Here is a 144,179-nt window from a genome sequence, read left to right as displayed (position 1 = left end):
GCATTTTTTGACTGATGCGACTTATACTCAGGAGCGACTTATAGTCCGGAAAATACGGTAAATGCTTTAGGTATGATGGGGACATCATTATGAATTAAGATTTATTAAGCATGATCATGATTGTTTCTTTTTCTGCCAAAAATGTGGTCATCACTGCTTAAATTCTGATTTGGACACAACTTTGCAGTTCTCTAAACACGTCATTAATCACCACTTTAGTTGAGGGGCCACAGACATGATGAACTCATGAGCAATTAACCTTTAATTCATGTAATCAGGGTGATCATGCTTAAGAAGTCTAAATAATAATGATGTACCCATCGTACCTAAACCTTAATTCATGCATGAATTCATGATAATTCATGTACCCTTACCGTACAGTGTTACCAAGTTTAAAAAAAACAAAAAAAAAAACACAAATACATACTGTATGCTGAGATTTCCCCAGAGTTCTCTATGTCTGCGACATAAATCTGTTTGCGTACTGACTTGGCTCTTCGGAGGGGGATTTGGAACGTGTTGAGAGATATGACCGCTTCTTGGGTGACTTGGAAGGTTTGGTGTTGTAGCGGAGGACATAGATGGCCCTGCTAAGCCATGTTCCTTGCTGGTCCCTGACACAGCAAATAAGCCCCTGTCTCTCATTATGCCTGTATCAAAGTTTCCACTCTGATCAGAAAAGAAGGTCTCCCTTGTAATGTCGTCTTCTAAATGAATAGAATTTGGCTCAATCTATAGAGAAAAAAATCACACTGCATTCATTTTCTCCTAGCTGACAGGAGATGCAAGGTCAGCCATACTAGCGCTAGCTAGCTATGACTAGCCTGGGCTAGTTAAAGGAAAATTCCGGTATTTAGCACTTTGAGTCCCTTTTCTGGTTTGTTTTGGATGAACTAGAGTGGTGGACACCGAAATTTTGATGATCGGTCCTGTCTCGACTTTTCTGACTCGTTTTGAATCGCCTTTGACTAGTCAGAGTGGCTGCCTACAGGCATGCTCAAACATGTCCTAAAACAACCCTTAACGTTCGTTTTCAAAACTGTGCAACTCACCGAGTGGTTAGTGGTGTTCGTTGATGTTCCAAAACAAGTAGCGTAGCGAAATACAGTTTCTGTCGTGTTTTATTTGGCATTTCGTAAAATCCCATTGATTTCTGTTGGAAGACTCATTGCACGTTGATATTACTGCGCCACCATCTATGCTTCAGGCTCAAATATTGAGCGGAAGTTTATACACGGTTGTGAGGTGTCTGAAAAAATAGTTCCACAATAGCAAACTTCAGTATAGCAAATAATAAATTATCTATTTGAAATTGAAAATTGGATTATTGAACACATTTTTTTATTTGGATCAGATGGTTGGAGCAAATAGAACAAAGCACTGCGAAGCGTTACATGGACCGGGCTCAGTCATTGGGCTGTCAAACGATTATTTCTTTCTTAATTGCGATTAATCACTGAATTTCTAATTAATCACATATTTTATCACATGATTAAAATTCTATTATTTTGCATTTCAGAACTTTACAGAAGTCCATATTAACAATGTCAAGTAATTATTAGCAATGTATCTTGATTCAAATAAATCAAATGAATGCAAAGAAAGTTACTTTATGAATTAACTTAACATATTTGATTATTTCAAATCAAATTTCAAAAGATGTGCAGGGGGCCTGTGACAACACAATGTTTTCTTCAGAATATAGCTGAATAAACTGAAATAAATGCTACAGCAGAAGTGCACAACATGTAGGACGCATGATAAATGGCATAAACTAAAAATACTACGTATGTTCATCATCTTTTAGTTCAGTTAAAATAAGGAAGTTTTCATATTGAGAAATATGCAAGTGCATGTGCAAAATGTAGCCCAGGCCTACAGCACGTTTCATAGCAAACAGAAATAGCCTAGTTCATCTCCATTAACTATGTTCAGTTCAGTTAACTAGTTCAGTTGAAAACGTGTAACAGGAGTGTAAACAATGTTTAGCTCGTAGGCTAGATCTGGGGCCTATTGCACAAAAGCAGAATTAAGACATACGGGATAAGTAACTGAGCTGCGCTCAATAAATCCAAAACAAGAGCGTACAGGCTTAATTGGTTGCACAACGAGCAAGCCAAGATGAGCAGACACAGATTCATTAAGCCAGGTGAAACCTATCCTGGATAAGTGCGCGCTCACGGCTCCCTCAAATAGACCCCGCCACCGATCACAGATTCACCATGGCAACTAGAGTGGCTTCATGGCTTCTTCTACAGTGTGAAGTAGGTAATGATAGCCTTTTCACAACAGCAACACCTCTGTTTAGGAGAATATTGCAGCTAGTGCCGCGACCACCACGCGCGAAATGGTTAGGCACTCCTGTGACGTCGCATGACAGGTCGGGAATGGCGAGTATGTAAGAGTTAATTAATGATCACAAATGTTTAAATAATGACAGTGGGTCTAGGTATATGTGATAACAATGTGTAGTGGGCAGTGGAATAACTATTGGTTTCCGTTTGTGGTGACTGCTGACTGAGATAAGGGATGAGATTAAATAGATCCTGGAACTTAGCTTGGTCTGGAGCAGGCTTAGCCTGTCGTAGTCATACTCAATTCCAGAGCCGGACAGTAACGGAGTACATTTACTTGAGTGCAGTACTTGAGTACAATTTTGAGGAATCTGTACTTTACTCGAGTATCATTTTTGGGGAGTACTCATGACTTTACTCAAGTACATTTGAGAGGCAAATATTGTACTCTTTACTCCACTACATTTCTATCCATAACCGTGAGTACCCGTTACTTCTTCTAAAAAAAAAGAAAAATCTCGGAAACCCTCAATTTGTTGTTTCCCTCTCAAACGTGATTGGATTGTGCAGGTGCCACTGATTGGGACAGCCTATCAGCAATTACCTTCAGCTTTCCGCCAAAGTCAACTCCATGGTCAGACCATGGACGAAACAATGGATGAAGACGCAGCAGGTCCATCCCGGGAATGTGCCAACCTGTGGCCCCACCTCGCCAGACTATTTCAATTTTCTGAACAAGTTAATGATAGTTTTCGTTTCAAGTGTTTCAATTACAAAATAGTATTTTGTATTTGAAATATGTATTTTAAATACATGTATTAGAAATACTGCCCATCCCTGGCAACATGGTAAAAAGATGAAAATGACTTGATTTTACTTCCAATTTAGTTTACATTCTCCAAGGTATAAACACTAACATTTTTCATAACTCCATGTAGGACGTTTCTGCACTGTGGCAGTAGTAATGCAATATTTACAAAAATGTAGGCTACTCTTGTACTCTTGATACTCAAGTACTTTTAAAAACAAGTACTTCAGTACTTTTACTTAAAGGGACACTCCACCCATTTGCATTAGGCTTTGCATTGTTAGAAACCCAGTCATACTTTTGAATGGTCATGCAACACTCTCTCATTTCCCCGAGACGGGAGAAATCCGTATTTACCTCTTTACACTTCCTCCCACAATGATGCAAAAATCGTAATTTTGCGTCATTGTCGGAGGAAGTGTAAGAGGGGTGGATTTCTGTTGAAACTACAAGCGCTAGTTCCCACCCTTCCAACCCCGCCCATAGGGGGTTGGACCTAATGCGCTAACAGACCTATCACAGATCAGTGCCAGTGCTTTTGAATTCACTGGCAGAGAGCTGCAGCAAACATGGCCGAAGGTACCAAATACACAGACGGATGCAATATGGAGGACTGGGATTTTGAAGAAGATATGGTAGAAAAGGATTTTCGTGGCTATCTTTATGAGCCACAATATAGCGACGAGCAGCTGAGGGCTATGGAGGAACAGGAGGCGGCTGAAGCTGCTGCCACAACAGCCGAGGCAGACGACCTGCCTGCCGCGGACGAGGAGCCCGCAATGGCTCGAGCTGGGGCGAATTGGTGGTGCCTGTGCTCTAACTGTGCGACAATGGACACAGAACGAGTCTGTCTGCTGCCGAGAATTCCAGCGATGCCAATTTCTTCTGGACGAAATCACGGAATCGGAGGATAACACGGACGTGTGTGTTGTTGATCACCCGAGTTTCGCACCCCATATGGATAGTGGCGTCCTGGAGACCTAGCTACTTTAGAATACCTAAGGTCAACTGGAAACGGCAGCCAAAGCCTACAGGGCCAAATGGACGTCTTTCTGTAAAGTAAGTTTATTTTCTTTGTTACTATGTCAAGGAGTAATCTTGCTAACACGCTAACGTGGCATGTTCATTGCACAAATAGCTTGCAGTTATGCTAGCTACTGTGGCACGCTAGGCTATAAGACCATCGCTCACTTTGTGCTCAATGTTTTGTCCAGACAATTTCTTCTAACAGCCTACCGGCACTTTCTTGAGTGGGTCCTACAAGGAGAGAGATTGGGCAGAGGTCGTCATGTCATGTTACCTGCTTGTGTCGTGCTGGCTATCCGCCAGAAATACCCAGCTCCAGACGGCCAGTACTGCGGGCACCAAGACGCGGAGGACGCTCGAGGAGCTATAGTTTCATTGTTTGTATATTGTCATTCAGCAGTTGTATTGTTTGTATATTTAGTTATTTAATTAAATGCTTAAAATGTACGTTGTTGTAGTTCTTTCCTAGTAGTGTTGCTCCAAGTGTATTCGAGTTATTGAACACCCAACATTTCAAAACTGGAACTACCTAGCTACTGTTGCCTCAGATGACAACAGAATGGTGGTCATACCTATAATTTCTATAAATTATGAAGTATTACAAGTATACATTGCATTATAAGCTTGTTGCATATCAGTTACCTCCTTCCAAGTTTATGATACCAAACTTTGTTGAAGGCAGACAGGAGAGAACGAGTGACATTTTGGTTTTTAATTCACAAAGAAAGAATTGTGTCATGAACATCAAAACACACAAACAAAATTATCCACACTTTAGAGGTATTGACCCTGTGATTGAGTATAGTAAGGTGCTCAATGGCAGTGCAAACAGGTAAGGTAGTGCAAGGATAAGGTCAAAAGACCATATAAGACAAAGACATAAGGCATGGTAATATTACAAAATATTTGTGAGGAATGGGTTAATGTAGAGCTGACGTCTCAGAAGTGGCTCTTGAATGATGATGCAGCTTTCTTTGACGGCTTTGGGACAGGGGCAATGTTAGGTGGAAAAGGAGGTTGTGGTTGGGTGAGTGAAGCGGTTGAGTCCTTGAATGTTATGTTTGGGTTGCGTCTGTTTTCTATGACCTTCTCAATTAGTGTTTGGATGAACTTGGTGGTGTGTGGCTTATAGATTTTCTTGACTATCCATTGCTTTGACTTTTTGCAGAAGACCTGCTTGACACGTGGTTCTCCTATAAATGACAAGGATTATAATGATTACACAGATGCCTGAATAAAGATTTGACTAGTAGATGTCTCTCCACAGGAATAGAATGAACTTTTCAGCAAAGTATGTATTTTGAGTTAGCTGTGAACATGCTACTTATGGTTATTTTAGTATTTAGAGTACATGAAAACACACCTGTTGCCGTGGTGGCTTGTTCTTGTGCCACAATGTTCTCATTATGTTCCATGATGGCGAGGTAGGCCCTCTCCCTCGTAGGAGAAGGCCTGGCATTTAGGGAGGTACTTCAGGAGAGCTCTGTGAAAGATCTCCAGTGGCCCTGTGTGAAAAGGAGAATATATAGTACAAATTAAACATGTTCAATAGGATATGTTCAAAACATGTGGGTATAAAGGGTGTCAGTTCTTACCAGTATGTTTGAAGAGGGCCATCTTCTGAAGATCTTTCAAAAGCCTTTTATCAAAGACGAGTGACGTCAGGTCCTGATATGCCACCGAGTCCTTCTTCAGCCACATCCTCTTCTGCTCCTCAGCTGTTAGAAGAGCATGGTCACAGTGATGCCGCTTTCCATCCGTGTCAGTCCATCGATGTTCATTGACCACATGGTGTGGAATGCACTTCCACCTGTTTTTTTAGTGCCTTTCATCCGTTTCACCAACTTCAAGGGTGCTGGCACTGGTATCAAGGCCAGGTGTACTTGGGCATGGTGACTATAAAACAAACAAGAGGTTTCTTTTCAAACTATATTCCACTAATTTAAATCAGACAGTAGTCTTAGATATACTAAAGATAGGTGTAGTGGTGAAATAAGAGGTGTAGGCTAAACTGCAGTAAGGAAAAGTGCTACTGGATGTTTTTTTAATACATAAGACATTCAGAATATATGATAATGGTGAACATTACTGTTTACAAGTGGTATGGCTACTAGTAGTAGATAGTTCCTTGAGTGCATACACACTATTAGGAAGTGCATTGAATGTATTGAGTGGTGGATAAACTATCAAGAGGTGGAAAAACTATTTCTGAAATTCAGTGGTGGATAAACTGCGTTTACTTGCGATTAGCCTCCACTGCAGCCATGATTAGAGATAATATTATTTAGGCTACTTACAAACTCTTCTTGTAAGTTCAATAACGTTAAAAACATTTGAATAACGTCAGACTAACACAGTAAAACATGGTGGATTTACATCGCTAATAGCAAACTTATGCAGCTTATGCAACACACAATGGACACGATATTCATAACTGTCTAACGTTACATTGCTAACTTTACTTCTTCGTTGCTGACGAGTAGAGTTAGCGAGGCAGCAAGCGACCAAAACACACAAGATATTTACTTTATAAACAGCCAAATCATATGAGATGTGCTGCTTTACAGCAGACGACTATATCAGTGTGTTCTCAGTCGAGAAGTAGAGTCGAGTCAGAAAAACCTTACCTCCAGGCAAATGCGTTTAGCGCAGCTAGCACTGCTAGTTCCAGAAGTTCCTGGCTGTTCGTCGACATCATCTGGCAAGGTAAATATCGACGGAATTGCGGTTTTCACAAGCGCGGGTCTCTTCACTCCTAATGGGTTCTTCTGCCTTGAAATGTAGACTGCACACCGTCAGATGTTTTAGTGCTTCAATGGCTGTGTCCTCTCCGAACTTCGGGTTATTGATAGCCCGTAGCCACTTTTTCCACAACTCCAACTCTTTGGGTAATCTATGAAAATTTACTCCCGTGTATTTTCCTTGTGCTGGCTGAACATCCCGGTAACATGCAAGTGCACACCATTTCGAAACACAAACGAGGAGTAATTCACTAATGAGTTTGAAAACTAAGTCTTCACTAGAAATTGTTTGAAATGATTTCCAGGTAGTGTAGAGTGGAGCTCAACGCTCGAGCCTTGTTTGACAGATTATGGGCGGAGTTGAACAATTGAGTTCGAGAGTGGGAGTGGCCTGCGGAGCTGAGCATTGCAATGCACTATGGGGATTGTTGTCTGTAATCCACAAGCACTAAAAAGTCATTTTCTGCCTTTTCTCGGTCAAGAAGGCACCAAATTAGAAATGTATGCTACTATTCTACTACATATATGACCCACTTTCAATACATATTCATGTCTTCACTGGTGGAATGTCCCTTTAAGCCTTCTGACCGAGGCTCTGCCTGCTCGCCACACACTCACTCTACCTCGACCCACATCGCCCCCTACAGTTCCTTCAGTTGGGTTGTGGAGGTTAGCATACTAGAATAGAATACTGTTAAGAATACTTTTGGGTTGTAGAGGTTAGCACACTATAACGTTACAGCTACTAGTCAGGACTTGTCATGCAAGGCAAGTATAACTGTATAATCTTATTGACTCCAACACAGAACCCACCCCCACCCCCCTTCACCTACCACCACAAATACAATTCCATTCTGTGGGAAACACCGCCTTCCATTATCAGATCCTTCATCTTACCCATGACAAATGCATAGTCCTGTAGAATAGAGTATTGTTAGAATACTATTGAGTTGTGGAAATTAGCGCACTAGAATACTACTGTTAGAATACTGTTGTGGGTTGTGGAGGTTAGCACACTATAATGTTACAGCACAGGGTAATCCTAATTTTATGCATCAAATTTATTCCAATCCAACTCAAAAGTTTTGAACAACACAAAGTGAAGGTTTTATCCAGATCAAAACCAAGAATAGATTATGTGATCTAATCCAATTTCAGGATCCTTGTTTCCCTTTGAACAACCCATTTTCAAGATTTGATCCAATCTGATAGCCGAAATCCGGTAACTGAAATCCGATAACCGAAATCCGATCACGTTTCTTTTGAACAATTGTGCCCAAACAATCAAAGCATATGTAAAACTAAAAAGCTATGCTACCTCATGTTCGTTTTGCTCGGACCCCGTAAATCACCGCTTGCGGTTATATTTAGGGGTCCGAGCAGCGTAGCTGCAGGAACCCTATTGTTTCTGTACCGTTCATTTTTTGGCCAAAATTCTGTAAAAGTCATACTGCAGCCTAAACCGTAACTCCAAAACTCTTGAAATTTTCAGGTATGGTTACCAGTACCCCCCTCTACCCATAACCCAAAATTTGGGGTACTGCACCCAAAGGTGGCGCTATTGAAAAAAAAAGTTAATTATGCTTATTTCTCCTTACCAGATTCACCTAGACTCAAAATTATTTCAGAATATTAATCTCTAAACTCAGATGCATCTTTTTGGCCCTGGTCTTATGGTCTACAAATGTTTACTTTTGCCACAATTTCAGAGAAAAGCCAAACATCATAAAAAGTTTCACAGGCTTCAAAAATAATCAAATCTTCACCAAAATTCTCACAGACAATGTTTAGACAAAGCCTCACAAAAGTTATCAAAAGAATTTGGATACGTTGTTCCATTTCAGAGATATAGGCCAATAAAGTTCGACCACTCAGCCCATTTCTCCTATATCACCTATATTCCTATATGAGTAATTTTTTTTTCTTGGATAACAACCATACAACCATCATTAGGTGGATACCATTAACAGTGCACATTTTCAGATATGTACTCTTTTTTATAAAGCCCTTAATTCTATTGTCAAATGTATGCTAGGAATTTTCTTGATGTTGTGTGTTTGCCAACACACATTTTCACCATTTGAATGTGACTGCTCAATGTGTATGATTGTCAGTGGCTGAGTGGGATAATGCCTAGTGCTGGTGTTTGTTAGGTTGAGAGTTCAAATCCTGCTAGAGCTTTAGGCTCAAGATGCACATGCTATTAGTTATTGAAGATTCACACTATTGAACAGCACCTGAATGACATCAGACAATTAACATTCACACTCATTAGTTGCCAAGAATCAGAATGCCGACACACTCTATGACATATAGGGGAACTTCTTTGTTTACTATTTTTCCTTCATCATTAAGTCTATCATATTTATATTTCATCCATTACTGTTCTTCTTTATAAATGTCTAATTGCCCCAGAATATCCAAAAGTTTTCAGGTGTACTCTTTCAGGAAAGCCCTTCATTTTATTGTCAAATGTATACTTGGAGTTTTTCTTGTGTGTTTACCAACACACATTTTCACCATTTGAATGTGACTGCTGAATGTGTATGATTGTCAGTGGCAGAGTGGGATAATGCCTAGTGCTGGTGTTTGTTAGGTTGAGAGTTTGAATCCTGCTAGAGCTTTAGGCTCAAGATGCACATGCTATTGGTTATTGAAGATTCACACTATTGAACAGCACCTGAATGACATCAGACAATTAACATTCACACTCATTAGTTGCCAAGAATCAGAATGCCGACACACTCTATGACATATAGGGGAACTTCTTTGTTTACTATTTTTCCTTCATCATTAAGTCTATCATATTTATATTTCATCCATTACTGTTCTTCTCTATAAATGTCTAATTGCCCCAGAATATCCAAAAGTTTTCAGGTGTACTCTTTCAGGAAAGCCCTTCATTTTATTGTCAAATGTATACTTGGAGTTTTTCTTGTGTGTTTACCAACACACATTTTCACCATGTGAATGTGACTACCCAATATGTAGGATTGTCAGTGGCTCAGTGGGATAATGCCGAGTGCTGGTGTTTGTTAGGTTGAGGGTTCGAATCCCCGGTAGTGCTTTAGGCTCTAGCTCGAATACTATTGGTTATTGAAGATTCACACCATTGAACAGCACCTGAATGACATCAGGCAATCAACATTCACACTCATCAGTTGCCAAGAATCAGAATGCCGAGACACTCTATGACATTCAGGGGAACTTCTTTGTTTACTATTTTTCCTTCATCATTAAGTCTATCATATTTATATTTAATCTATTAGTGTTCATCTCTACAAATGTCTAATCGCCCCTCCATGCTTGGAGTTTTTCTTGTGTGTTTACCAATACACATTTTCACCATGTGAATGTGACTGGCCAACATGTAGGATTGACAGTGGCTCAGTGGGATAATGCCTTGTACTGGTGATCCTTAGGTTGAGAGTTCAAATCCCACTTGAAGCATTAGTGGGTTGTGGATGTTAGCATACTACAATAGAATGCTGTTGGGTTGTGGAGGTTAACACACTATAACATTACAGCTACTTGTCAATATGGACTTGTAGTGCAAGGCAAGTATTACTGTATAATTATAAGCTGTAGCCTATAATTATTTGTTATTCTTATAATATTTGTCATTTCTTATACATATTTAGTCGGCTCTTCCACTTGACAGAACAACTCTATATCGGTTAAGGATGTCACGCATGAAACAATGCTGCAGAAACACGAAAATACGACTTTGAGTTTAGTAGGCTATAATTTTCAGTTCCTGTTTATCTATTGCACAATGGGTAATAATTTAAAGGAATCGTGTTGCAGTCTTGTAAATAGTGACCCTGCAAGATCCCTAGTCATTGCAAAATCATAGTCTGTGACTTAAAACTCTACTACTTGTCTTTAGATGTGAGAGGGTCTGAGACTGTAGTCTTTCAAAAATCTTTTCCAAATCTTTGCAAATCTTTCCAAAGTTTACCTGCTGGGAAACCCTGTAGCTCCGGAGCAGGGGCTCAGACCAGGATAAATTGTTTGCTCGCCCTCAGTTCGCTCTTTTGTTCATCTCAACCCAGCACTCCAGTGTGTCCTGCTCTGTGTGCGTCTTTGAGTTAACGTAAGTCATCACTTTAATCATCACTTTAATGACCCTCACTATGACTTTTGTGATGTTTATCAGTTTGTAGAGTAGCTCTGCCATCATGTGTAAAGTTAAGGTCTTTGTTTGTTGGTTTGGTGTGTTGGAGTCCCATGTGAGAGATGATTAGGTGATGTTGGTTGACTTGGGATGTCAAGTATTGTTTAGTTGTACCTTATATAGCCATATGATTTCAGTTTATTGTTCAAATGTCAATTGGTTTGTTTGTGAGTTGGGATCTGTACTGATTTACCCCATTTCACTGATTACTCCATTTTCTGTTTGTTTCCTCTTTGATGCAGCACACATACAAGTAAAGAACAAAAGAACAGATGAATTGAAACTCAAATAAAGTTAACTTGTGTTGCACCGAAACCTGCCATCTCCGTGTCATCACTCCATACCATTGAGCCTTCTGAGTCACACCATTGAACAGCACCTGAATGACATCAGGCAATTAACATTCACACTCATTACACACTGCTGGTGTTTGTTAGGTTGAGAGTTCGAATCCTGCTAGAGCTTGAAGCTCAAGATGCACATGCTATTGGTTATTGAAGATTGACACCATTGAACAGCACCTGAATGACATCAGGCAATTAACCTTCACACTCATTAGTTGCCAAGAATCAGAATGCCGACACACTCTATGACATATAGGGGAACTTCTTTGTTTACTATTTTTCCTTCATCATTAAGTCTATCATATTTATATTTCATCCATTACTGTTCTTCTCTATAAATGTCTAATTGCCCCAGAATATCCAAAAGTTTTCAGGTGTACTCTTTCAGGAAAGCCCTTCATTTTATTGTCAAATGTATACTTGGAGTTTTTCTTGTGTGTTTACCAACACACATTTTCACCATGTGAATGTGACTGCCTATTATGTTGGATTGTTAGTGGCTCAGAGGGATAATGCCTAGTGCTGGTGTTTGTTAGGTTGAGAGTTCGAATCCTGCTAGAGCTTTAGGCTCAAGATGCACATGCTATTGGTTATTGAAGTCACACCATTGAACAGCACCTGAATGACATCAGGCAATCAACATTCACACTCATTAGTTGCCAAGAATCAGAATGCCGACACACTCGAAGACATATAGGGGAACTTCTTTGTTTACTATTTTTCCTTCATCATTAAGTCTATCATATTTATATTTCATCCATTACTGTTCTTCTGTACAAATGTCTAATTGTCCCAGAATTTCCAAACGTTTTCAGGTGTTCTCTTTCAGGAAAGCCCTTCATTTTATTGTCAAATGTATACTTGGAGTTTTTCTTGTGTGTTTACCAATACACATTTTCACCATGTGAATGTGACTGGCAAAGATGTAGGATTGACAGTGGCTTAGTGGGATAATGCCTTGTACTGGTCATCCTTATGTTGAGAGTTCAAATCCCACCTGAAGCATTAGTGTTAAAATACTGTTGGGTTGTGGAGGTTAGCATACTAGAATAGAATGCTGTTGGGTTGTGGAGGTTAGCACACTATAACATTACAGCATTACAGCTACTTGTCAATATGGACTTGTAGTGCAAGGCAAGTATAACTGTATAATTATACGCTGTTTATCTTATTGACTCCGACACAGAACCCACCACCACAAATACAATTCAATTCTGTGGGAAACACTGCCTTCCATTATCAAACCCTTCATCTTATCCACAACAAATAAATAGTCCTGTAGAATCAAGTATTGTTAGAATACTGTTGGGTTGTGGAGGTTATCACACTATAATGTTACAGCACAGGGTAATCCTAATTTTATGCATCAAATTTATTCCAATCCAACTCAAAAGTTTTGAACGACACAAAGTGAAGGTTTTATCCAGATCAAAACCAAGAATAGATTATGTGATCTAATCCAATTTCAGGATCCTTGTTTCCCTTTGAACAACCCATTTTCAAGATTTGATCCAATCCGATAGCTGAAATCCGGTAACTGAAATCCGATAACCGAAATCCGATCACGTTTCTTTTGAACAATTGTGCCCAAACAATCAAAGCATATGTAAAACTAAAAAGCTATGCTATCATGTTCGTTTTGCTCGGACCCTGTAAATCACCGCTTGCGGTTATATTTAATATTATTATTATTCCCATCTCCCTAATTTTTTTCCAGCTCCTGTGCCTAGGCCCTTTGAGACAGAGACACCGTTCCAACTTTAAAACGTCCGGGCAGTACCGGTGTAACTTGCTCGAGAAGATGACGTCAAGTGGGCGTGTCGTTCGTCCGCCATATTGGATTGAATAGAAAGCTAAACTAAATTTTCACAGGTCACAAATTTGGTCCGAACGCCATGAAACTAGACGTACATTATCATTGGACCAAGCCTCACAAAAGTTACTAGAAGGATTTTTGATTTTCGAAAGCGTTTGCTCGTCACAGCCAAACGAAATCAGCGGCGAAGCTCCGAAACAGGAAGTCGTCCATATCTCAGGAACACTGTCACATATTGATACCAAATTTTGTATATGAACTGGGGACTCCAATGTGAGGGTGCATAAGCTAAAAAAAAAAGAGAAATTCCAAAAGTTTCCATCATTTTGCAAACCGCCCACAGGTATTTGGTAACTCTCACCATTCACTTTCATTCCACTCACCTTCTATCACCATGCCTTCCAAGTATGCTCAATGTCTCCGGGCAACCTTGCCCAATCATGAAATCCTTGCTCTGCCATGGGATAGTATGGACTTAACGAACTGAAATAGTAGGGAGAACAGTAGCTATATATAGCTTACATAATAGAGTTGTTTTCACATTGACCGATTTTTCATTATTGTTAAATATCATGATGGGAGAGTATTATTAAAAATGTTACAAGTATGCAAATGCATATGTTTACGGGCATTTAGGTTTTACTGTGTTGTTTTGTTATAAAGACATGCAAGGCATTCTGGGCCGTAATGAACAGTGGTCGGCAGCACTCCATAGGCTACGTATTAATATGAATAGGTGTTTCTGTAAACCTAGGGACAATAAATAGCTATCTCTTACAAAAACGAGCTGGTAATCGCTCATTGAAGAGGGAACTATGATAAAAAGATTGTTTTCCTAAAAGCATGGAGTTCACGAAAGAATAAGCAAGCAATGTCACGTTAATGTTAAATACATCTGAACACTAGGTGGCAACGTTGTATTACATTTTACTAAATACGGTGGCATTAGTGAGCTTCATAAGTAAGGAAGGTGCAAATATGTAATTTATCATGGGAAATTATTGGAAATGTTATTTCTTGTTTATTCTAATTGCAAACCACACACATCCATTCGTAATCACTCGTACACTTTTGATACCATTGGTATCAAAGACTGTCATTTCGTTTATTTGTTGTTGCTTAGCAACTCTGGGACCAACAGAGCAAAGATTCTAGAACAGAGCTTCAGACAGAAGCATTCAATGTGATGCAAAGTATAGAAAGGTGATGAAATATACAGAGACAGGTCAAGAAATATAGTGCAATGTAGACAGTAGTATACAGTTGATTTACAGAAGGTGGTTTAGAGTAATATGAATTAAATATAAATATGTGCAGTGTATTAGCAGTTACCTCATACAATAAGTAGAATAATGTATGTAGATGTAGCAGTAACAGTATAATAGTAGAAATAATAATATAGATATATGCAGTGTATTAACAGAATATAATAAAACAGAATAATTATGGATATTCAATATGACAAATATATAACAGATATGTACATAACATACAGCTATGTGCAGTGTGAAAACAGTGTCATTGTAGTGCAGAAACAACATCATAAGAGTAGTAAGAATAAGTCTATGTGCAGGATGAATAGTATGAAGATCAGTAGAATAACTATGTATAAATGTAATTACAGTAGGCCTATGTACATTTGTAAATAAATAGAAAACTATGGGCTGTATTTTGGGCCACCAGCGCATGGCGTAATACTCGTTATTCACCCGCGGAAAGTTGAATTCGGTATTTTGCACGTTTATTTTTTAAGCATTGCGCCCAGGGGTGTGGCAATTAACAACCTAGGGAGGGACCTAGCGCGTTGTCTAAAAATCGCTATCATACACCACCTAAACCTGGTCAGAAGTCAATGGCGAGTTGTTCATATGCTATTTTAAGAGCGCATGTCAACAGTGATATTGGCAGGTGCACGCACCATCCTTCTATCATTCATGAACGCACACCAGCGCACGTCCATGCAAAGCATTACAAATTGCACGATTACAATGGGAAACATAATTAGAATAAAGATATTACGAAATACTGTACATCTCATAATGAGTAGTTATTCACCATCATTTGCAAATTGGTAATGACGGTTAAAAGTGATTAGGGGAGAGGCGAGAGACACGTATGGAGCACAGCTGAAGACGCACTGTCACGAGATATAAGCAACTCCTCTGCAGGATAAATGTTGTTTTATTCAGTCATTTGAGCAACATTAGGGTAAGTGTTGCTTTTTCCAGCCTATGTTTTCGATGGTAACCCATTGTCAGTCAATAGTGAAAGTAACTGCATGAAGTTAGTTTCACTATGCGTGAAGGCTATGCTAGATTTTAGTAAAGCATGGTTTAAGAATGACTATTCCATACGGTCTTGCAAGCAGCCTCCTTCAAATGCACCGTTGAATGCCAAAATAACGATGCATTTATTTGACATATCGCGCGTTGCGCCGTTAAAGGGAATGACAGATGTCATTCTCATTGGTTTAAAATGATGTTACGCCCCAAACAGGGATCTTTCTAAAAGCAAGTAGAGTTTATGAACCTGATCTGTCAGCTGAAGACATAAATTTGTGATGTTGCCACTCCTGCTTCAGTGTCTGAATCAAGGTGGGTTTTTAAATTTTATATCATTGGATACTTTGCAACAGACTGGATTTAAATTAAAGTATTAACTGTAGAGAGCAATGATTGTGTCTAACTATAGAATTATAAAAAGTAATAGATGAGGTGGCTTTAGACTTTGTTGTTCTGTTTCCATACAGCTCTGTCAAGTCTGCAAGTGTCCCACAGATTTCCATATGTCTTCATTATCCCAAAATGTCCTAAAAGCTCCAGGATAAATTGGACAATATAGAGTCATGCCATACATTTGTACACCGTTTAGGGTATGTTTTAAATAGTTTGGTCCTTCGTACACTGTCCTATAGCAACTCTTTTGTGGTTCTCTTTATAAGTGTTAAATATCTGAAAAGGTGTACAGAAATTAACTGAATGCAGAAAGAACTTGTAGGGGCGTTCCCTGTTGCATCAGTCAACAGAAAATATTCAAGCTGATTGTTAGTATACACAGCATATGAACATGTAGTAGTAAAGTTTGCTTTGATTTGTGTTGCCCGTTTAATCTCATTTGTGTGTAATATGTCATTTGGTTGTAGCTTCATGGGAAGTCTTGTCTGGAGAACTTGGATGCCAGAGTGGAAGTAGCTTCAGTACGTAAACGGTATTTCATCAGTAATGTGAATTGTGTTTTGTCCGGAATTGTTTACCATGGAAAATTCATATTTGTTTCTTTAATTTATTTTGCATGCTTTCAGGTAACCTCATCAAATATCTTCTGTATGAGCTCCTATCTCTACCCAAAGTAACCTCTTGTCATATTTTGTGATTTGTTTGCCATTGTTAATCCATTGTATTTGTACCTCTTCTCTTTTGGAAGACCTAGAATTCAGAGCTGCCTTGGTGCTCTTACCAACCGTCTTCATGAGCACTACATTTCACTGAATGATGTAAGTTTTACCATTCATCTTCATTTCAGAACTTTCAGTTGTACAGAGTTAATATGAAAATCCAAAAAGAGAATCTTATGTAAAGTAAATTCATTTCATGAACCGGATTTCTTTACTAATTTTAGTGGTATTATCTTTTGTCTATTTAGGGAGATCCAGCTACACCTTATCCGACTATGCAGATGCCTGGCACATCAAACTGATATTCAGCGAGCAGTGACTCCCTGCAACAAACAAGGATGGAACAGAAGTCTGCATTGTGGTTGGTGTGGAAGATGGCATTCTGTCTGCATTTTGCCTTTATTTTGTCTACTACCTACAGTACCCCAGCCACAACAAGAACACTAATTTCTATGCTAAGGTATGTGTAACAGGGGTCCAGTACAAGGTTGTTCTGCTGTGGTGATATTGTTTTTGTTTTATTGTTTTCATGTTTGACATGAGTGCTCTCTCGTGGTATTATGTCTTTGTGTCTACTGCCCTGGTCTTATGGATGAACATTACATCATGACGTCACGGAGGTGTGTGGGAGGTGTGTTGAGGAACGCACTTTTTAAAAGGACTGAAGACTCAGGTGGAAGCGGCCGCTTTGTCTGGGAAATGCGTGAGTCGGGAGAGCACGCCACGAAATCGCCATTTAATGCTGAGTTGGTGAGCTATTTGAAGTCGGATATCATTGTGTGTAACCTAGCTAACGCAGATTATTTAAAGGGAAACTTGGCAGGATTTCCCCCTCTGCTGGAGAAATTGTGCATTATGCTATTTCAAACTGTGGAAAAAGGTAACGATAAAGCGCATGGATTTGTTTACAAGCTAGCAAAACGGTTAGCATAAGTTTGGCAGACAATGTGGATGTTACAAGGTAAGAAACACGATTTAAAACTAGTTTCTTGTTTCTCACTTATCTTTTCGGGACGGTAGTCTCAATGTTGCAAGGTTGATTTTTCCGCCTGGGGACGCTAGGGGCAGCGGGAAAAGTCACCATTTTCACCGGAACAGGTCATTTAACCATCCAAATGATTTCTAAACGGGTTTATTACGTTGAAATAGTTGCCAAGTTCCCCTTTAATCTAGTAATCAGTGCCGCTGTAATTGGAGAGGCGGCAGGCAGCGCAGTTTCCCGACCCTCGCACTTCCCCGACCCTCGCACTTCCCGCCTGGGTAAATGTATGTTTCCTATGTTTGCTTATACTGGTGTTTGTTTAAAGTATGCAGTTTTAATTGTGTTTGTATGCCATATCGTAAGGGTTTCCTTGCCCCCAACCTGCCTTGTTTCACGTTTGCAGTTGTGTGTATTGTTTGTTCATTGAGATTTCCTACTGGTGTGAAAGACTGGTGTGATTTATAAGCATATGTATGCCGTGATTTATGAGCGTGATTCTTGTCACTTTACTTTTGATTACACGTTGTCTGCATGGTTGGGGGTGCTTGAACCTTTGGGTTTGTGGTAGTACAAGCCATATGTCTTTTATGAATAGCAAATGAATTATAATAACTATTATCTATTGTCTGCTTATTTTGAAGCCACTGATTTACCAGTTCCAGGTGATCTAGCTTAATAGCTGCATTTAAGTATAAGGGCACTTCAGCCGCGGCCACGGCTGCCCAATTTAATAGCTTTGAAACCTGTGTTACACATGTCCTGAAAGTGACTGACCCTGGTGACAAACCACTTCTTCCTACAGCTGTTGTCAGGGCAATTAACATTTTGGCTTGAATATGCCACGCCCATTTTCTTGTCAAAGTGCTCGCACAGAAGATATGATTAATGGTTATGTATAATGCCAGCCCATGAGACTAGTTGGCACTTACACTTACAATGTGGAAGGGAAATAATTTTATCCACTAGACATGTTTAAATGTAATTCGTATACATACACTCTCTCTCTCTCTCTCTCTCTCTCTCTCTCTCTCTCTCTCTCTCTACACATACACACACACACACACACACACACCTAGCCTGGGTGTTCCCATGCTGCCTTGCGCGCGATTTGATTCACGCTGCTAAGGCAGCCTGGAAACTACTGCCCTAATTTTGCCTCAGATAGGCGACCAATCACAGAACAGGGGGGAAAGCAAGACGATGATGAGCTATGCACAGACGCATTTGATAGACATCCGTGGCACCCAATAAACGGATCTGGGCATTTTTTTTCAAATACGAGAAAATGAACGTTTGGTTCCCAGACCACGTCTCATTGAGAAGTGGTGGCGCTAGCCAGGCTAACACACACCAGCCCTACTGTATCAAACGTAAATGCTCTGAGAACAAGAACACTTAGAAAACTTGTGGATATTTATGTCTTTAGTGGCCAGAATTCATCTGATGATAAAAAAAATGCTCTCTGTCTGTACCCTGTGTGATGAAATCAGTTTTTACTGTTTTGTTTTTTATACAATAAATCTGTGTGTTTTTTTAAAGGCTGTTTTTTTATTTATGTCAAGTAAGGGAACTTATAAGTACCTTTAAAGGTACAAATTGACTTGTCTAAGGGAACTTATTGGTACTTTTAAAGGTACAAATTGACTTGTCTCTGTGGTGGTACCTTAATGGTACAAATATTGTACCCTCAATGAAGATACAAACCTGTACCATAGAGAAAAGGTACAAAATAGTTCCTTAAGGTACAGATGGGACCATTGAGGGTACAAATATGTACTCCTGTAAGGTACATACTTTTGTAAGGTACTGCTCTGTACCCTCTAAAGGTACTGCCACAGAGACAAGCGTTTGTACCTTTTAAGGTACTGAGTGGTACCATTTTTTCCGAGAGTGTACTTGAGCACAATGAAAGACTGACAAAAGTGCTCCAAAGGGTGCGTGAAAATGGACTAAGTTAAACCGCACCAAATGCCAATTTCAGCGCTACTCGACCAGGGTTCGACCAAGGGAAAAAAGGTTCTGGGAGGGTGTTTGGCTCGGGGTCATTGTGCAAAGGACCCTAGGGTTAAATTACTCCGAACCATCGCTTTAACTTTCAATATTTATTAGATAGATACTTTATTGATCCCCAAGGGGAAATTCAAGATATTGCACAGACAGACCTACGGTTGACTTCAGCCTGTGTCATAGGTTTTTGTTGTGAGGCAGAAAGATCTAGCTTTTGCTGCTTGGAGGACTTTGCTCCGAGTCCTTCTTTGCTAGTGGATGGCGAGCTATCATCTGTGGTGGAGGTATCGGTGTTTTTGGCCACTAGCTTTAGATGCGTGTGTGAGATGCTTCATTAAATTAGAGTTGCTTACAACGGATGTCGACAAAGTCTTCGCTCCTGGACATAATGTACACATTACATGCACGTTCTTGCCTTTGACCACAATGAATTTGAAGTAGTGCTTATATCTCCGCCTTGAAAATGCCAACTTTTCATCTGATTGCTCCTGACCTCTGCTGTTTCGTCGAATCTCTATTTTAGCTTTTGCCTGTGTGTTTGTGTGGCGCGTGTGCTGGCAAGTGTGTAAAATCACTGGCTCTGATTGGTTATCATGAAACATGACTCTGCCTTAGCCAATCATAATCGCTTACGTTACGTCGTTATTAACCCACCTCCTCACTAGCTGTGAGCCAGGGGTGCGTTCGGATTACACAGTTTATTCAATCAATGCATAGTAAGTAATGCACCGTATTTAACGTCCAGTAACGTTAACGGCATTGTAACGACGGGAAAAGTAATGAATTAGATTACCCCGTTACTGAAAAAATTATGTCTACCTAACGCCGTTTAAAAGAACGGCGTTATTCCAAACACTGGTAACAAGTACCAGAGCAAACAGGCAAGGGATTTGTTTCACTGTAATGGCAAAGACTATCTGCTGGTGATAGATTACTATTCAAATTTTCCTGAAATTGCCATGATCACAAGTTCAACTTCCAGCAGTGTCATTACTCATGTCGGGAGCGTACCTATGTTGCCCAGGTCCTATGTCCCCCGCTTTGTATGGGACCGGGGAACATAGGACCCTTTTTTAAAACCATAACCCTAACCCTAACCCCGAGCAGGGAACATAGGACCCGGGGAACATAGGACCTGGGGAACATAGGGATGACCCCCTCATGTCAAGTCCATTTTTGCCCGGCATGGGATACCAAAAACTGTAGTGAGTGACAATGGTCCTTGTTATAACAGCAAGGAATGGCAACAGTTTGCAAGACAATATGGATTTTACCACGTCACTTCAAGTCTACAGCATGCACAGGCAAATGGCAAAGCCGAAAAGGGAGTGCATATCATCAAACAGCTTCTCAAAAAGGCCACAGACAGCAAGTCGGATCCTTATTTAGCTCTACTAAGCTACAGGACGGCCCCACTTGAATGTGGGTTATCCCCAGCAGAACTGTTGATGAATCGCAAGTTACACACAACCCTACCTTCATATATACACATCAAGGAGAATGCAGAGGTACAGACAAAACTGGAGAATATGAAATGGAAACAAAAACAGCGTTATGACAAGTCAACCAAACCCCTCAGACCACTTGCCAAAGATAATGTGGTGCGTATCAAAGACCAGGATGCGTGGGACCGAAAAGCTACTGTTCTCCAGGAGGTCGGCCCGAGATCATATGAAGTAAGGACTGAGGAGGGTCACGTGCTCAGAAGGAACCGTCGGAACCTTCTCAGAACCAAAGAGACTTTCAGAGACACAGAATGTGAAGATGAAGATGGAATTGCTTTTGTGTCACATGCAGACACAGTGCCAGACATGAACTCAGATGGATGTGTGCATGTGGACACAAGTGATGGTCACTCAGGGTCACCTGTCGTAAGGAGATCTGAACGTCAAGTCAAAAGACCAGGATTAAAACTAAGTCTCCTCTTTTAGACTCGAATAACACAAAACCTATGAATTCGTGGTCATTAATTCTGTGTTTGTTGACTTTGTTCACGTTGTTTTAGTATGCATTTTAATCATTAAAACAATTTATTTCAGCTATAGCCTATACGCATTGCTCCTTAGTGAAAATGTTTTTCTGGACATTCCACAGACTGTGAGAAATGTAGGCCTATGCCTAGGTACCTATAGGCTATTATGATACCCTAACTGACAAAAATGCCGAAAATAAGGCAAAAGGAGAATCCGGTGGTGATTTTGTGGAATTGTAACACATCCAGCACAGGTCCGGTAGGCGGAATCGTTTCACGCATCCGTTACGCTTTTGTAACGGGATGATCAGGCGGCGCTGGAACATATCCGCAACAACCCCTAAAAACAGACCCGAAACGGCTTCGGCCCGATGTGCGTTTGGAGGAACGAGTCCTTGAGGCGGATCCCGGCCAGATCCTGCTTTATTGTATTGCGGTTTCGGCCCTGTTCCGTTACAGCGTCCAGTGGCTATCTGAGGGGAGTTTCAGGCCCATGACCGGCCCATTTTTTAAGTGGTGGTGAAAATTGGATAAACTAGGTACAAAATATGTCCGCCGCCCAGTCCAGCACATTTTTTTCCACAAAAATAAGTCATGCTTGTCAAATTGTGTTCATTTCCTACTTTGTTCCTTTTTTGTGTGTTTGCAATTGAGCGTGTGCAGAGTGTGTGGTTGTTTTTGTGTATATGTGTTTTTGTGTGTGTGTGTGCTTGTGTTTGTGTACTGTATGTAGGTGTGTTTGTATGGGTGCATGTGTGTGTGTGTATGTGTGTTGTGTTTGTGTGCGTGTTTGTGCGTGCATGTACAGTATGTGTGTGTGCATGTGTAGTGTGTGTGTGTTTATGTGTCTTTGTGTGTGTGTGTTTATGTGTGTGTGCATGTGTGTGTGTCTTTATGTATGTGTACATAAATAAAAGCAAATCAGGGAACCACCTACTCTTTGCGATAAGTGCCATGGGATCTTTAACAACCATCTCCTGCAGTACATTGTCCCTGTCACTGCAATAGGACATTGGGATTGATATTAGTTTGGTGGCTTTTGGCCACAGGGAAGGGAGTGCCACATACTGGCCAGCCACCAACACCACTTCCAGCAGGAACCTCTCTTCCAAGGAGGTTTCTCATCCAAGTACTAACTAAGCTAGCCTGACGAGCCAGACCCACATTAAAATGTAGGGTCTGGGCACTCACCATTCGCAGTGCTCAGTCCGAGGGGCGGGATAATCGGTTGTCTTTCAAATTCCCTCTGCACGCAATAGGACAGCGCTATGAGTCCCATGCGTTTCCCACCAGCGGAGCTAGTTGGCTAGTTCAAACTTTTGCCAACTTAATAAAAGCTTAACTCGTGTCACACATCAACATCCATCTTATTTGTTTTCAAGTAGCAGGGAATTCAAGCCAAACCGTTGCAACTCTGCCATTAATCATTATGTTAAGCCCGCCTAACTACTCTATACACGATTTGATTGGCCAGATAGAAGTTTAATTTTTCGAGCTCACAAGCCAACGGAGAGTTGCTAGACTAGCCCTGGCAGCAAGGGTGCGTCTAGATTTCTAGGCTAAACTAAGCCTGCTTAGCTTCAGTAATTCAGTCAGGGTATCTGCTGGTCTGGCTGCTGGCTAAAAACAAAAGGTGAAAGGCATATATGATTCTAACTGTCTCACTGAATTGCATTATGCACACTCAATTCTCACTGGTATCTGCTAGACAACAAGTACCAAAACATGATTAGTTCATAGATTTCACATGTAAAATACATTTCATAATACATCTATACAACCCCATCCCCATCTTGCCTGTTCATAATTCTGAGAAATTCTTGAATTGTGTGCATGTGTGCGTGTACGTGTTTATGTGTGTGTGTGTGTGTGTGTGCGTGCGTGCGTGTGTGCATGTGCTTGTGGGTGTGCCTGTGTGTGTGCATGTGCAATGCATGCATGCGCACAAATGTCTACTGTGTGTGTATGTTTCATACGTATGATTACTGTGAATGTATGTGTGTGTGTGAATATCTTTGAGGGTGTCAATGATCCTACACTTTCAATTTCGTACAGTTTTGACCATGTCAGCCAGAGATATTGTGATTACAACACCTACCGGTAATTCTTTTGCTTTTTAATTTTTAACTAGGTGGTGCTATACATGAATTGAGTGGTAATGGGATGGATTGACATGGCCCCAACATACAAAAAAAGGTGGTCCTCCTAGGCCCTACGGTTCTCGAGATATTCACAGAAAACTGTGTCAGGCCACCTACAGGCCAGTTGGTGTACAGTAACCTAAATTAATTTATTGTATGGCCCCCCCATGAACGGAATTCCACGAAACTTGGCGTGCATTCAGAGGGTGTCATAATGATCCTACAATTCCAATTTTGTGCAGTTTTGACTATGTTAGGTCACAGATACCTGCGATTACAACACCTCATTTTTACTTTTTCGTTTTTAACTAGGTAGCGCTATACATGAAATGAGTGGTTATGGAATGGGTTGACATGGCCCCTTAAGATCAACATGCAAAAAAAAGGTGGTCCTCCTAAACCCTACGGTTCTCTTAGGCTTATAGGCTATTAACGTTAGTGTTGCTGAGGTAAATATGGGTAAACATGGATTGATGTTTTTGTTGATACTTAATTTCTAAATTTGTCAGATGGGGCTTCTCCTGTGGCGCAACAGGTTAATGCCTACACATTTCTTTATCACGCTAGCGACATGGGGTTCAATTCTCGCCCGTCGCAGTTTTTTTTTATTATTATCTATTTATTTTTAGACCAGCTATGCTTCCTCAATTTAGGCTACAGATATGTGGCCACAGAGAGTCTGACCAGCAGTCAGTGAAATGTTTGAAAACTTAACCATGACACTTTGAAGACCAACTGGCTTGGGCAACTGCTGTAGCAAGATAACACGGTAGGTAGCCATATATGATCAGCCGTGTTAACTTGCTACAATCATAATAATATATATCAGCTGCCTTCTTTTAATTGTGTAAGTCAAGTAAATTTCACTATGATCTGTCAGCTGGTTCGTGGCGCAAGGAGGTAGATGAATGGTTTTCATGTAGGCAGTTTCATTTAGGAGGCAGGTTCGATACCCACTTGGAGTTATTAGGCTATTTAGCTATTTATTTTTTTTGGTGGCATATTCATGGTCCAGTGCATGTAGCGTACTACAGACAATTTTGACATTTAAATATGTCATGCATATTTGTATTTGTTCGTCTCCAGTTTCCATCAGAAAGTGACAAATCTGCAAGGCCACATCTGTCGAAGAAACGTCATCACTCAGCCAGTTAACATGGGTGCCAGTTGCCATGTAACACCGGCCCGGCTATGGTATCTGAGAAAACTTTTTAGAAAAGCGTGGCTATATGGACCCAAAAGTGAAGCGGCCCAAAAGTGAAGCGGCCCACCGTGTGAATTCTCCCGATTAACCACATTCCAGGCCTGGTAGGATGTATTGTTCAAATTCTATGTAGATTTAGTAAGTTTTCAATTTTCACAGCCGAAAATCAAGCACAGACACAAACAATGGTACAAAAAAATCACATATGGGACAATATATTCCCCCATTCCACCTGGGAATATCAGGGACCGCCCCCGTGCCTACACTGTAACGCAGATGCACAAGGAGTGTGCGTCTAGGGCAGCGGTTCCCAAACTTTCCCCCCCGCGTACCACCGCCTACATTTCGACTCGGCTCGCGTACCCCCACCATCCAACACATAAACACATAAAAACGTAACGCATTCTATAACACCCCCCCCGTTGACAATATTTGTCCGTTTCCCGGTTTTAGGTGCGTGCATTTGGTCAGTTAAAAAGTTATGAAAATTAGCCTGCATAGTAACTACATCCACATACAATATCTTATAATAGGCCTACAACAACGCATGACAAGGATGTATTCGTTTGGACAACATTAGGCTTTACAGCCTAGAAAGGCTAAACTTAGGCTACCTTTAGTTTGTTAAATGTAAAGCCTAGCTTAATGTTACCTTTCTTGCCCATCTGAAATAACTCCTAGCTTTGCTCCTTCCCTCATTTCTGTTTTTGTTGTTTTCAAAAACCTGTTATATCCGCGAAACTTTCCCCCCACGGACCATCCAACGCATTCAAAAGTAACGCATTCAATTAGCTATTCCAGGCGTCATGTTTAATAAGCTGCCCTTTTTTTGATTAACACATACAGAGTTTATAAATGATATCCTTTAATTTCATGTTTCTATATCATTATGACCTGATTCGAAAGTATGTATTTATTCATGAATTAATTACAAAATATTTAACATTTTCATTTTATACCTGTCCGCCATAGCCCTTTTCATCTCGCGTACCCCCTCGAAGCAGCTCGCGTACCACCGGGGGTACGCGTACCACAGTTTGGGAATCCCTGGTCTAGGGTAAGTGTCATGGGAGATTAATGGAATCAATTTTAGCTCCTTGACAGGAGGGGGCGACAGACAAATTTTGACGGTTAATGGCCATGAGCCTTCTCTGACTAGTTTAGACTTGACCGCCATTCGTGCATTCGTGAACCCCTGGCTTCCTCCAAACTTTGTACTTCCTCTTTCTCAGATTCCATGGCAATCTACAGAGGGGGAGATTCCAGACGCCTGTAACGTGAACTGTATAGTCCCGTCAGTATCCGGATACGTTTTCTAGGTAAATATTGCTGCAGGTTTACGTATACTTGACCATTGTTTTCCAGCCAGTCAACTTATTATTTAAGCTTGTGCTAAAATATAAAGTTATGAATGTGTTGTCATTGTGAAAACAATATAGCATTACCTAGCTACCATACCGCTACTGCTAGCAATGATGTGTAACGTTACCCACTAACGTTCATAACGTCACCGCATACCCGCAGCACAAAAGAGCTAACGAGGATGCGATAAGTTAGCAGGCTGAAATCACCCATTCGTGAACTGACATCACCCAAATTACCACGTTTGAGTGTGAAAGAGTTTTGGGTGGATGTTATAGTATTGTAAGTTCCCCTCTTCGCCTGTGTGTTTGTAGTATCTTGTTACGACGACATTGTTACAGTAGTCTAACCTACGTTAGCTAACGTTATCGGTAATGTTGTCGAATTAACGTCAACGTTAACGTTACCAACGACGTGAGGAATGAAGGTAAGTTAGCTAACGTTAGCTAACATTAGCGAATGGCTAGCTGTTACCTTATGCTCGTTGGCCTTGCTGATTCGCCAGTATGTGAGTCTAGTTTATGTGAATGAACTTAATCTTGCCTCGCGGAAATAAGAGGAACTGTTGCATTGTTACGCAGAATACACAATGGTTTACGTTAATAACTTGACTGCTGTCTGGGTTTCCAAGTTTACTCCTGCAAAACCAAACGACAGGCCAACACAAAATCATCAGATAACGTTTCTGAATTAAGCTAACAGTTACCTCTTCGGTGTGGTCTTGCTTGTGGCATCTGTTGAGCGGCATGAACTGACATTTCGACCACCTAGCTGCTACCTTAATTTGTCTTCGGCTTTGACTCCCAAGTCCAGCTAGTTAACTAACGTTTATTAACTAGCTTTCCCTCAAAGCCAGTAGGGCACAGACACCCAAATCAGTAACGTTATGTCAGTAGCCATACCTTTAGCTTTAGCAAATATGTTAGCTGAACCCTACAAATTATATAAGTATATACTCTTTTGATGGTATTTGGTATCTGCATTTATCCCAATCCGTGAATTAGTGAAACACACTCAGCACACAGTGAACACACAGTGAGGTGAAGCACACACTAATCCCGGCGCAGTGAGCTGCCTGCTACAGCGGCGCTGTATAGGAACGATTTAAAGGAGAATTCCGGTGTGATTTTGACCTAAAGTGTTTTGAAACATGATACCGAGTGTGAACGTATGTCTCATAGCCCATCTCGGCTTGTCCTCTGCACTCCGAAATCTGGCGCTCGTTAGCCGATGCTACCAACAAGGCGGTCAATGGTGGTGCCTCGGCATCGGCATAGCCATGCAAATAAATCACTGTTTTACACCATTTACGAGGCTCAATGTATCTCCACACTTCATTGGTAGACTTCCGAGGGCCCTGACATTTAAAACGAGACATTGAGAACTTTGAAAAAGCACTGGTAGTTTACTTACAAGACGATTTATACAGACCATATCTTCACGAAGTTTAGTTTGAAGCCATCTTGAATTTAGTCACGATAAGTCCAGCGACGAGTAAGAATGAACAGGTATGATAAGGGATCAGATTCCAAAAATAATTCCGTGGAAATGCATGGATTCCAGTTGCTGCTACTGGAAGAAACTGTAATCCATGCATTTCCACAGAATTATTTTTGGAATCTGATCCCTTATCATACCTGTTCATTCTTACTCGTCGCTCGACTTATCGTGACTAAATTCAAGATGGCTGCAAACACTCGGTATCATCAGAGCCCGTCTACGGAGAGCCTTGCCACTCCGTATTAAGTCCCATTGTACCGAATTTTGGTTGCAGTTCCACCAGATTTCCACTGGGGGCGATCGCCATGAGTGCAGAATGAATGGGAGTCAATGGAGCTAGACGGCTAAATTTGTCTCTTTCACCTGATTGTCGTTGACAAATCTCAGATTTGATTGTAGTTTATATAACTTCAACATGGGTTATAGGTCAAAAGTTGAATGAACGAGTACTTATGTCCTTTTGATTTCTTACAGTTTGGGTCGTTGTTGCCCATAACACGCTAGCATTGTGCTAATGAGTGACGTCATTGACACATTTGAAAGGCTTTTTAGAACAATTAAGTGACTTTAAAAAATATAATACTCCACCAAGTGTATTTCCTTTGCCTCCCCTTTCGAGTACAATATTCAAATTACTTGAAAAAAAATTATATCCTGAGAAAAGTGGATTTTGAGGGGTACAGCTCCATAGACCTCCATGCATTCTGCACTCGTGGACGAGCGCCCTCATGTGGAACCACAGAAGGAACTGCAACCAGTTCAGAAACCGGAAGTTTTCCGAGAGTGGCAGTTCTCCCCTTATTAGACATTCTTTGGTATCATGTTTCAAAACACTTAAGGTCAAAATCACACCGGAATTCTCCTTTAACTAATGCTGCCGATACGCCAGACGACTTTGAACATTTTTGGAAAAGACTAAATAATAAGCCTATAATAGACTTAAGTCTGACATTCCCTTACATTTTAAGACAAGTCACAGATTTTTTAGTCACATACTATGATTTTGCGGGAAGGTGGGAAACGGGATCCAGACGCCTGTACACGATTTGCACAATTTGCCTTCAGGGAACGGGATTATGCCGTCACATCACAGATAACTGTAGGGTTTTGGGATATGGTGGGTACTGTATAATTTCTCATAGGGTTTCCCATGTATATACTTTAATTGGGCGAGCTGCCCAGGTATATTCATGGCCGCCCAGGTATTCATAGTGGTGTAGTCTACGTGATACACAGGACTACGCAGTATACCCACTTAAAAAGCATCACCATCTCAGTATACAATAGACAAGGATATGTATTAACATTTGGGGTTGATCACAGTATACTCACTACAGCTAACAAGACTACATCACAGTATACCCACTACAGCTAACTACACTACACCATCATAGATGGCAACTATGTCACTTAAAGGAGAGAGCCGCCATATTTTCTGCCAGATTGCGTATAGTACAGCAGTGTTGCCCACAGAATTGGATTCAATTTGTGGTGGTAGCTGACTTTGGCGTGGGTGGGTGGGTGGGGGGTTAATAAATTGTACGTGTGTAGGGTTTAAGTTGAGTTACTGTCACTTTAAGATTGTCTTGGTAATTGGTAGGTCTAATTGAGTGCCTGTCACTTTGAGACGTCCGTGAGGGAACCCTTGCAGTTTTAGCACAGTTAAAAGGCTGCTGATATGTGTGAATGCAATTCATAATGTTTTCTACGTAGTTCGTACTTCACTTTTCCATTTACATCGGGATTTTGCAAACATTTATCCCCCTTTCAGACAGTCGAGCCAAAGCCGAGCTATCCAGGCTGTGCCGGGGCTATTTGCTTTCACACCTTCAGGTGCGCTAACTGGTGCCACTTGGGGGCTATATTGGTGCTACTGTCCCCTGATTTCTGGCACACCCTAAACGTTGGGCCACTTGGTGCTAGAGCGGGGCTAGGGGTGGTGTCAAGGTGAAGGCGGGGTCAACCCGTTGTTGTGTGTGGAGTCGAAACATGAATGGCTATGAAAGCACAGCAGTATTTGCTAGCACACCGAGTTTAGAGATAGTGGTTACGTCCGTGTTAAAGATGTTTGCCTGTCAGTAGGCTAACTCTGTCCAGAGGTCGCCATGTAGCGCAGTAAAAAGGGAACTTATAAGTTAACTAACATAGACAAGCGTCCCACTAAATTGCCAGTGTGTTTTATACTAGTGTGTTGATAGTGTGGAATACTTTAAAGAACTATCGTAAAAGCTCCAATTTCAGCCCCTTTCGTTCGGAAATTCTAAAATAAAGATGTTTTTTAATACTTCAAAATTTCATTTGATAAATGAACCTTACATTTTCCAGTAGCCATAGATGTGTAGATTCAAAGCTATGTGAAGATATCTTGATTGCTCTGCATCGGTTGTTTGTTTGACAGTTTTTACTCTTTGTTTTCAAAATCTAGCGAGAAATGAAACGCTTACTAATCAGGGGCTGGTTTCCCGATAACGTTCACTCTTAGCGAGCTACGGAAACTCCAAAGGTAAACCTTACCAAAGTTGTTTACCTTTATAGCCTTGGTTCCTGAACTGTCCCTTAAGAGTCTTCTTACAAAAAGCTCCTTACGGCCGATGTAAATGGCACTGTCTACCCTAAGAGTGCTGAATTGGTTGACATCGATTGCTCAGAAATCGATATTTCACTTCACGCGAAGCATGACAGCGTTATGAAAGACAAAAAAATATCTCAACATGCTCAAATATTGCCTCCAGCAGGCCTAACATTCATGCTACTTCAACATGGAGGAAATTGTTCATAGCATACGATAATAAAAACTAGCAATCATAGTCATTGTTGTAACCAGTGATCGTGTCTGGTGATAATAATACATAACATTTGCCTGTTACCTTAAATAGGCTGTGAACAGGCTGAAGGCTGTGAATAGGCTGAAGAATACTGAAGTCATGAGCTCCCTTTCTCATAGCAGGCGTGTTCTGTTTGGAACCGAATAGGCTACTCTACAGGCTATCGTTGCTGTTTGGGAATGCAAATAGGCCTACTTTACGTTTGATGAAGGGATTTCCTTAATGTTAAAGAATAATTTGGCCATTGCTGCGAAAACAATGCACAAAAATCTAAGTAGGCAAGTGAACCCTCACTTCAAAATCGCTGCTTGAAGTTGTCTCTTCAATATGCAGTCAAGCTTAAAGCATGCAAAGATAATCCAGCCTACTAAATTTTTCAGCCACAGCAACTGCTGTTGAAGCTGAAGCTAGACCAAAGTATATCAGTCCTTTTGAAGTCCGAATAAGACCCTACCTTGAGGTTCTGAACATCAACATGGACAGTGTAACACAGACTCATTTTTGCTCTAGTCCCCCTTGGAATTTGAGATGACCTGAAATTGTTAAGGATTTAAGTTAAGTTGATGAACGTCTAAAGAACCAAAACTTGACTGTAGTTTTTTGCTGGGTCCCAGGTAGGGATGTCCCGATCCAGCTTTTTGCACTTCCGATCCGATACCGATATTGTAGCTTTTAGCATCGGCCGATACCGATACCGGCCGATCCAAGCATGTATTAAAGATTAAAGATATTTACTTATTTTGTTGTCATACTCATGTTGAAAAGGGTTTTACTCTTAAGAACAACTAGCCAACTTAATTAGGTTAGTTTGAATAATCCACAGTGGTTGGTAATGAGAAGCTGACCTGTTTATTCTTAACAGGGTTAAATGAACACAAAATAATAAATAGTCAATTAACCACACAAACTGAATTGGCATCAGTGCTCTGCTCTTGAACAACAAGAGTGTAAACCAAGGCTTAAAAACCCATCAGTGCAAACAATATTGTAAACTGTATAAAAAAAAGCAAAACACACAGAAAAGCTGAGTAGAAAATAGTCAATTAACCACACTAACTGAATTGGCATCAGTGCTCTGCTCAAGAGTGTAAACCAAGGCTTAAAAAAGCCATCAGTGTAAACAATATTGTAAACAATATAAAATTATATATAAAAGCAACACACACAAAACCTGAGTAGAAAATAGTCAGATTACCAGACACACACTGAATTGGCTATAACAACCCAAATAACTCACACCTTCTACAGTATTGCTATCTCCTCCACACTTTACTGCTCCATCTCCATACTCCCTTCAATTTCTACTGTTTGCCCTGGCTGCAGTCTGAGCATGATGGGGAGATTCTTCTTCTATTCACAAAGGTGATCATTTCAACATGCTCAGGTGTCAGCCTGCTCCTGTGCTCATCAATGATAAGTGAGACTTCGCTAAAAAGCCTCTCACTGTTGCGTTTTAAAAGCGAAACTGATGCCACAACTGGTCTGGGTTTGCTGAAGTAACCTAAGCTACAGGCTGCATTTATTACAGAAAATCAAGCAACATAGCACGTAGGCCTATCTACACTAGGCTATTTAGAGACAGGCGCTTAAGTTTACCGCGACAACAGCTGTCACTAATTCACATCGTCGTAGGCTGCGCCTAAACGGTAAAAGAAGTTATGATAGCCTACTGGAAGCTTCTACCCTTTTGGATGTGTAGAGTTGTAGGCCTAGGTGCACTTAGTTGTTAACGATTGACCAGGTTGCTTTTTGAAATTAAATGCGTTTGTTAGGCTAGCCGATTGTAAAAATAGGGAAATTAAAGTGCGTGCTGTGCCTATACATTACACAAACAATCTTAAATCACGGAGATATATTCGTTAGACAGGCTGTCAGCAGCAACATGCATAAGAGCCTTAATAGTAAGAGGGTCTCGCGGACACTCGCGGTCGCGGTTAACATTAGGCTATATTAATTCAACTGTGACATGAAATGTTTGCTCGATAACTTTCAATTCTTAGTGGGACATGCACAGACAAGTGGGATGCTGGACAGGTCGCTAGGTGTGCTGAAAAACGCGGACCGGATTTGGGGGGGAAAGCTGGTAAAAAAACTGGAATGGATTACCTACATCGGTGCGCTGGAAAACACGGACCGGAGTGTTGAAAACAAACTGGATCAGGAGTCCGGATCGGGATTTTCCCGTGCAGGCCGATCCCACATTTTTTGCTAATATCAGCTCCAAATATCGGATCGGGACATCCCTAGTCCCAGGCCATGTTGGTTTGAGGGGAAATGAGAAAGCGGACAGTGCTTCTAAGCAAGCCCTCAATAAAGAAGTCACAGAATGTCAAATCCCTGCTTCAGACCTCAAACCTATACTGAATTCTTACATCACAGATAAGTGGAAATCTGAATGGGACCAATGTACCAACAACAAGCTATACGAAATCCATCCTACTGTAAAGAGGAGACTATTTTTCTTTTCAATCCAGACACGATCAAATAGCTTATACCAGATGCCGTATAGGACATTCAAGATTCACTTATAGCTTTCTATTGAGTGGTGAAGATCCTCCATTATGCCAATATTGCAAAATCCCCCGGTCACAGTGAATATTTTGATCTGTTGCCCTGCCTTGAAAACCAAAAGACAACAATTTTATCACCAAAATGATAAAACTGATGTTTTCAATAAGGTCCCACCCTTCAAGGTTTTAGAATGTCTTACTAGCATAGATTAAAAAAAAAAAAAAAAAAAAAAAAAACATGAAAAGTTAGCCCATAGCTATCATTATGCTTTTACCCGGTAGCCTACTTATCTGAACTAACAACATGATCACCATCACTAGATATAAAGAAAATGTTGACTCACTCGGTGCTGTTCACTGACAGTAACGTTAGGCTAAACAAAAAAAAGCGTTGTATAAGGAATGCATTGACCTGAATAAGCGCATTATGTAGCCTCATAACGAGGCTTCTCAAATTCAGAAAATTGCATTAAACTAAAATCGGAAGATGACGTTATCCTTGTTAGACCATAGGGTAGTTGTGATATAAATGCTGTAACGAAATTCGAAGTGTAAATATATACAAACTATGTTGAACGTGTAACCACGACCGTTTCCCATAGGAATGAATGTAAAACATATCCTCCAAAACGAGACCTCCTGAAAATCAGAAAAAAAATACTGAATTGAAATTGAAATCAGACAACGTTATTACATTTGGTAGATCATAGGGTAGCTGTGATATAAATGCTGTGATGAAATTCGAAATGTAAATATACAAACTTTATGTTGAAAGTGCGGTTCCGCGATGTCTATTGGAATGCATTGAAATGAATGAAGTGCAGAACATGTAGCCTGCAACGTTGCGTCATCACCGAATTGCGTTTAAAAACCCTGCTAATACCAAAAACGACAAAAACGGGCATTTAACGCCATTTGGAGACATTTTTTAAAATTATATATCTTGAGTGCTTTATGTACCCATGAATCGACAGTGGTGGTTAACCTGCAACACAGGCTTTAAGTCAAGGGAAGAAGGAGGGATAGTCAGGATAGAGAAGTAGGTTGTAGTAAGTGACATTAAGCATGTTCAATTCTTTAGTAGTGCTAGTGCAATTTCTTGGAAAAGGTAGGTTTTCAGGGGGGTTTTGATGATTGAGAGGAACGTCCTTCCTCTGGTAGTGTGTTCCACCAAATGGGGAACGACAGATGAGAAAAGTTTGGATTGCCGTGAGCATACAGGTAGCAGAGCCAGACTGTGTTAATGGGAGGAACACAGCAGTCGCGAGATACCATACCTGTAAACTAATTAATCACACTAAGTTTAATTTACCTAGCTGTCTATGAGCCTATGCAATTTTGGCCAGCACAGAAAATGTAAATGACAATGAAACCGTAAGAGTTGGCTGACATCTGATCCGTTCTGCATCTGAAGGGCATCCAATGCCTATAACTTTATTACGAGGAATCCAATGCCTATAACTTTATTACGAGGAATCCAATGCCTATAACTTTATTACGAGGAATCCAATGCCTATAACTTTATTACGAGGAAATATTTAAGTTCTGATTTCAACACGACACTTGCAGAATCTGTATTTATTGATATTCCTCTGGGCAGTAAAAACATTATAGTCGGATGTATCTATAGACCACCCGACTCCGATATAAATACATTTAATGATGCATTGTACTCTACTTTAGAAACTATAAACAAGGAACACAAACTGTGCGCATTACTGGGCGACTTCAACATCAACTTGCTCAAGGACGATCAGATTCCCTCAAGAGACTTTCTTAACACACTTTACTCTGTCAGTTTCTTCCCTTTAATTACTAAGCCATCTCGTATTAGATCATCACTCTCTCTAATCGATAACATTCTATTTAATTCTCTGAACTTCCTAATCACCTCTGGTCTATTAATGTGACATCTCCGATCATCTCCCAGTGTTTCAAATTGTCCATGCTATTGATTCCTACTCCAAAGCCACTAATTCTGTATCTAATCCAGTTAAATTCCGCAAGTTTTCCAGAAACAATTTTGAAGCATTTAAAACGGCTATCAGCCACGTCTCCTGGGATGAGGTCCTTGGGCTTGATGATGTTAGTGCAGCTTATTGTTTATTCTTAGTCCACATTAATATTGCTTTAGAAGCATCCTTTCCTTTGATCAGCCTTAAATCTAAAATGAAATTCTCTAAAGGGAAACCTTGGATAACGGATGATCTTAAGAAACGCTCTCGTAAAAAAAATAAACTCTATAAGAAAGCTAGTGCTAACTCAACCCCTTCTAACATAGAAACCTATAAGAAATACAAAAACAAATTTATAGCTGATCTAAGGAAAGAGAAAAAAAAGTACTATGCTGAGAAATTCTCACATGCTTCAAATGATATCAAAACTACGTGGAACCTCATTAATAATATACTGAATAGGAAAAAATCAGCAGCTTCTGTACCTGCAGAGATGCGTGGGAAAGATAGGCTTTTCTCAAACCTCAATGAAATTGCTGATGGTTTTAACAATTTTTTCGTTAATATTATTTCTGATCTGGCTTCCAGTATATTGCATATTGACGAGAACCCTTGTGACTTCATAAGGGGGCAATATCCTTCTCTCAATAACTTTAGTCATCCAACTGTACAGGAAGTTCTTGATCCATCAGGGGACTAAACAATTCTGCGCCGGGGCATGATGGTATTAAGAGCTTTTTGATTAAAGAAACTGCTGATTATTTAGTTAAGCCCATAACCCATATTCTTACTCTTTCACTTAACTCTGGGGTTATTCCCCATGATTTAAAAATCGCCAAAGTCGTTCCCATCTTTAAGACAGGTGTGGTGGACGACTTTGGAAATTATCGACCTATATCCATCCTGCCTTGCATTTCTAAGTTACTAGAGAAATTAGTTTACACAAGACTGTCCAAGCACTTAAATGAGAACAACATTCTATATGAGCACCAGTATGGATTACGTAAGAAACACTCGACAGAACAGGCATTACTCCAGCTTACCAATATTATCTCATCTGCCATGGATAAGAGGAAGTATGCCATCGGGATCTTCCTCGACTTAAGCAAAGCATTTGACACTGTCAATCACGGTGTTTTGATTGACAAATTAAATAGATATGGCATTAAGGATATTGCCCTGAGCTTGTTCTCAAATTACTTAAAAAATAGAGAACAATATGTATCAGTTAATGGGTATAATTCTACCAAGTCCAGAATTATTCATGGGGTGCCACAGGGATCTATTCTGGGCCCGTTATTATTTCTGATCTATATAAATGACCTAGCCATGACTTGTGAACAGCTTCTTCCTGTATTATTTGCTGATGATACTGATCTTATAGCAACTCATAATGATTTTAAGTATTTGATTGACAGTGTAAATGATGAATTATCTGTTATTTCTAAATGGTTTCAACTTAACAAGTTAACGTTAAATGTGAAGAAATGTAACTTTGTGATCTTTTGCAGCACAAATAAGTCGTACCCCAAAGAGTTAGCTAAAATATCTATCAGTGGAGCAGAAATCATGCAAGTAAAAGCAACAAAATTACTAGTACTAAGTACTAGTAGATGAAAGACTTAACTGGACAAACCATATAGACCTTGTCTGCAAAAGGTCCACAAAAATGATGGGTATATTAAGAGAAGTCTGTCCTCTAATTCATCTCTCTGCTCACTTAACTCTTTACTACAGCTTTTTGTTTCCATATCTAAACTACTGTAACATGGTTTGGGCAGCTTCATATCCTAACCATCTCAAGAAATTATGCATTATTCAAAAAAGGTTCCTAAGATTTATTTCACATTCAAATAGATATGCTCCATCAGCACCACTTTTTATTAATTTCTCTATTCTACCTATTCACAAACTGAATACTTACCAGATTTGTTTGTTCATTCACAAGTTCATTTACAGTACTCAAGATCTTCCAGCCTCTCTTCAATCTTTCTTTACCCGGTCATTAGACATACATTCTCATCGCACTAGACACAGCCACAATAATAATTTATTTGTACCCTTCACTCGCTCATCTCATCACCAATTTAATATGCCATACAGAGGCCCCATACAATGGAATGTATTACCTCCCGCATTAAGAGCCATAGCTTCCCTCTCTCTCTTTAAAAAACAGCTTAAAAAACATCTCCTGTCATGAATCATCTACTTAATTCCTGCCTGCTTCAATTCTTGTCATTATACTATCTAATATTTCTAATGCATCCTTCAAAATCCATAGATCTGCCACATCTTCTTCCATCCATTTTGGATGATTTTTTTTTTTTTTTTGTATTTTGTTTACTGTTTTCTCTTTTCCCTTATTGTCATTGATTATATTTGTACTTCATCTCTTCTCATGGTTTATTTGTCAGCCGCACATGTTTAAGTGTGATTATTGAAAGGGGTGGAGCTCTCTACAAGCCCATTGGGCTTCGTTCCCTCCTTGCACCATTTAATGTTAATGTGTGCTAAATAAATAAACTAAACTAAACCATAGTGAAACAGAGCTGGACCAATGCTGGTCCACATTAGCCACAGATCCGTTATGCAGATCCGTTATGCACATGCTACCCCGCTGCTCAACAAGATATTCAAATAGCTAATGCTGGCCTATAATGTAGTCTCCAGTTGTGTACTCACTTACTTGAATGTCCTTGTATGCCACACATTCTCTCACTCCACAATTTGCCAAAAGTGATAATGCAAACTAGGGCTGTAACGATACACCAAACCCACGATTCGGTTCGTATCACAATTTTTTTTTTTTTGGGGGGGGGGAGAAAGTATTTTATTAATAACGATATTTTTTATTAAATAACATTTTTTGACATTTTATGAAAAACCTTTATAAACTGAACACAACAATATTAACAATGCAAATTATTAACAATTCAAATAGCCATTTATAAAATACATTTAAATAGCCAAAGCTATAACACTTCTGTTTTCTTAAAATACTGTTAAAAAACAAACTCGATTGTAGAGATGATTCAAGCATGTTGAAAATTCTTCTCCAATCAAGTTCTCTTACATTTACAAAGTAAATTAAATGGCTACTGTTTCACGCTTAGGTAACTGAGGCTTACTACCTGTGCTGCAAACCACAAATCAAGTAAACATTAAACAAATAAACAACTTCTTTCTCTTAAGAAAAGCAAAATCGTTGTGAAGTTGATTTAAGGCAGTTGAAAATTCTTCTTCAGAAACACCATCATGTCAACATTGTCTGGTGAGAGGCTTGCTCTCTGTGCTGTGACAATGTCACCTGCAGTAGAGAACACTCTCTCACTGGGGACAGATGTGGCTGGGATTCCAAGGTAACTTTTAGCCAACTTGGCTAAATGAGGGAACTGGTTCTGGTTGTCCTTCCACCACACAAGTGGATTTGACTCCACTGAGAGGCTCTGCACTGCTCTGTAACGCTGCATCTCCTCATCCACCACTTCAGACAAAGGCTTGGATGATGATGCCTGTTCCATTGGAAAGATGTCTCCAAACAGTTCAGCCATTGGTGCTCTTTTGGCTGGAGGAGGACAGTCACTGCTGCTGGAGGCTATCTCTGATTGCTCCTCTGTCTCCTCCCTGGAAGTCTGGGCCTATAAAACAAAATCCATAACACAATTGCAGCATAATGTTAGATACAATGGAGGATATGAAATCCAGGACGAATTAAGCTAGTTTAATAAAGTTAGAGGAACCATATGTAAGATTGTGGCCAAAACTGGTATTGCAATCACTTTCAAATTACTGTAGAGCAGTGTATCACTTCCCCCTCCCCCTCGACTCGAGGTTGCCAACCCGGATGCCGAAACACTAATGACTTTGTGATTAGCAGATAGGTGGAGGGTGGCGCATGAGGCCAAAACACAACATGACATGACAAAACACAACATCAACATCAGTTGAGGGCTGCAACTTCACTTTTTAAATGACAATATCCTAGCCGAACTACTGTTGTCAGTGATATACGTATTTGAAATGAACATGATTTCTTAATGTCTAGTGACATATCAGGGCCATTTTATGATTAATTGAAATACATTTCTTACATATGGTTCCTTTTAGCATTTATTATCTGACGATATTTAAATACTGACTTTAAATAAATAGGCCTAACTAATTTACACAGCACTTTATTTAATTATAATAATATAATCAATCAAATACCTGAACAGTCTGTGAACAATCGTCCAGAATTATCTCAGTCAGACTCTTGAAGATTGTGTCATGGGTGGTCTCATCAAGGAAAGGTAGAGATTTGAAACGGGGGTCAAGTGCAGTGCCGTATCAGGGTATCTGTCCTCGGAAGTCATGTGCAATAGCAGCTTTAAAGGAACACGCCACCCAAAATCAGTAGTGATATATGTTCTTACCGTAACTTTCACGAGTTGAGTCGTACCTCTCCCGCGTCGGTAGGTGCACTCTAAATGTGTTAGCATGTTGCTATGCTAGCGGGCTCTGCCGTGGCCGTAGAGAGAGGCACATAGCAGTTTTCAAACACCTCCACGTTTTACCTACTTAAATACAGTTGCACGAGTAGTTGATGAAAAATGTTAGGGCACACAACATGAAACGTGACGATTTTCCAAGCGAATAAACAGGAGAACTACAATGTGTGGCGCAATAGCACTTGGGAGTACTTCGACCTAGCGTGGTAATATTATTAACACCTAATTGTAGATCCTATCCACCACAGAGTTTAGAATCCATGCTGGATCGACCCTCAGCCTCTCCCTCCCCTCTGAGCGAGAGAGGCACACACACTAGAGATGCGCTGATGGGCTATTATTTCAACCATAACTGCATAGCAAAACTTATCATCCATCAGCCATCCATCAGCACCAAAGTTTGTTGACCAATTTTCAAAACTGCACCCGCCCACCATCCGCTGGTTGTTTTAATGTAGGCTATATGGGTGATGCAGCGCTGCTGACTTGAGGCTAGAAAGCCCTTGCCTGTTCTAGAAAGACTGATCTAATGCAGCAAATATATTAAAAGGCAAAAGTCGTACATTGGCTAGGCCTATCCCCAGAATATCAGCAGCAAACTCAGTCTCTGTCGCGCAAAACAGTCTCCAAATAAAACGCACATCGGCCTGTTGCCTATTCTGCCAGCTTGTGACAATATATCGTCCAAAATGCTTGATTGCATTACATTCTCCACATTTTTAGCTAAATTTTCATGTACCACATTGAACATTTTTGTTCAGTGAATCTTTTGTAAATTGCTTTACAATTACCGTCGGGCCTATAGGCCTATTGCCTGGCTTGCCTCAGCTTCGGTCACGTCCTTTTACAATTTTATCATTGTAATAAAAAACGCAATTTGCCACATAATTTCAGCATGCTCCTGGCCTACTAATTAATGCCTATTGTACTTTATTTTTTGCAAAAAGAAAGAAATCCTTGATAAAATAACAAGTCATTCACATTATAGGCTACTTTACACACTGTTATGTCAGGTTGACTGACAAGCCTGTTCTGAAGACTCCCATTCATTTTGACTGCACGAGCGCGTCTTTTTCAGACAGACATCGCAATTCATTTTATAGCAGGCCATCGGACAAATATGACGCCTCGATATTAAAGAAACTCCGACTCCATTCATTCTGAAAGTCCACCGCACAACAATGCAACGTGCATGTTCACATTTTTAGTAACAACCGCCAAACTTGCTTGCTTGCCTTACACATCTAAATTTTCCGACTATTTTTCTTCTTTTTCCGCTGTGGATGTTAGTGAGTTTGTAAAAGTTTTAGCTCTTACGTTCTGAACATCTCGCACTGCCATCGCCCGATGTCATTTCTGAGTCATATCACTCTCTGTCTCTCTTTTAAATGCCTATTCCCTGAATGGTAGGCTACAATTATGTGTTTTATATATAGGCTAGGCTAATATCTAAACAAAATAACCCAGGCAGTCTCATCTAGGATATAACACAGGTTGAAGTTGGTTCTATTTAGGGAGGTGAACATCTGTAGATGACTCAGAAATGACATCGGAAGACAAGGAGTGAATATGGCAAGAGGCAAGCCGAAGTCTGCTGACAAGGGCCCGACGGTAATTGTAAAGCAATTTACAAAAGATTCACTGAACAAAAATGCTGATGTGGTACATGAAAATTTAGCTAAAAATGTGGAGAATGCAATGCAATCAAGCATTTTGGACGATATATCGTCACAAGCTGGCAGAATAGGCAACAGGCCGATGTGCGTTTTATTTGGAGACTGTTTTGCGCGACAGAGACTGAGTTTGCTGCTGATATTCTGGGGATAGGCCTAGCCAATGTACGACTTTTGCCTTTTAATATATTTGCTGCATTAGATCAGTCTTTCTAGAACAGGCAAGGGCTTTCTAGCCTCACGTCAGCAGCGCTGCATCACCCATATAGCCTACATTAAAACAACCAGCGGATGGTGGGCGGGTGCAGTTTTGAAAATTGGTCAACAAACTTTGGTGCTGATGGATGGCTGATGGATGATAAGTTTTGCTATGCAGTTATGGTTGAAATAATAGCCCATCAGCGCATCTCTAGTGTGTGTGCCTCTCTCGCTCAGAGGGGAGGGAGAGGCTGAGGGTCGATCCAGCATGGATTCTAAACTCTGTGGTGGATAGGATCTACAATTAGGTGTTAATAATATTACCACGCTAGGTCGAAGTACTCCCAAGTGCTATTGCGCCACACATTGTAGTTCTCCTGTTTATTCGCTTGGAAAATCGCCACGTTTCATGTTGTGTGACGTACACATTTTTATCAACTACTCGTGCAAGTGTATTTAAGTAGGGAAAACGTGGAGGTGTTTGAATACTGCTATGTTCCTCTCTCTACGGCCACGGCAGAGCCCGCTAGCATAGCAACATGCTAACACATTCGAGCCGCGCGACAGAGCGTTTGAGTGCACCTACCGGCGCGGGAGAGGTATGACTCAACTCGTGAAAGTTAAGGTAAGAACATATATTACTACTGATTTTGGGTGGCGTGTTCCTTTAATGTCTTTCACTACTGTTGATTCAGTGCCATTGTTCTTCATGGAGGCCAGGATTCTGTGTTTCAATGGCACGATCATTGGCAAATAGTTGGCATCTGCTCAGTGCTCATGAGGGTTGTCACAGTTTTCGAAATGTTGCCATACTGCTGACCTAAATGAGGAGGGAGGGATGGGTTGGTTGCCATGTTTCTAGGTTCTTCTTCAACTAGCTCAACTTTTGCAGGCAGGGGTCACATGATTGGAAAGGTAGTCACATGACACGTAATTGGAGGAAGTTTACAGGTAGGTCTACAATTAGGTCAAAAAATAATTTATCCTCAACCGGTTTTGTGTTGTAGGTCTACATATTTTATAATGTTAACTTCAAATAATACTAATAGCAATTTAAAGATTTGGTAGCATTGGATCTGAACGGGAAGGATAACTCTGGGAGCTGGAAGGGGTGTATCGCGATTCTGCCTTCTTACACTGCGACGCAAGATCGTCGATCTGAGTGTCGCGATTTTGGTTTCATATCGTGTATCGTTACAGCCCTAATGCAAACAATGTAGTCTAATAGGAAATCAGAGCCAAGATCACCCCACAAAACTGTTGCTCCAGTAGTGTGCTCCAGTTGCTGTTATGACCAGAAGATAAACACCAAAAAGTGACCTGACGGAGCAGTCCGCTCAATTATTACGCGTTTGGTACGTCTGGAAAAAATGATCAGACTAAAGTCTGTATGCAGCATTGTAACAATCCATTTCCTGCCAAACAACTATAAGTCTGAAAACGCCTAAAGAGACATTCAGAATATTGAACTGAATCTTGACATTGCCATTCAAAAAGCAAATTGCAATCGCATCGGTCAGAAAAATCAGACATTTTCCCCTAGTTCTTTTAGTTCTTCAAATATGTTAATCAAGCATTGTGAGTAAGAGAATAGCCTATGCTTTGTCCATGGATTTATAGCCAATTATTTATGGAGAATGTGTGTATAGGAGCAAAGCAAAGCATCACAAACAGCTGTTGCCATTTCTTTCTTCTCAGAACAACCTACATAGCAAAGACACTGGGACAGATCTGTGTTCCACATGATCCGCCAAAGGGACCACCCAGATCCACTAAAAGGACTAAATGCACATCAGCCCAAAATTGGCCCGGACCCGCATAACGGATCTGCGGCTGATGTAGGCCGACACTGGTCCAGCTCTGTTTCACTATGGTCTGCACTTCAGATGCACAACGGATTCACTTTATCAGATCTCAGCCAACTCTAACGGTTTCATTGTCATTTTGAATTTCCTTGCTGGCCAAAATTGCGTAGGCTCATAGACAGCTAGGCTGATTAAACTTACAATGTGAATTAATTTGTAGGCATGGTCAAGCTGATTCTGCACCCTAAACACCACTGTAGTATGTGATACTGAATGTTTGATTTGTTTGTACAAACTGTGTACATGTAGATACAAATGAATTGCTATACAGCCAGTTTGTTTGAATACAGATGTATCTGTAAGCTTACGTATTGGTTAACAAATTGTTTGACTGAAATGTTTGAATGACATTGCCCGAAATGTAACCTTTATGTTAAATAATAAGAGGTTCCGTGAGGATTTGATGCACTTAACTTAGTCAGTGACTCCAAAAGAAAATAAAAAATCAAGATGGCTTTGGCTGTTGTTTGGCTGTAAGGGGCGAATTCTCTCATGTGCGTAAGTAAAAAAAAAAAGCGCATAACCAGAGACTTTCTAATGAGGAGACACAGCACTCAAAAAAGAAATGCATGGGGTTTAATTTGTAACACCAGTTGTCTGCACATATCCAGCCCTTTCCGCAGAAAAAAAAAGTCCACATGTGAATACATTGTGCCAATCATGTGGTGTGTTGTGAATACATCGTGCCAGTCATGTGTTGTGATCTCGCTGCTGGAGCAAGGTTGGTGTCGTGAAGCCTTGCGCACACGCATTTCTGCCAAAATAGATGACAGATAAGTGCCCAAAAAGTTTTATCAGGACCTGCCTGAAAGGACTTTGCCGTAACTACGTGCTCTTCAGCCTGCGCAAATTCTCCCCTTCACTTATATCGGTCATTTTCTTGCGAAGTAGGAAGTTACGCGTATTGGGAGGAGCAACCCCAAAATCTGAGCGTTTATGTATGCAACTGTTGCGCGCATTCTGCCACTGACTTAAGCACCTTTCCAGCTACGCGCTCCCAAGGTCTGTATTAACCCATTCGCGCTGGATGCTGCATGACGCAACATTGACCCTCCCGCTGGATGCTGCGTAGCGCAACATTGACCCCTTCTGCTGGATGCTGCGTAGCGCAACATGCTTTTTATTTCATGTTTCTAGGTGCTACAGAGGCTTAGATATTACATTTTGGTAGACGTTGACAATTTTTAGTATGTTTTCAGAAAACCCTCAGGAAATAAGGTTATTTAGTCTAGAATGCCATAGGATTCTATAGGCGTTTTTAGCAGGCATTTTAGGAGTAAATGGGTTAAGGTCGAACGCCACTACAAGGTGAAACGGCATATTGCTCGATGTTGGCTGTAGGCCTAGTTCTAAATCCCAGTAGGTTACATGTTACAAGTTAACATTACAGTATCAAATTCGGTGCTTAATATGCTGATACGGCTTTACGTTTTTTCCCATTACAGTGTCACACGGTGGCATATTTCCCGACATTGATTGATTGAAAGCGCAGGCACATCTACAAAAAATGAAACCGGTGCCTGGGTAGCCTACAAGGCTGAGCCAACATATGAAAAATTAAATACCGTAAAACTCCGTAAAAAATAATAGCCCGGGCTTTTATTTTCCCAAATCGGCAAACTGCACCGGCTAGTATTAGAGACAGGCGTCTATATGAGACAGGCCTTTAATTCCCTTTACACAAAACTTTTCCTCTGCAAAGATGGAAAATATTACCAAATTAATTATTTCAAACACACTGAATGTCTACCTATATGACTAGGCTATCTAATGACAATTACGGATCATCATGCATTTAGTGTTGATGTTGTTCATTGAGTGAGATACAGTAAGATCCAAATAGCGGGGATAGCCAGAACAGATGAAACACTTTTTAATCAAACGTAATTTACAAAGAGATCGTATCACACTGAAAGCATATATTTTGTCACTAGCAACCTAGCCTATATCGTACTTTGTCAAATGCAGTTGCATTATCAGCCCTGACCAAAACCGTTCAGTAATTATTTATGCAAAAATGGAACGTAATGTTGCATTCTCCCTCCTTTTCAGCACGAATGAAACCGCATGAGAGAACATGAACCATATGCTTTCTCCCGTATTTTATTTGGCAAATTTGACAACAGTCAAGCTTACATTTCAAATCATAGCCTACTTCTTTCTCTTTATCGCCATGGCAGTATGCATTTAGAATAAAGAATAACGTTCGCGAACCTTTTTGTTTTGTTGCCAGCATAAAAACAAGCTCACCATAGGCCTATCCGCAAATTTTAAACACAAGGGATGAATTGAACGATGACGAAGTCGGACATATAGGCATAGCTCATATTGAAAAAAGTTATAGAATTTGGAACTCTAGCTTTTCCCCACCGCAGTCTTTTAATGCCATCTAATCATAACGTTAGTGTGCGCAGTCTTCACCATACTCAAGCCCAAATCACACCAAAGATTCGCAACGAGATGAGCTGCAACATTCTATTAACCAGCAACTTGATGCAACATTCTAAAACCTTGTCAATGTGACTAGACATGGTGAATGCTTTGCGACGGCTTGCAACGAAGTGCAGCATCTAATTCACACCCAATAAGACGTTCTAAATGGAACGCGATCATAATTAAGACAAGAAGATCTCCAGTAGATGTAAAACTATGACACGCATTGACAGTGAGATGCCACCGCTGTTTGTAAGATCAAAATAAGACGTTCTAAATGGAACGCAATGTAATTAAGCTGTTCAGTTTTTTTCCATGCGTCTTGGAGAGGTATGTGTGCTGACTGGGAACTCCTTTCTGCAACGGGCTTTAAACAGACGATCTGATGGGTTTTAATACAACCCGGAACTAAAAAACAGACCAGGCGTCTATTGGAGACCGGCCTTTAACCCAAAACCTGTAGCCACGACAGGCGTTTAAAAGAGACAGGCGTCCATTTGGGACTCGGCTATTATTTGAAGTTTTACGATAGATACCCGCACACTGTTATATAAGCTCCCAGAGTGTTTTATTAGGCTGCCACATTTCGACCAGAGGTCTTTGTCAGGTATCAAGCAGTTGTTTCCTGAGATTACCTTATCCATGAGGCTACATTTTTAAAAAGGGAAAACCCTGTTATAATCACCCACTTTGGATATTGGAGCTTACCGACTACAGTCAGACTAAAAGTCGTGTAGGTAGGTCCCTATGAAATCCGTTTGATTTTTTCTCAAATTCTTTTTTTTTTTTTTGGATTTAATTTTAGTTGTTTCAGATTTTTCCTTTTTTTTAACATTTAAGCAGCATCCACCTATAAAAAGCTCAATGACCGACACAATTCAGCTTTTTAAATATTCAGCAAAGCCAATCATTCAAAGTTCTCTTAGCCAAAACACTTAGCCAAATATTCAACAAATCTCTGCTCAAAAACAACAGTTATGGCCTGGATAACTTCAACTACATGGCCATAACTAGGCTACAAGTTTAGATCTCAATAAAAGGGCACTTTGTGACTCAAAAAACTACATAAAAGTAGCCTACTTGTTTGTAGATTCATGTTTCATTTTAAATATATGTTGTTTTCTAGAGCATTTAGCCTACCATCGTTAGCACACATCTCCATTGAAGTATGGCTACATGATGGTAAGGGCCTTGTTGTTGCTCTCTTTCGTCAGTGAGAATCTATTGCAGCACTTTTTGAATGGTGGGTCTGCGCGTCTGCTTGAGGTTGCTGACATTCGCGTCTGGGAATGGGACTGGCTCCTTGCAGTGTTTCAAGAAACTGACAGCGGTATGCCAGCCTCTGCACACATAGAACAATCTTCCACAAACTCACGTCATCTACTGATTTTGTCATTGTCTTGAATGGAGGGATTTGCCCGCATTGGATTTAGCTTTGTTCTTAAGTTGCCCTTTTGATTTATATGGTCGCTATATGTATTTGCGAGTCAGGTTAGTTATGTGTTGACAAAACTTGCAAGCTAGTTGTTTTCAGAATCATTTAGTCATTGGGGTATTGTTTAGCCCCGTTATGTAGCAGTGAAGTAGTTTTGTGTTTTGCCACCGTTGTCGGGATCGCTTATTTTCTTTGTCACGCACCGATCAACAAACTCAACGTGAATATTCGAGATATGATTAATAGGCTCTGCAACGCGTTTAACAATGTCTTTGTTAATGTCAACAGAATATCTGGAAATTCCGTGCAATTCCGTGTTTATAACATAACATAATTCCGTTTTCATGTGTAGATTCCATGATTCCGTCCGCGTTTTCCGCATCGCGGAAATCATAGGGCCCTATGTAGGTACAGTACTATGACACACAAACTTTTAACTTTTATCTGGAGAGATAACAGAACAACTGTTTACATGGAAGCCATCTTGAGGGTCACAATCAATACTGTCCCTTCCAACAAAATTCCTTGAAAATGTAAGTTCCTTGAAGACTTAAACAATGATTGAAAATTGTTGCAGAGGATGAGAAAATTGGTCTGTGACAGATTTGTATTTCTTATTGTCACTACATTTACCAATGATCACCAAATACCACATGTTTCTTTTCTGTAATTGTTTAATATAACATGCACTGAAGCTTTTTCTTGTTTCTCTTTTTTAATTATTAATATTTCCATCTCAAAGAACCCAAATCCAGTTATGGATACGTTGCAGTAATGAGAAATTTCCTCTGAAATGTGAAAAAAAAAAAAAAAAAATGTGTATGATGTCTTTTGAAATCATGTGCCAAATAGTAAATGAAGAGATGTTTATAATTTTATCCTTATTATTTTGATAGCATTTACTTTTATCATCAAAATGCTTCATGACACCACTTAAGTCTAATTTTGCGAGAATCACCCCTGTGCATCTTAAGTTTTAACGCGAAGTCATAATCCGATAGCCTATTTCGTTCGAATCTGTCCATTTCTTTCAAACTTGACTTGTCATCCACACACTTACACAGACGTCTGCACTATTGTCGAGCAGCATAGTTTATATTCTCCTGTCTCTTGATTCGTTTAGAGGTTGGCATCGTATGCCAATCTCTCTACTGTATTCAAAGCTGCAGGTGTCAGTCTACAGAATCGTTAGCATAGATAAATTGATAGTATGAGAAACAGCTGCCATTGAAACATTCTTTCTCAACACTGAGTTTTTAAATTATGAATCTACACACCTCAAGCACGTCTTGACTCTTTATAAACAAACCTGAAAGCAAAAGTGAAATTTTGTGAAGTCAATTCTTTGTTAGGCTATGTGACACACCATTTTACTTAAGGCCGTTCTCTATCTATTTAGTTTACCATGCATACGTTTTCAAAATCAAACACTGGGTTGTGTTCTTTCTGGATTTAAATGGCATTCAGAACGTCAATGAGAGTCTACATTCCACGTTTTTAAAATCAACCTAAATTAGAGGTGGTGGATCAGTCTGGTTCTATTTTAAGTAAATCACGCCTCTTTCATAAGGCCGCCTTGATTTAGAACTTGCGCGCTGTGGGTGTGACAGTCTGGTGAAAGCTTTTAAGATTGGACATTAGTCTGGGGAGTCCGCTATGTATTTTCTACTGCACAAGAGGCGTGATCAATGGGCAGAGCTCAAATAACTCTGTACGCAATTGGATAGTCATTCACCAATCTGACCAACGAACCGGGTGACGTTTGCAGAGTGACGCGAAAACTCCAGGCTCTCCCGCTATCGTCATCGTTTTAAACCTGCCAATAGCGCGCCAGGTGGATAAGCCAGTTTGTGATTGGTCCCCGCAAAAGTGTAACGGAAGCAGTGTACAAGTTGTACAAGTTTCGAGCCTAAGCTGCAGGGCGGAAAAGAAACCGCTGTCAGATCAGGCTAGGTTCACCCAGCCTAGGTGTGACCGGGAGTTGGATAATACGTGTGACTGAAAAGTGCGTAACTGAAGCGAGTAAAAAAGGGCTAATGCACAATTTACGCATGAACTGTAGAATTCGCCCCTAAGTGAATACCATTACTTCGCCCGTGATAATTGCTGATTATGTGAAGATTTTGCTGCGGCATTAATAATATAATTTGAATGCATATAGGGGAAACACTGGACTTGGAGAAGTTCGCTAAAGTACGAATGATTTCGGATATTGGGGGTGAAACTTAAAGGACTAAAAAGGAAGCAATGTACATTTGGCATGCAACGGTACATGGTACATTATGCAGATGTGAAGTTGTTACTACACTACAGGTGAATAGGGTAACATTTTAAAATAATAGACATTACCATGAAACTTCCTCAGTTGATTATTTTATGAAAAAAATGTATTACAAGTTTTTGAAATTTGAATGTTTAATTATGCATATTAGGCATTATCTCATTATGATTTGTATTTGTATTGTATGATTTGCTCTGTAAATATCTTCAGAATACTGCTAAGTGTATAACTGGAAAGTTTGGTGCACATAGGTGCTACATAGGCTGAGATGTTTATACTAGAAAATGACAAAAACTTAATTTGAGAAAACGACCTTGGAACACAGCCAATGCGATTCCGTTCTCAGCCTAGACTTGCCTTTGCGATTGGTTGCAGATACAAAGGTAGTGTCCATATTTTGATTGCACAACGTCATGCAGGAAAAACTTAGCTTTCCAACGCAATAACACATGATATGTTTCGTATTACGGTCGTGCGTTGGAAGGCTAACTTTTAGTGAAATTAAGAGAAATATACTGGCACGAGTAGACAAAATGTAATGAAATAAACACCTAAATGTGTAAATCAGACATTGTTGTTGTAGAAGTGTGAAAGAATACATGCTAAGGTAGAAAACTAGCCCATAATCTCGAAATTGACCAGTGGATGAAAAAACGATACTTTGACCTGCCGCGTCTCGCCTTAATTTGCAAAAGTTTTTTCTTGCACTGCAAACTGTGCACGTTAGACATTAATAGAACACCTCCAGAGAACCAGTGGATGGGCCCTGACACCTGCAACCTATCAGCACTTCCCTGCTAATGTAGCAATGTAATGGAGCTTAGCAAGACAGAAAAACAAACTTTGAAGAGGTGCCACCGTCTTTCATATCCACTAGGTAACTTTTAGGATTTCGTTACAAACTGAAGACTGTAAAGTTTAAACAAAGTAGGCCTACAGCCCACAAGCGTTAGTTTGCTAATGCAGTCAACTAGAGTAGACACTTACATGATGTCACTTAGCCTATTGCTATCGCCCAACCTTATCCATTGCTGGCTTAGGGCAGCAACGAGAGACAAGTATTTTAAAAAAGTTGGTTCCACCGCCCTTCTGATTTCCAGTCCGATCATGTAGAGGGAGAAGGATCAGCCCATTCTTTCCACCAAGTTTCATGGAAATCGTTCGGTAGCTTGGCGTCGTCCTTATAGGCTAGATAGATAAGCTAACAAAACCGCACAAAATGCATTCTTAATATCTCCCAGGTAGGCCAATAATAAAGGCTGGAGAGTCACATTTGTGGGTGTATTTAGTTAGATTCTGTCATTGTCCAGTGTTTCCCACAGAATTGATTTCTATTTGTGGTGGTAGGTGGGGGGGGTGTTGAGCAAACATTCTGTGTCGGAGTCAATAAAATGAATTGCCTATAGTTATACTTGCTTTGCACAAAAAGTCAATATTGACAAGTAGCTGTAACGTTATGTGTGCTAACCTCGGTAACCCAACAGTATTCTAACGTTACAGGGCTCTACAGTGCGCCCATTTGTAAAATTGATTTTCTATGTCTAAAGACGTTTCCATTTTCAACAGCAAATATAGGCCAATCCACAGACAACTATTGGCGTGAAGTTTCGTGCACAATAACAAACAGAAGTGCAACATTCTCGAAAAACAATAAGCAGAGTGGACTGCCATAACATCAATGAAAAACATTACTGCAGGCTTCAACATGGCTGTGGTTATGATTAGAAATGTCAAATTTCACCTATGTACTCACGATTGCAGTTTGCATACCACTTTGTCCTTCTCCATATGTGCTTCCATATCAAACTCCTCAAGTTATTAGGGATTATCACTTATTTTTATTTTTCTGCTTGTTTGTGAGTGTGGTTCAGTCTATGGTAGGGATGCACCAATCGAAACCGCTACAGATGCCTGGGCTTTGTGTATCGGTCGATATCCGATACTGATCCAATATCATTGTTGAATTAATAAACTGTACCTCACCATGAGAAGGCGATTAAAGGCATCAGGCTTGACTTAAACATTACTTTCTCTAACTAAACATCCAAGGACAAAATGTCACAAAATAACAAATGTAATGAATTGTTATGATTATTATTATTATTATTATTATTATTATTATTATTTTTATTAAAATATAAACAATTGTGCACCAACAGCAACTTGGAGCAGCATTCAAGTTCAGTTATTACCAAGTAATAAATCTAACAAGCAAACATAAAGCACACACATACATTTTTCTCCCACCAAAAAACAGCTTTATGCAGATAAAAATCCCATGCTAGTGATATACATTAAAACACCCCTGCCAAAATGGTTCACACCATTAATCACCTGCGGAACCCTCTATTTACCCATAGTGGTGCAGTCCGATTTCCCCGCGAGAACCTAGGAAGTTCACACACAGTGTAAACGAGTTTGAATGGTGCTAAATAAAACGGTAAACAGAGTTGTAAGTTTAAACTAATAAATTAAGTTTTTAACTGCCAGTGTGAACGTTTGCATTTCTTGATCATGTTGTCACGATACCAAAATTATGACTTCGATACGATACCTGCCATAAATATCTCGATGCTCAATACTGAAACGATTCCAAGGCGAAATCCTAAAATATCTGGAAAAGAAAGGACGCAGATCTCCTCCAAGTGTATTGAGCCATTTGTGTTGTATTTGGTGGACCTTTGTAGTGTGCATGTCAATTCTGGGTTCTAAACTTCCTACATAATTATTATTTTTTTATAGTCAGTAAAATATTAATGTGTGTGTAATTAAGTCCTTTATTGTTTATTATAGTTAATTTACATTGTGTTGTGTTTTGGCAATAAAGTACCTTTAAATAGCCAAAGTAGGCTAGATTAAGGTCAGTGTTGAAATTACTGCATGCAAATCACTGAATGCTATGCAGAGGGGCCTAATCTTTAGGCCATCTGATGTAGGTTACCCTAAGCCTTCCTGTGTTTATGGGATTTCTTTGACCGTTGCAAAGGGGAAAAGGTGAAGTCTTCTTTGCTTCCAGTGTACAAGTACAACGTTCCAACCAGGTCTTCGTCAGATAGGCCTACCTGTTGCAATATATCTGTGTACATTACGTCTATTTCTTTGATAACATTATTTGCTACCACATAAAAATAAGTCGCTATTATTATTAGGAACATGCTGCAGTGGTATTATGCTGTGGGCTTTAATTAGCACATTTCGGGTAGCCTATCCTACATCTGGGCAATAATTATTGAACAAATTGCAATCTACATGCCATGACAAACATTACCAGTAGTACTGACCGAATATTAAATAGATGGTTTGCAAGTTATGGTAGGTTAATGTTATACTAGCGTGAACATTGCGTTTTCATCGCGTTAGCAAACTCTCAGTCGTTCTGTCTCGTCAAAATTCACAGATGAAGGAAGGTTTGCTTGATCACAAAAAACCATACTCATTTCAGTTAGGCTAGACTAAAACTGAAGGGATAAACATGGCACTAATCATGTAGTGGTGTTTTCTATAGCCTATTCGTTTACCTGTCGTTCTTTGAACTTACAAATCTTGGGATATGTCTGCGAGGTGCTTAGCCAAGTTCTATGCGTATCCTAGCCTACTGCTTTTGAATGACTTTGAAACATATTTCACAAATGGGCCTCTGTGTACCTGATGGCTTGCCTTCACTATCCGCGATGTAGGCTATCCGAAATAGTTCCAGATTTCACTTCACCTTTTGTTTTATCCACAAGCCAAGGACTGTCGGCAAATAACTATGTTGATGTTGGCTGCACACTCACTCACTCAGAGCTGCCTGCTTGACACGCCCACTTGCCTAGATGCATGCAAGGAGCATAGAGAGTGGGAGCAGTCCACACAGACATAGAACGTCATTATTTTAATAAAGTATCGATTCTAAAAACGTTGGAAATCGTTTCTTGCGTGAAGGCATCGTGATGCCTTTCTAGTATCGATACACCGTGCAACACTAATACCAGGCAACATTTATACAGATAACAGATGAAAATTACAATGTATTAAGTTTAAGTAGGCCTAGGCCTATTTTGTGTTGAACATCACACATTTCATGTGTTACCTAAAAAATGTAACAAAACGTGTGACGATCGACATCATGAATAGTAAAACAGAAATATAAAGGCTGGCAAACTGTAATGACAATGATGTGGCTTAATGACAAACACCCAAAAGTATTCGTGGCAGCAGGCTAATTGCGCGCTGTGTGCGCGCCATGGCTCAGTCCGATCCCCGATCCAGCTATTTTGTCAATATCGGGGCCGATATCTGATCGGTGCAACCCTAGTCTATAGTTTTGTTACATCTATCTTTTTTAGTTGTTTAATTCGTTTAAAATGAATAGTGTACATATTTGGTTAAATTCCCTATTTTAGTTTTGGAAACTTGTGTTGGTTGGTCCTAATTCAGCCTTACAACAAGCTTCAAGCTGACGCTGTACGTCATTGCACAGAACTCTCAACCCAGTCTACATTTCACCCATGAACCCACTTCAATAGAGAAGAACACTCACTGAATTCATATCCCCATTTGGCCACAGGATATACCTTATAAGGTACTAGCTGCAAAAAATATCTAAGTCCTCAGTTCCAATTTATGAGTCTGAATGCAGTCAATGCTCAAATCAGAGTCCAAGTCCAGTCATTGGTGCCTCCATGGTCCTAGTCAAGTCATGAGTCCTTTTAGGGCTCAAGTCACTCGGGTACTACAAGCATGGCCAGCGCTACGGATGATTTACCAGCTCGGCGCCAGTGGCACCGAATTTAAAATGTTTAGAATGTCGCCTACAGATGAGGTGTTTGTAACCACATGCCAATGCAAAGACACGTTGTGGATTGTGCAACACAATGATCAACCTTTGTAGCACCAGTGCTATGAGCAAATTGTTAATGTCCCTGGTGATGTGTTCAACTTGCATTTAAATAGAGCCACCAGTGTTTTGGGGGTGTAGATTGCTTATTTTATGTCCATCCATGCTTTTTGATGTAGCAGATTATTTCATATGCCAGTATTAACACTGTTGTCAAAGTTGTTGTTAAAGTTACTCGCACCTGACCCCAGCCACAACTGGCTGAGGCACATGCACCATACGCCGGCGACCCGGGTTCAATTCCCGCCCCATGGTCCTTTTCGGATCCCACCCGCTTCCTGTCATTCTCCACTATCCTGTCAATTAAAGGCATAAAAAAAAGCCCCCAAAAATATATACTTTAAAGCAGGGCTTTGAACCGGTTCAAGGAACGAAAACGAAAACCGGGAACTTTTTGTATTTTACAGGGAACAGAAACGAAACCGGAAACTTTATTATTTTTTATGTTCTGGTAACCGGTTAATACCGGTTTTATTTCGTTCCTCAAAGTTTCCGTTGCCTAATTAACTAAAAAAGTAATTATTTTCCTGCACACGTTACCATGACGGCTGAGGTTCACTTCCTGTGTGACATCACATCAGACATTCGCTGACTGAATGGAGAGAGAGAGCGGTGGATTACAAAATCTCCACTCCACATCTTAAATAAGAGGTAAATTACGATCCATCGTTAATTAAAACGCTCATTCCAAACACAATATCAATAGCTATATTTGTCGACTCCACGTTAATGATGGACTAGCGAACATTAGGCGTACTGGATGGCCTTTCCCCCGACAGTTGGAATTTGTTGTTGCCCGAGTGGCATAACCACGTGTCTTAATAATGTCGTTACGTTTATGTGGAAATTTTCTCTTTTAACAATAAACTACACATTTGAAATAATTGTAGGCCTATTTAATTATTATTATTATTAATAATATAATTATTATGTAATAATGGTTGTAATATTATTACATTTGGTTTAAGCTGGATGAGAAAGATGTGACATAATTCTATAGCATTAAACGGCTGACCGGAACGAAATTAACCGTTCCGGGAACAGTATTTTTTTGTTCTAACCGGTTCGGGAACGTCAATTTATTGGTGGAACTCATAACCGGAAACGTTATAATTCCGTTTCTGTTCGGAATGAACCGATTGGAGAAAGAAAATCGGTTCAAAGCCCTGCTTTAAAGTTACTTGCACCCATGACACAAAATATTTTTTTACGTCCGCACACAAAAATGTGAGCAAAATAGTTGCACTGTCGAGCCCTGCCATGTACACTGCTCATAAAAATCAAAGGCACACTGAAAACAAATCAGATCTCAATGGAAAAAACATACCGTATTTTCCGGACTATAAGTCAGTTTTTTTTTCGTAGTTTGGCCGGTCCTGCGACTCAGGTGCAACATATATATATTTATATATATGTTTTTTTCCTCTTCATGAAACATTTTTTGACTGGTGCGACTTAAACTCCGGGTGCGACTTATAGTCCGGAAAATACGGTAATGCTGGATATCTATACTGATATGGACTGGGTAATGGAATGAAAGGATGCCACATTGTTTGTTTTAGAAATTAAAATGATCAACATACAGAGGGCTGAGTTAAAAGACCCCCTGAAAATCAAAGTGAAAAAATGATGCGACAGTCTAGTCCATTTTGCCTAAATTTCATCGCAGCATCTCAAAATGGTACTCAGTAATTCATATGGTCCCCACATGCCTGTCATCAGGTGTTCTATTGGAACTGCCTGCGCACTCTCGCCACATGTGGCCAGCCATTGTTTGTGCTCCAGGAGGAACCCAGGGTCCACTACACCAGTACAGGGTCAGACAATGGGTCTGAAGATTTCATCCCGATACCTAAGAGCTGTGATGATGCAGTTGTCTTGCCCGTAGAGGTCTGTGCGTCCCTCCAAGGATATGCCTCCCCAGACCATCACTGACCCACCACCAAATCGAATAGTAATTTCAAAATTGAATCCTCGCTGACCTCAGTCATCCCAGCCACAGTGTCTTCCCTCCTACCATCTGGTAGAAGGTACAAGAGTATGCAGACTGGTCAGCAGATGCAGAGACAGTTTCTATCCACAAGCCACCAGGATGCTGAACTGTTATTCTCTTCCCCATAGCTAATCAACCTCAAACCTCAGAACCCCCACCCAGACACACAACATACCCCCTCCCCACACACACACACAATTGATTAACAATAATAATGAATGAAATTCTAATGGGATTAATGGAGAAGATTGACAGCCCTACTGTGCAACCCTTGTATGCTACCAGTAGTGACACTGATCTTAGCCAAATGTGAAACATGTAATGAAAAATCAGTCAAGAAGGATAAAAATGGAAAAAATATCAGTTGCCACCACCTGTAAAACCATTCCTATTTTGAGGGTCGTCAGAGCCCGTCTACGGAGAGCCTTGGCACTTCCTATTAAGCCCAATTGTATCGAATTTGGTTGCAGTTCCATTAGAATTCCACTGGGGGTGATCGCGGGCGAGTGCAGGTTCAATTGGGGTCTATGGAGCTAGACGGCTAAATATATCTCTTTCACCTGCTTGTCGTGGAAGAATCGTAGATTTTATTGTAGTTTATGCAAGTTCAATATAGATTTTAGATCTAAAGTTGAATGAACGAGTACTTATGTACTTTTCATTTCGTTGTTGGGTCGTTGTTGCCCATATCACGCTAGCATTGTGCTAATGAATGACGTCATTGACATATTTGAAAGGCTTATTAGAAGACTTACGTGACTTCAAAAAATATAACAATCAAAAGTGTGTTTTCTTTGCCTGTCCTAGCGAATGCAACATTCAAATTACTACTCAAAAAATTATATCCAGAGAAAAGTGGATATTGAGGGTAAAGCTCCATAGACCTCCATGCATTCTGCACTCGCCTGCAAGCGCCCTCAAGTGGAATCTGAGGAGGAACTGCAACCAGTCCAGAAACCGGAAATAACCAGACAGTGCCAATTCTCTTCATATTAGACATTCTCTGGGGTCGTCTCATTGTTGCCCCTGTAGTGCACCTGTTGTTAATTTTGTTGACACCAAAGGAGGTGAAACTGACTCACAACCACCTCTGCTACATAACTGACCAGATCAACATCCCACAAATTTGCCTGACTTCATGCTATACTCCCATTAAAAAGTGTTCCCTTATCTTATTTTGAGCAGTGTATGAATTTTATGTGTGTTTTTTGGTAGATATTCCACAATTTAATTTTTTGCCCAAAATCTTTGTCACAATTCTCATCAGCAAACATTGTCACACTTCTTGTTATGATGGACTGTCTTTTTGTTACAGGCACCTGTGGAGCTTGTCACCCTCTTTCTGAATATTGAAGTGTTCTGGGCCCTGTTGCATTTGTGATCTGCCTCGTGCTGGTCCTGCAGACATTTTGCCAGTCAATGGCTCTGATGGACAAACACAAAGTCAAACGACAGAGGCTGGACCGCATCTGTGAAGGTCAGATATTCACACTAAATATTGGTTGACTGCCAGTTAAACCATTTTTTAAACATAATTATTTAGGCTAAATGTCTAAACCAGTACAAGCTCAATAATCTTTGATCTCTTTGCCAAATCATCTATGGCAGAGGTGGAATGGTAACAGTATTGACAAAATGATGACTGTTGACGCCACCCAACATACTGTATGCTATGAAGTCTCACAGCATTATCATAAGCTGTACTAAAATGAAAACATTTTTGTCATATAGTAGTACAGGGTAGAGATTCATGGATGGGTTATTATTTTATCCACAACCGCATCACAAAACTCATCATCTGTCCGCCATCCATCCGCACCAACTATTTTTGACCAATTTTCAAAAACGCACCTGCCCGCCATCCGCTGGTTGTTTTAAGGTCTATGTTAAACTCTGGTTGCTTAGGGAGTGCAGATCTGGTTGCGAAAAGCTCTATGGTTAAACTCTGGCATTTGACGATGTGTACGGTAAAACATTGCGATGGACTATGATATCGTCGGTGGGGGGTACAGAAATAAATGTATAATTTTCTACATAAAAAATTATAACATTAAAAAAATATTATATAGACTATATATGGCCTGATGAAAGTGGACAGACAGACATAGTGACCAGGCTACCGAAGTTGTGTGGAAGATCTGCTCCAGTGAAATCTTCGTAAACGATGGATAGACAGCCAATCTGAACACTTTGTTGTGCACCAACCAGCGGAATATTCCACATTGCCAGCCTTCGCAGGGCCTAGCAAAAAAGCTACCATCGTGGTCATTCATCTAAAATCTTCAGTAGTCTGTACCAACCTCATACGCTATGCATCCTACGTTATTAGGCTACCAGCCATGCCGACTATGAGGGCAGCGGAAAGTGAAAGTAAGGGGCTGCGATCGCACAGTCCAGGCCATTGGTTCCCAAAGACAGGGTCGCGACCCACTGGTGGGTCGCAGGAGATTTTATTTGTCGCCAGCACAATTTATGTTGTGTAATAGGCCTAGCTTAACCAGGAAAGCTATCAGTTTTCTATTAGGATATAGTTTGTTTACCACGGTCACGGCCCTAGAATAGCTCTGAAACTGGGGGCGAACACGTCGCAGAGGGGGCAGCGTGCATCTCACTCGCGAAATGAAACATTTCTGTGGGGCGCTTGCTATGGACCTCGCAGTTGCAAAATGCAAGGGACATGAATCAGCATGAACATTAACAGACAGCTGCTTCCGTTGACCGATTAAAATCTAGTTACCATGCTGTCAACTAAAGCAGATATCCGTATACCGGCCATGGCTATTCAATTTGCGTCATAGGCTGATAGTTTCGATTGTAGATGCACTCTTTAAAGTATTGCCTAAAAAGCAGCTTCCTCACATTCCTTATTATTTCAGATTTAAAATGCACACCAGTGCATTATATAAGGCTACAATTTAAATGGACATTTTAAACGCTATTATTTCCTCTTGTTTTCCACCTCGCAAACTCTACTAGGCTACAGTAAAAGCGCATTATCTTTTGGCTATTGCGCAAAAGCCTCTTGTTCTGATATTTATTCATTTCACATTCAACTACAACAACATAGCTTGTCACAACATCAATACAGCCTTAGTATAAGGCCTACAAACAAGCAAATGTTTAACTTGCGGATTCAATGCGGATTCAACTTTCCAAAGAAACCTCCAGAAATAGGCTACAATATATGCTATATAATATGCTATGTTTACATCGTAATTAACGCTGTTATGGATCCATTTGTCTGCAACGCAACGTAGCCTACAACATCTCTCTTTAGATATACAGGAACAGCTTACTATGTGAAGAGTGACGATTGCGTAGAATGCAAGAATATCCCCAAACTCTCGGATGCGCATTAAAACGTTATCTTTTAAGTAACTTTCCACGCTGATGGTGCTCAAAATGCAACACAACTGTGTTCAAAGCAGGATGAGGAAAACCTGAGGTTGTGTGTTTGTACAAAACTGAGCGAGAATGTTTTTAGTTTTGAAAATATTTAACATTGTTTCATGTGTAATTGAGATTGCAGAGTTGTGGGAAACGGAGTCAGTGCATCACCAATCCCTGTAATAGTAGTGGTAGTAGGCCAGACCTAGGCGCTATTATGTATACATATGGCACTGTAGAATGGTTAGGGTGGCATATAAAAGTTTGAGAACCTGTGGCTAAAACAATATTGGTGGTTGCATGTTAGATCTGAAGTGAAATGGGTCGCGATGGTCTGGGATTTTTAAAAAGTGGGTCCCGAGAAAAAATGTTTGGGCAACACTGGTCCAGGCTATACGAGGGCGAAGTAAACAAATTTTACAATTAACCAATCCCCATTACTACTCCGCTGCTGTCTGGGGCTTTTTCCAAATGCACGAAATACAAGTCTTGCAGTGAAAGACTGAGATCTTCTGATCCTGATTCTGAACTCTAACGGATGAAATGGTTTATTTTAACACGGTGGAGTGCTGTTGCCTCGCAAAAACATTAGAGCTAGGATTTCCTAGACTCGTAACAATAATAATTCATTAGGACTATTTTCTGCTAAAACATTGCATATTTTACGAGACATGTAGCCTTGATTTAGTTTCACAAAGAGATGGCACATAAGTTACCATCGGGATTTATTCTCTGCACCTAGCCTGGTCCCGACCAGGCTATCAGCCAAGCTAAGTTAATTCTAATGGTAATTATGTCGTCTTATTGGTTCAGCTAGCTGTCATTCACATCAGACCTCTGTGCTAATTTTTAAGGAGCTTTATTCCATTTATAAACTATTTGCTAAATGTATTTGCTCGCAAAACAAAACAGATTGTCTGCCTACTACCATATAGTTATTATTTTAATTGTGATAGCCTTATAATTATTAACATAGGCCTAGGTACTCTTTGTTTGCTTATTTTATTGATAGACATTTGATGAATAGCCTACTGTGGTTGATTGGAAGTGGAGGGGCAAGTTCTCGGAGGTATTTTCAACTATAATATTAAGGTATATCATACTATGTGCATCTTTCTTAATGACGTTGCGTGCCGAGACAAGAAAGCACTCTCACGTGGGTGGATACGTAAATTTGCATTCAGTTAGTCTACCACGCCTACTCCCGCTGATTTACAAAAATAGCCATGATTCCCCATTCCAAAAAGGACAACTTTACTTCATTGTTAGTCTATATCAAAAGCGGTAGTTCACTTTGTGTGAATGACGCTATTTTCCGCGTCTTTTTTATTCCAACCGTGGGCATTTTGGAGCAGAAACGAAAACGCGCACACATCCTGAATTACTTACACCTGGCTTGACATAGTTGCTCCTTCTCATCTTGGATTGGCGTTAGTGAAACGAGTTTAGCTAAGATGACCAGACAACGCTATGTCAAACCTCGCTTTATCACTTATCTTGGATGTCTTAATTCTGCCTTTGTGAAATACCCCTCAGATCTTCAGAATCCCCATTTGCCATATCAGTTTCAAATTTACCATCCGCCATCGTCATTGGGGGCCAAGCAGCGAAGCTGCGAAGGCACCCATTGTGTTTGTTAGTTTTCTTCTTATTATTATTATTCCTCTGGCATTGAAGTCTATGGCAGCCCATAGAACCGTCTGGTGAAAAGTTGTGAAATTTGGCACACTGATTGGAGACAGTCCAATGATTCATGTCACCAAGTTTCATGTCGGCACCTCCTGCGCTCTAGCGCCACCAACAGGCCAAAGTTGGACTTGCGTTCACGCACGTAACTTCTGACCTGTTGACCCGATTGTCAAAAATCAGGTATCGTTGGAATCCTTGGACCAAGCCGAGTTCAACGCACCCTATGACGTCATTTTCCGCCATGATGGATTTTCCGCCATATTGGATTTTAGTGAAAGTGAAACTAAATCTTCACAGGTCACAAATTTTGTCCGATCGTCACCAAACTTGACACACATGATCTTCAGACCAAGCCTCACAAAAGTTATCGATTTTCATCTTCGGAACTAAAACCGTTTTCCCGTAACAGCCAATCGAAATATGCGGCGAAGCCGCCAAACAGGAAGTGAGCTCATATCTCAGCAACCCTTTCATCTGTCATAACCAAACTTAGTACATGGACTTATAACCCCATCTGTAGGGCACTCAAAAAATCTGGTGACCTTTGACCTCTAGGGGGCGCTGTAATTAGCGAAAATGCATTTTGGCCTGTAGCTGCTGTTGTGCTTAGAATTAAAATGCACTAGTGGTGTCTGGCAATACTGTGGAAGGTCCTTAGGTCAACAGAAGACAACTTATGACATTAACATAATTGATTTGGCTGCCATATTGGATTTAGATTTGGATTGACTTCAGACAGCGAAGCTGTTCTTGTTGAAACTTGTCCCCCAAATTATAATTTCTTCCACTCAATTAGACAAGGCAAACGAGGTGGTGGAATTGCCTCCATTCTCTCAAACAAATATAGTTGCACTAGAGTCAACTTTGGTGAATTCGCTTCCTTTGAGTACATTGCCCTCACTCTGAAGGCTGACCCAGCTGTACTTCTATTAACCTTATACCGCCCTCCTAAACTATGGGCTGGCTTTCTCGACCAGTTTTCTGAACTTATGTCGCTCATCATCACTAGCTATGATCGGATAATTGTAAATGGCGACTTTAATATTCATGTCAATAAGACAACTGATGCTAAAGCCAGTAAGTTCCTTAATGTGTTGGACAGTTTAGAGCTAAAGCAGCATGTTACAGGACCCACCCACAACCTTGGCAACACCCTCGATCTAGTCATTTCTAGAGGGATAGAAGTCACAGACTTATCAGTAAATGATATAAATATGTCTGATCATTATTGTGTATCTTTTAATATAGTACTACATACTCCAAAAATTCATCCCGAAATTGCAATCAAATCGCGACTCTTGGACATTAGAGCAGAACAGCAGTTCATAGCTCTTATAGACTCCATAAATTTAGATATTTTACATCATCCCATTGATCAAATGGTAGAGGCTCTCAATCATGAATTAGGCGCTATGCTTGACAGAGTGGCACCCTTAAAGACTAAAAAAAGGCCCTGTAGCAAACTGACACCTTGGATGAACGAAAATATCCATGATCTAAAAAGATCATGTAGAAAAGCTGAGAGAACATGGAGAAAAACTAAGTTACAGGTTCACCGTGCCATTCTAAAAGAAAAAATAGCAAATTATAATAGAGCTATTCGGAATGAGAGAAGGAACCACTTCTCTAAGGTAATTGCTGAAAACAGTGGAAACTCTAGGGTGTTGTTCTCTACCATTGATAGGCTATTGCATCAAACACCTTTTGATACACTCAGTCAGGCATCCTCTCTAAGATGCGAAGAATTTGCAGACTTCTTCGAAAACAAAGTAATTTCTATAAGGGAGGCTATTGGTAATACAAGTAATATGTTTGATAGTACACCCAAAAACAGCCCCCCAAAATTAAGGTCCTTTAGCACTATTACTCAATCTGAGCTTGGTAAAATTATAACTCAAACCGGCTCCTCAACATGTGTTTTAGATCCAATCCCTACTAGATTCCTCAAAAAACTATATGATAGCTTAGCTCCCTTTATTCTCAAGGTAATAAATACCTCATTAGAAACAGGTATATTTCCAACTGCTTTTAAAACCGCTGTTGTGAAACCTTTACTTAAAAAGTCAAATCTTGACCATACCAATCTGAGCAACTACAGGCCTATATCAAATCTACCGTTCCTGAGCAAAGTACTTGAAAAAGTTGTTTGTAATCAGTTAAATACCTTCCTCAACGAAAACAGTATCCTTGAAAAATTCCAATCAGGTTTTAGATCAAATCACAGCACAGAAACGGCTCTAGTAAAAATAGTCAATGATCTCAGACTGGCTACTGACTCAAACAAAGTCTCAATCCTTATTCTTCTGGATTTGAGTGCGGCATTTGACACCATTGATCATAGCATCCTAATTCACCGCCTTGCGAAGTGGGTGGGTCTCTCTGATAATGCTCTAAACTGGTTTCAAACCTACATTACTGGCAGAGATTTTTATATCAGTCTAGGAGATCATGTATCTGAAAAACATGACTTGCCTTTTGGTGTGGCCCAGGGGAGCTGCCTTGGTCCCCTGCTATTTTCCCTATATATGCTTCCATTGGGAAATGTCATAAGTCAGCATAATGTAAACTTCCATAGCTACGCAGATGATACCCAATTGTATATTTCTGTGGAGCCAACTAACCCAGATGGCCTTTGCTCCCTCACTGCATGCCTAACCTCCATTAATCAGTGGATGAGCAAAAATTTTCTGAAACTAAATGATGACAAAACAGAGGTACTTTTGGTGGGACCAAAACTAAAGCGAGATATTGTTCTTAGTAATCTGGGGAACTTGGCACACCAGGTCAAACCAAAAGTAACAAGCCTCGGTGTCATCTTAGATGCAGAGTTAAGTTTTAAGCCCCATATCAGTAAAGTTACTCAAACAGCCTATTTCCACTTAAGAAACATTGCCAAAGTGCGGCCCTTTTTAACTCAACAAGATGCAGAAAAACTAATTCACGCCTTTATCACTAGCAGGTTAGACTACTGCAATGCACTTTTCACTGGTCTTCCCAAAAAACATCTAAAGAAATTGGCACTCATACAGAACTCTGCGGCTAGACTTTTAACTAAGACTAAGAAGAGAGAACACATCACCCCTGTGTTGGCTGAACTGCACTGGCTCCCTATTTCCTATAGAATTGATTTTAAGGTTATGTTAATTACTTACAAAGCTCTGAATGGCACAGCACCTTCATATATCTCTGAGCTTTTAATATCTTATCAACCACAAAGGAAACTTAGATCATCCAATTCTAATCTTTTAATCGTACCCAAAGTGCTCCACAAACAAAGTGGAGAAGCTGCTTTTATCCATTATGCCCCCAAACTATGGAACACCCTGCCTCTGTACATCAAGCAGGCGAGTTCAGTAAATATTTTTAAAAAAGATCTGAAAACATACCTGTACAGGAAAGCTTTTAGTTAACTCGTCTTATCCTGTAGACTACTTTTTCAGATTATTCTACATCTGCTGCTATTGGAGGGCGCAGCCAGCCAGAAGCAGATGGGCTCCCCCTATTAAGTCAGGTTCTGCTCAAGGTTTCTTCCTGGAATATGGGAGTTTTTCCTTGCCACAGTTGCCATATGGCGTGCTTGTGGGGGGTAAGAGGGTTAAGGCTGCCAGTCTTATGACATGTCATTTTCTATATTTTTGATATGTTGCTGAGTGGATCATAAACGGCCCCAGCAATGAAGAAATGTGATTGATAATGACTGACTGACTATTATTTTGTTACATGCTTCAAATGTAAAGCACTTTGAGCTGCATTCTGTGTATGAAAGGTGCTATACAAATAAAGCTTATTATTATTACAGTGCATGAAAATGCACTGTACTGTTCTTCCTAGGCTTCTTCTTATTCTTCTTCTTCTTCTAACGCATTTAATGCAGCTTCAACCGTTTAACGTAGAAACTTCATTCAAACTTTGTTACGTAGGTCTTACTTGGGATAAGAGTGCTATGTATTTTTCATCTTTGTAACTTTTATACTTTTTAAACTATTAATTAAAAACTATCAAAATTTCCCCATTGACTTAACATTGCCCTTTATGACATCACAGCAATTAGAATCCTGTGGCAGGTGTTCGGGCCACCTGGATCAACTGCCACTTTCAGGCTTTAAGCATACAAACTGGCCCTATTAAGACTACACATCCTGTTCAACTGCTTCCTCTGCCAAAAACTGTTTCAAAATAAAAGTCCTCACTACAATATTTCACTGTTAAACAATTTAACCCTTTAAACTACTGAACTTTTTAACTGTTCAGCCATTGTAACTGTTACTTGTCATCAACTATGACTCCTACCCACTGTAGCTAGTTAGCATGGTTAACATAGTTAGCATGTTAGCATGCTAGCACGCTAGCATGTTAGCATGCTAATTAGCATTTTTAGCAAAACTGCTAAAAATGATTAGCTAAGTTAGCTAAGTCACATGGTTAGCATAGTTAGCATGCTAACATGTTAGCATGCTAGTTAGCATTTTTAGCAAAACTGCTAAAAATGATTAGCTAAGTTAGCTAAGTCACATGGTTAGCATAGTTAGCATGCTAACATGTTAGCATGCTAGTTAGCATTTTTTGCAAAACTGCTAAAAATGATTAGCTAAGTTAGCTAAGTCACATGGTTAGCATAGTTAACATGCTAGCATGTTAGCATGCTAGTTAGCATTTTTTGCAAAACTGCTAAAAATGATTAGCTAAGTTAGCTAAGTCACATGGTTAACATAGTTAGCATGCTAACATGCTAGTTAGCATTTTTAACAAAACTGCTAAAAATGATTAGCTAAGTTAGCTAAGTCACATGGTTAACATAGTTAGCATGTTAGCATTGCTAACATGCTAGTTAGCATAACTACTAAAAATGAAAACATTAGCTAAGTTAACTAAGTTAAGTATTATCCACCTATTTAACCGTTCAATCATTTCAACTATATTAAACCTTATCTACCAAGCAAATCATTTAACCATATAAACTATCCACCTATTTAACTGTTCAGTCACTCCAACTATATTAAACCTCATCTACCTAGCAACCAATATAGTTTGTTTTTACTCTGTATGATATTTTACATAATATTTTTTGCATTTTCATGCACTGTATTTCCTTCAGGAAATGCTTTTCTAGTTATTATTATTATTATTATTAATCAAAAACATGAAAAAGTATTCGCAAGTCACAAATTTCAGCTGATCCTCACCAAAATTGGCAGAGACCACCTTCAGGCCATGACTTATCAGTGTATTTTTTTCTGGAACAATTGACAGAAGCGTTCGCCTGTAACAGCCAATCAAAATTTGCGGCGAAGCCGCCAAACAGGAAGTGAGCTCATATCTCAGCAACGCTTTCATGTATCAAAACCAAACTTAGTACATGGTCCTCAGGACCCACCAGGAGGACGCTCAAGAAATTTGGTGACCTTTGACCTCTAGGGGGCTCTGTAATTGGCAAAAATGTATTTTGGCCTGTAGTTGCTGCATTATTCTGCAATGGAGGTCAATGGCAGCCCATAGAACCGTCTGGTTCATCCTGATGATGCACAAATAATTTGGTGACCTTTGACCTCTATTGGGGCATTGAAATCACAGCAAGCATGATCATATCTCAATTGATATTTTATTTTTGATGTGAAACTGTTGACAGCGAGTTCCATCCAGTTAATTCTAATGCGTGCGTGCAAGGGTGGGGCAGGGTGGGACGGGCAGGGGCGGTTGCGGCGGTGGGCTGGCTGGGGGAGGGGGCAGCGACACTCAGCCCTGGTTCAGCCCCACAAAATCAGTTATGTTTTGATGTGAAACTTGACCTTGTAACTCAGCCAATCTTGGGTTGTTTGACATGGAACTTGCTGTGACTGCTTAATGCTATATGCCTGATGCCACGGCATTGAGTTGCATGGCAAATCTGGACTTCTGGACTGCTGAACTGCCTGCTTGGCCCCCTCATTGCTGCTTGCAGCTATATTTACTTATCAGATTTCTCCACAGGGCAAGAGCCTAGCCTGTTAGCTTAGCTTCCAAAGCTATAGTGCTCCACACATACCGTCGAGAGCACTGACACCGCCCCTGCTCAAGTCGGCCTGGCCTTTCCTACTAATTGACAGGCAGGTCTTGCTGCAGGACTAGGGATGGACCGATATGGATTTTTTAGTACCGATACCGATTTTTTAGCTTTAGCCGATGACCGATGCAGGCTGCCGATTTTCTTGAGCCGATATTTGGAGCCAATACTGCTTTTGCTCCCTCAATTTACATCATACAAATGACACATAATTACACAAATGATGATAACAAATGTTATAAGTCTCAATTTAAAAAAGGAACATTTATTGAACTTATGGATTGGTGCACTGCATATGGTTAACTGTGCAAGGGTAAAAGGCTTTCATCAACATCTTACAACACAGCCTTGGTGATTCATTGCTTGCTGACATATCATAAGACATAATTCAGGTCATTACAAAATGTCCTTTGTCAACACATTTAAATAATTTAAGAAAACAATAAGCCTGAAAATTAGTTATTGAAATAAAGTGCTTGATTTGTAATTTAAGACTGCATGGTTTCAATTTTTTTATGTCTATATTTTTCTAAAAAAAGCTGCCAGATTTGTCAACCACAGAACATAAATCAGCAGAGGAAAATAACGTGGTGTCAGATGTTTCTGTTCTAAACGGCATTAACGTTAAAAGGTATAAAAACATATCTCTCAAAGTTTTAAAAGCTCTCCTTCAGGTAGCGCAGCACTCTCATATCGCTGTGATGCGTGTGTCCCACTAAGTGAGACAGACCAGACGCACACACAAACTTCTGTTTGGTAGCTGACGAAACTCAACCACCATTGAACTGGATTGATAATGATAACATTGGCAAACGGCTCTAGACACAAGTAAGGCATACACGGTACACTTATGTCTGGTACATGATAAACGTTAACACGAATTAATATTCAACTACGTATAACATGTCTCATTATTAAAGCTCTGATATCACTGCGATGGCAACTCCGCCCAGCTCGAAGGGAGAGGGGGAGGGAGAGACACACCACACGCGTCCAAAACTCAGCCAGGTGGTTGCTGAATAAAACTCCCACAAATACCACGGAACAACGTCGGCATACTTAATCATATGTAGTCCATGAGCCACAGGCCCAAAAAGGGGCGTGTCACTACCACTTGGGGGGGCAAATTCTCACTATATTTTTCTGAAAGCTACATATCTCTGGAGTATAAAATGGTATGATAGCAAGTTGGATCTTTTTTTGTTAAACCACTCATAAGAGCCCAGAAAATAATCCAAACCTCATTATTACTGATGCATATGTGGTGCTTGATGTTGGCATACATATTTTGAATCATTATGTGATTTTACCCTTAATTTTGGTTGATAAAATTCAAGATTTATGTGTAATAATGAGCAAATCTACGTTTTCAGAGACACAACGTGTTGGAGCACTAATTGAAATGCCCACTACCTCATTAATCAATGTATTTATACCTTCCTACCTCCCAGCAGAGACTTGAAATACAAATGATTACATAGGTCTGCATTGCTATGCTATTTACTATTTGTAAATGTACTATTCGGAAACACCCCCAAATTCAGTAAATTAGTATTTTATTGAAACTACCCATAAGAGATATTCCAAGAGATCAAAACATCATTACCAATCACATATTACCTTTACATTCAAGGAATACCATATGAAAATGGTTCACATCACCACATGTACCCAGCTTAACATAAATATTATAATTTTATAATGTCCAGGGCACATGAAATACATAGTCATAGTCATAGTCACATATTTTAATGTGGGTCTGGCTCGTCAGGCTAAAAATGATCTACATTATGCAGTTGTACAGTTATTCAGTTGTACTTTTGACTAGTAAGAATGTGGGAATGAGATGTAGATGAACTGGTTGGTGAAAATATTCATACTTTACACATTGTTATCATTATGTACAATTATTATTATTATTATTATTATTATTATACTTAAAATTGTCTTTCATCTGATGTTAGAAATAATAACTATTTTCCAAGACTTGATCTACATACACATACATACAACAGTTTTAAAAATTCTACACAGTTAGATCTGATGAGACAGAAACTGAAATTGGATCAATCCATTTTCAGAGGAACATGAGTTAATTTGCATATAGCAGGCAAAGCAACACAAGAGGTTAGGGATGATCTGATTCAGGCTCATACTACAGGCAAAGATCATGACATAGAAGCTGGAGTCAGATACACCTAAGCACAAATTCCATGATACATTGACAAAGCAAAAATTAAAGACAACAAAATTTACGAGCATGAATCAAAAAAGAAAACACAGGCACATGGCAAGACCATCATGTTAACGACTGGACATGAGAGAAGTCTTTTGTCACCCTCTTGGACCTTAACCATGGTCATTGGCGACACCTGAGGGGAACCCAAGGAAAACCTCTAAAGCTGCACTTGCAAAGCATTTGCAGAAACTTGCATCACTATCAGATAATCTTCCAGATGAATATAATACAGCAACAATCATAGATGGAATGTCTCTGGTCCAGAAGGTCAATAACAATGTCTCAACTTATGCAGACATTCCTGCTGCTATTCATAGCATGATCCGTAAAGAGGCAAAGCAGAGGCAGATCATTTTTTAGATTAAATTACATTAGGTTTAACTTTATTGTCATTGTGCAGAGAACAAGTACAGAGACAACTAAATGCAGTTTGCGTCTAACCAGAAGTGCAAAAAAGCAGAAAAGTACAATGTGATATACACAGTATAGGCAGGTGGTGCATAGACAGGACAAGAAATATAGTGCAGTGTAGACAGTAGTATACAGTTGTATTGCAGAAGGTGGTTTAGAGTAGAATAAATAAAATATAAATATGTGGAGTGTATTAGCAGTTACCTTATAAGAGCAGAATAAATATGGCTATGTACTGTAATATGAACAATGTATGAACAACATGTACAGGTATGTGCAATGTAGTGGCGGTACCATTATAGTAGTAGTAAGAACAATATAGATATATGCAGTGTATTAACAGAATATATTACAAAAAAACTGAATAATTTAGTATGAACCATATAGACAGATATGTACAGTATGTACAACTATGTGCAGTGTGGTAACAGTACAAGTATAAGTGTAATTACAGTACAGTATAAGTGCAATTACAGTATGTATATTTGTAAATAAATAGATGGATGGGATAGATGGGTGGGATAGGGTAGTGCAGTTGTGGGGGGGGGGATAGGGGATGTCCGCCTCCTTGTTGTCCCTGTCAAGGCTGCCATGGTCGTGGACACCTCAACAGGCACAGGAGGCATCAGGCGTGGGCGGGGCAGGGGGTGATGGGGGCCTAGTTTGTTGGAGCTAGAGTTCAGTAGGGTGACAGCCGCAAGAAAGAAGCTTCCTCTGAACCTGCTGGTTCGGATGCGGAGAGACCTGTAACGCCTCCCGGAGGGGAGTGGGGTGAACAGTCTGTGGTTGGGGTGAGAACAGTCTTTGATGATGCGCGCCTTACGCAAGCATCACTTGCCCTGGATGGCCTCGATGGAGGGGAGTGAGGAACCGGTGATGTGTTGGGCAGTTTTCACCACCCTCTGCAGTGCTTTCCGGTCGTGGGCAGAGCAGTTGGCATACCAAACTGTGACAGTTGGTGAGGATGCTGTCGATGTTGCAGCGGTAGACGTTCACCAGGATCTGAGGAGACAGATGGACCTCAGAAAGAAGAGACGCTGGTGAGCCTTTTTGATCAGGGTAGAGGTGTTGGGGTCCAAGAGAGGTCCTCAGAGATGTGGACACCCAGAAACTTGAAGCTGGTGACATGCTCCACCTCAGTCCTGTTGATGAAAATGGGTGTGTGTGTGCTAGCTTTAGACTTTCTGAAGTCCACAATGAGCTCTTTGGTCTTCTTGGTGTTGAGAGCCAGGTTGCTGTCAGTGCACCACGATGTTAGGTGCTGGACCTCCTCCCTGTAGGCCGTCTCATCGTTATTGCTGATGAGACCAATAACCGTAGTGGCATCTGCAAACTTGACAATGGTGTTAGAGCCATGTACAGGTGTGCAGTCGTAGGTGAAGAGGGAGTAGAGGAGAGGGCTCAGCACCCATCCCTGTGGTACACTGGTGTTTGATGGTTGAGGAGGTGCGATTATCTAACCTGAGGTCTGTTGGTTAGGAAGTCCAGAATCCATAAGTTTGTTTTTTCACATAAACATATATTGGTAGGTAGATGTTTTTTCTTTACCTTGACATGTTTCGACATATACTTCCGTCTTCATCAAAAGGTCACACGGTGGAGAAGTGTGACGCGTTTTTATCAGCTGATGTTGTTATGGAGGTTTGATCCACCTGTCAGTTTTTTGACAGGTGGACCACACCTCCTGCTTGCCAGTCATTAAGCAGGAGGACAACCTATACCACTGCTGGATAAAGGAGGCGATTGAAATAAGAAAGCGGAGCCCAAAGACGATGAACAGAGATGAGGGAGCATATATGCTCTCCCATACCTGGAGTGCCGTCCTGGGGGGCGGCTGACTGACAGCAGGAGGTGTGGTCCACCTGTCAAAAAACGGACAGGTGGATCAAACCTCCGTAACAACATCAGCTGATAAAAACACGTCACACTACTCCACCGTGTGACCTTCTGATGAAGATGGAAGTATACGTCGAAACATGTCAAGGTAAAGAAAAAACATCTACCAATATATGTGTATGTGATAAAAGAAAAACCAAACTTAATTATCTCAAGTGTAGACACAATGAATGCAATACAAGTAGTCCAGAATCCAGTTACAGAGGGAGGTATTGATGCCCAGTTCACTGAGTTTGGTGATCAGTTTGGAGGGGATGATGGTGTTGAACGCTGAGCTGAAGTCAATGAACAGCATTCTTACATAGGTGTTGCTATTGTCAAGGTGGCACAGGGCAGAGTGAAGTGCCATTGAGATGGCATCCTCTGTGCTCCTGTTCTGACGATGAATTCAATGAATAGATTAAAGATCCGTTTCAGCTACAATTTAAAAAACATTTGTACTGCAGACCTATGTATGTCATCCTTTAACATTAATTTCAACTCGCAATTGAAAGTAAGGAAGGTAGAACAGTAATGATCAATAAGGTCTGCATTCAGGTATTGCCATAACATGTTGCTCTGAAAACTCAAATTAACTTTTTTTTGCACATAAATCTTGAATTTTATCAACCAAAATGAAGAGCAAAATCACATAATGAGTCAAAATATGTATGCCAACATCAAACACCACATATGCATCAGTAATAATAAGATTTGAATTATTTTCTGGGCTCTTATGAGTGTTTTAACAAAAAAAGCCAATAGGCCACAAAGCTACAAGATCCAACTTGCTATCATACCATTTTATACTCCAGAGATATGTAGCTTTCAGAAAAATATAGTGAGAATTTGCCCCCCCAAGTGGTAGTGACGACCCCCTGTGGCTCATGGACTAATGATTGACCAGTGTTCGTAACAGCTAGGCCGCTACCGCATGCATACGGATAGCCTACAGCTTAGCTATTTGCAGCTCCCTAAATACAATGGCGAGCAGATTTATAGATGAGGCATTCAGCATTAAATAAAGTATATATCTATCTATCATTAGCGTTTTCCATTTTCTTGCAAACTTGCTTCCACTTTCAAAGTGTATGGCAATATTTCAGCTAAGTCAAACAGTTAAAAGATGCTTTGAAAGTTTAAAGTTTACTGTCTTGAAGAGCAGGCTTTCAGCACTCTGCTAGTGGGGGAGGGGCAGTCTGCACGTGAATTGCAGCGTCTCCAGCAACACAGAGCTGCCTGTGGATGCCTGTATGTAAATAATGCGGGGAAAAACTATCGGCGAACGCAGCCGCTTATCGGCTAATGCCGATACACGTAAAAAACGCAAATATCGGCCGGCCGATATATCGGTCGATCCCTATGCAGGACTCCTGTTCCTCGCTGTATTGGGGCTCGTAAAGGCAATGAGAATTGGATTCGTGCACCATATCTTACTTACGTTACTTATCAGTAGAGATGCACCGATTTCAATTTTTAGGGTCGATTCCGATTTCCGATTTTTCATAGAGTTTTACCAGCCGATTCCGATTTCATTTTTTCTAACCATTTTACAGCACACACACAAATAGTTATTTTCTAGCTTTTCTTTAAAGGTCTCATCTCATAGTTTTTTCATTAATTTTGCCATGGTCTCTAGTATTAATAAATGCCCTGTGAGCCGGTTTTGGTGAAAAAAATGCTCTCCTGCGTCTATTTCATGCTGTTCTAGTTTGGTGGGGAAGGTGGGAGGGGATGAACGACAGGATTTGCCTCTTGCTCATGAATATTCATGACATGTTAATGACCTCGCCTCTGATTGGCTAACAGTACTTTGACGCTCCCTCCAGTGCGTCCTCATCCGATTCTGCCTGTGCTATGCTCCATTTTCAACTTTACAGTGCTAAAACCTGGCTAAAACTCGAGTCAAAACTGTTGCACAAAATGTCTTCGGAGATACAACTTCATGTGTTTGATCCTAGTATCCGAGTAGGAAGAAGAACCGCTTCCTGATTGTTTGTCGGTGAACGTTGGTTTAATAGAATGGTAACAATTGCATGTCGGCTTAAAATTTCTCCTAAAAGAGGTAAATGTTTGTGGCAATCGTCATCTTGCATTCAAGTAATAAACAGTCGGAAAAGTTTTAAAATAAAGACCTATTTCTTTGCAAAGACTTTTGATTGATTAATCTTCCTAGTAGATATTTTACTTCACAACACAGGTTATAAGCACCCTAAATGCAGTTCAGCCACTGACCTAGCCTGCGGTTTGAATTCCATGATACTATCATTGAAAGACCACTTGGTCATAGCCCAATATATATATAGATCTAAATGCAAACACACGTACCTACTATATTTCGCTGGAATTGCACCAGAATGCCTACAGAAGCAGAGAATGGTGTGCTGCAAGACTTCTCCAGTAATGAGAACTATGGCTTTGATAGCCTACATTGGCAGAGGTTAGCCTACTCAAGTTGTTTTCTGTCACGTATGACCCTTAGGAAAAAGTACTATAGGAATCTTATAGTATAAGACTACTATAGAAAAACTATAGCAGTTATAGGATATTATAGAGTTATTAGTACTTCTACAGTATGTTCCAAAATACGTATTCCTATAAGATTACTATAATATTTTGTCCCAAAATACTATAAGATTCCTATACTACTTTTTCATAAGGGGATTGCTCACGTGGTTAGAAAAATGGGCAACACCAGTCCCTGTTGTCTGTATGACCCTGTACCCAGGATTAGAACCAGTCTGCCTTAGCATAATATACTCCCTTCAAAATGCACTAAACATTCAACTATGGCCCCCTGTGAGACAGAAGATATGAAAGGTAAGATAAACCTTTAGCCTAAAAGGGACAAAAACTGATGCAACTCCTAAAACGAATATACAAAACAGGTCAATTTTCAATAAATAGCTTTATTATATTTACATACAGCAGTGGTACTTAAAGTGTGGTCCACAAGCTCTCTCAAGTGTTCCACAAGTAGATGTGGTAAAATATAATAGATGAGTTGTTTGCAATATTGAGCCAACTTGTATGTAAATCCAAACAGTTCTGCAACACTGATGTAACCTACAATATGCCAGTTTAAATCATAGTAATCCTCTGACACCATAAGCAAGGTGCAAAGACAATAAGCAAGGTGGTTCAGTGAGAAGGCCTATTGTGTAATATACTGTTGAAGTAGGTCTACTGTTTTTTTTTTTTGCTAGGTGGTCCGTGATTTATTATTTTGTTTAAATTATTATTGTTTAAGTGGATCCTTTGTAAGATGGTGCTGGGATTATTTAGGGGAAAAGGTCTGAGTTGTTGTTTCGGCTTGTGTTGTCCTGGGTATCCGAAGGGACAACACACAAAACACATTCGTTGGCTGTGATGATTCTGTTACATTGCTCATTGATTGCGCTGGGCCATAGATGGAGCCATCAGGTGTTATTGTGGAGATGTCACTTTCATCCTCCTCCTCCTCTTGATCAACCCGAGGTCTTCTAGCTGGCCTTGGATGAACAGGCTTGATGGGAGTAGAGGTAGCAGGCCCCCATGCCCATGGTGTATCTGAACTGCTTGTATCAAATCTCATACTTTTCATAAAGTATTCTGTTTGGGTACCTAAAGTAAATAAATGTGTATTACTGTCAAGTTACAAGATACTAATAGTACACAGGACATTCACTCTCACACAAAACAAAAATATTTTAGTGACTGTGGAAAGGTGTATGATGTACTAAGTAGCACACCCACAAGAAGACATTCAGTAATATCAATTATATCTGTTATGCAATTCATGGGTTTCATCAGGTCCATTTACACAGGTGTATTAATCAAGCACCATGCAGTCTGCATTCATAATCGAAGTACTTGATTTTATACACCTGTGGAAAGTGACCTGATGAAACCCATGAATTGACTTTCCCAAACATTGACGAGCACATAAGAACCTGTATTAGCCTAATAGAAAAAGACTTATAGAAACTAACTAGCACAACAATTAGGCCTGTCACGATAACAAATTTTGCTGGACGATAAATTGTCTCAGAAATTATTGCGATAAGCGATAATATTGTCGTTCTGAGAATTTTCTTTAAGCATTTCTTTAGCAATGAAGCGAACTATACTGTCTGTGTGTAATCCATTTCGCACTGTCCTGTTTGTACTTCGTTTGTCAACTAAACGCCCTAGTGACTGCTCTGTCGGGAAGAGGAAGACGGCCCACTTGTTGTTGTTTTTTTCCCCAACTGGGAAAACTGCAGCGGATGATTGTGTTTTAGATGCATATGCATGTTTGTTGTGTTGCCGCTTTTAATTGCGACTGTTTTCCAACAAATGCGACACACTGACTCGCACACGTTCAGTGGTTCACCACGGGCATTCGGTTTAAATCCGAAATGCTCCCACACTGCAGCTGTCGCGTTTGGCTTAGAAACCAATTCCATCTTTTTTGTCTTTATTAGGCGTAGCCTACTGGAACTCGCAACTAGCTTTCTCTCTGCCTAATGCCTACCGGTATACTTCTCACGCGGCCCTTTAGCTGCACTCTGTGGTAGGCTACGCCAGTAGTCCCGCCTCCCCACACACCATGCGACTGACAAGTGACTGACATGAGGGTTCACTCATCGTTACTCTAAAGACCCGAGAGAGGGAGAGAGAGACGAGGAAAACAAACAAGCATGCAAATGGCATTTATCGCGGCCAGAAAAATTATCGAGCTAATTTTAATTATCATGCGATTAATTGATTTATTGAATATCGCCTAACAACAATAAAAGTTAGATCACAAACCTTTGCTTCTAACGTGATGACCTAATGTAGGCTAGAAAGCTGTGTAGCCCGACATGAGGATGTACTCTGGAAGACATACAAAACACTAAGTAAACAGCAAGTAATCAAACAAAACATCATTGTAGGCCTACAAAGGTCAATGTAATAATGGCAAGAAGACTGAATTAGACTGAAGTGTAAATACCTGAGCTCTAGTGATAGCAACTTAGCCTAATAGTGCTCGGGTATTGTGTTTTTGATTTTCCCTGTTTAGACTAGAACAATACCCGTACTTAGTTGAGCAGAACAGAACACTTCAGTTACGTGCCTGGTGTAGCTTCCTGTAATATAGGCTAGCCTAAGCCTAGCTTGTACCCTTTTTAATGCATGCTAACGTGAAGAATATGAACATGCTATTTTGTAACAGACGTTAGGTGGAAAAGTTTGTACTTACAGCCTGTGAGCTGGTGGTCGATCGTCATGACGGTACAGAACCAGGTTTTCAGAACGATGCAAAACCACTTTCTAACTGTAGGCAGTGAGTGTGGTCGAAATGATTGGAACACAGAACTAATGTTGCACTACTTCGGTGGTGGTGTTCCAACGATAAATCCGAACCATTTCTTCTTCAACTTGTTTCTAAGGCAAGACATGCAACATTGATGTGTTATTGCCACAAATAACACAGGCACGATTTTTTTCCGCCATGTTAGCAACTTGCTGTTAGCTCCTACTAGCTGCAGAGAGACAATCCCCTAGCCGCAAAATCTTCCAGTCTTCCTGTAGGCGGTCACAAGCCAAGGTGGGCGAGGCCATGAATAATCAGTTTCCCTTCGGCGTCATTGGGAAGGGCTCTTTCTGATTCGCTTGTTTTTCCGTGTATTTTCTTTCATTGGCTAATGCGGGCAATGGGGGTAGAAGATCATTTTCACGTGTAGCATGCATATGCAACTTGGAGTGAGCTATAGTATTTAGAAAGTAACAAGTATTAAACGGTTTCTCAGTGAATGAGACCTTTAAAAGAACATGTTGATATAGAAATGCAATCAACTTATCAATAATGAAATGGGCAAAAATGGAACCAGTGAGCAGACAGATTCTTCTTCAAGTCTAACTTAAGCTGCAGTATCAAACTATAATGCTTCCCAGTGTGGGACATTCATTTCACACACTACTAATATAAATGCACTGTTATGGAACACCCATTTTTTTTCTTCTTCTCACATCCAATATCCAACTAAAGATATAAGAACAATTTTCATGATACATTTGAACATGCTACCATGGAACATATTTTTATATGCATTGATGAATTTATGGGAGGGCGAGGGAAAAGTGGTAGTAGGCTAACACGCAAAGATAGGGGAGGAGAAGTGCTAATAGCGATAGGTGCTCCACCATAGCCTATATGAAAACAGCGCACATCTATTTTGCGGTGAAAAACTGAAATCCAAATTCCGGTTAAATGAATCAATTAGGCTATAGAAACTTTCAGAGACAGCTGATTCAGTATTCAGAGTATCAGTTTTCTTCATTGTAGGCTACTATGTCAAAAGCAACTTTAACGTTTGTTTGCCTTTCTAATAGGATATCGTTTGTTCACTTTCACGACATCCACTTCTCAATCTGCTAGACTAGGATATTTTAGGCATAGCCCTAGTCTACGTGCAGTAAATAGTTTGAGTATTTGGGGGCCAAGCAGCGAAGCTGCGAAGGCACCCATTGTGTTTCTACGTTTTTGGGGGCCAAGCAGCGAAGCTGCGAAGCCCCATTGTGTTTGTTAGTTTTCTTATTATTATTATTATTCCGCCATTGGAGTCTATGGCAGCCCATAGAACCGTCTGGTGAAAAGTTGTGAAATTTAACACACAGATTAGGGACAGTCCCATGATTCATTTCACCAAGTTTCATGTTGGCACCTCAAGCGCTCTAGCGCCACCAACAGGCCAAAGTTGGATGTGCGTTCACGCACGTAACTTTTGACCCCTATGCCCGATTGTCAAAAATGAGGTATCGTTGCAATCCTTGGACCAAGCCGAGTTCAACGCACCCTATGACGTCATTTTCCACCATGATGGATTTTCCGCCATTTTGGATTTTGTCAAAAACCTTTAAAAAGTTTCACGCCTCACATAGTTTGTCCGATTTTCACGAAACTTAGCACATAACATCTTCAGACCAAGCCGCACAAAAGTTTACGATTTTCATCTTCGGAACTAAAACCGTTTTCCCGTAACAGCCAAACGAAATATGCGGCGAAGCCGCCAAACAGGAAGTAAGCTCATATCTCAGCAACCCTTTCATCTGTCATAACCAAACTTACTACATGGACTTATAACCCCTTCTGTAGGGCACTCAAAAAATCTGGTGACCTTTGACCTCTAGGGGGCGCTGTAATTAGCGAAAATGCATTTTGGCCTGTAGCTGTTGATGTGTTTGGAATTAAACCATACTAGTGGTGTGTGGTAGTACTTTTGGATGTCCTCAGGCTTACCCAGGCCAACTTGTGATGTCAACATAATTGATTCGGCCGCCATATTGGATTTAATCAAAAACACTAAAAAGTTTTCACAGGTCACAAATTTCATCTGATTTTCACCAAAATTGGCACACACCATCTTCAGACCAGGCCTTATCAGTGTTTAATTTTCTGGAACGATTGACAAAAGCATTCACCCATAAAAGCCAATCGAAATTGGTGGCGAAGCCGCCAAACAGGAAATGACCTTGTAACTAAGCCAATCTTGGGTTTGGCATGGAACTTGCTGTGACTGCTTAATGCTATATACCTGATGCAACCGCATTGAGTTACATGGCAAATTTGGACTGCTAAACTGACTGCTTGGCCCCCTCATTGCTGCTTGCAGCTATATTTGGGGGCCAAGCAGCGAAGCTGCGAGGCAACCCTTAGTGATTCTTTGATTTCTTATTATTATTGGGGGCCAAGCAGCGAAGCTGAGAAGGCACCCATTGTGTTTCTACTGTTTCTTATTATTCCTCTGCCATTGAAGTCTATGGCAGCCCATAGAACCGTCTGATGAAAAGTTGTGAAATTTGGCACACTAATTAGGCTGAGTCCCATGATTAATGTCACCCAGTTTCATGTCGGCAACTTAAGCGATCTAGCGCCACCAACAGGCCAAAGTTGGACTTGCGTTCACGCACGTAACTTCTGACCTGTTGACCCGATTGTCAAAAATCAGGTATCGTTGGAATCCTTGGACCAAGCCGAGTTCAACGCACCCTATGACGTCATTTTCCGCCATGATGGATTTTCCGCCATATTGGATTTTTGTGAAAGTGAAACTAAAACTTCACAGGTCACAAATTTTGTCCGATCATCACCAAACTTGACACACATGCTCTTCAGACCAAGCCGCACAAAAGTTATTCCTTTTCGTCTTCGGAACTAAAACCGCTTTCCCGTAACAGCCAAACGAAATATGCGGCGAAGCCGCCAAACAGGAAGTGAGCTCATATCTCAGCAACCCTTTCATCTGTCATAACCAAACTTAGTACGTGGACTCAGGACCCCATCAGGAGGATGTTCAAAAACGGTGGTGACCTTTGACCTCTAGGGTGCGCTGCAATTAGGAAAAATGCGTTTTGGCTTGTAGCTGCTGTTGTGTTTGCAATTAAAATCTACTAGTGGGGTCTGTTAATGCTGTTGGAGGTCCATAGGCTGACCCAAGCCAAATTGTGATGTCATCGTAATTGATTAGGCCGCCATATTGGATTTAATCAAAAACACCTAAACGTTTTCACAGGTCACAAAGTTTGTCTGATTTTCACGAAACTTGGTGCAGATGATTTTTAGACCAAGCCTCATAAAAGTTATCCCTTTTCGTCTTCAAATCTAAAACCGTTCGCCTGAAACAGCCAATTATAATTGTTGGCAAAGCCACCAAACAGGAAGTGAAGTGATATCTCAGCAAGGTTTTCTCTTATCAAGACTAAACTTACCACATGTGCTCAGGACCCAATAAGGAGGAGGCTCAAGAAATTTGGTACATTTTGACCACTGTGTGGCGCTATAATCACAGGAAGTGGGTCATATCTCAGCAATGCTTTCACATATAGAAACCAAACTTGGTATATGGACTTGGGATCCCATCCTGAGAACACACAATACATTTGGTGTCCTTCGACCACTAGGGGCGCTATAATTAGGAAGACTTTTTCGCATTGACACCAAACTTGGTACGTTGAGTCGTAAACACATCCTAAGGACCCACAATAAATTTGGTGACATTTGACCACTAGGGGCTCTATGATTAGCAACACTTTCACCTATCGCAACCAAACTTGGTATGTGGACTTTGGACTATATCCTGAGGATGCACAATTAATTTGGTGTGCTTTCACCACTAGGGGTGCTATAATTATCAACACTTTCACCGATGTAAACCAAACTTGGTATGTGGACTTAGGAGTACATCTTGAGGACACACAATAAATTTGGTGAGCTTCGAATCCAGTTCAGTCCAATCCAATCCCAACTCCTGCTTAACTGCTTGGCCCCCTCATTGCTGCTTGCAGCTATATATTTTTTTTTATATAAGTGGAGTAAAACTACTAAGGCTACTGTATGTTGCTGCTTGTTGACATCTTATTATCATGTAGCCTATGATCGCTAAACTTCGATTATTTTTAATAGCCGCAGTCTGTTATCTCCGTTCAGCTGCGATTGTGGTTCAGCTGTGGCCACGCAATAAGCGGCAGGGACGGGTGGTGATGAGCGATGTTTACGTAGCCTAATGAAGTGACCGCTTAGTAAATTCCACGCAATATGCAAAGCACAGCGTTCGCTGCATAGAAAAACTCAGTAGCCTATTGGCACTTTCTTTGTAGCCCTACATCCAGTAGTCCAGAGTGTTGGCCTGATTGCTAGCTGCTTCAAACTTTGCAAACTCAGCTGGGTGTTGTTACAATTGCGGCGCATGAGTGCATTTGACCGGCATAAAATCGGTATGTCTCAGACTGACCGGCCGGTCGTCGGTCATGGCCGATCACGTGAAACTCGGCCAATTCCGGTCACCAGCTGATCTATCGGTGCATCTCTACTTATCAGCTTTCTCCGCAGAGCAAGAGCCTAGCCTGTTAGCTTAGCTTAAAGGTGCTCTAAGCGATGCCACACATTTTTTTTTTTAGGCTAAAGCATTTTATGCCACTTACTGCAAACATCACCTAACCAACCGCTAGCTGTCTGTGTCCTGAATACACTGTAAAAAAATGCGATCTCTGTGGACAGCCCAGGCTCCAAAAATGGCAACAAAAACAACCTGGGCAAACCTAGCTCATAAAAACATAACAAACTGTTCCAGCAAATCACAGACGAGATGCGCGTTTAGGAGAGTTTCAATTGCACGGGAGCAGCACGGGAGGGAGGGGGAGGAAGTAGCGAGCTAGCTCTCTGTTTTGTTTGAAAGTTATCAGAAGTGATGTTACCCAGCATTGCTTAGAGCACCTTTAAAAGAAAGATGGCAGACACAATTACTAAATTCTGGGAGTGAGGTCACACCCATAGACTGGTCACATGGGCTGGTTGAAAACATGCAGAACTAGCGATGTAGTCTCCAACTCAATTCTGTTCACAGCCTAGTTGTTTCCCTGTCAACACATGTGTTTTTATATTATTTGTAAAGTAATTGGCTAAAAAAGGCTCTTTGTCACATCATCGTTGGCTAATTAAACTAATGCGGCTATGTACACTGGCAGATGCAGCTCAACTAAGCAGTAAATTCCCTTTCTCTGTGCCTCTCCAGTCAACGCCTTTCAATGGCAAGAAGTAGGCCTAATGTTTTTGTCTTCTTTAAACGCCTGTGGTTTGTGCAGCAACTTAAAGGAACATTTTCTCTGTCTCCCTCATTCAACTGGATCTTACTACTTCGATTAACCTTTTTATTTTTTGCCTTTCTTTGCATGCTTTTTTGCCTTTCTTTCTCTATCTAAGATTGGCACCAAACACTAGCACTAGTCCGCTCCGTGCCGAGACTAAAGCAAACCGAATTAAGACTACCTTGGGACGTAGAGGGGTCTGAGTTTGGTTGCCATATTCACATATGCACAGTCATCGATCTGAGTTTGTTAAGAAGGCTGAAAGGGACCAAGTGTGAAAACACCGTAAGATGAATTCTAAATCTCATGTGATCTCTGCAGGCATTCGTCCCCCAATCCTGAATGGACCGATGCACCCACGCCCGCTAGTAGCCCTGTTAGATGGGCGGGATTGTACTGTTGAAATGCCTGTCTTGAAGGATGTGGCCACGGTGGCGTTCTGTGATGCCCAGTCTACCCAAGAAATTCATGAAAAGGTGGGTGAAGTCCTCATAAAAAACATTTGTGGTTTTGCCACCATAGGATCCTCTTGCATAGTCTTGCAGTGACTGAAAAGTGGACAAAAGAAAGTATGTACAAAGAAAACAGAAACACATTTGAAGTTGTAATGCTATTTTATACAAATTGTCCTTTTTTACTGCCCTTAAACTTACCAACGATGGTAGTGTTGATATCAATCTTAAGGCAGGGTCCACATTTAAGTTTTTGACTTACCAAGGTTGCTTGTAGATGAATCTACTGGACCAGTATGTATATATTTTTTTTACTAGCCAGTATCACATACTGTATAGTTTCCATATTTCAGTGATTTAATTATATATGATGTTGAATACAAACTACAAATTCCCATTGGCATTTTTTTAATGACCACACTTTGAAACACCTGTGTATGAAAAGAAAAAAAGGTTCAGTGTTCAGTAGGTTCAGAATACATTTCAAGTGTAGAGAGAAACCAAAAAAATGTAATGAGTTTTTATCATTATACTTTTTTATAGAACATGTCATAGAACACACTTCAAAGTTGACATGACGAGTGGCTGAGGTTAAACCTGTAAGACTTCACATATTTAGAAGAAGAAATTATTATGTAATAACAGAAAAATATGTCAACTCTGTTAGAGACAAACTCGGTAAATTACATATAATTAGCAAATGTGATACATTTTTAAATTATGCCTTCCCTAAGAGAACTTTTGTCTAGTCACTGAAGCAACTTTAATCTTCAGTTAATCTTCAGTGTCCCACTGGCGGGACGGTTATCCCCCTCCCCCACCTCCCCCCAACATTCTAAATCTATTGTATGCACCATATTGCTATGTAGCATAGTAATGTTGTACACCATTTGAAAGCTTTGACTCTTGGGAATCCAAAAATGACTGTCATGTACTGTCTGTATAGTGCTTTATATTCTCAGATTAATCTTATTATGTCTCAATTAAATTTGATCCAAAATGCACCCCTCCTCCGCTTTTGGTGCTACCCTGACCTCTAGTGTAGCTGCAGCGCAATAAGTAGATGCAACATATTGGGGTACTGAAATATTCACAAGAATCCATAGAAATTGAATCTTCATGTTGTATTATCCAATATTAGTTGTACAGATGTATAGTCTATCTTATACACAGTTACACACCCATTGAACCAACAAAGTAAATGCAAAAATAGATACTTTTTTGTAATTATTCCATATTTTGTGTAGTCAGTCTATATCAGAACACCTGACATACAATCTAAATAGTCCACAAGAAACCTCAAAGTGTTACCTTTCATTTGAGACCAGGATTATGCTTCTACACAAAGGGGTTCATGTGCAGTGATTGTCAGTATGCATTTCGGATAACCAAAAGGCCTATAGGGAGTTTCCATAGGCATTTTACAAAACGCATGAGCATACCTTGGCAAATAATGGTCTAAAACACTCATATTTTCATTCTGTATTGATCTACTTTTGCACACAGCTTCACAAGACCTGGTGCTAGGGCTCAGTTGTGTTTCTAAGTGATATCAAGGGCTGAAATGTGGTCAGTTCAGAGATGCTTGTAATCCGGCAGAAAGAAAAAACTATATTCTAGCCTCTGTAACTCTTTGTCAGTACATCAGTTATTTTGACTGTTCCTACGAAAACTACAGGTTCTTAGCTTTCTATAGAGGTCAAACATTTGATGGTAGGCCCCAAAAGAGGTCGGATCAATGCCCTCGTAAATAGGCACAGTGCAATTTCAGGCAAAAACTTGAAATTTGTATTGGAATTCATGTGGTTAAATTTGATAAGATTGCTACTTTTTGTCCTGAAATTAAAAAAACAAAAACACATTCCACTGGCAAGTTTCCAAGAGGTGCATATTTTCTAAAAAAAAAGATAGCTTTAGCATATATCATTTTTAAAAAGAAATCCTACATGTATCCTGATATACATTTGAAACAAAAATACATATTTAGTCATAATTTTAACAGCAAAATCTTAAACAGAGTTGACGCTCTCATTAAATGCTATTGAACAGAGTTGATAACACATCATTGTCAGCTCTGTTCTCAATAATCTATGCAGAATTAACACAGAATTAACAGAATTGACGATAATAAAGTTGACATTTCCCATCATTTTGTGGCTTAGCTCCACATCCTAACCTCAAACTAACTACCGCATGACATGTATAAAACCAGAATTTAATGGATTTTAATCATATTATTGTTTTTTTTACAAATTGAGCGAGAGTTTCACTCCAATAACGCAATAACAGATTTGACGAATAATTAATCTACTGTTGGTGTATCCTCAACATTTTGTTCAAATTAATGAGAGAAGATGCTTAACATCTCACTGCCTTTCCAAAGTTTCCTCTCAGAGGAATTGACATCTCTCTGTTGTCATGCTTTATATTCAAAGTCTTTGGATTTTAAGCAGTTTTATAAAAGAATTGACAAGAACTTTGAGATGGTCAAAAATGAGGTTTTTTTAAAACAAAAAATGTAGATTGTTAGACTTAATAACATTATGTTTGGTCAAGTTGAATGCATAAATCTGTAGTCGGAGACAGTCCAAAATATGGGGTGTAGAAGTAATTTAGTTAATATTTTGTGGATAAATTGGATCTAAAATAAATATAAAGCATTGTTATTGGTGAAAGGTTGTTTTATTAGCATAATTGTTCAAAATTAATTCCATAAAGATTTATTTTTTGATAATAACTAAATCTTTATCATGGAGACGGGAAATGTACCCCGAATTAAACAGTAAAGTAGGGGGGAAAAAAAGGAAAATACTATATTTCTGATTGGCCAATAGTGAACAAAAATTAATACTTCACATGCGCACACATATATATATATATATATCGATCAGAAGTAGGCTCCTTTATTGAGGAAAGGAGGAAAGGGAGGAACACCCTCCCTAAAATTTCAGAGAAAAAAAAAATATATGAAGTGAATTACTAATATGATAAATTGCTGTTAAGTCATTGAGTGCCAAAAACGTAATATTAAGTTTTTAGCTTTTTTTTTTAAATTACGAAACTAGACACTCTAACACACCTTATATGTGATTTTGGGAACTCTGTGATGAATGGAAATGAAATATATAACGATCGAAAACTCATGGACATTTTATCTGGACATTTTATCATAACTCGGTTGCCGCTTTGGGTCGAATCAGTGACGCCTGCACGTCAGCTCAAAACCAGGCCATTTTCGTGGGTCTATCACTAGGTGGCAGTCTCGCCAGGTCTCGCTGATCACTTCCCGGAAAGTTTACAGGCAACACTTCACATTTCATGAAAAAAACAGCCATTTTGACGAAAACTAGCCACTGTTTAGCTTGGGATTTCTTAGGAACAGAGGCATGTAGAAATACACGGTTTGCACCCACTGAGAGCTTAAAGTCTCACCTTTTAAACAAGCCATTGTATGTGTTCATAGCTATAACACAGAATATGCTGTGGCTGTACAAAAATCATCAACAATGGTCTAGATTGCTGGCCCTGACAAAGCTTCCGAAAACAGCTTGGCATTCAATGAGTTAATATTACCATTTGAACACTTTTTGAATGAACAAAATCGTTCCCCTAGGTCAAAATGTCAACAGCAGCCCCCATCGCATTTGAAAATTACTGTATGGAGGAGCTTCCTCCTCAAGCCCCTCATTGAAGTCCATTATAAACGCCTCAGACCCCAGCAGCTCGTCAGTCCCGTCGTTTTCAATGGGCAATAGAGGAAGCTCCTCCGTTTGAGTGGGCGGGTCTAGCCAGAGCCTCTGGAATTTAGCAGCAACGGTGAACCAATGAGCAGCTACCTGCAAGAAAATTTTCTGCGGTCATACAGCGAAGAATCTTGTGTTGAACAGAAAGCTTGTTTTATTGCTTGTGAAATAAAGAGTACAGAGAATCAGAGGACAAATTTGTCCATCTTTTATACATTCAAATACAGTGTGAAGGTTAGGATCAAAGCAGCAGGAAGACCAGTTCCAAAAATTCATATTCCAAAAAAAGATGGTAAGGCTAGTGTAGGCTACTGAATGTTACATAGTATGACAGATACTCATGGCTAACTGGTAGCACAGAAAACAATCGGCTATAGCCTACTGCTGGCCTGTTACAAACATGGACAGTTCAGGGATTTGCTGATACAAAAAATTTGGATAGTTATGCGTTGTTATAATCATCCAAGTTATGCCTTAACTAAACAATTGTTAAATAATGTTTTTGTTGTTAATATGTTCTTTAATAAAGCTTCCTACTTCTTCCTCAAAGTCATCCAGTGATGTATTTCCAGGTTTTAGGTACAACACAAGGGCAGTGTCATCCGCATACTTAAAATAGGTGTGTTTGGGGGCAAGGGCTCTACACTGATTGGTGTAGAGTGTAGTATGGACTGCACACAGCCATGTGGGCCTCTGTGTTTATGGTCATAGGAGAAGAGGTAACTGAATTAAACCTGACCTGTTGTGTCCGATTAAGGAGAAAGTCGTTGTACTCGGCTAAATGGCACTGGTGTCCCCATGTTGAACACATTCTCTCACACTTTCCCGGCCAAACTTGTCTGACGTAGCAACAGTAATTATGGGACTGACAATGGGAGGCGGGGCTTGGGATTCGTCAATTGAGATTGGGTCTGGAAAGGCTTTTTTGAGCTGTACAGGAAATGTACCTGATTCACTCAGACTAGAATGCAGACTACAGTGGTCATGCTACAGACTCCAAGTCCAAGCTATGTATCTGACTGCCAGAAGTTCTTAGGATCAGTCATCTCTCTCATTCACTCAGTCGTGATTCGACTTGTGGTGGTGGTACTAACAAAGTCCTTAAGTTATGGAGCTTTTGGCAGCTACTTGCTCCTTGGACTATTGTATGTTGTAATGAGTTTGTGAAGGTCACAAGAGGTTCTTGCATGATTCAGTGTATCGATTTCATTTATAACATCACCTGGTGTGGTAGGACTCAAAAGATTGTAACCACAATAGATAGAGACAATAGAGATCGCAGATTTGTTACTCAAGTGCATTTATTACAGACAGCTTCACATATGAAGGGATATGTGTAGACAACTGCCATATTGGCGTTACAAACTAACCCCATGCCTTTCTATGGAGGATCTTTTGAGTGCTGTGTCTCCTCATTAGAAAGTCTCTGGTTTGGCTCCCTGAGTGAGCTGAACAAAGGGCCTCTCAACAGAGCCATTAGGACGAGCACCAAGATCATTGGACAACCCCAGACCACCCTTGCAGCCATAATTTGAGAAGCAAGCCATCAGAAAGTCAATGACCAATATGAAATCCAAAACAGCTCTGAATGTAAAATAAGAATTAAGCTAATGTCTGCATCTGTGAATTTTGTACATGTAGTTTACAGGCCACACATGCACACTTGTAACCTACAATATGCACTGTCCTGAGGGTTGTTGTATCTTGAAAAACTATGCACAATCATTCATATTCATGCATCAGTGTTTTATTTATCAACAAATAACTGAACACAAACCCATGAATGAGAGGGCAGACAGAGACCATAAGGAACACAAGAATAGAACGATAAATCAAAACAAATAAATGGAGTGCAGGGCAGAAACACCGAGGTGGGGTGGTAAAAGATAACTACCACCACACTACTAAGGAAAAGTAGAGACTGAAACAAGGTAGTTTTCAACACTGGCATTTCTCAGCCAAACATTCAACACCGTGGTTTAGTCCTGTTGCCTCAGTAAAGCCCTCTCCTTCCCCTGCCCCACTTGACCGCTCCAAAGCCCCTTGTAGAATGCTAGAAGATGATCATCTGACAATAGACCACGATTCCTGGTGCGCGGTGAATGTGTTAGCATGTTGCTATGCTAGCGGGCTCAGGCGTAGCCAGACGTAGAAGTAATAAAAAACATCCACGTTTTCCCGACTTAAATACAGTTGCACGAGTAGTTGATAAAAAATGTCTACGGTCACACAACATGAAACGTTGCGATTTTCCAAGCGAATAAACAGGAGAACTACAATGTGTGGCGCAATAGCACTTGGGAGTACTTCGACCTAGCGTAGTAATATTAATTAACACCTAATTGTAGATCCTATCCACCACAGAGTTTAGAATCCATGCTTGATGGACCCCTCAGCCTCCCCCTCCCCTCTGAGCGAGAGAGAGGCACACACACTAGAGATGCGCTGATGGGCTATTATTTCAACCATAACTGCATAGCAAAACTTATCATCCATCAGCACCAAAGTTTTTTGACCAATTTTCAAAACCGCACCCGCCCACCATCCGCTGGTTGTTTTAATGTATATGGGTGATGCAGCGCTGCTGACGTGAGGCTAGAAAGCTCTTGCCTGTTCTAGAAAGACTGATCCAATGCAGCAAATATATTAAAAGGCTAAAGTCCTACATTGGCTATGTTGTAGCCTATCCCCAGAATATCAGCAGCAAACTCAGTCTCTGTCTCGCAAAACAGTCTCCAAATAAAACGCACATCGGCATGTTGCCTTTTCTGCCAGCTTGAGCCAATATATCGTCCAAAATGCTTGATTGCATTGCATTCTTCACATTTTTAGCTACATTCTCATGTACTAAATCAGCATTTTTGTTCAGTGAATCTTTTGTAAATTGCTTTTACAACTTAGCAACTTAGTTGGTTGGCAATGGGAAATTGCATTGCAGCCAACAAAGTTGCTAACTTAGTTAGCAACTATGGTTTTGGGAAACGCGCCCCAGAACAGCCAGCTTGAGCGGACAATTACGACCCCAACTCTGGAAATATTTTAGGTTCTACACTGTAGATGGTAAAGTAACCGTTAAAGATAAGGTAGTTTGCCGACTTTGCAAAAAACAGTTTACTTACGCATCCTTGACATACAATCTTCGCGCTCACCTGTTGTGTTAACATCCAAATGGGTTCGGGTGTGTCAGCCCTGGGAAAATGTATTAAATATTATTATGTAAATGCACAAGTTCTGCACACTTTCAGTCAGAGAAAAGGGCCTGCACTATGCCTAAAACATGCGCGCATAGTCCGGTGTTTGTCTCCTAAACATTCTTCACCCATTATCCAGACATGCATGAAAACATTTAACTCTCAGCCATAGGTTATTTTGAGAATGATGACTTTCTCTTAGGCATTGTCGTAGCGTAGCTATATAACCTAACCATTAAAACGAGGCAGATATGAAGAGGCATTGCAACAATGTTTACAGAGATACATTGTAACATTGGCTGCAAAGATTATGCAGACCGCTACGATTGACCGACATATGCAAACACACACGCACACACACATTGTCAAAATCATACGCTGGACGCTTTAGGCCAGGGGTCGGGAACCTTTTTTGCCTGGAATTATTTATTTTTATTATTTATTATATTATTTATTTTTAATCTCAGAAGAGCCACATAAAGACAGTTACTAGAAAAAGTTTGGATATTTAACTTACAGTTACTTTCATCAACAGAGGATTTTTAAATACATTTTCTAGTTTTAAAAGTAGGCTAATGTGCAAGTAACTTGAAATATAAAGTGGAATGACAGAAGTATAGGCCTGTAGGCTTCCCATGTAGGCTAAACACTACCCCCTATTTTCCCAGTGTCCTTTGGTATGCAAAATAACATCTTAGTTAACAACACAACACTCAAGTACCGTTGACATGTCATTGGCGAAATTGAACATTAGGCCTAATGGCCAATCTCATTTCTCTGCTTTACCCATTCCCCTTCCCCTATCCCTTCATCTTACCCCTAGCCCATGTCCCTCGAAACCGAGTGGCAAAACATAGGTGTGAAAATATTCCCCTTGGAAATGAGATCCCACATCCCACAACTCCTTCGATATTTTAATATCCAAATGGTCGTTATTTGACATCAGAAGCAATCGCTACCTGTAATAGCCTAGATGCGAGGAGTCGACAGCAGTATGCAGCATTCATATCAGACGAGCGTTAAAAAAGTTCTGAGAATTTAGCTGCTGTTGGACTTCACATTTCGGACATTGTATGCTGCCAGTTCGCGGGGTATCAGACATGGAAATATGTAAAATACGAGACATTTTGCACAAATAATGATGTGTTGTTAAAGGTGCTCTAAGCGATGCCACACTTTTTTAGGCTGAAACATTTTATGTCACTTACTGCAAACATTACCTAACCAACCGCTAGCTGTCTGTGTCCTGAATACACTGTAAAAAAAAACGATCTCTGTGGACAGCCCAGGCTCCAAAAACGGCAACAAAACCAACCTGGGCAAACCTAGCCTATAACAACATAACAAACTGTTCCAGCAGTGATCGGTGTATGTTGGGTATTTCTCTTACCCCTCGGTTTCAAGTAAGCTCGCAAAAATGCTTGGTTTTAAGGGGTATCTACCCCTTCCCCTTAGCCCTACCCCTTGATCCAAAAGAGAATTGGGATAGCCCTTCCTCTCACGTGAACACGCAAAACTAAGGAGAAGGGGTAAAACAGAGAAATGAGATTGGCCCTAAACTACTAGAGATTGGCCCTAAACTACTAGAGATTATATTTGGTGATGGACTTGTAGTCTGGCTGGCTGAGGTGAAGTTTCATGCAAGAATTGACCTGTCGCTAAGCGCCACCCTTAGAACGCAGATGAGCCAATGACAGTCCAGCCTCAACAGACTCGGACATCAGCTCGAACAACTCCATAACAACAGGGAGGAAGCATAACATTACAAATTAGTGGTTAATTATGGAGTTTATTTCCATAAAAAAACCCCGACGGATAACCATGGTCAAACGTTGTGCATGGGGTACGTGTAATACCGATAGCGGTACCCAGAGTGGCTAGTAAACGGGGTATAATTCATCAACAGTAGCCTACAGGACGTCTCTCGCATTTGCAACAGCTCTGTAATGTAGGCTACTAAGCCAACAACGTGGGCACAGTAACCAGGTTCCCTGTCAAATCCCAAGATGAAAATGTTCATTAGCCAACTACTATATTCTTACTACATCGAATGTTAAAGGAACCGTATGTAAGAAATATATTTCAATTAATCATAAAATGGCCCTGGTATGTCATTAGACATTAAGAAATCATGTTCATTTCAAATACTTATATCACTGACAACAGTAGTCCAGCCAGGATATTGTCATTTAAAAAGTGAAGTTGCAGCCCTCAACTGATGTTGATGTTGTGTTTTGTCATGTCATGTTGTGTTTTGGCCTGATGCGCCACCCTCCACCTATCTACTAATCACGAAGTCAGTTGTGTTTCGGCATCGGGTTGGCAACCTCGAGTCAGGGGGGAGGGGGAGGGGATACACCGCTCTACAGTAATTTGAAAGTGATTGCAGTACCAGTTTTGGCCACAATCTTACATATGGTTCCTTTAATGTAACCTAACATATCTCAGTCTCAATCTTCAACTAGCTAGCTAGCTAGCATTAACGTTAACTTCCGTGGTTTTTGCACGGTGATCTGGCTACTCACCTCCACTTTAAGATTGTCACCTTGTATATATTTTAAAGTTTTGAATATACCCCTTTATAGCATAATTAAGTCCCCTTTGATTGCTTCTGGAGGAAATGAAATCCTTTAGCAACCAAAACTTCCTCAAAGACTGCTTTGATATACTGTCAGCTGCCATTCTCCATAATGTATTTCTAATCAAGTCTGGTATGTTTGTCCGAGTTTTACACGGTAACAATGGGGGGCGGGGCTTAGCGACAGGTCAATTGAGGCTTTCACCATTTAAACGTGAGCCAAGGTTTGTGTTTATATTTTTCATATGTGAGAGATTTCTACAAGTGGAACCGAACATGGTTAACACAGCAATACTAACTCGTTGCAGTGTGCGATAAATATATATATATATATATATGTTTGATATTGACATAGCAACGAACCACGAATGTAACAATATTGTGCAGGCTACGGTTACGGAGTCAAGTGAGGTGGAAAGTTATATTAAATTACTCGGATAGACCTACATATTTTCCACGAAGCCTTGTAATTTTAATATAACTAATATTTACTGTTATTTAGCATTCTACTTGGCCTAAGCTTATCCCTTGATTGCAAGTTGTTTTTTTTGTTCATCTTTCGTCAATCCATTTCGTCTGAAAGCCCCGGCCATGCAGCAAAAGAGCCACTGGTGGCTCGTGAGCCCCAGGTTCCCGACCCATGCTTTAGGCTATAGTCTTTCTACGTGGGTTTAGTTAGCCTAATGATCGGACTGTAATACGACCAAGTCGGCTATGTAATCGCTGAAAACCGGGACACTTTCATAGTGGTATAGGCTAAACCGGGAAATGTTAGCGCCCCGACAGGCTTTTGCGCTTTTAATGTGTGTTGTCCACCGCGGGGAACATTGTCAATAAAAAGAGAGCTGCACATGATCCAGATCAAGTTGATAGATTGGTGTTTATAGCAAACAATATTAAGAAATGAATTAGGATTACTCCTGCTGCTGTTTAAGTTGTCACATTATTGTTTGTGCTGTGCTGTTCCTTACAGTGTTTTTTTTTTTTGGGGGGGGGGTCGTAGATATTCAAATATATTTGAACACATTGCTTGATTTTTCCATGTTTCATGTTCATTTTCATGTTCGTGTTTATGAAAGTTTATAATTAACTTGACTTCAAAACAGAGGTACATACCTGGCTGTGACTAGTGTACCGTTACACCCCTAATGAATAATAAGAAGTTCTGAGTTCTGGGCGAGCTGGCATGGAATGACCATACACAAATTAAGGGTCCAAGGTTATGTGAGACAGTAACAGATTGAGGTTACAATTGTGAGTAATGCTCTTTGGTGAGGAGGTCTGGGAATAATGCTTGCTGATTTTATCTTAATGAACTCAACAGGTACTGAATGAGGCAGTTGGTGCTTTGCTCTACCATACAATCACACTCTCAAGAGACGACCTTGAAAAATTCAAGGGTCTTCGGGTTATTGTAAGAATTGGGAGTGGTTTTGACAACGTGGACATCAAAGCAGCAGCTGAGTTGGGTGAGACAAAATATTTTTGTCTCTGTTAAATCATGGTTGTCAGTTTTTTTTGTTTTTGTTTTTTCCATTCTTTGTCTCCAATACCAGCATTAACCCTTGTTTTTTTTGTTTTTTTTTTACTCTCCTTTCCTTTCATCCACAAGGTATTGCAGTGTGCAATGTTCCGGCCTCTTCAGTAGAAGAGACAGCAGACACATCCATGTGTTTAATCCTGAACTTGTACCGCCGCGTGACATGGATGCACCAGGCTTTGCGAGAGGGCACCCGCGCTGCCAGTGTAGAGCAGATAAGAGAGGTGGCTGGTGGAGCTGCTCGTATCAGAGGGGAGACTTTAGGCATCATTGGTCTGGGTGAGCAATGGAGTTGGGATTTTGTAATATTATATAAATCATATTGGGGTGACCCAAAATACTTGTTTTTTTAGAGGCTTGATTCGACTGTAAATCCCACAGGCTATAGACTTGAAATGTGATTTTACAATGTGCAACACACATTTAAAATTTGTTGTAGCTATAAAATAGACATTGCAAAACATGCCACAATGAAAAGCCTTTAGGGTGCATCATAGCATCTCATTCATTTACCATCCAAACAGTGAGAATGCAGTGATGCCATTGTGCCTTTGCACACTAAAATGTAAGCTAATTCTGCTAAGGAGTTGTCAAAAATATTAATGGTCTTTTCATGGGGCAATATTTTCACAAAGTTTATGTTAGGCCAAATAGTGTGTAAACAAACTAGACTGCAAACATACAGTATGCTCTTTGACTGAGATGGTGATCTACTGTATGCAACCAAACCAGTTATCACGGTGAGGGGAGCAGATCATGGTACCCTAATCTGATAGACATGAGTACATGTGTCAGTGGAATTTCTAGGATGTTATATGGAGACATGGTCAGACCTCCACGAAATTCAACTGCCTACTGCACAGTCTGCAGTTTTGCTTAATTCAGTAGGTAATAGTTTAGCAATGAATGCATTTTCAGAGAAATGATTATGTATTGACAAGTGTTGTAAATTATGGGATGCACTTACAACAAATGGCCATGAGCTTGTACTATAACCTATATTCAGATGACTTAAAATTAAGTGCTTATGTTGACATAGAATGAGGGAATATGGACTAATAATGGGTTAAGTCGAGTTTCTTCATTTATCAAATCAAGTTTCTTCATAGAACAGGAATGAATGGCAGATCTGAGGCAGAATGGAATAGTTTATATTAAGCTCCAGTAAATGATTCAGTTTTTATTCGGGTACTCACTTGAATTTAGATTTCTGACATTAATAAATAGGTCAGCTATCGAAAATGTATCTTGCCTCTGTGCCTATCATATCTATGTGTTGAAACATGTATGTAGACCAGTGAACAGATTTCTTCACAATATACATAATATAAATGCTTGGAAAGAGTGTTCCAAGTGATCTTTTTAGAAGTGAGAACATGTTATGTCCTGGTAATGTCTGCCGTGTTTCCTGCAGGAAATTTGTTAGTTAACAGTGTTTCCTATACGTTGATTTTGGGATAATTAATGGCAGCACAGTATCAGAATTAGGGCAGATGCACAATGTACTGTAGTTTGATTCTGTGGACATATCCGACCCCGCTGGCTGTCGCTGACATTGCAATTTAACAATAGTCAGAGGTTATTATGGCCCGTCCAGTTTCACTCCACATGTTGTGTTAATGTAGCCTAGTTTATTGTAAAAACATCAACTTTCTTCTGCAGTGTTGTGTTGTAGCTGTGGCTACTTTTTTTAGAATTAGGGCAAGCGCACAATATTGCCCGGGTACATAGTAGGCTATAACTACCCTCTGCTGGCTAGTACTCACATCATTGCAGCTTAACCATAAACAACAATGCTAATCAGAGTTTTATTCCATAAATACACCGTGTTCCAAATTATTATGCAAATTGGATTTAAGTGTCATACACAGGGCTTTGAACCGGTTCAAGGAACGAAAACGAAAAACGGGAACTTTTTGTATTTTACAGGGAACAGAAACGAAACCGGAAACGTTATTATTTTTTATGTTCTGGAACAGGAACACTTATTTAAAAATAATGGTAACCGGTTAATACCGGTTTTATTTCGTTCCTCAAAGTTTTCGTTGCCTAATTAACTAAAAAAAAAAAGTAATTATTTTCCTGCGCAAATTACCATCTTAAATAAGAGGTAAATTACGATCCATCGTTAATTAAAACGCTCATTCCAAACACAATATCATTAGCTATATTTGTCGACTCCACGTTAATGATGGACTAGCGAACATTTGGCTAAATGGCGCCAACACCTCTGTTTGCCTAATGCACAGATGGCTTGTTACGGTATGAGTAGGCCTACTGGATGGCCTTTCCCCCCGACAGTTGGAATTTGTTGTTGCCCGAGTGGCATAACCACGTGTCTTAATAATGTCGTTACGTTTGTGTGGAAATTTTCTCTTTTAACAATAAACTACACATTTGAAATAATTGTAGGCCTATTTAATTATTATTATGATTAATAATATAATTATTATTATTTAATAATGGTTGTAATATTATTACATTTGGTTTAAGCCGGATGAGAAAGATGTGACATAATTCTATAGCATTAAACAGCTGACAGGAACGAAATTAACTGTTCCGGGAACAGTATTTTTTTGTTCTAACCGGTTCGGGAACGTCAATTTATTGGTGGAACTCATAACCGGAAACGTTATAATTCCGTTTCTGTTCGGAACGAACCGATTGGGGAAAAAAATCGGTTCAAAGCCCTGGTCATACACATCATTTTTTTTGTTTTTCAATTAAACTCATGGATGGTACTGTGTCTCAGGGCTCTTTGGGTCATTGAAATCAATCTCAGACATCTGTGATAATAAGTTTGCCAGGTGAGTTTCAAGCAATATGGGAAAGAAAAAGGATCTCTCTGCTGCTGAAAAGCGTGAAATTGCCCACTACCTTGGACAAGGTATGAAAACATTGGATATTTCCCGAAAACGTATGTGTGATCATCGTACTGTGAAGAAATTTGGCGCTGATTCAGAGCACAGGCGGGTTCGTGCAGATAAAGGCATATTAAGAAGGGTTTCTGCCAGATAAATTCATAGGATTAAGAGGGCATCTGCTAAAATGCCATAGCAAAGCAGCCAACAGGTATTTGAAGCCACTGGTGCTTCTGGATTCACGCGAACCTCAAGGTGTAGGATCCTCAAGAAGTTTGCAAGTGTGCATAAACCTACTATTCGGCCACCCCTAAACAATGCTCACAAGCAGAAATGGTTGCAGTGGGCTCAGGAATACATGAAGACTAATTTTCAAACGGTTTTGTTTACGGATGAGTGTCGTGCAACCGTAGATGGTCCAGATGGATGGAGTAATGGTTGGTTGGTGAATGGCCACCATGTCCCAACCAGGCTGAGACATCAGCAAGGAGGTGGCGGAGTCTTGTTTTGGGCCAGAATCATGGGGAGAGAACTGGTACGCCCCTTTAGGGTCCCTGACCGTGTGAAAATGACCTCGGCAAAGTATGTACAGTTTCTGACTGACCACTTTCTTCCGTGGTACAAAAATAAAAGGTTATAAATAAAAAAAGAAGAACCGTCCCTTCCGTAGCAAAATCATCTTTATCATTTACCATTTCATGCTGCAAAGAATACCTCTGGTTCATTGGCTGCTATGGGCATGAAAGGAGAGAAACTCATGTCCCCCATCTTCCCCTGACCTCAACCTTATTGAGAACCTTTGGAGCATCATCAAGCAAAAGATCTATGAGGGTGGGAGGCAGTTCACATCCAAGCAACAGCTCTGGGAGGCTATTCTGACATCCTGCAAAGACATTAAAGGGAAACTTGGCAGGATTTCCCCCTCTGCTGGAGAAATTGTGCATTATGCTATTTCAAACTGTGGAAAAAGATAACGATAAAGCACATGGATTTGTTTACAAGCTAGCAAAACGGTTAGCATAAGTTCGGCAGACAATGTGGATGTTACAAGGTAAGAAACACGATTTAGGTTGGTTTTCCACCTGGGGACGCTAGGTGCAGCGGGAAAAGTCACCATTTTCACCGGAACAGGTCATTTAACCATCCAAATGATTTCTAAACGGGTTTATTACGTTGAAATATTTGCCAAGTTCCCCTTTAAAGCAGAAAAACTCCAAGAACTCACAAGTTCAATGGATGCAAGAATTGTGAAGATGATGTCAATGAAGGGGTCCTATGTTAACATGTAACTTGGCCTATTAAGATGTTTTTGATTGAAATAACTTTTGATTTAATTTATGACCTAATGCTTCAAATTCAACAAATGACGATTTTGTGTTCTTTATAACCTGTAAAATGTCTGTTGTGCATAATAATTTGGAACAGTGCATTTTGAGTTTTTTTGTTATCATTGGGAGGTTTGTTCAATAAAATTTGAATTATTCTCTAATGGTTGATGACTTGAAAATTATACTGACTGTCATTTGCATCAGCTATTTAGGAAAATCTGAGAAAAATATAATTTGCATAATAATTTGGAACGCAGTGTGTATTGTTTTCATAGATGTTAGTAGCCTGGGTTTTCCCATGCTGCCTTATGCGCGCGATTTTATTCACAGAACGGAGGGAGGGCAGCAAGACGATGACGACACACCGAAGCCGTTATGAGCTACGTACAGACGCATTTGATAGGCATTCGTAGCGCCCAATAAACGGCTCTGGGCATTCGTAAACCACGTTTCAAATACGAGAAAATAAATGCCTAGTTCCCAGACCCCATCTCAATGAGATGAGGTCTGACGTTAGCCAGATTAAGATGTTAGTGGCATGCATTATCAAAAGCTTCCATTTACTGTGCCATAGGCTACTGCGGTCTGTCAACATCTTAAATTTCCGCACAACTTGGTGGAAAGGTGTAGCACAGGCTAAGGAAAACCCATTAATTTTCAAAGGGAACTTCAAAGTACTTCCCATATAGTTGCCTATTAGCTCGCAACAGCGAAAGTGAAACTTTGACAGTGGAGGTCTGGAGCTCATTAGATGTGCACTCAATCGCGATTCGATGCAGGTAAAAAGTATCGACTGGTAGGTTAGTAGCAAAGGTAAATGGGATTATAGCAATTTTGCAAATGTGGCGACAGCACACAGTTTGGGCAGTAGCCCATGCACTTGCGGTGAAGCCTACTACTATGTGAATCGCAGACTATAACCAAAGAAAGTGCTGTTTTAGCAGTACTTGCGGACTGACCTGCCCCCACTGCTAAAACAAAATCTAAAGGAAACCCGGTCACCCTCAGCACAGCCATTGGTTGTGCTGAATGCACGAGACTGTGATTGGATCCTGGGTTTTTGGTTATTCGGAAATGGGCGTCAATCTGTAATCTGACCTGCAGAGCAAATTCAAATTTGTTTACAGGTTTGTCTGGGTTCACCCAGGCTAGTATTGAACCAGTACTGTGAGGTGAGCTGGGCGATAAGAAGGCGGCCAATTTACAATTTAATAATAAAGCAATTTACAAAAAAATCACTGATCAAAAAATGCTGATGTGGTACATGAAAATTTAGCTAAAAATGTGGACAATGCAATCAAGCAATTTGGGCATGTGGAGGCACGGAGTGAATGGCTGCAAGCTGAGACGATAGCGAAGGCAGCCAACGAGGGCTAATTGTAAAGCAATTTACATAAGATTCACTGAACAAAGATGATATGGTACATGAAAATTTAGCTAAAAATGTGGACAATGCAATCAAGCATTTTGGGCAATGTCGACGCACGCACATATCGGCAGCAGAGCAAATGCTCAGCAGGCTACCCCCAAGAGCGAGCGAGAGAAAAAAAGATGCGCGTTTAAAAGAATGTGCGAACTTTCAATGACACTCTAGGCTACTAAGGACTACCCTTATTTTAGAGACTGTTCACATGTCTTTCTTAACCAGTATGGACATTTAATCTGAAAAGGCAAGTTACACAGAATGTGACCAGATGTCCTGGTTTAACCGGGACAGTCCCGATTTTGAGTTGCGTGTCCCGAGTCCCGGCAAAAGCCTGTCGGGGCGCTAAAATGTCCCAGTTTACACCAATTACTATTTAAGTGTGGTCCCATGTAGAAAGACTATAGTCTAAAGCGTGTGCGCGTGTGTCAGTCAATCGTAACAGTCTGCATATTAATCTTTGCAGCCAACCTTATATAGTGAATCTCTGTAAACAGTTGCAATGCCTCGTCATATGCCTTGTTTTAACGGTTAGGACAATGCAGAGGAGAAAGTCATAATCATTCTCAAAATAACCTATGGCTGTGTTTTGTTTTCAAATGTTTTCATTCATGTCTAGATAACGGGTGAGGAATGTTTAGGAGACGGACTATTGTAAATCCTCAAATTATGGCTGGGGTTTATTTAAAAGCACAGTACCTTTATTTGGGGCAGGCTTGCCAGGCCTTTATTTCTTACGTGGTGCGTTTTATTGGAGACGTGCGTTTCGTTTGAAGCGGCATACCAGGCTATCAAAAGATGTTTAGTTTGGTTTGGGATTTAATTTACGTTTGGACTGTTTGATTATTAGTAAAGATGCACCGATTGCAATTTTTGGGCCGGTTCCGATTTCCGATTTTTCATAGAGTTTCACCTGCTGATACCGATTTTATCTGATTTCGATTTCATTTCTTCTAACCATTTTACAGCACACACAAATTGTTATTTTCTATCTTTTCTTTAATAGAACATGTTAATATAGAAATGTAATGAATTTATTAGGGCTGTAACGATACACCAACCTCACGATTCGGTTTGTATCACGATTTTTGACCCACGGTTCGATAAGAATCTCGATTTTTCTTTTTTTTTTTTCTTTTTTTTTTTGGGGGGGAGGGGGGGCTAGACATTTTATTAAAAAACATTTGAATAGCCTCCCTTAGAACACCAGAGGATTACAATATAATATATCTATTATTTTATATCCTGATATAAAAATATTTTTCTGAATGACTGATATTTATGACAGCACACTTTATGCAGATTAGCCTATAGCCTAGGCCTACTATTTTTTATTACAACTCTACCTCTTTAATTCAGCTGTCTGGTTGAAGCCTGGAAATATTGTAAACAAAGTAGCATATAGCTTAGCCTATCATAGTCTACTGATTGGACTGTTCAGTTTCCCCATGTGTGTAAGTTTTAAGGTAATACTTGTTCTCCTTGGGACAGGCCCTTTTGGGAAACGTTGGTATTGAGATGATCAGTCAACAAATGCAAGAGTTTTAAACAATGCTAATCAAACAAAGCATGCTAATGATGCTAAGCGGATTTAATAGTAATTTAGCTAGTCGTCTATGCAGCCTTGCTTTCACGATTGTGAATGTTTTATTTAAGTCGCGCGTGTTCATTGAGCAGGAGAGGGAGGGAGGGAGGGAGAGTGAGCGGGAGGGAGCGCGAGAGAGAGCGGGGCAAGGAGAGGGGGTTTACTTCTATACTGTTTGGTAAAGTTGCACACATAGTCTACAATGAAAGCAAGGAGAGGTATGAAATTATTTATTTATTTATTTATTTATTAGTTTTTGGACAACGTAGGCTACCGATAAGTAAAGCGGGAGTTGTGGGTTGCTTTTGTGGCCGCATAAGCTGCAAAGCACTGCGTGAAACACTAGAAAGGGTGTGTCGCGATTCTGCCTTTTCACACCGCGACACAGTATCGTGGATATGAATGTCGCGATTTCGGTTTCGAATCGTAAATCGTTACAGCCCTAGAATTTATCAATAATTAAATGGCTGTTAAAAATATGGAACCCGTGATTAGACAGATTCTTCTTCAAGTCTAACTTCAGCTGCAGTATCAAACTATAATGCCAGTATAATTATAATGCCATATGCTATAATGCTATATTGCCAACTACAGTGTGGGACATTCATTTCACAGACTTCTAATATACATGCACTGTTATGGAACATCCATTTTTTTTCTTCTCATATCCAATACCCAACTAAAGATATGAGAACAATTTTCATGATACATTTGAACATGCTACCATGGAACATATATATGCATTGATGAATTTATGGGAGTAGGCTATCACGCAAACACGTGGGAGGAGAAGTGCTAATTGCGATTAGGTTTTCCTCCATATATGAAAACAGTGCACGTCTGTTTTGCGGTGAAAAACTTAAATCCAAATTCCGGTTAAATGCATCAATTAGGCTATAGAAACTTTGAGACAGCTGATTCAGTATTCAGAGCATCAGTTTTCTTCATTGTAGGCTACAATGTCAAAAGCAATTTTTGTTTGCCTTTCTAATAGGCTATCGTTTGTTCACTTTCACGACATCCACTTCTGAATCTGCTAGGCATAGCCCTAGTCTACGTGCAGTAAATAGTTCTAGTATTTTTTTTAAAGTGAAGTAGAACTACTAGGGCTACTGTATGTCGCTGCTTGTTGACATCTTATTATCATGTAGCCTATGATCACTAAACTTTGATTCTTTTTAATGTCGCAATCGGTTATCTCCGTTCAGCTGTGCTTGTGGTTCAGCTGTGGGCACGCAATGAGCGACAGGGATGGGCGGTGATGAGCGATGTTTACGTAGCCTATGAAGTGACCGCTTAGTAAATTCCACGCAATATAGCAAAGCAGAGCGTTCGCCGGTACAGGTTGTCAAATAGGTCTATGATAGCCTAAATGGAGTTATTTTTTTTAATTATGCATGATTTATTTTTTTATAAACAATGTAGACAATTATCTGAGGCCTGGCTATTAATAGAATCCCGGACATAATTTGAGGATTTAGGTATGCACACGTGTTTCAGGCATAGTGCAAGCACTAATCTCTGACTGAAAGTGCGCAGAACTTGTGTTTTTACATAACAGTATTTAATACATTTCTCGGGGTTGACACCCCCAAACCCACCAAAAACATGTCTGACTCGCAAGCCAACGATCTCATTCCACAAGCCTGGAGTGCTCTTTCGCGGCTGTAAACGGTAATGTTTCATGTCGGGTTCATGTCAGTTAATATGAATTAACATTTAAAAACATGTTAAATAATATATATATATATATATATATATATATATATATATATATATATATATATATATATATATATATAATATATATTGCACCTGACTGTAAGTCGCAGGACCAGCCAAACTATGGAAAAAAAGTGTGACTTATAGTCCGGAAAATACGGTAATTGGCTTGCAAGAGAGAAGTGACATTGATGAACGTCTATGTCAATAGCTTTGTTCTGCTGAGAGCGCTGAGTGCTGTGAACGCTGAACTTCATATAGGATTTGTAGAGAAAATACAAGCTGCCAGTGCAAAAAGAAATGACTGATTTTAATTTACAGTCCAGCTGGTGTTTATCGATTGGTAGATTAACCAGATCAGCAACAGCGTCATCGATCCATAGACAGCAATCCACCCAATAACTTGTATATTAAAAGAAGCATCAAAAGGACTTTAAGGAGGGATATTGCTCTGACTATGATAGTTGTAATAAAAATGTGTGTGTAGCATTTCAAGTAGTAAAAACAAAGTTTAATCTATGTTTTTGTGTTTTGGAATTAAAAATAAATCAGTCAGACTTTAAATATTTTTGTTTTGGACAAAAGCATCTACTAAAATGTAAAAATAAACATAAACAAATGCAACATCATGCACCTTTAATGTACTTGGCATGGGGTCACACGTTGTTGAATACAGTGTGTCCTAGTTTTAAATAAAGCCCTGGCTAAGGCTTCTCAATGATGGCAAAAATCATTATCACGATTATTTTGTTCAATATTGAGGTCACAATTATTAAACATGATTACTCAAGTGATTTTGGAACTCAACCACTTTCAAAACTTTGTACATATTTAAATAGAATTTTAAATATAATCTATTTAAATATAATTATTTTAAATATAATCCAAAAACACATGCAAAAATATAATGCACATGACCGCTCAAGACAAAAGGAGAGCATTGTTATGAAACTGAATATGGCAAAATAATCATTGTATTTTGATTATGTTGTTTTCACAATCGTTTCAAGTCATAATCATGATTAATTTGATTAGGCCACAGCCCTAGCCTTGGCATCTTCAGGCATTTGTATTAGCTATGGACAACTGTCGGCTCTGGTGTGGTAAGATGGTGACTTGCAGTGATCCTTTTATTACATGCAACATTGGAATAACAGAGGGCAGATGTTTAAATAAACAGCGTTTGAGTGGCACCGAAGCCCGGCTTTTCATTTGGTCTGATTACTGCCATTTGCGTCAGAATTGGTGCCATGCTGGAAATAGGTTTGGGTACGCAACACTACCATTTTGTTGCTTAAAATGTTTAAAATGTCTTGGAAGTGGGCAGACATGTTACACGCTTGTTGCGGCAGCCACCAGCCAGTTGTTTATGGTTGTATCCTGTTGTTTTATATTAATTAAGCTATGTTGTTAACTGGCTATGATGGCGTGCCTTGTATGGATTGTTGGTACAGTCTGTGACACATGTTGTGGCAATCTTGAGATAAATGTGTGTTATGTGTATGTATAGTGTGTATATCTTAATTATGTTGTTGTATTATGTTAGTTAGTCTTTGTTGTTGATGGGTAGCTACCCCAAATAAGTAAAATGTGTCCTGTGTATAACTATTTTTTGTTGTTGTTGTTTTCCTAGGCCGTGTGGGTCAAGCAGTGGCTTTGCGGGCAAAGGCCTTTGGTTTTGGGGTAATCTTTTATGACCCATACCTCCCTGATGGTGTTGAACGATCCCTGGGCCTTCAACGTATGGCCACCCTACAGGATCTTCTCATCCACTCAGACTGTGTGTCTCTGCACTGCAGCTTGAATGAGCACAACCACCACCTCATCAATGACTTCACTATTAAACAAGTAAGTTTTGTATTCATGCCAAGACACAGCAACCGACAGTGAATATTTTTTTTCCTTTAAGATAGTGGTCTTTCAGCAATGTCAGCAATTATTTTCATGTAGGTTATTCACAATCTAGCGATAAATAAACACTTTAATATCAGATTATACCATTGTTGTAACCATTGATGGTGTCTGATGTATCTGTCAGTCAACTTTCTAACGTTAGCTTGTTAGCTCACATAAGTTCCTGTTCCAGTGTTCCAAGGCCTATCCTCTAAATGGTAACCTGTTAGAACGTTATAGAAAAAACGGTTAATAATCTTTCTTTAAAAATGACATTGCATTTACAAATTGATTTTCTTGTTGAAAATCTCGTCTCTGTAGGCAGCCTAGACAATTGCTATCAACAAGGGTTGGCAATCCACTCAAAAGCAAAATAAATTGTTTCAACCAATAACCGACGAGATGCGCGTTTAAGAGAGTTTTCATTGCACGGGAGGGAGGGGGAGGGAGTAGCGAGCTAGCTCTGTTTTGTTTGAACATCAACAAAGTGACGTAGCCCCGCTATCGCTGATACAACCTTTAATTTCAATGTGTGAAGCGCTTTGTGTGGCACTTTGTGCATGGAAAATGCACTATATAAATAAATATCTACCTACATACCTACCTAATTCAGACTATACTGAATATTACCTTTGGAACACAACAGGCCTTAAGAATTCAGTGAAATGACATCTTTCTCATTCATGTAGGCTATCCTGTCTAATACACCATCCTGTTGTTACAACCCTAAAATAATTAGCCCTCATCACCTCACACATAAAACATACAGTAGAAGGGCTAGTCATGCAAAAAAATAAGGACATTTTAATGAAACTGCAGACTGGCCTGCCTCCACTGCTAAATTTTTTTTATGGGAAACACTGGAAAGGTGCATAATTTGAGGTGGTGCAAATTATAAATTATAAATATAAAATATGCAAATTGAGTGAGTAAATGTACCCCCTTCATGAAACGTTTGATCCTACTCAATGATTTTCACATTTAAAGTATGACTTTATCTCTGACCACTTTCAAGCCATGGCCTTTTGAAATTTTGGTGTCAAAATCTAGTGTCGTCAATTTAAAACAAATCAGTGTGTCATTATATGTGCACGTTCCCCTCGTCCACAGTATTTTAGCCTATTCAATATTCGCAAAAAATAATAGTTGAAATAGTGGTAATATTTCCAGTCATTGATAAAATAACAGTGGATGGGAAAGGGGGGATGGCTGTTTTAAAAGGGGGATGCCACCCCCCCTCAACTCGAGTACTGGTGGTCTTTCACACATTCACATTCACACCAGCGGCCAGCTGGAGGTTATTTTGTAGGGCTCGGGCAGGACTCTTACTGTTCCTCCTTGCACAAAGGATACTGATCCTACTGCTGGGTTAAGGTCTTTCTACCACCCTGCACAGCTCTCCTATAAACAACTACCTGTCTCCTGGAATCTCCTCCATGCTCTTGAGACGGGCGCCGTCTTGTGTCTCTTTGGATCAATGTCCACAGTAGCCCCACTTTCACGAATGTTAGTTCGCTTCCTGCTGGTGAAGTCATTGATCAACTTCTTACCCAGCTCCAGGACAAAATCTTTCTGGGTGTACCGCTTCTTCTTCCCCCCTTGAACAGTTCAGTCTAGACAAGATCCAAGCGTTGACCCAGCATACGTCAACCACTAACCACAAGATGTATGGTTATGGTTATGAAATTTGGCAGACACTTTTGTCCAAAGCGACATACAAATAACAACAATACAATAGTTACATTTTAACAGTAAACAATTTAAAAATGTTGCTAAGACCATTAACCCTCTAACTGCCCAAGTCGCAATATTGCGACATGAGTCATTACTGAATAAAACAGACGATAGACTCGAGTACAGTGTAAAATCTCATTTGTACTCTTTACCACTAGATGGCAGACATCCAGAGATTTGATTCAAGCCTGATTTCACTTCTCAAAGTGCAGAGGAAGTAGTACAATCAAACGTGAGAAAACCGGAGAATATGTGCATTTGTTTGTATTGACACGGAAGTGATTCTGGCCATCGTTTTTGCAGAAAGCAGAAATACACCAAATGGTGAATAATTGTTCACTTGTGATGACATGGATCTGTTATTCCCCTATTCTAATTCTGAAGGAGAATATCTGACTTTTGGAGATGACATTGATCATCTATTAGTCATTGTGCATCTGAATGGAGGTGCGTCTTTGCATTTGCACGACAGTGTCCACTAAGCATACAATGTTTATTTCGACTTTGTCCAACATAGCTGGACGTGGCAGTGGACGTGGTAAAGACAGCAGGGATAGTAAAAATAGGGCTCTGAAGAACTACAAAGTCACCTGAGATAGGAACAGATTTATTAGCATACTTTATGGTAGGCTTTAGTATGCTTTGTGGTTATAGTAATAGTTTACTAGTGTTGGTTTACATTTTACTGTTTTCCTTTGAATTTGTCATACGGATGAAATGACAAAAATGTGCTCAAATATGCTCAACATTTGCTTACTGAAAGGGGCATAAGTCGAAGTGGTTGCCATCCAGTGATGTCATAATATGCAAATTAGATGAGTAAATTTACCCCCTTCAGAATTTTTTGATCATACTGATTTTTACATGCACAGTAGGACTTTATATCTGACCACTTTCAAGCCATGGCCTCTTGAAAAGTTAATGTCAAAATCCAATGTTGTTTTTTTTTTAATCCTGGTGACCTAAAGGGTTAAGGAGAATAGCAATAATAAACAGCGATTTCAATTCAATCAATAGCCTGATGAAAATAAACAAATGCTATGATCTACAAACCATAATGCATAAAAATGCTTAATAAACTAAGTGCATGTTGAACAGATATGCCTTTAGACCCCTCTTGAAAGACCCAAAACTATCACAGGAACGGAGAGCACTGGGCAACTCATTCCACCAACATGGAACCACTGAGGAAAAGAGTCTTGAATTTGACCTAGCGTTTTTGCTCATCAGAAGACCACAGTGGGCGGTTGGGGATGTATATCTTGATTATTGAATTAAAATAGCATTGAATTAACTGCATGCTTAATGTTACATCTGTTATCCATGTTTTAGATGCGTCAGGGTGCATTCCTGGTGAACACGGCAAGGGGGGGATTAGTGGATGAGAAGGCCTTGGCACAAGCCCTAAAGGAGGGGAGGATACGTGGAGCAGCCCTAGATGTCCACGAGACGGAGCCCTTCAGGTGAGAAATTATATATAGCCCCTGGAGTTGGTTGTTGGAGAGAAGGATGCTTATGGTGTTATAATAGTGCCATTACTCGAGCTCAGTGAAACATCTTCATGAGCAAATAATACTAATTCACACGCGCAGACACAGCTGCGAGCGAGGAAAAAACAGCTGCACCGAGCGAGGAAAAAACAGCTGCACCGAGCGAGGGAAAAAACAGCTGCGAGTGCACAAAACAACCACTGGGGGCCATATGTTCTCGAAGATGAGTTCTGCTTGTTGTACAGCTTTGCTCGCGCGGGTTTCGGCACTGGGGAAGGGGTACCAAGGGACACACTTGTGGCCCTCTTGTGATTGGACATTTCTTTGCATTGGATGCTGTGATTTTGTCTGGTTTTATGGGATTTCATATCGAGTTTAAAAGGATGGCCAAACAATGTATATGGGATTATTGCAACACCCATACACGGAATAATGACTTTCAATATTGTATGCTCTCTGTAATTATCCTAAATTACATTTAAAATTCCACGTCAGTGGATTAAGCCACATAGTCAACTCAATATAGGCTAAATAAGCTAGACAAGCACATTTGTTTGTTCTAATGTAAGCCAGCATTGTGGCCTGTCACTTGCAGGAGACAAAGCTTAGGCTATAGCTAAGGTTAGCATAGTTACTTAATTTCACTTATAGAGCGCCAAAACATTACATGTCTCATGTCGCTTTACAGAATGTTAGACAATCAGAGAAAACAAAAGAAGGCCCATGAGTAACAGGCGAGGAAAAACTCCCTAGAATTGGAGATGCATATAGGAAGAAACCTCGAGCAGATCCACGACTCAAGGGCCTGACCCATCTGCCTAGGGCAGGGGTGGGCAAACTTTTTGGCTCAAGGGCCATATTGGGTTTTGAAAATTGGACAACCGCACAACATCCCCGCCCACCCACCCCCACTCCAACAACTCATCACACACAAAAATATTTTTTTTATAGCCTATCATTTAGTATCAAAAGTATTTGTTTTAAAATATTAATTGCTTAAAAATTACTGCTTATTTGATGCTGTTTAACAAATGTATAAATTGTGCACTGTCACTTTAAGAATAATTCATGTTTATTTCTCAATGATCTTCTGCCCGCTCTGCTATGGCTAGTGCTGTACCTATGGCTGTACCCTCTCACAGTTTATAAATGGTCTGTAGTGGGAACTACTGTTGCCTTCATGATTTCCTTTTAAACGTTTTTTATAAGGAGGAGATATCAATTATCAACTAGAAATGCAATTCCAAGGAATTACCAGTGCATGAAAATGCTAAAGTTGTGATGTAAAATATCATGTATAGTTAAAACAGATAATATAGAGATGGTTACTATGGTGATGCTAGGATAGACATGGTGGTTGCATAGCTTAATAAAAGTTGATAGTTTAAAAGTAGACTGTTTAAAAGCTGAATGTAGATAGTTTAAAAGTTGTTGATAGACAGTAGATAGTTTAAAAGTTGTTGATAGACAGCTAGTTTAATAGATAGTTTAATGATAGTTTGAAAGTAGACCGTTTAAAAGTTGAAGGTAAATAGTTTAAAAGTTGATGACAGACTGAAAGTTTAATGAATGTTGATATTCAAATAGTTTAATGGCTGTGTATAGGTAGATATTTGACGATAACTGAAAGTTGGAATGGCTCTAATGTTTGCTAGCAGTTATGTTATGCTAACCATGCTACTTAGCTAATGTTTTATAGCAGTGCTAGCAATGCTAACCATGCTAATTAGTTAACTTAGCTAACATTTTCTAGCAGTTTTGTAAACATGTTAACAATGTTAACTATGCTAACCATGCTACTTAGCTAACTTAACTAATGTTTTCTAGCAGTTTTGTTAAACATGCTAACTATGTTAGTAATGTTGACATGCTAACTATATTAACCATGTGACTTAGCTAACCTAGCTTATCATTTTTAGTAGTTATGCTAACTAGCATGCTAATTATATTAACCATGTGACTTAGCTAACCTAGCTAATCATTTTAGTAGTTATGCTAACTATGTTAATTAGCATGTTAACTATGTTAACCATGTGACTTAGTTAACCTAGCTAATCATTTTTAGTAGTTATGCTAACTATGCTAACTAGCATGTTAACAATGCTAACTATGCTAACCATGTGACTTAGCTAACCTAGCTATTATGTTAACTATGTTAACTAGCATGCTAACAATGTTAACATGCTGACTATACTAACCATGTGACTTAGCTAACCTAGCTAATCATTTTTAGTTGTTATGCTAACTATGCTAACTAGCATATTAACCATGCTAACTACGCTAACCATGTGATTTAGCTAACCTAGCTAATCATTTTTATCAGTTTTGTTAAAAATGCTAACAATGCTAGCAATGTTAACATGTTAACCATGCTAACTAGCTACAGTGGGTAGGAGTCATAGTTGATGTCAAGTTAAAAGTTGTTGATAGACAGCTAGTTTAATAGATAGTTTAATAATAGTTTAAAAGTAGACTGTTTAAAAGTTGAATGTATATAGCTTAAAAGTTGAATGTAGATAGTTTAAAAGTTGTTGATAGACAGCTAGTTTAATAGATAGTTTAATGATAGTTTAAAAGTAGACAGTTTAAAAGTTGAATGTAAAAAGTTCAGTAGTTTAATGGGTTACATTGTTTAACAGTGGATTATTGTAGTGAGGACCTTTATTTTGAAACAGACCGTTTAAAAGTTGAATGTAAAAAGTTTAGTAGTTTAATGGGTAGTAGTAGTTTAATGGGTTACATTGTTTAACAGTGGATTATTGTAGTGAGGACCTTTATTTTGAAACAGTTTTGGGCAGAGGAAACAGTTGAATAGGATGTGTAGTCTTAATTGACCCAGATTGTATGCTTAAAGCCTGAGGCTGCAGGTGGCCTGAACACCTGCCATAGGATTCTAATTGCTTAATGGCCGTATTATGATGTCATAATCGGCAATGTTAAGTCTATGGGGATTTTTAAAAAGTTTTTCTTTAATAGTTTAAAAAGTATAAAAGTTTCAAAGTTGAAAAGACATAGCAACCCGATCTGTTTGAAGACCTACGTTACAAAGTTTGAATGAAGTTTAATAATAATAATAAGAAGCCTAGGAAGAACAGTACAGTGCATTTTCATGCACTGTAATAAGAAGCCTAGGAAAACCAGTACAGTGCATTGTAACAATGACAAGCCAGCTAGAACCTGCCGCTCTCTCCCTCTCGTGAGCGCAGACGCGTTCCCAATTAAATGGAGTAGCATAATAACATTCAAGTTAAATCTGCTGCAAAGGAGATAACTAAGATAAGGCCTATCATCTCTATTAAACATGATGTTTTGACATTGACATTGTAAACGTTCTCTGAGGAGAGTGAAAAGCAGTTTGCAGTAAAGCTAACCAACGTCGTCTCTATCACAGGAAAAAAATAAAATGCTCGGCGGGCCGGATGAAAGAGCTTGGCGGGCCGGATCCGGCCCGTGGGCCGCAGTTTGTCTACTCCTGGCCTAGGGTCAGTTACAGAACAGCAAGGTCTTTATACATGACAAATGCATAAGTTAGTTATATGTAGAGAATAAAACATGGTGTTTAAAGCCATCTGAGGTGTATGTTACAAGAGGTGGGTTGGTTACATATCCAGTATGATAATACATGAATCCTATTCAGTGTCAGAAAGTTCAAATAGTCCAGTGTAGGAAATGGTATTGTCCAGGGGGATTAGAAGTTGTCATAGGGCAAGTAGTGGGTCGCTAGGCTGCACGGGCCAGGAATCCGGACAGGGGGGCAGCAATAGGTGGTGATAGGGCAGTTGTAGGGATGGGACTTCAGGTGAGATGAGTGAGAATGAGGGCCAAACACAAGGATGGCTGATGACTGGTAATGGTATACCTCACAAGTGAGGTAAGGGAGGAAGAAAGAGAGATATAGATGCTATAGCTGCATAACTAAGGCATGGTGAAGGGTAGTCGACACCAGCACAGGTATGGTCAGTGACCACCATCGCAAGCATAACTGGGGTGTCAGTTACTCAAGGATACAGCAGGGTGGTCCATTCCAAAAAACCCTGAGGTGGTTGAAGTTCCACACTGCACCATACCTAACTATGGGAGGCACTAAAGAGGTATGTTTTAAGTACTTGATGGAAAGACGACAGAATAGTAGTTGGAGCAGCTGAAGGCGAGGCTGAATTTTGACGGAAATGCATGCCAGCTGTTGTGGTTGATTTTCGCCAAAGTCTTTCTGGCTGTAGCTACCAAACCTAGGTTCAACACCAGATTCTGCATTGCCAAACTTGAAATAATAAGAAACTACTGACAATGTCAATGAAGAAAATTGTTTGTTTTCTGGTATTCTGCGTTTTTTGGAGTACACAATATGTACATTTGGGAGACTAGGTTCCCCAGTAGCAATGGATATTAGGGAGGGAAGTGAACCCCATGTAAATGATCAATCCCAAAAACCTGTGAAACTCTTTTGGGGTCTCTTCGTCCCATGCCCCTGCACTGTTTGCATACAACGGCCTACTAAGCACAAGCTCCTACCCCTTCCGGTTGGTAAAAACCTGGGACAATAATGTGAGTAAAAAACTATTTCACACAGTGTTTTAGTGGAAGTCTGCACCACCCTAGGCACGCCACCTAAATCTATACCTTCTTCCTCCATTCCCTCATGCTCTTCAGCATTGTGAGTGCAAGCTCATCAGCAGTCAGCTACCTCTTCAGGCTTGCAAGAAGGTCTGTGTAGGTCTTGTCATCCTCCATCTGAACAGCAAAATCTTACAAATATCTTTATTAATTAAAAAAATAAAATCACAAAACTACAGATGTGTGTGTGTGTGTGTGTATGCACATACACACAAAAGAAGAGGTAGCCTAAACTATTGAAGCATTCTGAGTAACTCCCTAAATCTGATGGCCTGGCTGGCATCAAGATAAAGACAGATTACATTTCACCTAGTAAATAACTGCTGAAATGCACTATTGACATTTCTGACAGAATATGTGATTTCACATCATGTTTTCTATAACTACATGTGGCCTACTAGTTAGCGCTTCAGACAGTAGGCACGGCTGAAGTGCCCTTGAGCAAGGCACCTAACCCCTCACTGCTCCCCGAGCGCCGCTGTTGTTGCAGGCAGCTCACTGCGCCGGGATTAGTGTGTGCTTCACCTCACTGTGTGTTCACTGTGTGCTGAGTGTGTTTCACTAATTCACGGATTGGGATAAATACAGAGACCAAATTTCCCTCATAGGATCAAAAGAGTATACTTATACTTAAGTCATGCCATCTTAGAAAATGAGACAAGCACGTCTGATGTTTGTCATTTAAAAGTTAGCAAGTTAAAATAGTTCACTACAGACTTCCTAGCGAGGTAACAACCCGAGGAAAGGCAAGAAGTTAATTACATTTCTGATAGAATCTGTGATTTCATATCTTGTTTTCTACAACTACATATTGAGAGGAGTAAAAATATCGCTCAACTTATTTCATGTCAGAGAACGTAACACAACTTACAAACGCGGCGCCCATTGATTTATTCAGCTATGGTATGCTACTGACTTGCCAATATAATGCTTACCTAACAAGCACATTTGCACTAGAAAACAAACTTACTTATAGGTTATACTAACAGGTTTTTAAATTGTCAAATGAAAACTGACATCAAAAGCAAACAAGAATATTGCAAGCAGTTTAGAGTAATGCAGTTAGCTAAAGTTACATGACGGTGCACTAGCCCCCGCTATGCCATAATGTTGACACTGATTAGAAAGCAAATTACTGCCAAATAACATGATTTTAGGACTTCAAATTAAGATAAACCATAACTACAACCGACGTAAAAACAATATTACCTCAGTTTATCCAGCTGTGTGGTTTAAAGGCGAGGTAAACCGGCTGTCCACATCAAATAAACCGACTGAAGTGAAAATACTTTTTCATGACTCATCTTCAAGTATCTAAAACATTTCGCACCATATACCCCTTATAACCAATCATATAAAATTGAAGCTTATGTTGTCAGCATTACGGGGAAGAAGAAAAATCAGTCATTATTGGACAGCTGAAATATTAGATGATTGGTCATTGTTAAAATTGTAACAAAATTAGAACGGTCGGGCACGTAAAGGTTAATAACACTTGGTTAGATTTCATTTTTTGCAGTGTGTTTATTATTTCCATGACTACAGGAGGAGGACAAGGCAGAAGTGTCTGTGGCAGTTTGAGGACAAGAAACATCAAAGGATCAAAATTAGGGGTGTAAAGATTAACCGATACGTATCGGTATCCGTGTAAGATACAGCTACATCGATACGTGAAGCCCGTATCGGAAAAAAACTGAAATGAACCGGTCGTTATATCGATTTACTTGTTATGAATCGGTGCACAACCTTTTCTGCTCGCTCAGACGCTCATTTACGTTCCAAGCACCGCGTTCACCCCACTTCCGGTTTTGAAACTATGCGTGGCACGGAATTGTGGGTAATGCAGTTCGTTTTTGGTTACATTCATTGCCCAAAGTTGTCAAATGACCTCATTACCCATACATCTATTGCAACTTAAGCATGTGACAACTTGCACTCGGTCGGCTTTTGTTTTTTCGAAATCCAGCGCGAAATTAAGCACTTATAGCATTCCTAAACAGCAACGATAGTCTGTAGAGTAGCCTTACCTTTGATGAAGGGATTTCCTTAATGTTAAATAATAATTTGGCCCTTGCTGCTAAAACGATGCATAAATTATTAGCCAATGATTTTGTTCATATTCACTCAGACTTGTGGCATTTTAGGTTTCTGCATTAGGTCTACTGTTGGAACAAAATAAGCCCTGAGAGTTCATTGATTTGTAGGCCTATTTTATTCTTGTAGGGTAGGCTAGGCCTATATGAGAAAAGGCCAAGAGTATCTTAAGCACTGTTTTATTTTATTTCGGTATTGTCTTACCTCAACAAGGCTACAGCTCCATGAAAACAATCAGATATAACTCTATAAAATCTGTAAAGTCTATAAAAATGTATTTTTATGTTGTATTTGGTTGCTGTGTTTGACTGAAATGTAGACTATTCTTTTTTCATTTCAATACAGTATATGAAACAAACCTCAGTTTAGATAATCATATTCACACATTTTGTTGCCTAATTGACAAACATGACCATGATAATTGATCATATAAAATTGATCATATAAAATCAATCTTTCAGAATGCTTTCTATTCTTGAACTGCATCGAATTGCATCGAATCGCATCGCATCGAATCGTACTGAATCATTTTTTATAAACATGTATCTTTTCTTGTATCGAATCGTGCCCATGTATCTAGATGTGAATTGTATCGTCTTTTACATGAGAGATTCACACCCCTAATCAAAATATTAGCAGTCAATGAGGATCGTTGATAAGAAGTGAAGATGTAAAATTAAAAATCTTTGACGGCATGCGATTAAAAGAAAAAATAATGCGTTATGCTTGGTCCTTAATCGCATCCCAATTAACACGTTAACGTTGACAGCCCTACTTTTTTGGTAACAAAATGTTTTGCGCACCACCAAACAAGCAATGTGTAAATTATCTCATAACCATGATGTTGCAAAGATCATCTCTAATTTATATATTTATTATATATACATTATTTAAATTAATAAGAAAAGGGTCTATAATAAACCCCACTCACATTTGATGGTCATCTTCATCTTCTCCACCGTGTAGTTTTTCACAGGGTCCACTGAAGGATGCACCCAATCTGATCTGCACTCCCCATACATCCTGGTACAGTGAACAGGCCTCCATTGAGGCGAGAGAAGAAGCAGCCCGAGAGATGAGGCGTGCCATTACAGGTTTGTTTTCCAAGTGTTTTTTTGTTGGAATTGTTTCCTATATTGTTTGACATTGAATAGATTTATCTACCCTGTATGTGTAGGGCGCATCCCAGACAGCTTGAAAAACTGTGTGAACAAGGAGTATCTGATGACTGCCTCCCAATGGACAGGCATGGAGGCCTCCACTGTGCATCCAGAAGTAAATGGAGCTGCAGCCTACAGGTGAGCTATTTTGATAATGACCTGACCGAAATGTTATATGTGTTTTACCCTTTGAAGTCAGGATCTTCACCAGAGATGTAGAGTGAGTCTTGATTAAACAACCCCTTCATTTTGTCATAATTCCATGTGAAATTCAATTCAAGATTAGTAATGCTACATATTCTGCTTATTTACCAACAACAAGATTAGCAATGCTGCATATTTTGCTTGTTTGTATTATAAATTAGACATACAATTGAAAAAAATAAGACTTGATTTAAAAATGCATCCTTCTGCTGCTCTGGACTCCTGATAGGGGGTATAATGTTATGCACAGTCTCTCACTCATCGTCACTGGTCACTTTTTGTCTGTACTGTGGTTCTCAACCGGTGGAGCGCGGACACTCTCCCGTGGGGGCGGGAGTAGGCTACAGGATGGGAGGGGGAAAATAAAACAGAAATCAAATCAAATCTGGCGAAGCATCTGGATCTGGTAGCTTGCGTCTCTGTCCTATTTGGTCAATATATTTGACCGCTTGAATTGCCTCAACCTGTATTTGCAAGGCTGCGAAACTCACATTTTGCTCCTCGCAGACAGAGTGGACGCCTTCACACAGAAACATGTCTCGTGAGTTCGAGACCCATTTGTGTGCACAGCAAACGAGCTGTCAATTGATATGCAGGAACAGCTTATTGAACCAAAGAGTGACAGAAGGCTGAAGGAACGCTTTACCTCCTGCCCTCTTTCGTCATTCTGAGCAGCATTGATGCAGGAATACCCTCACAGGGTTCCCACAGGTCATGGAATTTCTAGAATATCAAGGAATTTTATAGTTTATTCCGGACATGAAAAGTCAAGTCAAGTCATTTTTATTTATTAAGCGCATTTAACATGTACATAGTACAATCCAAAGCGCTCCACACACAAGACATTGACACATAAAGACAAACAATGCTGGACGGAGCGGCGTAGTCCCCAGCGTACCCGTGACATCAAGACATAAACAAACAATTTACAAAATAACAAAAGACACAAAACAGGTGCCAGACAGAGCGGCGTATTCGCCAGCGTACCTGTGACATCACACCCCAAGACATACACAAATAAACAGACAGACAAATAGACAGACAGTAAAGCAAGCCTGTCTTTACAAAGACAGTAGCTACAGAACAAGACCAGACATAAAACAAACAGACTCAGCGCTCATGCAGACAAAGATAAAGACAAACAAAAAACACTAAATAAGTCCACAGGCAGGTGATAGTGCTTCGCCAGCAGTTTAGTCCACAAGTCCCCTTTCAGCCCCGGTGAGCAGATCAGCCAGCAGATGAGGGGGCAGTGGCCGTGGCGGTGGGCGGCTCTCTCTTCTCTCCGGCATGGTGATTAAAAAGTCACTTGCATGATGTTCCCGTACGTTGCTCCTGGACAGTCCAGTGGCGAAACGTAGATCTGCAGCTAGATGGCAGAGGTGTGAAAGTTGGCAGGCGGTGGCAGATGGTGAGTTGAGTTCCCTTGGCAGACGATGTAAAAGTTCATACCAGCAACTTCTCAAGGTGAAATCCTGACACAGCTTGTGCGTTGACGTCTGTTGATGGTTGACGTTAGTGGATAGCTAGTTAGTTAGCTAGTTAGCATCACTACGTCGACATCCAGACGTCGGATGACAGTTCAGCTCAACTAACACTCAAAAGCTCACAGTCAGGTCCCACAGATGTTATCTCTCACCAGACACCGAGAAGGTATCTCTCGTAGTGCAGTCATCAGGCATATTAGCGACAGGCAGAATCTTCACTAGTGGACGTGGATGTTGTGGTCGGGGTCTCGGACTCAAAACAGGTGTTAGGCTAGCGACAAACCGCGTTGATAAAAGCGCCTACAGATGCTCATTATGTTCATCTTCAAGAGTGCACACATCGACAGGACACATTTTTACATAAAAAGATGAAAAAGACAAACATTGAAACATAAACAAGAAGCTAGACGGAGCGGCGTGACTCGCCAGCGTACCCGTATCATTTTTGGTGCAATGTCATGGAATATCAGGGAATTTTATTGTAGCAGTTTAAAATGTACTTGCCAAAATACATTAACTGTATTTCCACGCAGAATTGGTGTATATCTGGTTATTAGCTTTACGGCTTGGTTGAGTAGCCCAACTGTGCACTATTCAATGCGTATTTATTCATCTCCCAATCTAAAAAAGTAAAAGATTCTTGACCGCTATACGGTTGCTCTGAAATCATTGGTCGGTATATTGTACTATTCATTATGTAGTAAGTCATGGAAATTCAGGTGTTTTGTCAGGGAAAGTCATGGAATTTTACGTGGGAACCCTGCCCTCAACGCTGACGTCGCCTTAAAGATTCTCCTCCCTTTCGCGTCGACATATTTGTGTGAGACAGGATTCTCAAAAATGAATGCACTCAAAACGAAATACCGCAATTGTGCACAAATCGAGGATGATTTGAGGCTATGTTTATCAGACATTTCGCCAAGAATTGAGGATCAAAGCAGACTCAGGTCTCACATTAACATAGCCCACCTGCAAGCTCCTCTAAAAAATGCTGATATGATAACAATAATAAAGCATAATAAAGCAATTCACATCAGGTCTGGTGCCTATTCACAATTATAGCAATAGCCTAGTAATGATAATAGGCCTACTGATGATGATGATGACGACGATGATGATGATGACGACGACGACGATAACAACAACAATAAAGCATGTAACCTCATATAATTATATAGTAATACCCTAGTAATGATAATAGCCTACCAGTACTCATAATAATAATAATAATAATAATAATAATATTAATAATAATAGTAATAATAATGCCTGCAAGCTCACATGAGAATTCTGGTGCTACTGCCAATTATAAAGTTGAGTAAAAAGAGGTATAGAAAATCATCTTTCAATTGATCTTAAATCAATTTATCAATAGTTTTACAATAAAAACAGTTAGGAAAACACCAACTTTGAAGGGAAGCAGATTTATTCAGGGGGAAATCTGAGGATATTCATATATTTTAGAATAAATATTAATTTAGAGAATACAAAGCAGAGGATTTGAGACCATTTGAGACCAAAGCAGATATAGAATATCTATCATCTTCAGGCATGTTTTGGGGTTACAAGAACAGCTTTTTTATGTCTTTCTCGCTAGCTTTCGCAAAATCCAAAGAAATTAATCTGCAAAATATGTCTTGATTTAGGCGCAATAGTATGTTGCATAGGCTATTAGTCCGTTTCCATTCACTGCCTATAGTCAGAGAATTTCTAATAAACAGGCTCTGCTGTAGTCATTACTTCCTGATAACATGGACTTGTACGGCATCTGCTTTAGATGGTTCCGCAATTCAATCGTCCACAGTAACATGCAAAGGCTCCAGCTCAAAACTAATACAGGGTCATCAGCGGCTCCAGATTTTTTCCCCTTGGGAGCTGAGATATGATGGTCTAATGTGGAGGGGAGGGCGAATTGTGACAAAAGTCTTTTCCCGTATCCGAGCGTGGCAAAAGTAGCATTTGGTGGCGGCGAGACATTGAGGCATGTCCGAATCAAATATTTCTCTGAAATGCTGCCTTCTAAGATACTTTTGTATTGCCAAATTTTGAAGGCAGCATAAATGTATCCTTCATGCTGCATTCAACGTCCAAAATTCTGTTTAATTGTGAACAGCTGTTGATGCAGTCGAAACGTTATTCTGGTATCCTGGCAACGGCATTCTGTGTTGCCCTCTTGGTAGACCGTACGAGACAAAGTTTTTAGCTGGTACCCTGATGCCTGCTTAGCAAGTGACCCAGCAGCTGCCTTCCGTTTTGGACAGAGTGTTTTACAAATGCTCCAACAGAATTTAGGCTTTTACCTTGCAATGGCTCTGTGTGGCAAGATGACTGTTAACTAGTTTAGTTGTCATGTCTAGCACAGCCTACTCACATTATTCGTTACTGGAGGACCTAACAATATGATACGAGTTTCAGTGGACAACATAAAGCTAAGCTTGATCAGTATGTTTTGCTGTATTTATTTATTGTTGTGCCAATAGCAAATTCAATTTAACATTTGGTTATGCTAGCTCATGCCTGTCGCAAAAATGCGGTGCCATGCCTGTGGCCATTGGGCTATACAAGATTTATTTTATTTATTTTACAAGATTTACTTGCGAAGCATTCAATAATGAATATTGATGATCATATCATAATAAATGTTACATGCCTATAGGTACACCTGTGACCTGCAAAGCATTCAATAATGAATATTGAATATTATCATATTATATTATAATAAACGTGCAGTAAACAGAATTTAAGTATGGCTGCATTTGCCACTTTTACATATTAAAATGACAGTCCTAACAGTAGGCCGACCAGCTCTTTTGAGTTAAAGCCATGTTTAGCCTAATTGAATAACTTGATGATGGAGAAGATATTTTCAGACCTGCCATCCTTGAATACATTTTGTAAGTATTACCTCAAACCAGGGAAAAAAACTTTTGGCATTCATGTATGCAGCCAGAAACAGACCAAAGAACATACTGTAAATGTTGACAATCTGTTTTAAATCCTAATCCTTATCTATGCAAATCACTGGTGTTGATAGAAAGGGACTGTGGATGTCCATTCTCTGGTCTCTATTCTAGCATATCTGGTTCATTAGTACCTCTTTTAAATCCATTATTATTTTATATTTCTTTTGTGAACAAATACATCTATCCCTCATGTTATGTTGGTGTCTTTCTGCTCCTCTCATGTCTACTGAGGCAGCAATGATCACCTATTCCAACTAAAGGGGCGGGTCTCAGCAATAGGTGCGCTATGTCAGTCTAGAAGCCTAGATCTCCCTTGTTTGCGCGTTAATTATCAAGAATTATGATCTATATGCTACACAGAAAACAAACAAATTAAACACCTATCACTGAGCAGGTAAAAATATTTTGCTAGGTCAACATTCAGATTTGTTGCAAATAGCTACATTTGGCCTTGGAAAGGTCTGCACTCCCTGAGAACGTCATGTCTAACCATCATGGACACATGGAAAATATAATGCTAACTGAAATAACATGTGAGCAAGCAATAACTTTCCAAGACAACATTAAACTATTAAGCCGAGCTAAATTCACAATCGCACTTAGTGTAGATTCGTTTTGTTTCGCAAAGCAATTCAATGCGGCCAACTGCGGGAATGTGAATTTGCGAGTAAACACTTGTTAACCTCACCTCCGCAAGCCTTTCATTTAACCCACCGAGGGCAGGAGAAAAGTAGCCCAACAATGTGATGTTACTTCGAGTCTAGTCAGGGATACACTTTAGTGTAGCATGCGTTTGTTAGCTAACATTTTCTTATTTTCCTTGGTCATATCGCTGCTGCAGGCAGGCTATGCGTAACAGAAGGTGAGAGCGATAAAGCCTGCCCTTAGAAACAACTGATAGGTAGGTCTGCAAAAATAAAGGTCTATAAAATATAGGTCTGAAAGGGCTGAATAGTGGGGTGTTCTGTACCTGTCCCCTTTACCTGGATTGTGGGCCGAGTACCTAATGGAAATTAGCCTAATGATCTTGGCAACGTTTATGTGAATACAATAACAAATATAGAGGTGGATATTCATGCTGGTGATGAGTGAGAAATGTGTATAACTGTATCTTCTATTGTCATTTATCTGTAACCAATTTTCAGTGCATTTGTTAAAAAGGGTTAAAAGGCTTTAAGTTTGTCACTGCCCTCATCATTGCTGGTGAAGATCCCTACTCCTTACAATTAATCTGCTTTTCCACCTGAAATGAGAAAAGTGATTCTGTCATAGTAATTCTAAATTAGGCTTCCAACAAGCCATCTGCAATATTTGAAATGGGAATGTACTACTTTAGTAGTGAGGAATGCTTCAAGGTAGAAGCAGATGCATATGACTTCTGTTTCCTCTTCAGGTTTCCAGCTGGGCTGATTAGTGTAGCTACAGGAGGACTGCCAGGTTCAGGCACTGGTGTAGAGAGTATAGTAGCTGCCTCTCTACCCATGGCCCATGGAATCACCCCTCTTACCCAGCTCCCTCACACCCCGTCACCAGGGCAACCCACTAAAGCGGAGTCTGACCGAGACAACCCGTCTGACCAATAGCAACCTTTTAACTACATTCCATCAGCCAAGGCAATTATTATACCTTTTTGTCACCCAACACTCTTTCCCTCCTCTCCCAATGGCGCGCCTCACTTATTTTCCCTATTCAAGGTGCATAGGCAGCAAAATGTACTGGAAGCTACTCAAATTCATTTCCCCTACCTTTTTGTTTTGGTTTTTCATGTTCTCCATCTTCATTTTTTATCCCCTTCTTTCCAGCAATCCCCCTTTGAGCAATAAGTCTTTTTAAAGACTCTGTAATCTTATTTACACATTAGCTTGGTGAGCTTTAATGAACACTTGCCCTTGAAACCTTACTGAATTATTGGTAGTTGGATTTTTTTACAGTGTTCCTATGCTGTTTCTGAACCGTATTCTGCCCCTGCATGGTTTTGACCATTCATAACCCTCATGCCCCCTCCAAGACTCCATTTTGGGATGGTTCCTACTGCTCTGCCAGAATTTACTTTGTGTTTTTGAGTACTTTTTTCTACCAGCGATTTCTGAAATGATCTGCCATTGACATTATGTTCCAAGTCCTGTAACGTGTTTGGCGTGATATGTGCCTTTTGTCACCTACTGAAGTTCCGCTCTTAGACTGCATTTATGCTCAGGAGAACCATTAACTTCAGATTCAAGGTAGACTTGCAAAATCTTTTAATTGAATTCATGACTTCATATCTGAAAACCTCAAATGATTAACTTACTTTTCAAGTAATGGGTTTCACACTCAGCAAAGAACTGAAGTAGAAATCTGTTGTCAGAGTGTCAGTCTGCTAATGATCACTGTGATTGCCACCAGCTGTGTAACTGTTCTGAATCATGTTGATGTAGACATGGTTCACAGTGTCTATAACATTAGCTCCGAGCTTCTAAAAAAACATGCTACAAGAAGTAGGCAAGCTGTAGACTTGGTGAGCTATCATTTTGGATGGGAATACTACTGAAGAATATGATTGAGGAAGGCAGAATGTTTCTCCCACAGGAGTTTTGAAGCTGGATTTTTAATTACTTTTGAATTGCTTTCAACACTGTACAAAATGTCCTTCCTATTTTGCAGTTGTGTGCCCCTTCTTCTGAATTGATTTCAGTCTGATTGTCTTTCCCAAAGAGGCCTTCTCTTGTTGACAGCCACATCCTCATCAGCCTTCGGTTTCCTCAAACACCATTCTCTCTCATCTGTACCTCCAAAAGACATAATTGTAAATGTTGTGCTTCAAGATGAGCATGACTGTTCTATAGATTTTGGTTCAACCAGCAGGTGGAGCTGTTCTAAAATTTACAGTTCCATTTTTGAAGTAATGTCATTTAAGCCTGATTTGGGATCAGCGACTTTCCAAGTGTTGAGGTTTTTGTGTTAGTAGTAAAGTAGCATTCTGATCCTGACATCTGCTTGTGGTCAAAGTCAATGCTGTCTACCTGCTAAAGTATATTGATTTAACAGAGGATTACTCTTTGGAATTTATCTGCGATATCCATCCATTTTCCTCATAGATTTTCCATATGTAAGATTTTTGTAAGTTACAGGTGATTATGGAACGGCCATACCAACTCTCACTGAGCTAGAAGTCTGAAACATAAAGGCGACAAAGCTATGTTTGTGCATATTTGAATATATTATGTTTTATCAAATGTAAAAGCTTATCACATCTGGTCATGCCTTGTAACCCTGAATGGACAGTGTTCATGTCTTTCCCAGTATGCATAACACATTTTTACTCACTGACAAATTCCACTTTCCAAAGGAGAATTTTCCCTCATGGTCTGAACCTGCACTCTCAAACTTGTTCTGTGTCAGTGGAATAACTTGTTAGTACCTCATTAACAGATATTGAATGTATGCTTGAAATCCTCTCTTTTGTATGAATAGTCTTTTAGGGTTTGGAATAGCTAGATCTCTCCTGTGTGACCAGATGGTGTGTGGAAGTATTGCATTTTTTCCCAGAAGATTTGAACATCTTAACACTTAAGTGTACCGTTCTCAGGCTTCTTGTCAGGCTTTAGACTTCTTTCTAATATTTTTTTTTACTGAATAGCCTACATGTAGGATTACCAAAAGCACAATGCTTTTGTCCTATTCATTTTCTGTATGCATCATTGCGATGTAGTGATCTATTTTATAGATTGACAGTCGACTGGGATTCAGGATGTTTGCTGTTTAGCAATATATGATGGAAAAATGTTATTTTCTTGCAAGATGTAATGTTGCATGCTAACTAAAAAGGGTTTTTATTGGAAAGTTATGACATCCATACACTGCTGGCTTTGAAGACTCTGCAGTTGTACTAGTAAACCAGCCCAAGGCTTTGTATGGTGGCTGATTTAAGGGAGTCCTCCCTGGTTTATGACAAGTGAGTTGTTGAGAAGCCTCATACTTATTCAAATCCATGAGGCTCATTAAAGACCGTGTGTCTTATAGTGTACGGAAATATTGCAAGATATGACTTCTTGGATACATGCTCTTGGTCACATTTGACCTTCTCATCATTTTCATATGGCTAAATGGAGTCTTTGGGCACCCTGTGTATGTATTGTATTTTCTAGCTGTGTTTCAGTTTATTAGATCAATGTTTGTGTATTTTCCTACTTATCTCATTACTTTGTTTAATTTTGGGCATAATTGTGGTCTTTCTAGCAACTGATTTGGCTTTGTCATCTGTACACTACATGTTTGTTGAACCCTGTCTCCTTATGTTATCATTGTTCTACATGTTGTACAGAAACATTTCATAAATGTCCATTTTCAGACTTTATTTCCCTACAAGCCAGGTCTACATTGCAGCCTCCCATTTAGTTAATCCAACAATAAGCCCTGTTTCTTTTCTTCTGTGTTCCCATTGAAAGCCGTGTAGCTTATCACTGCCTTAGAACTCAAATTGACATAAGCTTGAAGGAGAGATGCTTATTTGAGAACTCTTGATATCAAATATAACTAGTTTTACACATATCACAGAGGTAACCTGGTTTTTAGTCATGTACACGGCCTCAGAGGCTTCATCAAAAAGTTACTAGTCACCAAAGCTGTATAGCTGATACAAAAGTGGTTTATGAAAGGGGAAAAAGGGACAGCAAGGATGGATATGGACTGGGAAGATCACTTTTCTCTCAGGGTCTAAATGCAAGAGAATTCTACAGTTATACCATTTTCCCCAATGTTATTTTTTTCTGTTTGTTGTGCTCATACAAGATATAGACTATTTGAAATAAACTGAGGTAACTGTTGACATTTTGAAGTGTATTTTCACAACGTGTGAACAAGTTTCCCCCTTTGTTATTTCTATTATTCCCTACACCTTTTTGTTGTGGATTTAAAGCATTTCCTTTCATCTTGATACAAAGAGTTCCTGTAACTAGGCTCTTCAGCTTTACTTTGGTTTTGTTTACTTTTTTAATAGAAACAATCATGTTTGTGATGGTTACTTCGACAAAGTATTTTAATAAAATGAAAAAAATATATATATTACCTAAGTCCATTTCTTTATGGGTGACTTTTTTTCTTGTCATAAAAATTATTGTAGTTATAATATCCATATACAATATTCCATCAAGTGCTATATCTGCTTCTATTTTATATCTGATTTTAAGTTTTGCAACATTCCAGAGATTTCACTGTTATCATTGATGGATAGTAGGCATAATCGATAGGTAGATTTTAGATTTTTAAAATCAGTGGCAGAAAGTGAGATCAGAGTGCTTGAATAAAAAAGTTAATTTGATTTCTGCCAGCCCCACTTGGACCAAACTGCCAAACAGGTTATGATGGGCTGATCATCATTTTTCCATAAAGCTTGATCTTAGTGCTGGCATCACATTTCCATATGCCCTGCTGGGCTGCTTGGCCATATTATCACTGCTTGCACTTGGTTGGCAATAATAAACCTTTTAGTGTAATCCAAAATGATTGTGCTGGATGATGATAGTAGATTTGGGTATCGTTTGGACTTTATCCGATACCGGTGCTAAATTAATACTTTTAAAACGGTGCCGGTGCCAAAACGTTGTCTGAACCTGTACTTTGTTTTTACAGTAAAATGCCCAAACTAATGATCGAAAGCATAAATTACTTTTTTTTTATTATTGGTAAGACAAATTTTATCATGAAATTGAACTATATGTTTAGTTTATTATCAATATCTGTCGTTTCATTGCTTTTAAGCATAATTTTAATTGCAGATGGCTTGCCATAACATTAAATGTTAAAACGGCTTACCATATATGCACACACAATGGCAAGTAGCCTAATCAATCTTTCCTCTGCTTTCAAGTTTATCCAGTGCAGATGGCTTGCCATATCTATACATGTTAAAACGGCTTGCCTTGTAACTGCCAGGTAATGGACAATTGCAGGTAGCCTAATCTATGGAGTCAGCTTTGAAGTTTATCCAATGTGTTCCCAAATGCTTCAATACATGGTATATCCCCTTAAAACGCAATTATTTTTTAATCCTTAGAACCCGATTGACACAAAGTGTGTCAAAAATAGGGCTGGGATAAACGATTATTTTTTAAACGATTAATCTAGCTATTATTTTTTCGATGCATCGATTAATCTAACGATTCATTTTTTCAGTCCGATTATCTCCCCATTAATTCACTAATAGCAACTTATACATGTTACATATCTGAATGAAAAAACATGAATTATTTAACATTGCAATATATGTTTATTACTCTTAAGATTCCAAAATAAAAGACTGAAGTGCAAGTAACTACAAGTGCAAAGTTAATGTATTCTTAGTCAGAGGTAGCATTCAATAAAGTTTCAGTTAGTCATTTTAAGACGTTTGTGTGGGAATCATGTGTGGATGCAATTCATAACGTAGTTCAAATAACAGTTCGTACTTCTCCTTTGGACAAGCACTTGGAAAACATTTTTCCATTTCCATCTTGATTTTGCAAACAGAGTCAATAAAATGAGCCCTGCATGAGTAATACAAGCAGCTGCAAGTAAGCATGCTAAACTTGACATCCAAACTGTATTCTAACGTTAGCTTTGAGATAAGGCTACTGCTTGATTGCATACTGTAACTTAACTTAGTTTAGTCTCCTCCTTAGCATAGTTTAACTTTAATGCAGCGGTTTTGAACAAATTTGCGCAGCATGGTCACGATGCTAAGCGGATTTAATAGGAATGTAGCCCACTGTGTTCTATGCAGTGCTTCTATGTTGCAACAACAATCCTTCAACAATCGTGAATATTTTGTTAAATGCACATGCAGAGGAGGAGCAGCGGGCTCGTTACGAGAGAGAGCGGGCGGGGGGAAGAAAATTATTTTATCTTATCTTTAATTCAAATAGCAGGCCTACAACATAGAACATCAATGTGTGGTGGCCGGTTTTGATTTCGTGGTGCCCAGCCACAGATTAGTCAACGTATGGAAAACACTGAAGGTGTAAAATTAAAAATATTTAGCAGCACACGTTATAGGGAGGGAAAGTGAAAACCAGCGCCCCAAGTGGTTGCGTTCCTATCGAAGAGCAGCTCCAATGTTAAGTCCCATAGACCTATTTTTAAAAAAAATACTGTGAAGCCAAATCAGCTATCTAATCCACCAAAAATATTTTTCAGTATCTATACAGTAATAATCTTCTAACTGTGAAAATGTCAGACCCTATTTTGCCTTATTTAAAAAAATCGAAATGGCTCCTTTTGTTTCATAAACGAACTAAAAAAAAGCCACGTCACTTTACCCTTTGACGTTACTCAAGGTAGCATGGTTTGTTTATTAGCCTGGTTAGCATTGCCACTTAACACTTACTGCCAGCTCTTCACGTGAGTAGAAGCACAACACTAGTTATCCAGACATAAAGGTTATCACCACGCGGTTTACATCACCTTCCGTTATTACAAAAATATGTAAGCCAGTTAAGCAAATTGCCGTATTGATCAGTTAGAGATTAAGCGCCCAAACCTGTGACGTCACATGCAACTGTAGTTTGTTATGACCATGTTACGACAAAAACTCAAAACAATTCAACTTATCCTAAAAATAAGGTATGACCACTTGAAGCAATAGAGGTGACCCCAGTGCCTAACATATGGAAGGCATTAAATTAAGATCCCAATGTGCACCGAGATATATTTTTTCTAAAAAAAAATCCCATCCCCTCCGCTAAACTCTAGGAACGCAACGACTAGATGGCGATGAGATTACTTTCCCTCCCTATGCTTGACGAATCGACGCTCATATTTTGCGTCGACGTATTTTTTGCGTCGACGTCATCGATTACGTCGACGCGTTATCCCAGCCCTAGTCAAAAAACATACCCTTTCTTCTCTGTTATATTGCTCCTCCTGACCTATTCATCGCAGCGAGATGAAACCTTTATTGTGTGACAGGGCAGAATTGGGGCTTTGCAACGAGACTATGCACTTGTCTGTAGAACAGATCAGATCACTGTAATATTGAAGCAAATGAAGGTTTCTGTCCTTGCTAGCTTAAAACAGAGTCTCATCCAAATCCCATCCTCAGAGCGCTGAATGTTGAAATCTGTTCAACTTTTTGAACAGCGCTAGCCTGGCTAGCGCCACCACTTCTCAATGAGACGTGGTCTGGAAACCAAACGTTCATTTTCTCGTATTTGAAAAAAATGCCCAGATCCGTTTATTGGGTGCCACGGATGTCTATCAAATGCGTCTGTGCATAGCTCATCATCGTCTTGCTTTCCCCCTTGTTCTGTGATTGGTCCCCTGTCAGGCGAAAATTTGCTCCATGGTCTCCAGGCTGCCTTAGCAGAGTGAATCAAATCGCGCGCAAGGCAGCATGGGAACACCCAGGCTAGAACAGCGCTAGGCTCGTCAAGGAAGGGGCGGTAGCCTACCTAGAAGCTACATTGGCAACACTCAACCAAGTCCTATGTGACTAAATATTAAACCACTGCTGCAAACCGAACGCAAATGACAAAAGCCTAGAGGGATGACCTATTCTATTGTAATGCAAAATTAACTCCTTTTGTCGGTCCAAGTCATATTTAGTGAGCTGAGTCCTGAACGATTGCTGCCATTTCAGTTAGCTAGTTAGTTAGCATTGTGCAACGTTCCAAAAAGACGTGCTGGCAGACGGTTTTGGTAACATAGCAACAATAAACACTTGACCGAAGCGCTCTGAAAATGAGGTTGAGGGTGCCGTCACTGCTAAAAATGTGGTTGGTGGACACAGGCCCTTATGTAATTTATAATGGGCAATTAACGGCAGAGACTTTCTTATGAGGAGACACAGCACTCAAAAAATCCTCCATAGAAATGCTTGGGGATAGTTTGTAATGCCAATATGGCAGTTGTCTAGGCATATCACCCCTTCTGCGGCAAAACGTCGACATGTGAATAGATTGAGCCAATCGTGCTATATTGTGAATACATTGAGCCAATAATGTGGTGTGTTGTGAAGACGTGCCAATCATGTGTTGTGATCTCGCCGCTGGAGCAAGATTAGTGTCGTGATTCGTGAAGCCTTGCGCACGCACATTTCTGCCGAAACGGATGCCAGATGAGTGCCCAAAAAGCGTTGCAATATGGCTGCCGAGTGGAGGGACTAAAAGGACTTTGTTAACGGAAATGTCTTTTCTTGTTTATTCTTTGTCCTCAGCCCCCGCGAGTGGGCACTCGGAGCTGTTGACTCCTGAGCGAAGCTACTGAAATCCCATGTTAAGTGTCTAATGAGAAAGAGCTATAGCAGGATCAACACCACCACCTACTGGAATATTGGAGGGGGGGGGGACTCTTGCATGGGTTAAAGCAAAGATCTTTAATATACTTTATCAACCGTCTTTGGTTAAAGCAACACCAAAGAACTTTCCCTCTGTCGCAGGCACGCTATTGTTTATCCAGCACAGGCTTTGCAAATAACGATGTCCACAGACAAGGTAGAATATGTTGCACGATTTATGAAAGTACGATGTATTGCGACATCAGATGCAAGTCAAATTTGTAGTTTCTTATGTCTCATTCCATCGAACTACAGATCCGCTACCTACGACGGAGTATTAGGGCCACACATGAAGGGAATTTTTTGCCATGACGAGATTAAACTCGACATGTCGATTTTAAAGTCGCCATGTCGACATTAAACTCGACTTTTCGAGAAAAAATTTGAAATGTAAGATCGACTTTAATCTCGACGTATCGACTTTAATATCGCCATGTCGACATTAAACTCAACATTTCGAGAATAAAGTTGAAATATCATGTCGACTTTAATCTCGACGTGTCGACATTAAACTCAACATTTTGAGAATAAGTTAGTTTGGAGAGAGAACGACCGCTCGAGACGATTGAAAGGGAGGATGAATGAAACAATGCAATTAGTGCAACAATGATTCAGAGTGTTCGAGTGCAACAATGATCAGACATAGGACTAATATCATGTGGACAAAACATAGAACATATTAACCTACGTTTCTCAGCCAAATAGGCTACTTTGCTGTTAGGTCCTATCATGGAGTTACAGGCGATAAATGCGATGGTCAAAAGTAGCCTAAACGTCATAGCGGTTTATTTATTTATTGTAGGCCCATTATTAAAGTGTTGTTTTTCATCTAAAGGTTCAACTTCATGCTTATGCACTAGACTAGGCATACTAGGCGCTCTCCCCAATCCTAGACTTTCACGTTGCTTGTTTGTAATGGATGCAAAACAGCCTATTGCTGAATGTCTATGGAGGGACGAATGAAGCTGTCCTCCCGACCATCCCATGTAGGCTAGTAGCCTACATGCACATGTAACCCTCGTTAGTTTCACCCACTTGATGTGACCATGGTCCCTCGCTTTGGCTGCACTAGTATTGGTGGTGGGGTGTTATCGGACACTCTCTAAGTCCCTCCCCTTGTAGAGAAACGATACTTAATTTTCCTCCCTTCCATTTTCCCACACTCACACCATCCACCAGATACAGAGATTTCACATAAGTTGTATGGCAAATAGCTCATTATCGCTTACATACAACACAGAACAGATAGAATAGACTAAGAGTTGTAATTGACACCTTGAAGATTTCTGAGAAGAACTGTTTTGATTTATTTTGAACTTATCCTGGTGAGTTGGAAGTGTTCAGCTATAATTTACTGTTGAAACGTGGACACTTAGCTAAATTGTTCACGACAGACACATGTCAAATGAAAATAATTGCATTGTAAACCAGTCAGGATAGGTTGACTATTATTACAAGTGTGATGTGTAACTGTCATGAAATTTGCAAATCTCATGTTATTACGGTGGAGTACGTTCATATAAGCTAGCTGTGTTAGCCACCTAGCTATTGTGCTATAGCTGAATAAGCTAGGAGACGTATTTGAATGAAGAAAAGTAATACTTGTGTCTTTTGATATAAACACTTGCTGTATGTTCATATTAAGATGTAACGACATGGAGAATTAATTATTTATCCTAAATGTTGATGAACAGCGTAGTTCCAGAATGTAGTTTTGCTAATCGCTGTGCGCGTGTGTGCAGGCTGGTTTTTTTCACCCCCTGAGTGCCGTGCATGCATTGGTGAGGATTCGAAGCGTCATTCCCCCCCACTGTATTCGCTTGTGTTCCATGGACTGAGAAGTTCCCCTCGAGAGTAGGACGCCTTCCCACGGACTGATCTCGCCCAGGAGCGTGGTAGGACGGGACATACTGATCAGAACTTTCGTACTGAAACACGCACAACCTTTCCTCCTTTTTTCATTCATCTCAGCTCGAGCTCTTGATTCCATTTTTTTTATGAGATCTCAAACTTAAAGACATTTACATTTTCTTTTGGGGGTTGTTGGATCCAACATAGTTTGATTTGTATTGTCTAATATTTCATGTGTGATTTCATGTGGTTCACTACATGTTCTACAAGCTAAGGCTGAACCTTATGATCTGCTCTGATATTTCATATTACTCACCACACGTTTTATTAGTGGTAGCCTACTTCCAGATCTGCCTTGATATTTCATATTACTCACCACACGTTTTATTAGTGGTAGCCTACTTCCAGATATTCCTTGATATTTCATATTACTCACCACACGTTCCATTAGTGGTACTTCCAGATCTGCCTTGATATTTCATATTATACACCACACGTTTCACTGGTATTTTAAGATCTGCCTTGGTATTTCATATTATACACACATTTTTGGTAATTACAAACACAATTGGAAATTAGGTCCAGTGTCTACATTTAATATACAGAATATACATATTCAATTTTCTTTTATATAATTTTCCTGATACATTCTGATTTAATGTGATGACTCCTCCTGTTAATACAAGCTTATCTTTGTATACATAATCTGATTGGTCTGCTGTTGTTATTGTGGGTTTGGGTGCAAGACTTAGTGATTGAGCATTACTGCAGTCCTCCTGTACGAACCTTAACATAACCCTGAATGAATCTAGTGAGAGATATTACAGAATTTACTTGATAGTGCTAACCCAGAGCCTGTCCGGTAAACCGAGTTACATAAGTGGCGAGCCAGCCTCAGGAGGATTGTAATAGGTAGTTTTAAACCACTGACCCACATAACACAGAAATGTACTTAATTAGCTTCTACTTTAACTACACTACTAACTAAAAATATGGATATTTGTGAGCGATTTGCTGTTAACGGGCAAAACTCCCTCTATGTCACAGGCATAGAGGACATTTGCACCAATAAAGAGTTAGAGGATGTTTTCTTAGCCAATGGGATGATTTCTGAAGTTGTCAGAATCCCAGATGAGCATGGTCAGCTGCAGGGTAGGGCCCTAATAGAGTACAAGTCTGACCAGTCCATTGCCAAGATTGACCCTGCCACCCTAGGTCAGATATCTAGTCCAAACGATCCAAGCGTAAAGTGGCATGTAAGGACCATAAGAGCCATGTATCAAGAGGAGGTAGGAAGACAATTAGCCCATCGCTACTTGGATGATCTCAAGGCTGTCGCAGGAGATAGCAGAGCTGGTTTCCTGAAAATACTACAGACGGAACTGCAATGTGTCAAAGGTGCTGAAGGTGCTCAAGGTGATTTACCGACTAAGCTCAGCAACCCGAGTGTGACAGTTGAACCCGTTCCTGCACAGCACGTTCATAGCGCATCTTCACTGAGCAATTCAGCTAACTCTGTTCACATCGACGAAACCATTCTGAACCCCCCACACGTCCAAAAGGTAGTCGTTGAACATGTCATTCGCAGTGGGCCAACAACATTACATTCTTCTCCCTATTCCCGTCTTCGTACATTCTCTGGGCGCACCCCAAGACCCAACGGGGAGGTAGACTATGACACCTGGCGCACTCAGGTCGACCTCCTGATAAGTGATACTTCTTTGTCTGACTCTCAAAAGGTGAGAAAGATTCTTGAAAGTTTACTTACCCCTGCAACAGATGTTGTAAAGCCTCTTGGCATTGATTCTCCCCCCAGTGCATATGTTGCTCAGCTTGAATCAGCCTTCGGTGTCGTTGAGGATGGAGAAGAACTGTTTGCGGCCTTCCTGAACTGTAGCCAAAACAATGGTGAGAAGCCGTCAATTTACCTCAATAGGCTGCACACAATCCTCACTAAAGCCATTTTCCGAGGGGGAGCCTCTCCGAAAGATGCAAGCTACTTCTCCGTCAATTCTGTAGGGGCTGTTGGGATAAGAACCTTATCATGAGCCTGCAGCTGGAGCTCAAGAAAGAACACCCACCATCTTTCTCAGATCTGCTTCTCATTCTGAGGACTGAGGAGGACTGCAGGTCTGCAAAATATGATCGCATGAAAAAACATCTAGGAACGTCCCGAGCTGCTTCACATGCCCATGCCATTCTAGGCGTGCCTGCTTATGATAATGACCCAGTCCTGATGCACCAACATGACACTGTCCTGTCGCTTCAACACAACTCAGGTGAGAACTCAAAGCCAGAAAAGAAGCTGAACAAGTTGACTAAACAAGCAGAAAATCAAGACGATACCAATAAACTGGAAATGAAAATCGATGCCCTAGCTAAGCAAGTGGAGAGGCTGTCACAACAGGTAAATGACCCCAGAGAACACTTCGAGAGGAGCAGCTGCCTTGTAGCCAGTACTGCTCATCAAAGACCCATGAGGGTCCCTGGAATGCCAAGAGCGTGGTTTTGCTTCAAGTGTGGCGAAGATGGGCATATCGCTGTTAAGTGTTCCCAAGACGCCAACCCAGGGCTGGTCCAGAAGAAAAAATCTGAATTGAAGGAGAAACAGGATAATTCCAGATTTCAGACTAACCCTTTTCCTTGCTCTTTAAACTATTAACAGCTCCTGCTGTGGGACACCCAGGAGCTGAGAAGTCACATTTCTTTAGTCCCAGAAAAGCAGAATGTCATGTCACCACGCAGAAAGACTTTAGAACAAATTATCATGTCTCTCCACCCTTACCGTCAGGACTTATAGGCCCTCGCTGTGCAGCCTCAGTTTTTGTCGAGAGTGTACCATGCAAATCTCTCTTGGACACTGGTTCACAGGTCACAACACTTTCAGAGCCTTTTTGCAAGAGCTTTCTGCCTTCTTTTCCCATTCAATCCATTCATTCCCTCCTTGAAGTTGAAGGTGCCGGTGGCCAAAAAGTCCTCTACCTTGGCTACATTGAAATAAGCATCTCTTTTCCCAAGTCAATTACTGGTAAGAAAGAAGACCTAACAGCTCTTGCACTTGTAGTTCCAGGAAATCACCTGAACTGTCAGATTCCCCTCCTGATTGGAACCAATGTCCTTGACAGACTTTATCAAGATGGTGTCGGACCTGACGGGCTCAAATCCCTCTTCCAGATCCCTTCTGAAGATGGCTATGCACAGCTGTTCCACCACATTGCCAAAGTTCATGAGACCACAAACCGGCCCTATACTGTAAAGTTGCAAGGACAAAAGATCCTCACCATCCCTGCAAAGCAGAATCTCTGCATCACTGGCATTGTTAGAATGGGGAAGAATGCCACCCACACTGATTTTGTGCTTGAGCCACATGAGAACCGCCCACTGCCAGGCGGAGTGCTCATGGAACCTGCTCTGGTGAACATCCCTCACAAAGCTAGTTCTGTGAATGTGAGTGATCGCAATATCACTCTCCAGCCACGTAGTGTCCTTGCACAGATATGCGCAGCTCAATGTGTCACACCACTTGAACCTGCCCGATGTGATTCAAGTCAAATAGGTTCCCTCTATAACAAGCTTTAGCTTGATCTTGAGAATTCACCTCTCACAGAACAATGGAAAAAACGCATCACAGAAAAGCTTAGCAGCATTCCAGAAGTATTTGCCACTGATGATCTAAACTATGGCCATACCACAGCGGTCAAACATTACATTAGACTGCAGGATGAAACTCCTTTTAAAGAAAAGTCAAGGCCCATCCACCCGTCTGATAGAGAAGCTGTGAAGCAACATCTGAGAGAATTGCTTGATGCAGGGATCATTAGGGAGTCGGAAAGCCCGTTTGCTTCCCCAATTGTAGTTGTAAAGAAAAAGAATGGGGCTATTCGACTATGCGTCGACTACAGAAAACTGAATAACCGCACAATTAAAGATGCATACGCACTCCCAAACAGAGGAAACCTTCACAGCTTTAAATGGAGCTAAGTGGTTCTCTGTGATGGACCTTAAGTCAGGATATTATCAAGTAGAGGTCGCCGAAGAGGACAAACGTAAGACAGCATTTGTATGTCCTTTAGGCTTCTTCGAATTCAACAGACTCCCTCAGGGAGTGACCAACGCACCAAGTACCTTTCAACGCCTTATGGAAAAGTGTGTTGGAGATTTACATCTGAATGAAGTGCTTGTATTTCTTGATGACTTAATAGTCTTCTCAGAGACATTAGAACAGCATGAAGACCGTCTTATGAAGGTAATCAATCGTCTGAGGGATTACGGATTGAAACTATCCCCGGAAAAATGCAATTTTTTCAGAACCTCAGTGAAGTACTTGGGCCACGTAGTGGATGCTCAGGGAGTTCACACAGACCCTGATAAAGTTTCAGCCTTGATGTCCTGGCCTCGTCCTTCTAACCAAAAGGAGTTGAAATGTTTCTTAGGCTTCGCAGGATACTACCGGCGTTTTGTCGAAGGGTACTCCATGATAGCTAAACCACTTAACAACTTGACAGCGGGTTACCACCCAGCAAGAAAAAGGGGAAAGGTATACAAGCGGCCCAGTGCGGAGAGCCATTCAAATCCAAAGGTACCATTTGGGGATGAATGGACCTCTGAATGCGAAGCAGCCTTCCAGACACTCATTAAAAGATTAACCTCTGCCCCATCCTTGCCTTTGCCAATCTACAGTTGCCGTATATTCTTCATACCGACGCCTGCCGGCAAGGTTTAGGTTCTGCCCTATATCAGGAGCAAAAGGGGAAGCTTAGGGCCATAGCGTATGCTAGTAGGGGACTGTCGAAGAGCGAACAGAACTACCCCACCCACAAATTGGAATTCCTAGCCCTTAAAGGAACACGCCACCCAAAATCAGTAGTGATATATGTTCTTACCGTAACTTTCACGAGTTGAGTCGTACCTCTCCCGCATCGGTAGGTGCACTCAAACGCTCTGTCGCGCGGCGCGAATGTGTTAGCATGTTGCTATGCTAGCGGGCTCTGCCGTGGCCGTAGAGAGAGGCACATAGCAGTATTCAAACACCTCCACGTTTTACCTACTTAAATACAGTTGCACGAGTAGTTGATGAAAAATGTTAGGGCACACAACATGAAACGTGACGATTTTCCAAGCGAATAAACAGGAGAACTACAATGTGTGGCGCAATAGCACTTGGGAGTACTTCGACCTAGCGTGGTAATATTATTAACACCTAATTGTAGATCCTATCCACCACAGAGTTTAGAATCCATGCTGGATCGACCCTCAGCCTCTCCCTCCCCTCTGAGCGAGAGAGGCACACACACTAGAGATGCGCTGATGGGCTATTATTTCAACCATAACTGCATAGCAAAACTTATCATCCATCAGCCATCCATCAGCACCAAAGTTTGTTTACCAATTTTCAAAACTGCACCCGCCCACCATCCGCTGGTTGTTTTAATGTAGGCTATATGGGTGATGCAGCGCTGCTGACGTGAGGCTAGAAAGCCCTTGCCTGTTCTAGAAAGACTGATCTAATGCAGCAAATATATTAAAAGGCAAAAGTCGTACATTGGCTAGGCCTATCCCCAGAATATCAGCAGCAAACTCAGTCTCTGTCGCGCAAAACAGTCTCCAAATAAAACGCACATCGGCCTGTTGCCTATTCTGCCAGCTTGTGACAATATATCGTCCAAAATGCTTGATTGCATTGCATTCTCCACATTTTTAGCTAAATTTTCATGTACCACATCAGCATTTTTGTTCAGTGAATCTTTTGTAAATTGCTTTACAATTACCGTCGGGCCTATAGGCCTATTGCCTGGCTTGCCTCAGCTTCGGTCACGTCCTTTTACAATTTTATCATTGTAATAAAAAACGCAATTTGCCACATAATTTCAGCATGCTCCTGGCCTACTAATTAATGCCTATTGTACTTTATTTTTTGCAAAAAGAAAGAAATCCTTGATAAAATAACAAGTGATTCACATTATAGGCTACTTTACACACTGTTATGGCAGGTTGACTGACAAGCCTATTCTGAAGACTCCCATTCATTTTGACTGCACGAGCGCGTCTTTTTCAGACAGACATCGCAATTCATTTTATAGCAGGCCATCGGACAAATATGACGCCTCGATATTAAAGAAACTCCGACTCCATTCATTCTGAAAGTCCACCGCACAACAATGCAACGTGCATGTTCACATTTTTAGTAACAACCGCCAAACTTGCTTGCTTGCCTTACACATCTAAATTTTCCGACTATTTTTCTTACCTTCTTTTTCCGCTGTGGATGTTAGTGAGTTTGTAGAAGTTTTAGCTCTTACGTTCTGAACATCTCGCACTGCCATCGCCCGATGTCATTTCTGAGTCATATCACTCTCTGTCTCTCTTTTAAATGCCTATTCCCTGAATGGTAGGCTACAATTATGTGTTTTATATATAGGCTAGGCTAATATCTAAACAAAATAACCCAGGCAGTCTCATCTAGGATATAACACAGGTTGAAGTTGGTTCTATTTAGGGAGGTGAACATCTGTAGATGACTCAGAAATGACATCGGAAGACAAGGAGTGAATATGGCAAGAGGCAAGCCGAAGTCTGCTGACAAGGGCCCGACGGTAATTGTAAAGCAATTTACAAAAGATTCACTGAACAAAAATGCTGATGTGGTACATGAAAATTTAGCTAAAAATGTGGAGAATGCAATGCAATCAAGCATTTTGGACGATATATTGTCACAAGCTGGCAGAATAGGCAACAGGCCGATGTGCGTTTTATTTGGAGACTGTTTTGCGCGACAGAGACTGAGTTTGCTGCTGATATTCTGGGGATAGGCCTAGCCAATGTACGACTTTTGCCTTTTAATATATTTGCTGCATTAGATCAGTCTTTCTAGAACAGGCAAGGGCTTTCTAGCCTCACGTCAGCAGCGCTGCATCACCCATATAGCCTACATTAAAACAACCAGCGGATGGTGGGCGGGTGCAGTTTTGAAAATTGGTCAACAAACTTTGGTGCTGATGGATGGCTGATGGATGATAAGTTTTGCTATGCAGTTATGGTTGAAATAATAGCCCATCAGCGCATCTCTAGTGTGTGTGCCTCTCTCGCTCAGAGGGGAGGGAGAGGCTGAGGGTCGATCCAGCATGGATTCTAAACTCTGTGGTGGATAGGATCTACAATTAGGTGTTAATAATATTACCACGCTAGGTCGAAGTACTCCCAAGTGCTATTGCGCCACACATTGTAGTTCTCCTGTTTATTCGCTTGGAAAATCGCCACGTTTCATGTTGTGTGACGTACACATTTTTATCAACTACTTGTGCAAGTGTATTTAAGTAGGGAAAACGTGGAGGTGTTTGAATACTGCTATGTTCCTCTCTCTACGGCCACGGCAGAGCCCGCTAGCATAGCAACATGCTAACACATTCGAGCCGCGCGACAGAGCGTTTGAGTGCACCTACCGGCGCGGGAGAGGTATGACTCAACTCGTGAAAGTTAAGGTAAGAACATATATTACTACTGATTTTGGGTGGCGTGTTCCTTTAAGTGGGCAGTTTGTGAAAAATTTCATGACTACTTGTATGGGTGTGACTTTACCATCCTGACAGACAATAACCCCCTCACATATGTTTTGACGTCTGCCAAGCTGGATGCTGCTGGATACAGATGGCTTGCTGCCCTTTCTACTTACCGTTTTAACATCAAGTACAGGGCAGGCCGGGCCAATGGAGATGCTGATGGGTTGTCCCGACGACCACAAGATCCTCCCTGTGAAGATGACGCTTTCTTGAAAGAGACAGAGAGAATAGAGGACCTCAAGAGACGGCTTTTGGATGTGGCTGGTAGCAGCATCTCCTGTGAAGTGCTCTCAGCTATATGCCAACGCCACCTTGTAATCTCCAAGGGTAGACACTGCTTTGACAGCATCATCGTAGAGTCACTTGCTGTTGATGCTTCGTCGGTGCCTGACTCATTTGGACAAGATGTTTTGCCATCCATGACATTGGCAGACTGGCAGAAAGTTCAAACAAAGGATCCACACATCAGTCTTGTCACCCGGTTCCTTGCTAGAGTGGAGAAGCCCAGCTCCCGAGAAGTCAATAAAGAGCACCCTGAAGTAAAGTTCCTCTTGCGACAGTGGCACAAGTTGGAGCTGAGGAATGGCGTACTGTACCGCAAGTGGAATGACCATGGCCGCCCTGCCTATCAGCTGGTACTTCCCGTGCAGTTTCGGGAGAGAGCTCTGCAAGGCATACATGATGAAGTGGGTCACTTAGGTCCTGAACGTGCCTTACACCTTGCCCGTGTGCGATTCTTCTGGCCTGGCATGGCCAAAGCCATAGAGGAAAAATGCAAGATGTGTGAGCGCTGTTTCCGAGGAAGACGGTGCCTCAAAAGGCTGCACCAATGGAAAGCATCACAACCACATACCCACTTGAGCTCATTTGTATGGATTACTTGTCCCTGGAGCCTGACAGCCGTGACACGCGAAATATACTTTACAAAGTTCTCAGTGGCGGTGCCAACAAGAGATCAGAAAGCAAGGACCATAGCAAAGGCCCTGTGGGAGAATTTCATTGTCCACTACGGCTTCCCCAGTCGCATGTTGAGCGATCAAGGCCGGGATTTTGAGTCAAGAACTATCAAAGAACTCTGTGCAGTCATAGGTGCGACCAAAGTCCGTACAACCCCATACCATCCTCGGGGTAACCCAGTGGAAAGGTTTAACAGAACACTCCTGGGAATGTTGGGGACATTAGAGGACAAAGAGAAGCACCATTGGAGGGATTATGTGAAGCCTCTGGTGCACGCCTATAATTGCACAAGAAATAATACAACTGGATACTCACCTTACGAATTAATGTTTGGGAGACAGCCTCGACTTCCCATAGACTTTGTCTTTGGAATTAGCCCTGACACTGGAAACCACCTCACCCACTCAGAGTATGTCAAGAGCCTCCGACAACGTCTCCAAGAAAGCTATTCCCTGGCCAGTGAAAGTGCAAAAAGGACAAAAACAAGTCCCGCTTCGACAAGACAGTCAGAGCTGTAAGACTCTTCACAGGAGATCGCGTTTTTGTCCGTAACGTCAACATCAGGGGTAAGCACAAGCTGGCAGATAGATGGGAGCAGAAGATTCATGTGGTCATGAAACAGATTGGGGAGAGTCCTGTCTATGTAGTGAAACCAGAAGCAGGTGAAGGGCCACACCGAACCCTACACAGGGACCTCCTGTTGCCATGTGGGTTTCTACCTGTGCAAGAAGCCAAAGAACTGGACCCTTCTCCAAAGGTCAGAAGAATGAAACTTAGAGCCCAAGAATCCAAAAACCAGCCAGGATGTCCAGATGACTCTGAGAATGAATTGTCAGACAGTATGGATGAACTATACCCCAGAATGCAGTCGCCAGACATCACTTCGGGCCCTGTTATACTGGAAGGAGGCCATACCCATGAGCTGATAGAGCCAGCTTTTAGGCCACATGATGAGACAATTACAGACCAGAGCCCTGAAGATACTCCTCAGTCTTCCATCTGTCCATGTGGCCAGTCCAGAGTTAAGAACTGCTCCTGGCCCGTCGAGTGCAGCTCACTGCCCTGACCAAGTTGTTGTTGATTTCCCTGAGTCAGAACCTACCCCTCTTCCTGTTTCTGACCTTGAAGAAGAAAGGCCCGAAGTACAGCTTGCAGAACAGTCTGAAGTCAGACGATCAAGTAGGCCAAAGTATCAGCCTCGCAAGCTGACTTATGATGAACTAGGGAAGCCACTAATCCTAGCAATTAGTTCCTTCTTTGAAAATCTAGAATCCGCACTACAGACTTCTGTTAGGCCGTACTCGCATGCAGAGACTCATGCGGTTTAGAGGGGGAGAGTGTAACCCTCGTTAGTTTCACCCACTTGATGTGAGTGGTCCCTCGCTTTGGCTGCACTAGTATTGGTGGTGGGGTGTTATCGGACACTCTCTAAGTCCCTCCCCTTGTAGAGAAACGATACATTTTCCTCCCTTCCATTTTCCCACACTCACACCATCCACCAGATACAGAGATTTCACATAAGTTGTATGGCAAATAGCTCATTATAGCTTACATACAACACAGAACAGATAGAATAGACTAAGAGTTGTAATTGACACCTTGAAGATTTCTGAGAAGAACTGTTTTGATTTATTTTGAACTTATCCTGGTGAGTTGGAAGTGTTCAGCTATAACTTACTGTTGAAACGTGGACACTTAGCTAAATTGTTCACGACAGACACATGTCAAATGAAAATAATTGCATTGTAAACCAGTCAGGATAGGTTGACTATTATAACAAGTGTGATGTGTAACTGTCATGAAATTTGCAAATGTCATGTTATTACGGTGGAGTACATTCATATAAGCTAGCTGTGTTAGCCACCTAGCTATTGTACTATAGCTGAATAAGCTAGGAGACGTATTTGAATGAAGAAAAGTAATACTTGTGTCTTTTGATATAAACACTTGCTGTATGTTCATATTAAGATGCACACATATTCTCTCCCGGGATCAAAATAGTATAGGCTATATGCTTAGGCTATACCTGTGTTTCTAGCCTCCTATAGGCTACGTATTGCAGGTGAGACATGGAAAAGCAGTTTTAGAAAAATGAGTTTTGCCATGTTATCCTATGGAGAGTGACGGCCTGTGGGTGATGAAGGGCAGTTATTTGGATGTGCAGTGGCCTTACCCACGTAAAACAGAGTGAAATAACATTTTGTATAGAAACATTATATCATTGGATACATATATTTTTCTAGCTATTTAGCCTAAACGGCATAGTGCATGGTATTTCCATAACCGCGAGACAGCACTTCACGATGACTGCAATGAGTAGTTAACAGACAAGACGCAATCTATCTGAATATCTGCAATCTAGCAATCTATCTGAAATAACACCTATTTGAAGCCCATTTTTCATGTAACATAGGCCTATTGTGTATTAGTGTAGGCTACATAGTTTAAACTGTGTAGGCTATGTTTAAACAGTAGGGCCTATTGCGAGTTTAATGTCAGCATGTCGACTTTAAAGTCGACACGTCGAGATTAAAGTAGATATGATATTTCAACTTTATTCTCGAAATGTCGAGTTTAATGTCGACATGCTGACTTTAAAGTCAACATGTCGAGTTTAATCTCGCCATGGCAAAAATATTTTTTTTCTTCATGTGTGGCCCTAATACTCTGTCGTAGCTACCTGATCTGGCAAACTTACATAGTGCGGTTAATAGCCGATAGAGGGCTGTGAAGCGAATGCAGAAGTGCCGTTAACCCTGTTACAAGTTGATGAACCACTGAAACGATTTTGGAAACATTATTTTAAGGTACAAAAAACTCTTCAGGGCTCCAGAGTGCGACCTAATTTTTCAAAAGTGCGACTAAAAAAAACCGGAGGTCGCACCGGTGCGCCCTATTCGAGAGAGGAAAAAGTGTCCGCATTGAAACTCTACCTTTGGTTCAATAACAGACACATATTTGGCCAATATCGTGGTTTAAACAAATCACAGATAGTGAAGGGCGGGACCTCCCCTCTGATTGGCCGTGGCCCAGTGCCTGTGAGTAAATTTGAAAATGCGTGTGCTGCAGAGAGAGAGAGAGAGAGAGAGAGAGAGCGAGAGGGAGGTCAGAGACCCGTCAGATAAACAGAGTGGATGTAGTTGCATTACAGTGTGGTCACATAGGCCGAGATAAATGTCCCCTCTCCCCACTGCCTTTCAGCGGCTGGCAGCAGCAAACCGATCAGACGAGCCCGAGATGATCAAGTTTATCGTTGCCTACGATAGGCCTAGTGAAACTTCCTTTCACCAAGTTCAGTCCGAAATAATTATTCACCATAAAATAGTTTGAACGTAGGCTAAACCCGACGTACAGAAATGCCACTTGCGCCAAATTTATAGGAGTCATTGCAGATGAAAAGACGTCTTAAAATTGCGAACAATGCATACAACGACCGAACGACAGAGATACAGATATCGGCGAAAAGGAGTTCGTCATTGACCGCAGTTACATGCAGGGAGTAACCCGGTTTTCAACAGCAATATTCGTTTTGCGCGCGAGTTGTGTAAACTCATTCTGATGGCATCAATCAATTTAATCCGGTATTTGGCGCAAACCGAATATCGCTGCTACATTTAAACCCCGAATATTCCCTGCATTTATACAGTGGTCATTGTGTACGGTGAATTGAATGGACACATTTAGATTGAGCATGGCAAGTCATTGCAATAGCCTATAATAATAGGCCTACCATTTCGTTACTGCATTAACCATGTTCTTATTGAAAATTTAAAAATACTAAAATTAAAAAGTAAATTGCATTGTGGGGCTGTCAAATGATTATTGCAATCATCATTGCAAAATCACATAAAAATCCCCCAGGCTACTTGGAACATCTCTTTAAATTGTGCTCAAATACATTTCTATGGAAGATGCTAGCATGGCGAGC

General features: G+C 40.3%; 1 protein-coding gene and 1 long non-coding RNA gene across 8 annotated transcripts; one reads left to right on the top strand and one right to left on the bottom strand.

Annotated features, from left to right (window-relative positions):
* Positions 1-5,031: 5,031 nt before the first annotated feature.
* LOC143132818 (uncharacterized) lies at positions 5,032-6,986 on the bottom strand. Its single transcript, XR_012988367.1, has 4 exons — positions 6,756-6,986; positions 5,724-6,024; positions 5,492-5,633; positions 5,032-5,321 (listed from the first exon to the last, which is right to left on the bottom strand). It is a non-coding gene; the product is annotated as an uncharacterized LOC143132818 (long non-coding RNA).
* Positions 6,987-26,122: 19,136 nt separating this feature from the next.
* On the top strand, positions 26,123-125,637 carry LOC143132817 (C-terminal-binding protein 2). Of its 7 annotated transcripts, none has more exons than XM_076292622.1 (11): positions 26,131-26,225; positions 30,194-30,271; positions 57,621-57,782; positions 82,858-83,012; positions 93,825-93,969; positions 94,113-94,319; positions 104,593-104,807; positions 107,919-108,049; positions 115,751-115,878; positions 115,962-116,082; positions 121,992-125,637. In XM_076292622.1, the coding sequence occupies exons 3-11, from the start codon at positions 57,725-57,727 to the stop codon at positions 122,179-122,181; spliced, it is 1,350 nt and encodes a 449-aa protein (XP_076148737.1). In that variant the 5' UTR covers positions 26,131-26,225; positions 30,194-30,271; positions 57,621-57,724; the 3' UTR covers positions 122,182-125,637. The 7 variants fall into 7 exon arrangements, with proteins under 7 accessions (XP_076148736.1, XP_076148737.1, XP_076148738.1 ...); XM_076292626.1 differs by lacking the exons at positions 26,131-26,225; positions 30,194-30,271 and adding an exon at positions 46,503-47,047 and having other exon boundaries at positions 121,992-122,211; positions 123,242-125,637; XM_076292621.1 differs by lacking the exon at positions 30,194-30,271 and having other exon boundaries at positions 26,123-26,225.
* Positions 125,638-144,179: the final 18,542 nt, after the last annotated feature.

Source organism: Alosa pseudoharengus, unplaced genomic scaffold (assembly GCF_046254945.1).
Source record: "Alosa pseudoharengus isolate Yale_2024_CS ecotype anadromous, Long Island Sound unplaced genomic scaffold, YU_APseudo_1.1 YU_APseudo_1.1_scf_19, whole genome shotgun sequence".
In the NCBI taxonomy this organism is placed as follows: Eukaryota; Metazoa; Chordata; class Actinopteri; order Clupeiformes; family Clupeidae; genus Alosa; species Alosa pseudoharengus.
The sequence above is the reverse complement of the archived record's forward strand: the minus strand, read 5'-3'. Positions and strand labels throughout refer to the sequence as shown.

Bases quoted from the DNA above. Each gene is read 5' to 3' on its own strand.
- LOC143132817 (XM_076292621.1), top strand. From the start codon at position 57,725: ATGGCTCTGATGGACAAACACAAAGTCAAACGACAGAGGCTGGACCGC. The intron at 57,783-82,857 runs GTCAGATATTCA...TGATCTCTGCAG, and splicing joins GCTGGACCGCATCTGTGAAG to GCATTCGTCCCCCAATCCTG. The intron at 104,808-107,918 runs GTAAGTTTTGTA...TCCATGTTTTAG, and splicing joins ATGACTTCACTATTAAACAA to ATGCGTCAGGGTGCATTCCT.